Here is a 144,179-nt window from a genome sequence, read left to right on the forward strand (position 1 = left end):
TGAAAGAAAAACTGAATTTAAAACCAGAATGTGAAGGACTGAAGTCATCAGGAAACTATCCTATGGAGCTCTTTTAAGGGTGATGTACCGTTGCCATCCGTTTCCACGATTCATTTCATACCCTAGGGTGACATGACAAGTGATCAGGACATGCAAGAGAAATGGTACCATACATACTCCAACCACAAAAGTAGCAATTGTAGAAATTAAATCTCATAATATATTTAGACCTCAGACTAGATTCTAAATTCAATTCAAGCCTCAGACCAGAGTTGGACCTGTGATCAGATTTTACACCACTTAGCTAGTAGCCCCCTCATGTAGGGTATGAAGCAGGTTTAGTGGTTACAGAGGTAGTGTCACTATGATTGTGTAGTACAAATAAACATGCTCTTTAAAATATGACTCCTCAATAAATACTCCTGAAAAAAACAAAATTTTGAACTCAGTTGAAACTCAAAAAAGTCATGTTGACCCAACATCATGCATTCAGAAGCCTGAACGGACCCTAGTCAAGACTTCTTTAAGTAATGAGACCAGATCCAAAACTAACTTAGAACTCATTACTAACAATGGTATGATGGAAGATTCCCTATACATTATATTTGCCCTTTTGCGTATTGTCAAAGCCATTGTATAGCCCAATATAGGCTGAGGACCAACTTTTTGGAAGTTCTACTTTTGACAGATTTTTGGACATATCTCACCCACTATATGATTACTCTTAGACACCCACACACAAAAAGGGCTACCCCAAATATGGTACTGGAACGCAAGACTTTCAGATCTTGAACCCCCTACAATTCAGGAAGTAGCTTACCCCAACCAAGGCCAATGGTCATCTTGTTATGTACACAGGAAGAAATGCTGAAGCCAATGATGCAACACAAGTGTTTGAGCATAACCTAAGGAGACCCGGGTTAAAATCTTCAGCTTTATTCCAAAGTTACATTAAAAATCCAGATACTCATCAGAGTAGGTACTGATCTATGTGTTTTGGCTCCCTGGAGTCTTAACCATAGACTCTTTTTCATTTTAAGAGAAGAGAGAATTGGGGCAACTTGTTATAATAAAGATAGGTCATGATATATAGAATATCAGTTTTAAGGTCAGGTGATTCACATGAAGTTATGTAGGCTGATAAACACCCAAAAATCACTATCCGGTCATCAAAGGTCAATCTGGTCTGTGGTCACAAGCCACATGTCATGAGGACTTCAAAGGTGTCTGCGGGTTCAGATATAACAGGTATTGCAGACTGTGCGATAACCTCTGAGTGTTATCAGAAAAGACAGACTCCTAGTTGACACCTTCAGACTGCTTGGCCTTCTGTACAAAGGTCCCATAGACTCCAGGTCCAAGGTGTGAACTGAGGTGTCACCTGTACTGTCTATGCCGTGTTCTGTCTGGTGCCATATAGCAGATCAAAGATTGGCTCTATAAAACAAAATCAATGATTAATATTGCATATGTGTCACATGTGTAAAGGAGGTAACCCTAATCTCCTTATTACATCTGACCACATTGATGGACAGAGAGAGAAACACAATGGGGGGGGGGGGGACACATCATATGATGGTGCATGGTGCACTGGCTTATGTGAACCCAATCCCCTGACACTCACAAGTTTTATCACACTCACAAGTTTTATTTTGGGACATATCTCACCCATTATATGATTACTCCAAACTCAGTTCAGGACAAGGATCTTCACATATTTCCAATAGCTCTGTGTCTTAATTCAGGGAGCCCTTATTGTCTTAAATATGTAAATTATCAAAAGCTGAAAATACTCAAAATAAGGCCTTCCAAATTGGGTGCTATTTCTAAGAACTACAGTTGGATTGCAGGGCAGGCTGTGAAGCCTACAGTCATTTTCGTGAAGTGGAAGTAGACAGAAGTAGACGTCCTCAACTTTAGTTACGAACATGATCATTGGCACCCTCAATCCTGATAAAACATTGGTTTATCTGGATACAGTCCATAAAACCAATGACGTCTGTAGTAGGCCACCAACAAATCTCAACAAGACCTCTTGGTGACCTACCACAGATGTAATTTCACTGCTTTTCTACACTATTCAGATATACCAATAAATCATCCTTTTTAAAAGGATTGGAGGTGCTAACTATTATATTGGGGGATGTGGAGTTTTCTATGGTCGCACTCCTACAGGTGAGCTTACATTTTTTTTTCTACAAGTATTCCCTACTATAGTTTAAAGGGATATTCCAGGAATCAGCATAATTCATATACAAATGGGTCCTTAAAATATAAGCTAATGTGTAATTAGTTGTTATTTAAAATTTTGCTCCCCTTAGTAGAAAAATGCTGGTGACATAGACTGTAATGAAGAATTAAAATACTACTGGCCCTTTAATCAGTCCGTTAATTTCCTCCGCGCGGTCCGTTGCAGAGCAGACACAGGACACAAGATGGCCGCTGGTCACATGTCCACATCACATGTCCTGCACCGGCTTGGGCAGGTCATGTGATCACCACTATGTTTGGCTGTAGTCAGTTGGTTGCAGTGCATCCAGTATGGCCAGTGTTGTGGTGATGGCAGTTACACATCATTACTATGGTAACAGAGCAAGAAAACCTGTTACATCAACACTGGGAGCAGAGCATAAGAGGGAGGAGGAGTTACTGAGAACTAAAGGATCTTGGGACTTGTAGTTTCCAGTCTTGGTGATAACTTTAGAGAGGCCATAAAATTTTGTGAATCATAAAATTTAACTATTTAAGCTCCATTTTGTGACTAATGGACATTAAGTTTTGTTACATTTATTTATTTATAGCACATGGGTTTTTGTAACAGACGTTCATATTCCCGGAATACCCCTTTAAGGAGTTGGCCACCTTCAGACAAAAATATTAAGATAGTGTCAAATGCATTCAAAATAAAAATTCATCCCTTCCAGTAGCAGGTACTAAAACCATTCATTAGGTCCTTCCTACTTTCAGTGGCATCCCTGATTTGGCAGGATCCGTAGCCACCATCTTCTGGGTGCTTTCCCCACTGTGCACAAGCCCAACAGAGGAAAGGGAGGAGCACACAGAAAACAACATGGTGAGGGAGGACACTGCCTGGTGATAAAGCCAAGAACGTAAGAGTGTGTACGGTGGGCGGGAGGAGTCATCACATGTTTCTCCAGTGAGTGAGATGTGGAGTTCGGCCAGGAAGACAAGGAAGAAAGGTGGACCAGGGAGTGCTGGATAGCAAAGGAGAAATCAGTATAATGGAATACATGGGGGCTTATTTAAGGATCCCGCGGCCACATTTTCATCGGGTTTCCCGACATTTCAGGAATCGCGCCGGGGATTATGCGTGCGCAATCATTTTGTGTCGCAATCTCGCTGCCTTTCATGTGACACAAATCAGGGGGTCGCCAGTCGGACGAACCGACGGATTCGGACTACGCACGGGATTTTACAATTAAATTTGCAAGCCATGCACTTACATACACCGGGAGGAAGATGGTGAACTCCTGCGGACCTGATTGGGGAAGCGACACATGCAGGAAATGGGGAGCACGATCTTCATCAATCGCGGCAGATGGGCATTCCGGCATACATTCCGGATCGGGGATCGTGGAGGGACCTGGTAAGTAAATGTACCCCATGCTGTCCACTTCATGTATAGATTTTTGATGGGACCCAGGATAGTTATACCCTTTGATTTACATATCACCTATTTTAGAGAAGATTATAAAATCACTCATTTATAAACAATTATAAATCCAAATAATCAATATGCATATCGTAATGTGTAATGTGTAATGTTATATATCACCTTAAGGCTATATTCACACTGCCGTTGCCCGCCCGTACCGTACCGTAGCGGGCAACGGCAGTGTACGGGGAGAGGAGGAGGAGGTGAGCGCAGCTCACCCCCGCCCCTCTCCATAGCAACCTATGGCACGTGTGCAGCACCGTACCGCTCCCGTAGGGTGCCGTGCGCCCATAGAAGTGTATGGGGGACGTATATCGGCCGTATATACGTCGGCCGTATATACGTCCCCCATACGTTCGTGTGAATGTAGCCTAAGAATTTAGTCCATCGTTCTCTGATATGTAGTGGGTGTTGGTGATTATGATGGGTATATGTATCAAAGATAGTCCATACAGCTACTATAGGGCCAATGAGGATAGCGGATTCATGTGGCTTCTCTATGAGGCCCATATAATCTATACCATGGATCTTCAGCTATGAGCTGTAATCTGTGGAGGAACCTACAAGAAGGTGCACTTCTTTCAGGTACTGTCATAATGTTACTGACCACCTACCTCCCTGTCTTCCCTCTTTGGAGGAGGGTTTTAACCTGGCTTTGTCATTCTTGTCATGTCTACCAGGAAACCAATGACTGCCAAGGTGGGAGTGGGGAACATGAAAGGTTCTTTCAAAGCCTAGTAGCAACACCAATAGACCTTCAGACTACAAAGCTTGAGAGAGTTCTGAGGGGGTCCTATTCCTATTGGAAAGGGTCTGTGATAGACCACACTCTTAGGTACAATATGTGGGGACCATTTCAATTTTCTATCAATAAAGTGGAATATGGGTTCTCTTGGAAGCTCTTGACTCAAGCCCATGGAGACAGGTTCTGAAAAGTAAATCCCAGTGTCCTTAAAAAAGTTATTCCTATATTATAAAGAGAGTTTCTGTTTCTAATAGAAGCTTATAATCCTTAGTAGATATTAGGGTTCCTTCAATGTGTGATAATCTTTAAAGAGAAAATTTGTCACCTGACATGACTTTGACAAACTTTGATGTAGGTGTCAAAAACATGAAAAGTCACACGTGTGAACATGGAGCTTTTGATCTAAATATATAAAAACTGAGGTAAGCCTAAGGAGCTCACTTCAGTCTTAGAGAGCTTCTTAGAGAGGAACATCTTCTGAGGCAGAACATAGCAGAGATACAGAAAACTTCTGCAAAGATGACTTGGCTCCACTACATCTCGTTCCTTACAGTCATCTCCTTGGCTTATGGAATTCCCGCCTTGCTGCAAGGAAAAATATCAAGGATTCCTCTCCAACAATCTAACCATGGATTAAAAGCTTCATCCACACTTGGGAGGAGACATTTCAAGAACATGAAGTACTCTCCATTTGTGATGCAACTTTACCAGTCCCTCATCTTGGGCAATGCAACGGATCTCTCCAGTTTGGAACATTCAGTTCTTCAAGATACTGACACCATTGTCAGCCTCACCGCCAAAAGTAAGTGATCTGGTTATGTGCCTATGTTATACATAAGAAGTTAACAGATAGGAGAAATCATATAGTTAAAATCCATCATGTCAATGTGAAAAATGTGTCCTTCCTCTTAGTAACATCATCATATTTGTGTTCCATTAGGTTGCTCAGAAGAAGAAAACCGCAGGGCCTTGTTCTTCGACGTGTCCTCAATCTCTAGCAATAATGATATTCGGTTGGCAGAGCTGAGGGTCTTTCTTCATTCTACTGAAAAGAAACATGATACGATACTGGAAATTTATGACAGCAAAGAAGGACTAGATGGAAGATATATTGGATCTACTCGTATTGACTCTTCTAAAACATCCGAATCCTCCTGGAAAGTGTTCAACCTTACCCAAATGCTGCAGAACTCTCGCAATCAAAAAGACAGCTCTAGAAATGGTAGTCAGAGGCCAGGAGGACCTCAGAAGAACAGCTGTAGAGATGTTTCTACTGACAGAGTTGTACTGGTCGTGTTTATCAAAGATGTTCCTTCTTCCAGCCCTGAAGGTTATCCCAACCTTATTAATACAGTGAAGTCCTCAAAGCATGTAAAGACACCCGAAGAAACCAGTGTAAATGGAATTAAGAAGCAAGCGAGGAAGAATAGAAATGCAAAGCATGAAATGATCATGAACAACTTTCCCACCAAACATGTTGAAGATGGGAGGCCACTGTGCCGAAGAGTGGACATGATTGTTGACTTTGAGAAGATTGGTTGGGGAGACCTGGTCATCTATCCCAAAAAATTCAATGCATACAGATGTGAAGGAGCCTGTCCCATTCCTTTGACTGAGATCTTCAAGCCAACTAACCATGCTTATATCAAGGTAAGATATGTATAAATTACTCTACAATCTGATGCCTTAGATTATGTCTTCAATTTTGACTCTCCATTTTCTTCGTAGCTAAAAAAGTTGAGATATTTTCATTCTTACTCTTAAAAATATTTTTTTAACATCTTTTTTTTTTTTTACTTTGCAGAGCCTGGTGAAGCTTTATGATACGGAGAGAGTTGGCTGTGCCTCCTGTGTTCCGGTGAAGATGAGACCCTTGTCGATGCTAATGTACGAAGAAGGAGAAGTGGTGATGAAGCACCATGAAGATATGGTTGTTGAGGAATGTGGATGTCATTGAGAATGAAAACTTGAGAGTTGTCCTATAATTAAGAAATGTGGTCACCATTCCTGAGATGGACAGCCTCCAAACCAGTGGTCCTCAAGCATCACACGGAGAAGATACTGAGGAGCCGTCGAGACATGAGATGATAGGATGAGACTCGTAACATAAACATGCTTTTCTGCAGCTAGTAGGACTCAAATAACGGTTTGTTCTGTATAATTATTATTACTATGGTGTAAATTGTTTTATATATTTCCGATAATTATATTTTGTGAATATCTATAGATAAATAAAAATAAACAAATAAGTTGAAATTTAAGTTGAGTGTTGTTGCGTTTGTTTTTCATTTTCCAATGGCTCTCTAAGGCTAGGTTTCACTATATGTTATGGGTGGCATAGATTTAGCTACACACTTGACAAATTGTACCGTAAGATGTTTGTAAATTATGTCATCTACAATCTAATTTTTTCTATGGGATTACAACATATGGGATTGCAAGTCGTTTTTTAATACCAACTAATGTGTACAATACATCAAAGACGTTTCTGACTCCATACACCAAAAAATATATCTTTATATCTCATAGACAGGTGTGAAGTTTTCTATGCTACATTACCATAAAGTGGAATTCGTCACCTAGGAGCGACTTTGATGGCCTTTGAAGTAACTGTGGTAACTACTTGTATTATCCTAGGGGTGAAGGAGCCATCCACAGAACAAGAATACAGCCCAAAATCTGCAGAAGACATCAGGTTGCTTTAATTAATATGATGTACTATAGAGGTGAAAGCATTCTTAAAGTTTCATCACACAACATGAGTGTAAGCATCACTATTGCAGCCATAGTGGCTCCTATGGGACCCAAAATGGGGCCCAGACAAATTGTGCACAATAGTGATGAGTACTTATTGGAGAGGGTGGTATTCACATATAAACAATATTGTATGTATCTTTTAATACACTTTGGTGCCCATACACAATGGGGGAACATTTTTCATAATTAAAATTCACTTGTCCACGGGGCCGGTGTAGAACTCACAAGTTTGCAGGAACAGCCCATGCCAACTCCTTTCCCATCCCTCTAAATGATGTCCCCTTGTGGTCCCCAATGCTGTCCAATGTGATCCTTCAACTAACAGGACCTCCCTTCCTTTAGTCCCTCTTCTTTAGCCCTCCACTTATATTTCACTACTTAATGTACCCCCACATTAACAGTGCCCCCTTTCCTGTATTAGCTCCAATTGCTGTCGATGTTCACTTCTCCTCCAACTTTTAGGGAGAAAGGGGAGGAAAAGGACTACATATCACCGTATGAGCCTACAGCGGGATACATCAAAGCCCTCTGTTGTGAGGGTACATTGGGAATCCATTCAGTATGAATATAGCTTTAGGCCCCTTGCACATGAACAGATATCCAGACGGAAACTCGGTCCCCATTGACGCCCAGTCACGTTGCGGTGAGCACACGCTGTCTCAAGGACACGACATGCCCTATGTGTAAAGGGTAGGGTCCTATTTGTCTTCTCTATGGAGAGGGGAGGGTCCTATATGTCTTCTCTATGGAGAGGGGAGGGTCCTATTTGTCTTCTCTATGGAGAGGGGAGGGTCCTATATGTCTTCTCTATGGAGAGGGGAGAGTCCTATTTCTCTTCTCTGTGGAGAGTGGAGGGTCCTATATGTCTTCTCTATGGAGAGGGGAGGGTTCTACATGTCTTCTCTATGGAGAGGGGAGGGTTCTACATGTCTTTTCTATGGAGAGGGGAGGGTCCTATATGTCTTCTCTATGGAGAGGGGAGGGTTCTACATGTCTTCTCTATGGAGAGGGGAGGGTCCTATTTGTCGTCTCTATGGAAAGGGGAGAGATCTATATGTCTTCTCTATGGAGAGGGGAGGGTCCTATATGTCTTCTGTATGGAGAGGGGAGGGTCATTTTCTAAAAACTATTTATCATTCACCTTTTCTATATATTTCACACTATATTATGTTCTCCTCATTTATTCTGGTCTGAGAATCAATATTTATCTCATTTACTTATGTTATATACAAAATTTTATTCATATTGTATGTATATGTGCCTCCATTCCTTCGAATGTTTGTAGTGCTTCTCCGCTTCTAATTAGTCCTGTCATCTAACTCGTACTATATCCGAGTACACTGTATACCAGCATCTTCCACCTTGATTCAGTCTTATGGCTATCACCCAACAATTATTTTATTTTAATCTATTTTATTGTATATTCTTATTATATGTTTTAGTTATGGTCTGACGAAGGGAGTGTATCCCGAAACGCGTAACCATTGGATTCTTTTTACTGCTGTATCAATAATAAAAACACACATAATTTATCTCAATTTACCATCTTTATTTCATATCCTTTATCTCCTAATTTGGTGAATAGCGCACCCGCACATAGCTCCAAAACCCTTTTGCTTCTTCCATTTATACACAATTACGGTTTCCCCTGGATACCGGTCAGTGAAACGAGTGGTAGCTGCTTAAGTAACCATTATTGGAGACCCGCAAAAGGGGTGGATATCCTTTTTCCCCCCCGCCAATTTGTCTGGCTTTCTTATTGCACTTGTACAAGTGCTTATCAGGTGAGCACATTCAATACTTACCTAATTTCTACTACCCCGACGTTATCACGCGAGGCGCCGTCCTCCTTGTTGTCCCTTTTTGTTCTCCCATTTTCTCTATGGAGAGGGGAGGGTCGTATATGTCTTCTCTATGGAGGGGGAGGGTCCTATATGTGTTCTCTATGGAGAGGGGAGGGTCCTATTTGTCATCTCTATGGAGAGGGTAGGGTCCTATTTGTCTTCTCTATGGAGAGGGGAGGGTCCTATATGTCTTCTCTATGGAGAGGGGAGGGTCCTATATGTCTTCTCTATGGAGAGAGGAGGGTCCTATATGCCTGCTCTATGGAGAGGGGAGGGTCCTATATGTCTTCTCTATGGAGAGGGGAGGGTCCTATATGTCTTCTCTATGGAGAGGGGAGGGTCCTATATGTCTTCTCTATGGAGAGGGGAGGGTCCTTTTTGTCCTCTCTATGGAAAGGGGAGGGTCCTTTATGTCTGCTCTATGGGGAGGGGAGGGTCCTATATGTCTTCTCTATGGAGAGGGGAGGGTCCTATTTCTCATCTCGTTGGAGAGGGGAGGGTCCTATTTGTCTTCTCTATGGAGAGGGGAGGGTCCTATATGTGTTCTCTATGGAGAGGGGAGGGTCCTATATGTCTTCTCTATGGAGAGGGGAGGGTCGTATATGTCTTCTCCATGGAGAGGGGAGAGTCCTATATGTCTTCTCTATGGAGAGGGAAGGGTCCTATATGCCTGTTCTATGGAGAGGGGAGAGTCCTATATGTTCTCTCTATGGAAAGGGGAGGGTTCTATTTGTCTTCTCTATGGAGAGGGGAGGGTCCTATATGTTCTCTCTATGGAGAGGGGAGGGTCCTATATGTCTTCTCTATGGAGAGGGGAGGGTCGTATATGTCTTCTCTATGGAGACGGGAGAGTCCTATATGTCTTCTCTTTGGAGAGGGGAGGGTCCTATATGTCTTCTCTATGGAGAGGGGAGGGTCCTATATGTCTTCTCTATGGGGAGGGGAGGGTCCTATATGTCTTCTCTATGGAGACGGGAGAGTCCTATTTGTCTTCTCTATGGAGAGGGGAGGGTCCTATATGTCTTCTCTATGGAGAGGGGAGGGTCCTATATGTCTTCTCTACGGAGAGGGGAGGGTCCTATATGTCTTCTCTACGGAGAGGGGAGGGTCCTATTTGTCTTCTCTACGGAGAGGGGAGGGTCCTATATGTCTTCTCTACGGAGAGGGGAGGGTCCTATATGTCTTCTCTAAGGAGAGGGGAGGGTCCTATATGTCTTCTCTATGGAGAGGGGAGGGTCCTATATGTCTTCTCCATGGAGAGGGGAGGGTCCTATATGTCTTCTCTACAGAGAGGGGAGGGTCTTATATGTCTTCTCTACGGAGTGGGGAGGGTCCTTTATGTCTTCTCTACGGAGAGGGGAGGGTCCTATATGTCTTCTCTACGGAGAGGTGAGGGTCCTATATGTCTTCTCTATGGAGAGGGGAGGGTCCTATATGTCTTCTCTATGGAGAGGGGAGGGTCCTATATGTTTTCTCTATGGAGAGGGGAGGGTCCTATATGTCTTCCCTATGGAGAGGCGAGGGTCCTATATGTCTTCCCTATGGAGAGGCGAGGGTCCTATATGTCTTCTCTATGGAGAGGGGAGGGTCCTATATGTCTTCTCTATGGAGAGGGGAGGGTCCTATATGTCTTCTCTATGGAGAGGCGAGGGTCCTATATGCCTGCTCTATGGAGAGGGGAGGGTCCTATATGTCTTCTCTATGGAGAGGGGAGGGTCCTATATGTCTTTTCTATGGAGAGGCGAGGGTCCTATATGTCTTTTCTATGGAGAGGGGAGGGTCCTATATGTCTTCTCTATGGAGAGGGGAGGGTCCTATATGTCTTCTCTATGGAGAGGGGAGGGTCCTATATGTCTTCTCTATGGAGAGGGGAGGGTCCTATATGTCTTCTCTATGGAGAGAGGAGGGTCCTATATGTCTTCTCTATGGAGAGGGGAGGGTCCTATATGTCTTCTCTATGGAGAGGGGAGGGTCCTATATGCCTGCTCTATGGAGAGGGGAGGGTCCTATATGTCTTCTCTATGGAGGGGGGAGGGTCCTATATGTCTTCTCTATGGAGAGGGGAGGGTCCTATATGTCTTCTCTATGGAGAGGGGAGGGTCCTATATGTCTTCTCTATGGAGAGGGGAGGGTCCTATATGTCTTCTATATGGAGAGGCGAGGGTCCTATATGCCTGTTCTATGGAGAGGGGAGGGTCCTATATGTCTTCTCTATGGAAAGGGGAGGGTCCTATATGTCTTTTCTATGGAGAGGCGAGGGTCCTATATGTCTTTTCTATGGAGAGGCGAGGGTCCTATATGTCTTCTCTATGGAGAGGGGAGGGTCCTATATGTCTTCTCTATGGAGAGGCGAGGGTCCTATATGTCTTCTCTATGGAGAGGGGAGGGTCCTATATGTCTTCTCTATGGAGAGGGAGCGTCCTATATGTCTTCTCTATGGAGAGAGGAGGGTCCTATATGTCTTCTCTATGGAGAGGGGAGGGTCCTATATGTCTTCTCTATGGAGAGGGGAGGGTCCTATATGTCTTCTCTATGGAGAGGGGAGGGTCCTATTTGTCTTCTCTATGGAGAGGGGAGGGTCCTATATGTCTTCTCTATGGAGGGGGGAGGGTCCTATATGTCTTCCCTATGGAGGGGGGAGGGTCCTATATGCCTGGGAATGAATTATATACTTGTCTGCAAACTGGAGAAGGTTTTATATTGTATTGTCAGATCTTTATCTTTACAGAATTGGCTTTCTTCTGCTTATACAATGTACATATATACAGCAATATGAAGCAGGACACATGTGAGACACAATGGTATCTGATAGCTATATGTGGGGTCAGTAAGTGTTTCCTCTGATGTACACCTCACCATGGGGCTTCTTCATCCTCATAGATTTCGAGTGATAGCAGCGAGTTCTGCATTAATGATCGGACCTGACCCGAGAGTCACTATGACCATTGTTACATTTCTTAAAGCCCAGCGATACTTTCACTACAATGTTATTGCTTTGACAATAAAATGATTGAAAGAAAATATTGTTGTGTTTTTTGTTTATTGTCTGGATCATAGACAGAGGAGAGATCACATTTCACTCCGCCCATAGACCATATACAGAGGGAAGATAACATAAAACTCCGCCCATAGACCATATACAGAGGGAAGATAACATAAAACTCCGCCCATAGACCATATACAGGGGAAGATAACAAAAAACTCCGCCCATAGACCATATACAGGGGAAGATAACAAAAAACTCCGCCCATAGACCATATACAGAGGGAAGATAACAAAAAACTCCGCCCATAGACCATATACAGAGGGAAGATAACAAAAAACTCCGCCCATAGACCATATACAGAGGGAAGATAACATAAAACTCCGCCCATAGACCATATACAGAGGAGAAGATAACATAAAACTCCGCCCATAGACCATATACAGAGGGAAGATAACATAAAACCCCGCCCATAGACCATATACAGAGGGAAGATAACATAAAACTCCGCCCATAGACCATATACAGAGGAGAAGATAACACAAAACTCCGCCCATAGACCATATACAGAGGGAAGATAACATAAAACCCCGCCCATAGACCATATACAGAGCGAAGATAACAAAAAACTCCGCCCATAGACCATATACAGAGGGAAGATAACATAAAACTCCGCCCATAGACCATATACAGGGGATGATAACAAAAAACTCCGCCCATAGACCATATACAGAGGAGAAGATAACATAAAACTCCGCCCATAGACCATATACAGAGGGAAGATAACATAAAACTCCGCCCATAGACCATATACAGAGGGAAGATAACAAAACTCCGCCCATAGACCATATACAGAGGGAAGATAACATAAAACTCCGCCCATAGACCATATACAGAGGGAAGATAACATAAAACTCCGCCCATAGACCATATACAGAGGGAAGATAACATAAAACTCCACCCATAGACCATATACAGAGGGAAGATAACATAAAACCCCGCCCATAGACCATATACAGAGGGAAGATAACATAAAACTCCGCCCATAGACCATATACAGGGGAAAATAACAAAAAACTCCGCCCATAGACCATATACAGAGGGAAGATAACATAAAACTCCGCCCATAGACCATATAGAGAGGGAAGATAACATAAAACTCCGCCCATAGACCATATACAGAGGGAAGATAACATAAAACTCCACCCATAGACCATATACAGAGGGAAGATAACATAAAACCCCGCCCATAGACCATATACAGAGGGAAGATAACATAAAACTCCGCCCATAGACCATATACAGGGGGAAGATAACATAAAACTCCGCCCATAGACCATATACAGGGGAAGATAACATAAAACTCCGCCCATAGACCATATACAGAGGGAAGATACATAAAACTCCGCCCACAGACCATATACAAAGGGAAGATAACATAAAACTCCGCCCACAGACCATATACAGAGGGAAGATAACATAAAACTCCACCCACAGACCATATACAGAGGGAAGATAACATAAAACTCCGCCCATAGACCATATACAGAGGAGAAGATAACATAAAACTCCGCCCATAGACCATATACAGAGGGAAGATAACATAAAACCCCGCCCATAGACCATATACAGAGGGAAGATAACAAAAAACTCCGCCCATAGACCATATACAGAGGGAAGATAACATAAAACTCCGCCCATAGACCATATACAGGGGAAGATAACAAAAAACTCCGCCCATAGACCATATACAGAGGAGAAAATAACATAAAACTCCGCCCATAGACCATATACAGAGGGAAGATAACATAAAACTCCGCCCATAGACCATATACAGAGGGTAGATAACAAAACTCCGCCCATAGACCATATAAAGAGGGAAGATAACATAAAACTCCGCCCATAGACCATATACAGAGGGAAGATAACATAAAACTCCGCCCATAGACCATATACAGAGGGAAGATAACATAAAACTCCGCCCACAGACCATATACAGAGGGAAGATAACAAAACTCCGCCCATAGACCATATACAGAGGGAAGATAACATAAAACTCCGCCCATAGACCATATACAGAGGGAAGATAACATAAAACTCCACCCATAGACCATATACAGAGGGAAGATAACATAAAACCCCGCCCATAGACCATATACAGAGGGAAGATAACATAAAACTCCGCCCATAGGCCATATACAGGGGAAGATAACAAAAAACTCCGCCCATAGACCATATACAGAGGGAAGATAAAAAAACTCTGCCCATAGACCATATACAGAGGGAAGATAACATAAACTCCGCCCATAGACCATATACAGAGGGAAGATAACATAAAACTCCGCCCATAGACCATATACAGAGGGAAGATAACATAAAACTCCGCCCATAGACCATATACAGAGGGAAGATAACATAAAACTCCGCCCATAGACCATATACAGGGGAAGATAACAAAAAACTCCGCCCATAGACCATATACAGAGGAGAAAATAACATAAAACTCCGCCCATAGACCATATACAGAGGGAAGATAACATAAAACTCCGCCCATAGACCATATACAGAGGGTAGATAACAAAACTCCGCCCATAGACCATAAAAAGAGGGAAGATAACATAAAACTCCGCCCATAGACCATATACAGAGGGAAGATAACATAAAACTCCGCCCATAGACCATATACAGAGGGAAGATAACATAAAACTCCGCCCATAGACCATTAGACCATATACAGAGGGAAGATAACAAAACTCCGCCCATAGACCATATACAGAGGGAAGATAACATAAAACTCCGCCCATAGACCATATACAGAGGGAAGATAACATAAAACTCCGCCTATAGACCATATACAGAGGGAAGATAACATAAAACTCCGCCCACAGACCATATACAGAGGGAAGATAACAAAACTCCGCCCATAGACCATATACAGAGGGAAGATAACATAAAACTCCGCCCATAGACCATATACAGAGGGAAGATAACATAAAACTCCACCCATAGACCATATACAGAGGGAAGATAACATAAAACCCCGCCCATAGACCATATACAGAGGGAAGATAACATAAAACTCCACCCATAGACCATATACAGGGGGAAGATAACAAAAAACTCCGCCCATAGACCATATACAGAGGGAAGATAAAAAAACTCCGCCCATAGACCATATACAGAGGGAAGATAACATAAAACTCCGCCCATAGACCATATACAGAGGGAAGATAACATAAAACTCCGCCCATAGACCATATACAGGGGAAGATAACAAAAACTCCGCCCATAGACCATATACAGAGGGAAGATAACATAAAACTCCGCCCATAGACCATATACAGGGGGAAGATAACATAAAACTCCGCCCATAGACCATATACAGGGGGAAGATAACATAAAACTCCGCCCATAGACCATATACAGAGGAAGATAACATAAAACTCCGCCCATAGACCATATACAGAGGGAAGATAACATAAAACTCCGCCCACAGACCATATACATAGGGAAGATAACATAAAACTCCGCCCACAGACCATATACAGAGGGAAGATAACATAAAACTCCGCCCATAGACCATATACAGAGGGAAGATAACATAAAACTCCGCCCATAGACCATATACAGAGGAGAAGATAACATAAAACTCCGCCCATAGACCATATACAGAGGGAAGATAACATAAAACCCCGCCCATAGACCATATACAGAGGGAAGATAACAAAAAACTCTGCCCATAGACCATATACAGAGGGAAGATAACATAAAACTCCGCCCATAGACCATATACAGGGGAAGATAACAAAAAACTCCGCCCATAGACCATATACAGAGGAGAAAATAACATAAAACTCCACCCATAGACCATATACAGAGGGAAGATAACATAAAACTCCGCCCATAGACCATATACAGAGGGAAGATAACAAAACTCCGCCCATAGACCATATACAGAGGGAAGATAACATAAAACTCCGCCCATAGACCATATACAGAGGGAAGATAACATAAAACTCCGCCCATAGACCATATACAGAGGGAAGATAACATAAAACTCCGCCCACAGACCATATACAGAGGGAAGATAACAAAACTCCGCCCATAGACCATATACAGAGGGAAGATAACATAAAACTCCGCCCATAGACCATATACAGAGGGAAGATAACATAAAACTCCACCCATAGACCATATACAGAGGGAAGATAACATAAAACCCCGCCCATAGACCATATACAGAGGGAAGATAACATAAAACTCCGCCCATAGACCATATACAGGGAAGATAACATAAAACTCCGCCCATAGACCATATACAGAGGGAAGATAACATAAAACTCCGCCCATAGACCATATACAGAGGGAAGATAACATAAAACTCCGCCCATAGACCATATACAGAGGAAGATAACATAAAACCCCGCCCATAGACCACATACAGAGGGAAGATAACAAAAAACTCCGCCCATAGACCATATACAGAGGGAGGATAACATAAAACTCCGCCCATAGACCATATACAGAGGGAAGATAACATAAAACTCCGCCCATAGACCATATACAGAGGGAAGATAACATAAAACTCCGCCCACAGACCATATACAGAGGGAAGATAACAAAACTCCGCCCATAGACCATATACAGAGGGAAGATAACATAAAACTCCGCCCATAGACCATATACAGAGGGAAGATAACATAAAACTCCACCCATAGACCATATACAGAGGGAAGATAACATAAAACCCCGCCCATAGACCATATACAGAGGGAAGATAACATAAAACTCCGCCCATAGACCATATACAGGGAAGATAACATAAAACTCCGCCCATAGACCATATACAGAGGGAAGATAACATAAAACTCCGCCCATAGACCATATACAGAGGGAAGATAACATAAAACTCCGCCCATAGACCATATACAGAGGGAAGATAACATAAAACCCCGCCCATAGACCACATACAGAGGGAAGATAACAAAAACTCCGCCCATAGACCATATACAGAGGGAGGGATAACATAAAACTCCGCCCATAGACCATATACAGAGGGAAGATAACATAAAACTCCGCCCATAGACCATATACAGAGGGAAGATAACATAAAACTCCGCCCACAGACCATATACAGAGGGAAGATAACAAAACTCCGCCCATAGACCATATACAGAGGATAACATAAAACTCCGCCCATAGACCATATACAGAGGGAAGATAACATAAAACTCCACCCATAGACCATATACAGAGGGAAGATAACATAAAACCCCGCCCATAGACCATATACAGAGGGAAGATAACATAAAACTCCGCCCATAGACCATATACAGGGGAAGATAACAAAAAACTCCGCCCATAGACCATATACAGAGGGAAGATAAAAAAACTCCGCCCATAGACCATATACAGAGGGAAGATAACATAAAACTCCGCCCATAGACCATATACAGGGAAAGATAACAAAAAACTCCGCCCATAGACCATATACAGAGGGAAGATAACATAAAACTCCGCCCATAGACCATATACAGGGAAAGATAACATAAAACTCCACCCATAGACCATATACAGAGGGAAGATAACATAAAACTCCGCCCATAGACCATATACAGGGAAAGATAACAAAAAACTCCGCCCATAGACCATATACAGAGGGAAGATAACATAAAACTCCGCCCATAGACCATATACAGGGGGAAGATAACATAAAACTCCGCCCATAGACCATATACAGAGGGAAGATAACATAAAACTCCGCCTTTTTCCAAAAGAAAAAAAAAAAAGATCAAAGATTACCTTGCTTGACATGTATGACGTCCTGAGGGGAGACGCGACAGGCGGAGGAGCTATGGGCGACATGGGCGTTTTTTTAAAAATTTCAAATCAATGCATAATGGAGCCGGTTCCCGAGGGTGGGGGGGACCGCTCCTTACTGGCCACTCCCATGGGACTAGGGACACTGCTCTGCATGCAGAAAGGTCCACTTTGATCTAACTTATCAGGTTTTTCTTTTCAGAAAAAACCAACATCCAGAGGTCTGTTTGTAACTAGGGATCGTCTGTAAGTCGGGTGTTCATAAGTAGGGGGTTGTCTGTACTCAGAATTCTCCAAGGCAGAATTCATTTAACAGTAACAATGACAAGTATTATTACAATAATCTGCTCTGGAAAAGATACATGCAATTATGTCAATATTCGCTATGTTTTTTTCTGTTTTTTGTATCTGTACATTTCTGAAAATTAATAAAATGTTTAAAAAAAAAAAACAGGAAATAGAAGCATGTAGTATGTAAGCACTCAACCAGAATGTGATCATATAAAAAAAAAAATCTTTTTACCAGGTATGTTATGCTACACATATTTACATGGCAATACAATAAAAAAATAAGTAAAAACCAAAGAGGCTCCTGATGACAGGTTCCCTTTAAGTATTTTGCAGAATAAAAACAAAATTAAGGTTTTATCTGGAATTATCTAATTTCATCATTAATCTACAAATATATTGTGAAGTCTCTTTCGAGTACAAGGACACGCGATGTAACCTGTTATCTGGGCGCAGAAGGGAAGGAGCTATTGAGCTTTTAATTTTAATTATTGAGATTTTAATTTGAGCTTTCAGGTGCCAGGACATGTACAGGTACAATCACCCATTCCCCCCAGAGGATGACTCCATTTTGTAAACTTTTTATCAATGGGTATAGGGGACATTTTAAACCCTTGCTACTGTTGGACGTTTTACATTTTAATATTCAATTTTTTGGTCCATATCCTTAAAAAATTCAAAACTTAAAACATTTTTGATAAGGGCTTGACAGGACCCCCATTTTGCCTTGCCGATCCAAACTCCATTTATGGTCTGACGAAGGGAGTGTATCCCGAAATGCGTAACCATTGGATTCTTTTTACTGCTGTATCAATAATAAAAACACACATAATTTATCTACTTTTTATTTACCCTATATCCTTTATCTCCTAATTTGGTGAATAGCGCACCCGCACATAGCTCCAAAACCTTTTTGCTTCTTCCATTTATACACAATTACGGTTTCCCCTGGATACCGGTCAGTGGAGCGAGTGGTAGCTGCTTGAGTAACCAATATTGGAGACCCGCAAAAGTGGTGGATACCATTCCCCCCCCCCCCCCCAATTTGTCTGGCTTTCTTATTGCACTTGTACAAGTGCTTATCAGGTGAGCACATTCAATACTTACCTAATTTCACTTCCCCGACGTTATCACGCGAGGCGCCGTCCTCCTTGTTGTCCTTTTTGTTCTCCTATTTTCGTTACAGTCAGAGACAAGGGCTAGGCAGCAGGATACTGACAGGACCCCATAACAGAGACAGTCAGAGACAAGGACTAGACAGCAGGATACTGACAGGACCCCATAACAGGAACAGTCAGAGACAAGGACTAGGCAGCAGGATACTGACAGGACCCCATAACAGGAACAGTCAGAGACAAGGACTAGGCAGCAGGATACTGACAGGACCCCATAACAGAGACAGTCAGAGACAAGGGCTAGACAGCAGGATACTGACAGGACCCCATAACAGAGACAGTCAGAGACAAGGACTAGACAGCAGGATACTGACAGGACCCCATAACAGGAACAGTCAGAGACAAGGACTAGGCAGCAGGATACTGACAGGACCCCATAACAGGAACAGTCAGAGACAAGGACTAGGCAGCAGGATACTGACAGGACCCCATAACAGAGACAGTCAGAGACAAGGACTAGACAGCAGGATACTGACAGGACCCCATAACAGGAACAGTCAGAGACAAGGACTAGGCAGCAGGATACTGACAGGACCCCATAACAGGAACAGTCAGAGACAAGGACTAGGCAGCAGGATACTGACAGGACCCCATAACAGGAACAGTCAGAGACAAGGACTAGACAGCAGGATACTGACAGGACCCCATAACAGGAACAGTCAGAGACAAGGACTAGGCAGCAGGATACTGACAGGACCCCATAACAGGAACAGTCAGCGACAAAGGCTGGGCAGCAGGATACTGACAGGACCCCATAACAGGAACAGTCAGAGACAAGGACTAGACAGCAGGATACTGACAGGACCCCATAACAGGAACAGTCAGATACAAGGACTAGGCAGCAGGATACTGACAGGACCCCATAACAGGAACAGTCAGAGACAAGGACTAGACAGCAGGATACTGACAGGACCCCATAACAGGAACCAGGAACAGTCAGAGACTAGGACTAGACAGCAGGATACTGACAGGACCCCATAACAGAGACAGTCAGAGACAAGGGCTAGACAGCAGGATACTGACAGGACCCCATAACAGAGACAGTCAGAGACAAGGACTAGGCAGCAGGATACTGACAGGACCTCATAACAGGAACAGTCAGAGACAAGGACTAGACAACAGGAACCTGGGGCACATTTACTAGGAACAGTGCAGTCTGTGCTATGTGCAGTTACCTGTGTAATGTACAGGGGGCGCCAGATTCCAGATTTCTGGTGTACGTTCTTCATGAATCTGGCGTGCAGTGCATGTTAAATCTGGCGCACGGTCCAACTGAGCACCGCAACGCCCCCTAATTTGTTTCGCATGAAGACTAGTGCACTTCTTAAATACCTGTGCAAGCAGTTTGCACTGAAAATAACGTACAAAGTCCGACAGAAAACTGGTGCACTGTGGGTCAGTGACTAGCTTTTTACATCCCCTTTAAGATACAAGTCAAATCCTCATATAAGGACATGTGACTTATTCTTGTCCTTTGATCATTGTTGAATCTGTTGATCCCACAATCTGTTGTGAAAACAAATTCACCTGATCATCTCATCATCTTCTATATAAAAAAAAAAAAACATGATACTTCACTGCAATGTAAAGGCACGGGGCATCACTGGACGACTGCCCAGGGCTCATCACACTCCTCAATATCCATCTGGTGTGGAGATGACACAAGGAGGGAAATTTCTGGCCGCACTACAAGAACTGCGTCCATTTCAGAGCCCTCGTATTGTCACCTGACAGAGGGAGACTAAAAGTTTGATCCTACATGAACTTGAACCTTGGGTGAATTTACCTAACCCTACAGGACTCTGTCCTTTCCGTTTTTGCATTTTTTTTTACTCCCCTCATTCCAAAAACTAGAACTTTTTTATTCTTCCATTAATAGATATGTATTTGGGCTTGTTATCTGCGGTACTTTTTAGAGGCTCAATTTAATATTCCATGCAATGTACTGGGAAAAAAATGACAAGTAGGTTTAAATTGTCAAAAAAAACCAAATTTGCAGCATTTTTTTGTTTGTACGGTGTCACAGGTGCTCCTGCGGCCAACCTTCCGGGACTCAGGCACACCAGTGCCTCTTTCGGCTGCCCCGGTTCCCTGCTGGCTCACTAGCCTCGCCGCGATCCAGCGCTGACCCCGGCAGCTTGGAGCGCTCGTCCCTGTCTCGTAGGGCGCACATCAGTCGGCTTCCTGAGATTGAAAGGGCCAGGGCACCAATAATTGACGCTGGCCGGCTGCCAATTCTGATAAGTTCCCACCCCCTTCCTGTGTTCCGTGCTGGATCTTTGTGCTTTGTGCTGAGCTGTATTCCAAGCCCTTTGCCATTATTCTGAATTCCTGTTTCGTTTCTGACTTTGCTCCTGTGCCGCCTGTCTCGACCATCTGCCTGCCCCCGACCATGCTTCTGCCTCACAACTTTGTACTACACCTTGGCCGCCACCGCGGATAAAGTCGCGCCTGTGAAGCGACCTGGTGGTACCACATCACAGCAAGTCCAACACACTTTGGTGAAAATCGGGTATCACTCAGACTCCGCTCCCAGGTGTCGGCTCACGTCATCGTCCGTGGTGGTACAGAGGATCCGCTACACCTGATGCCTGACATACAGCTTTCATTGTGCGCTCCAAATGCACCTCCTATTTATTCTTTGTGTTGGAACATTCACAAATTATATATGTTTTAGTAGATTTAAAAAGAAAAAAAAAAAATTGCCGGTTTGCCAAATTCTGAGGCCAATAACTTTTTCATACGTACAGAACTATGTAAGCAGGGGCGCACCTGCCATGAGGCGAGTTGAGATTCTCGCCTAAGGCGGCGCGCTTCCTGCTATACTAGGGGGCGGCGGCCGGTACATCTCCCCGACCCCCCCGCACATTCCGCCGCCCATCACATCCACCCGCCCGCGGCCGGCACATGTACCTGCGCGCGGGCCGTCACTTCCCCCACGGCCCGCCCATCCATTCAACCACAGAAATTTCCCCCTGCGCACCGCCCTACACTTCCCCTTGCGCGCCCGCTGACACTTCCACCCCCCGCAGCCCGCCTAGCTCATCCACCGGCCCGGCACAAGTACCACTCCCCGCCCCAGCCCAATGTCCGCGCTGGTCCCGCCCCCCCCCCCCCCTTCACGCTCCGTTTTCGAACCCCCCTCGGTCCGTGTCACTGCCAAACAAACCCCCCCCCCCCCGCTCCGACATCCCCGGCAACCCCCTCCCCCCCCCCCGCTCCGACATCCCCAGCAACCCCCATCCCTCCCCCCGCGCCGACATCCCCAGCAACCCCCTCTCCCGCCCCCCCACCCCGCTCCGACATCCCCGGCAACCCCCCCCCCCCCGCTCCGACATCCCCAGCAACCCCCATCCCTCCCCCCGCTCCGACATCCCCAGCAACCCCCTCTCCCGCCCCGACATCCCCGGCAACCCCCCCCCCTTCCACCAGAGGACAAGGCCAAAGAGAAAAGAAGAAAAAAGAGTAAAGGTAACTTCTATGTAAGTATATGTGTGTGTATGTATAGATTTGTCTGTGTTTATTTGTATGTATATGTGTATGTATATATGTAAATATACATATATATATGTATGTATATTTGCTGTATATACTGTGTATATATATACACTCACCGGCCACTTTATTAGGTACACCATGCTAGTAACGGGTTGGACCCCCTTTTGCCTTCAGAACTGCCTCAATTCTTCGTGGCATAGATACAACAAGGTGCTGGAAGCATTCCTCAGAGAACTTGGTCCATATTGACATGATGACATCACACAGTTGTCGCAGATTTGTCGGCTGCACATCCATGATGCGAATCTCCCGTTCCACCACATCCCAAAGATGCTCTATTGGATTGAGATCTGGTGACTGTGGAGGCCATTTGAGTCCAGTGACCTCATTGTCATGTTCAAGAAACCAGTCTGAGATGATTCCAGCTTTATGACATGGCGCATTATCCTGCTGAAAGTAGCCATCAGATGTTACAGGGTACATTGTGGTCATAAAGGGATGGACATGGTCAGCAACAATACTCAGGTAGGCTGTGGCGTTGCAACGATGCTCAATTGGTACCAAGGGGCCCAAAGAGTGCCAAGAAAATATTCCCCACACCATGACACCACCACCACCAGCCTGAACCTTTGATACAAGGCAGGATGGATCCATGCTTTCATGTTGTTGACGCCAAATTCTGACCCTACCAGCCGAATGTCGCAGCAGAAATCGAGACTCATCAGACCAGGCAACGTTTTTCCAATCTTCTACTGTCCAATTTCGATGAGCTTGTGCAAATTATAACCTCAGTTTCCTGTTCTTAGCTGAAAGGAGTGGCACCCGGTGTGGTCTTCTGCTGCTGTAGCCCATCAGCCTCAAAGTTCGACGTACTGTGCGTTCAGAGATGCTCTTCTGTCTACCTTGGTTGTAACGGGTGGCGATTTGAGTCACTGTTGCCTTTCTATCAGCTCGAACCAGTCTGCCCATTCTCCTCTGACCTCTGGCATCAACAAGGCATTTCCGCCCACAGAACTGCCGCTCACTGGATGTTTTTTCTTTTTCGGATCATACTCTGTAAACCCTAGAGATGGTTGTGCGTAAAAATCCCAGTAGATCAGCAGTTTCTGAAATACTCAAACCAGCCCTTCTGGCACCAACAACCATGCCACGTTCAAAGGCACTCAAATCACCTTTCTTCCCCATACTGATGCTTGGTTTGAACTGCAGGAGATTGTCTTGACCATGTCTACATGCCTAAATGCACTGAGTTGCCGCCATGTGATTGGCTGATTAAAAATTAAGTGTTAACGAGCAGTTGGACAGGTGTACCTAATAAAGTGGCCGGTGAGTGTATATCTGTATGTATGTGTGTACATTTATCGTGCCACCATTTAAAATATACTATATGGCGGCACGCTGTATGTATTATATGGTATATGGCGGCACGCTGTATGTATTATATGGTATATGGCTGCATTCTGTATGTATGATATGGTATATGGGGGCACACTGTATGTATTATATGGTATATGGCGGCACGCTGTATGTATTATATGGTATATGGCGGTACGCTGTATGTATTATATGGTATATGGGGGCACACTGAATGTATTATATGGTATATGGCAGCACGCTGTATGTATTATATGGTATATGGTAGCACACTGTATGTATTATATGGTATTTGGCAGTACGCTGTATGTATTATATGGTATATGGGGGCACACTGAATGTATTATATGGTATATGGCGGCACACTGTATGTATTATATGGTATATGGCGGCACGCTGTATGTATTATATGGTATATGGGGGCACGCTGTATGTATTATATGGTATATGGCGGCACGCTGTATGTATTATATGGTATATGGCGGCACGCTGTATGTATTATATGGTATATGGTGGCACACTGTATGTATTATATAGTATATGGCGGCACGCTGTATGTATTATATGGTATATGGCAGCACGCTGTATGTATTATATGGTATATGGAGGCACGCTGTATGTATTATATGGTATATGGGGGCACGCTGTATGTATTATATGGTATATGGCGGCACGCTATATGTATTATATGGTATATGGCGGTACGCTGTATGTATTATATGGGATATGGCTGCATTCTGTATGTATGATATGGTATATGGCGGCACGCTGTGTGTATTATATGGTATATGGCGGCACGCTGTATGTATTATATGATATATGGCTGCACGCTGTATGTATTATATGGTATATGGCAGCACACTGTATGTATTATATGGTATATGGGGGCACGCTGTCTGTATTATATGGTATATGGGGGCACACTGTATGTATTATATGGTATATGGCGGCACGCTGTATGTATTATATGGTATATGGCAGCACGCTGTATGTATTATATGGTATATGGGGGCACGCTGTATGTATTATATGGTATATGGGGGCACGCTGTATGTATTATATGGTATATGGCGGCACGCTGTATGTATTATATGGTATATGGCAGCACGCTGTATGTATTATATGGTATATGGCAGCACACTGTATGTATTATATGGTATATGGTGGCATAGTGTATGTATTATATGGTATATGGCAGCACGCTGTATGTATTATATGGTATATGGCTGCATTCTGTATGTATGATATGGTATATGGCGGCACGCTGTATGTATTATATGGTATATGGCGGCACGCTGTATGTATTATATGGTATATGGTGGCACGCTGTATGTATTATTTGGTATATGGGGGCACGCTGTTTGTATTATATGGTATATGGCAGCACGCTGTGTGTATTATATGGTATATGGCGGCACGCTGTATGTATTATATGGTATATTGCGGCACGCTGTATGTATTATATGGTATATGGCGGCACACTGTATGTATTATATGGTATATGGGGGCACGCTGTCTGTATTATATGGTATATGGCGGCACGCTGTATGTGTTATATGGTATATGGGGGCACGCTGTCTGTATTATATGGTATATGGCGGCACGCTGTATGTGTTATATGGTATATGGGGGCACGCTGTATGTATTATATGGTATATGGCGGCACACTGTATGTATTATATGGTATATGGGGGCACGCTGTCTGTATTATATGGTATATGGCGGCACGCTGTATGTATTATATGGTATATGGGGGCACGCTGTCTGTATTATATGGTATATGGTGGCACGCTGTATGTGTTATATGGTATATGGGGGCACGCTGTATGTATTATATGGTATATGGCGGCACGCTGTATGTATTACATGGTATATGGCGGCACCCTGTATGTAATATATGGTATATGGGGGCAGGCTGTATGTATTACATGGTATATGGCGGTACGCTGTATGTATTATATGGTATATGGCGGTACGCTGTATGTATTATATGGTATATGGCGGCACGCTGTTCGTATTATATGGTATATGGCGGCACCCTGTATGTATTATATGGTATATGGTGGCACGCTGTGCGTATAATATGGTATATGGCGGCACCCTGTATGTATTATATGGTATATGGCGGCACGCTGTATGTATTATATGGTATATGGCGGCACCCTGTATGTATTATATGGTATATGGCGGCACGCTGTATGTATTATATGGTATATGGGGGCACGCTGTATGTATTATATAGTATATGGCGGCACGCTGTATGTATTATATGGTATATGGCAGCACGCTGTATGTATTATATGGTATATGGAGGCACGCTGTATGTATTATATGGTATATGGGGGCACGCTGTATGTATTATATGGTATATGGCGGCACGCTGTATGTATTATATGGTATATGGCGGCACGCTGTATGTATTATATGGTATATGGCGGTACGCTGTATGTATTATATGGTATATGGCGGCACGCTGTATGTATTATATGGTATATGGCGGCACGCTGTATGTATTATATGGTATATGGCGGCACGCTGTATGTATTATACGGTATATGGCGGCACGCTGTATGTATTATACGGTATATGGCGGCACGCTATATGTATTATACGGTATATGGCGGCACGCTGTATGTATTATATGGTATATGGCGGCACGCTGTATGTATTATATGGTATATGGCGGCACGCTGTATGTATTATATGGTATATGGCGGCACACTGTATGTATTATATGGTATATGGGGGCACACTGAATGTATTATATGGTATATGGCGGTACGCTGTATGTATTATATGGTATATGGCGGCACGCTGTATGTATTATATGGTATATGGCAGCACGCTGTATGTATTATATGGTATGTGGCAGCACGCTGTACGTATTATATGGTATATGGCGGCACACTGTATGTATTATATGGTATATGGCGGCACGCTGTATGTATTATATGGTATATGGCTGCATTCTGTATGTATGATATGGTATATGGCGGCACGCTGTATGTATTATATGGTATATGGCGGCACGCTGTATGTATTATATGGTATATGGCAGCACGCTATATGTATTATATGGTATATGGCGGTACGCTGTATGTATTATATGGTATATGGCTGCATTCTGTATGTATGATATGGTATATGGCGGCACGCTGTGTGTATTATATGGTATATGGCGGCACGCTGTATGTATTATATGATATATGGCTGCACGCTGTATGTATTATATGGTATATGGCAGCACACTGTATGTATTATATGGTATATGGGGGCACGCTGTCTGTATTATATGGTATATGGGGGCACACTGTATGTATTATATGGTATATGGCGGCACGCTGTATGTATTATATGGTATATGGCAGCACGCTGTATGTATTATATGGTATATGGGGGCACGCTGTATGTATTATATGGTATATGGGGGCACGCTGTATGTATTATATGGTATATGGCGGCACGCTGTATGTATTATATGGTATATGGCGGCACGCTGTATGTATTATATGGTATATGGCAGCACACTGTATGTATTATATGGTATATGGTGGCACAGTGTATGTATTATATGGTATATGGCAGCACGCTGTATGTATTATATGGTATATGGCTGCATTCTGTATGTATGATATGGTATATGGCGGCACGCTGTATGTATTATATGGTATATGGCTGCATGCTGTATGTATTATATGGTATATGGGGGCACGCTGTATGTATTATTTGGTATATGGGGGCACGCTGTATGTATTATATGGTATATGGCAGCACGCTGTATGTATTATATGGTATATGGCAGCACGCTGTATGTATTATATGGTATGTGGCGGCACGCTGTATGTATTATATGGTATATGGCTGCACGCTTTATGTGTTATATGGTATATCGGGGCACGCTGTCTGTATTATATGGTATATGGCGGCACGCTGTATGTGTTATATGGTATATGGGGGCACGCTGTATGTATTATATGGTATATGGCGGCACACTGTATGTATTATATGGTATATGGGGGCACGCTGTCTGTATTATATGGTATACGGCGGCACGCTGTATGTATTATATGGTATATGGGGGCACGCTGTCTGTATTATATGGTATATGGCGGCACGCTGTATGTGTTATATGGTATATGGGGGCACGCTGTATGTATTATATGGTATATGGCGGCACGCTGTATGTATTACATGGTATATGGCGGCACCCTGTATGTATTATATGGTATATGGGGGCACGCTGTATGTATTACATGGTATATGGCGGTACGCTGTATGTATTATATGGTATATGGCGGTACGCTGTATGTATTATATGGTATATGGCGGCACGCTGTTCGTATTATATGGTATATGGCGGCACCCTGTATGTATTATATGGTATATGGTGGCACGCTGTGCGTATTATATGGTATATGGCGGCACCCTGTATGTATTATATGGTATATGGGGCACGTTGTATGTATTATATGGTATATGGCGGCACGCTGTATGTATTATATGGTATATGGCGGCACGCTGTATGTATTATATGGTATATGGCGGCACGCTGTATGTATTATATGGTATATGGCGGCACGCTGTACGTTTTATATGGTATATGGCGGCACGCTGTATGTATTATATGGTATATGGCAGCACGCTGTATGTATTATATGGTATATGGGGGCACCCTGTATGTATTATATGGTATATGGCGGCACGCTGTATGTATTATATGGTATATGGCTGCATTCTGTATGTATTATATGGTATATGGGGGCACGCTGTACGTATTATATGGTATATGGCGGCACGCTGTATGTATTATATGGTATATGGGGGCACGCTGTATGTATTATATGGTATATGGCGGCACCCTGTATGTATTATATGGTATATGGGGGCACGCTGTATGTATTATATGGTATATGGCGGCACGCTGTATGTATTATATGGTATATGGCTGCATTCTGTATGTATTATATGGTATATGGGGGCACGCTGTATGTATTATATGGTATATAGGGCACGCTGTATGTATTATATGGTATATGGGGGCACCCTGTATGTATTATATGGTATATGGCGGCACACTGTATGTATTGTATGGTATATGGCGGCACACTGTATGTATTATATGGTATATGGCGGCACGCTGTATGTATTATATGGTGTACAGGGGCACGCTGTATGTATTATATGGTATATGGCGGCACGCTGTATGTATTATATGGTATATGGCGGCACGCTGTATGTATTGTATGGTATAAGGCGGCACACTGTATGTATTATATGGTATATGGCGGCACCCTGTATGTATTATATGGTATATGGCTGCATTCTGTATGTATGATATGGTATATGGCGGCACCCTGTATAATAATAATAATAATTCTTTATTTATATAGCGCACACAGATTACGCAGCGCTGCACAAGCATGTCAAATTGGTCCCTGTCCCCATGGGGCTCACAATCTAAACAGCCTAACAGTATGTTTTGGAGTGTGGGAGGAAACCGGAGTACCCGGAGGAAACACACGCAAACACGGAGAGAACATACAAACTCTTTGCAGATGTTGACCTGAGTGGGATTCGAACCCAGGACCCCAGTGCTGCAAGGCAGAAGTGCTACTCACTCCGCCACCGTGCTGTATGTATTATACAGTATATGGAGGCACGCTGTATGTGTTATATGGTATATGGGGGCACGCTGTATGTGTTATATGGTATATGGGGGCACACTGTATGTATTATATGGTATATGGCGGCACACTGTATGTATAATATGGTATATGGGGGCACACTGTATGTATTATATGGTATATGGCGGTACGCTGTATGTATTATATGGTATATGGCGGCACGCTGTATGTATTATATGGTATATGGCAGCACGCTGTATGTATTATATGGTATGTGGCAGCACGCTGTACGTATTATATGGTATATGGCGGCACACTGTATGTATTATATGGTATATGGCGGCACGCTGTATGTATTATATGGTATATGGCGGCACGCTGTATGTATTATATGGTATATGGCGGCACGCTGTATGTACTATATGGTATATGGCGGCATGCTGTATGTATTATATGGTATATGGCGGCACGCTGTATGTATTATATGGTATATGGCGGCACGCTGTATGTATTATATGGTATATGGCGGCACGCTGTATGTATTATACGGTATATGGTGGCACGCTATATGTATTATATGGTATATGGCGGTACGCTGTATGTATTATATGGTATATGGCTGCATTCTGTATGTATGATATGGTATATGGCGGCACGCTGTGTGTATTATATGGTATATGGCGGCACGCTGTATGTATTATATGGTATATGGGGGCACGCTGTATGTATTATATGGTATATGGCGGTACGCTGTATGTATTATATGATATATGGCTGCACGCTGTATGTATTATATGGTATATGGCAGCACACTGTATGTATTATATGGTATATGGGGGCACGCTGTCTGTATTATATGGTATATGGGGGCACACTGTATGTATTATATGGTATATGGCGGCACGCTATATGTATTATATGGTATATGGCAGCACGCTGTATGTATTATATGGTATATGGGGGCACGCTGTATGTATTATATGGTATATGGGGGCACGCTGTATGTATTATATGGTATATGGCGGCACGCTGTATGTATTATATGGTATATGGCAGCACGCTGTATGTATTATATGGTATATGGCAGCACACTGTATGTATTATATGGTATATGGTGGCACAGTGTATGTATTATATGGTATATGGCAGCACGCTGTATGTATTATATGGTATATGGCTGCATTCTGTATGTATGATATGGTATATGGCGGCACGCTGTATGTATTATATGGTATATGGCTGCACGCTGTATGTATTATATGGTATATGGGGGCACGCTGTATGTATTATTTGGTATATGGGGGCACGCTGTTTGTATTATATGGTATATGGCAGCACGCTGTGTGTATTATATGGTATATGGCGGCACGCTGTATGTATTATATGGTATATGGGGGCACGCTGTATGTAATATATGGTATATGGCAGCACGCTGTATGTATTATATGGTATATGGCAGCACGCTGTGTGTATTATATGGTATATGGCGGCACGCTGTATGTATTATATGGTATATGGCGGCACGCTGTATGTATTATATGGTATATGGCGGCACGCTGTATGTGTTATATGGTATATGGGGGCACGCTGTATGTATAATATGGTATATGGGGGCACGCTGTATGTATTATATGGTATATGGCTGCATTCTGTATGTATGATATGGTATATGGGGGCACGCTGTATGTATAATATGGTATATGGGGGCACGCTGTATGTATTATATGGTATATGGCGGCACGCTGTATGTATTATATGGTATATGGCGGCACGCTGTATATATTATATAGTATATGGGGGCACGCTGTATGTGTTATATGGTATATGGCGGCACACTATGTATTATATGGTATATGGCGGCACACTGTATGTATTATATGGTATATGACGGTACGCTGTATGTATTATATGGTATATGGCGGCACGCTGTATGTATTATATGGTATATGGCGGCACCCTGTATGTATTATATGGTATATGGCTGCACGCTGTACGTATTATATGGTAAATGGCGGCACGCTGTATGTATTATATGGTATATGGCGGCACGCTGTGTGTATTATATGGTATATCGCGGCACGCTGTATGTATTATATGGTATATGGCGGCACGCTGTATGTATTATATGGTATATGGCGGCACGCTGTATGTATTATATGGTATATGGCGGCACCCTGTATGTATTATATGGTATATGGCGGCACGCTGTATGTATTATATGGTATATGGCGGCACGCTGTATGTATTATATGGTATATGGCGGCACGCTGTATGTATTATATGGTATATGGCGGCACCCTGTATGCATTATATGGTATATGGCGGCACGCTGTACGTATTATATGGTATATGGCGGCACGCTGTATGTATTATATGGTATATGGCGGCACGCTGTATGTATTATATGGTATATGGTGGCACGCTGTATGTATTATATGGTATATGGGGGCACGCTGTATGTATTATATGGTATATGGCGGCACAGTGTATGTATTATATGGTATATGGTGGCACGCTGTATGTATTATATGGTATATGGCGGCACGCTGTATGTATTATATGGTATATGGGGGCACACTGTATGTATTATATGGTATATGGCAGCACACTGTATGTATTATATGGTATATGGCGGCACAGTGTATGTACTATATGGTATATTGCGGCACACTGTATGTATTTTATGGTATATGGCAGCACGCTGTATGTATTATATGGTATATGGCGGCACACTGTATGTATTATATGGTATATGGTAGCACGCTGTATGTATTATATGGTATATGGCAGCACGCTGTATTGATTTTATATTATATGGCGGATCGTTTTATGTATATTGTTCTTTGTAGTAGCTCGCTGTGTGTATTATATAGTTCAAAGAGGGAAGCTTTATGTATTTTGCATTGCTTTATTTTCACATTGGGTCTGGTTCTGACACTCCTCGATATTTTACATGTATAGGGGGGGGGGGGGGGCGTTTTTCTATAGTTCGCCTCAGGCAGCAGAAAGGCTAGGTGCACCCCTGTATGTAAGGTGTACTTTTTTTAGGTATGACTTTTTAATTTATATAAATTTTAGACCTAAATAGCTGTTTGATCATTTTTTATTCAAATAGAATAATAATAATAATCTTTATTTCTGTAGCACCATCAAATTCCATAGCGCTTTCCAGACTCTGGGAACATAAAGACATAACAGAGTAACAGTCATATGAAACAATAGGATGGAGTCTATGAAAACAGTCTATGAATATGTAAGTACGGAAAAATGGTGGCGGTTCGGACATTTGGGTGGTTTTTTCCGTCACGGTGTTCATGGCCGGGAATAATAATCTTTTTTAAATTTTGATAAAATGGGCATTTTGGGAAAGGGCGATATCTAACATGTTTATGATTAACTGAATGCTGTTTATTTTTTATGTATTCTAGGGAAAAAGGGGTGAGTAAAATTTGTAATTTTTAAAACAAATTTCAGTTTATATTATTTTTTATTTACTATTATTTCAGACCATAGGTTACTTTAACCCTGGAGGGTCTGATCGCTGATACTATATACTGCAATACTACTGTATTGGAGTATATAGTAATTTTACTGCTGACCTCCAATAGTTTACCATCGGCAGGCTATTAGAGATCACTATCCATGACAGGCCTACGAGTCTCTATGAGACTGTAGGCTACCATGGCAACCGATTGCCGCCCTCCAATGTCACAGGAGGCGACGACTGGCCAAGCAAGATGGCAGCGCCCACCAGTAGCTCTGTTAGGTGCCGCGGTCGGGTTCAACAATCTTTGATAGCCCCAACCAGTTACAGGCAGCTGTCTGCTATGTTATACAGCTAACTTGAGGGGGTGAAGAGGTTGCGATCGCACCCGGGCCCAAGAGGTTTAGGGGGCCCTTATGGTGTCACTTTCCCATGTGAGAAGACTATTAAAGGGGTTATCCGGGTTTAAATTTTTTTTTATGTCCGGGCTGGGGAGGGCTAGTTAAACACAATAAACATGTACTTACCTCCTCCGGTGCTGCCGATGTCCCGCGCCGCGGCCCGTCTTCTCTGTGCGCCGGTTTCATTACACCGGCGCACAGGGAGCTTCCGGCCGGCCGGAAGCTCCCATGCGCACCATCTCCCAGCGCTTACAACGCTGAGAGATAGGGACGCATGGGAGGAGCCGTCCACATCGTGGACCGGAAGCTCCCTGTGCGCGGCTTCCGTGCCCCTGTAAACAAGCAGGGGCACGGATCGAAGGGACCGCGGCGCGGGACATCGGCGGCGCCGGAGGAGGTAAGTACATGTTTATTATGTTTAACTATCCCTCCCCAGCCCGGCCATAAAAAAAAATTTAAACCCGGATAACCCCTTTAATATAAACCATACATTATAGTTGGGGGCCTGGCACAGACATTGCACTGGGGCCCATCAGCTTCTAGTTATGCCACTGGCTAACACCTGCAGTTTTTGGAGAGAAATCAACCCATGAGGTCTGGCCATACTGCCCTGGCAACACCACAATGTAATAGTATAGAAGATAGACACCTATTAGAGAGAAAGACAAGCCGAAACATCGCTGTATGATGTGGAATAGACTACCTCCCTAATTAATTAGCTGCCTTTTTTGTGGAAATTTTTTTTTTTGAGAGGAGAATTAGGATTGCACCCTGACAACCAATATAGCTGCTTGGACTGTGCTGATGTGGATGGATAGTAGATAGATAGATAGATAGATATGATATAGATAGATAGATAGATAGATAGATAGATAGATAGATAGATATGAGATAGATAGATAGATAGATAGATAGATAGATAGATAGATAGATAGATAGATGATATTTATCTGAAGTGTCTGAGGTAAAACTGTTCTAGTTACCCATGAAAACCAATCAGAGCTCAGCTTTAATTTTATGAACAGCTGTGGCAAAGTGAAAGCTGAGCTCTGATTGGTTGCCATGAACAGTTCTGCTCTCAGACACTTTTGAAAAATCTCCCCCATAGATTTTAGACAGTTATATAGAAAATGAATTTTCCAAATGACAGTATAAAAACACACACACACCACAAATTAGAATTAGATAGGATAATCTGATCACAGCAGAGTTATCCAGCAGGTGTTACACTCACACCTCTGGCATTAGACACCTGTGATAGAGACGTGTTACCGGCAGACAATGGCTCCTGGGCTCTGCCGTGTGCAGGGTAACACTAATCCCACTAATCCATCATTTGAAGTAAATGATCAAAGTTTTCTAGAAGTGTTTGTAGGAGAAGAATAAAATATACTATGTTAAAAGACAGATAAAAGACTAAATATAATAACATTTCACAGTTTCTTACATTTTTGTCTGTTGGTTTTCATTTCGAGCCTTTACCTAGCCCAAGACTCAGGGGGAAAAGACCTTCACATCTAGGGAACAGGTTGAATACCACAATAATACACATATATTATACCTATGAAAAAGATATGATAGATAATATTTTTTCTCTGACATAGTGTGTTGGTCATTTGTCCATGAGGAGAGCAACCTCCACTCTATAGGGGAGATTTATCATCAAGTTTCTGAGGTAAAACGGTTTTAGTTGCCCATAGAAACCAATCAGAACTCAGCATGAATTTTATAAACAGCTGTGGGAAAATGAAAGCTGAGCTCTGATTGGTTGCCATGGGCAACTAGAATAGTTCTGCTCTAAGAGACTTTGATAAATCTCCCCAGTATTGCTGGGTGCCTAGATAGATGAATAGGCATAAGGAAGATAGATATAAGCATGAGGTAAATACGTAGATACAAAGAGAAAAATCAAGCAACAAACTAGAAGAAATAGAAAAACGGGTGCACGCTACCTTATGGTCAAGGGCGACAAGTCCATCAAAAATATAAAGAAAAAAACAGGAGCAAGAGTTTAAAAATACATCCTCGTACAGGATGTTATACTGAAAGGTTGCTGCACATTAAATACATTTTGCCTCAACTATTTTTCGTTGATTGGAGTCTGCTCTGCCTTTCTACATGTAGATAGCTAGATAGATAGATAGATAGATATGAGATAGATAGATAGATAGATATGAGACAGATAGATGGAAGATAGATGGTTAGATATCAGATAGATAGATAGATATAGATACATAGATAGGAGATATATAGATAGATATGAGATAGATAGATAGATATTGAAGAAAATGTGCAGCACTAGATAGATAGATATTGATTGATATGAGAAAGATATGATATTAGATAGATAGATAGATATGAGAGATAGGAGATAGATAGATAGATAGATAGATAGATAGATATGAGATAGATAGATAGATATGAGATAGATAGATAGATAGATAGATAGATAGATATGAGATAGATAGATAGATATGAGATAGATAGATATGAGATAGATATGAGATAGATAGATAGATAGATAGATAGATAGATAGATAGATAGATAGATAGATAGATAGATAGAATCCTAAAATGGGCCTCACCATGATATAACTAAATGTGCTGTCCATTTTTTTGGATGTTATATTATAAGTGGAGAGTCAAACCACTATAAAGCACGAGCACCCACCTGTACTAATATGGATTCTAGTGGGGCTGCTGAAATTTTCTTTTTAATTAGACAGATATGAGGTAAATAGATAGATATAGGTAGATAGATAGAATAGACTGAAAGATAATACAGGCAGTACAGGATAGGTTCTGTAGGTTTGTTCTTTAGTTGAATTTGTATGTAGGTCGGAACTGCTAGAAAGACAATAGATAGGTATTAGATAGATACATAGAAATATGGGGGGGCGGGGGTTATTTATCATTAGGCGGCTCCTAAGTTCTATGTCTGCCTTTGGAGCTCCGTTGCCCTTCAGATGTACTAATGTGGAGATGGCCCTTTAATAAATCTCTCTAAATAGATATACGGGAACGATAGATGAATAGACAAAACAATAAAATACCCAGCACTCTAACTTTGAAAAAAGTGAGAATGTGAATTATTCTATACATATTTTCAAACCACGTCGTTACCACGTCACCACTGTTTCAATAAATGTCATGTTAGGGTTGGGTAACACTGAACTCGCCCCAAACTCGCTAAACCGTGGGGCGACTACTAGAAGACTCGGAATACACTAGCTGAGTGCGGGAAGGGAACAACACGAACAAACTAACAAACATAAAACACAAAAGTGTAGTAAACTAGCCGGAGTCACAAGGAGAGGGTGCGTCAAGAGCAAAATCAGTAAGCAAAAGGGTCAACGTCAAAAACTAGCCGAGAACACAACAATACAGAACAAGAGCAGGTCAAACCAATAGCAAGGAGCAAGCGATAAAAGGGATTTCAAACACTGGCACAGGTGACTAGTGAAGCTGCAATTTATGCCGCCGGAATCCCACCTCCAGAACCTGATAGGAGCTGGATAATACTGGGAATTAACCCCTCATGGCGAAGAACAACAAAGCACAGTCGCAGACACCATGGAGTGGTACCACAACTCCCAGTAGTCCAGAACACAAGCCCTAAACAGCACGAGGCCTTAGCAGCCACTGCCCGGAGAGCGCGCCAAAGATCACTGGTAGCGGATGAGAGGTGGAGTCTGCGTGGAGAAGCGTAGAAGGTCGGACAATGCTGCTAGCACCACCAGAAGCATCGGGGCAAGGACCAGAAGTCCGAGCTTTCTGCCCTGCGAACCTGACACTTCACCCTTTTGGATTTTTGGAGTGCTGCTTACACTTTCTTCAACTTTACTACTTAGATAGCTAGATAGATAGGAGACAGACAAATAGACAGGCAGGCAGATATAGATGTATGGACAGATAGATATTAAGTCCAGAAAATGAAGCAGCACTCCGAATCCAACAAAATTAAAAGTGAGATAGAGATTATTCCAAAACCAGCAACGTTTCGCTGTGTTACAACCTTTCTCTCTTTTTCGGTAACACACTGAAACGTTGGCGGTCTTGGAGTTGTTGGATTTGGAGTTGTGCTTCATTTTTTGTATTTGATGTCTATACGAGTTCCTACCCTGGGCTCACCCTCTTAGTGGGGACATCTTGGACACTGTGCTGCTGTGGACCTTCTTTTCTGGTAGACAGATACATATTAGATATATATAGGATGGATAAATAGATAGTAACAGGTGTTCAGCAAGTGTTTAAATAGTTACAACACAGTGATGTTTCACATACGCCCCTTAAAGGCAAAGTAATGTTTACAGATCATCAACAAATTTATACAAAGTTAACAATCTCAGTGATAATTAAATCAACATGTGATTATTGTGTTCCTCATCAGATTTTAATACATATAGAGCATACAATGCATGAAAATTCTTACAGTGCATCAAAAAATGTGATATTTAAAAAAAAATAAAATTAATGCATAAAATCACCTGTGTGATTCTATCCCCACGTCGCGCAGGACGCGCGCGGCGTCTCCAGTAAGGTAATGCGCATGACCGGACTAGGGAAAGGAAACATTGTAATGTCACTGCGCAAGTCACGCATGCGTGTAGAGGAAAGGTATTGGGCTTTGCTATATTACAAAAAGTAAGTAGAAATAACTTTCTGGCGCATGTGCGCATCATATCATGTTTAAACAAGCGCCATCTTGAAAGAGGGAAACGATCCCTACACAGCCCCTCTAAGGGAGAAATACTCGGACCAGAATAAAAATGGTCAGAAAGAGGTAAACCACATCACAGAAAATTGGACAAAATGATAAGCTGCTGGGACAAAAAATTTTTGTTGCCCAAATTGAAGTGGTCCACAAATATTGAGGGTCAAAGCATACCCATGCCGCCTAGATCAGGCGATCAAGGTATCAATGTAGGGGTGTACCCCATGGGGGTCGAGTGACACCTTTAGTGTGTCGCACTTACATAGCAGATAGATAGATAGATAGATAGATAGATAGATACATAGCAGATAGATAGATAGCAGATAGATAGATACATACATAGCAGATAGATAGATAGATAGATAGATAGATAGATAGATAGATAGATAGATAGATAAAATGTAAAAGCAGCACAAATGTCAAAAACAACAAGTAACAAAATAGTTGGTGCACAATAGAAGGTGTCCTTCTTCTTCAGGTCCTCCTCAGATAAGATTCAAAGAAACGGCAGCACATGGAGAGCTGTGTAGCAAAAAGGTGAACTTTTATTCCATCATCTTCATTGCAATGTCCCGCCTCTGCTATGTGAGCCTTTTTAAAGCTAAATATCAGTGAATACGTGTGCATGTATATACAAAATGGAGGGGGACAAATATTCTTTAATAGTTAGCTTAAAAAAGGCTCAGATAACAGAGCCAAGACATTGCAATGGCCATGATGGAATTAAAGTTCACCTTTTTGCAACAGAACTCTCCGTGTGCTGCTGTTTCTTTGAATATAGATAGATATGAGATAGATATGAGATAGATAGATATGAGATAGATAGATATGAGATAGATAGATATGAGATAGATAGATATGAGATAGATAGATAAGGGATGGATGGCAGATGGATTCCAGAATTTGATGTTGTGGAAAGTACAATAAACATTTTTCGCACAGAGTCACCTATAATCTTACACATTTTGCCTTTAGATATACAGTAAGTTGACTTTAGTAGCAGAAGAGGATCCACTTTGAAGACCATAAATATCCCCAGAATGATGAAATCTTTTTTCCATCCTGGACATATTTCTAATAATAAGGAAGATACAATGGATGGACAAGTTAACAGCTGTGCTGATGTTTTCACCGATAAAGCCGTGTTGGTGGTCTTTACCAAGGACAATCCATCTACTAACCTACAAGGATATCCCAACCTCATCCAGACGATAGAATCTTCTAAATATGTGATGACCCCACTCTCTGGCACTAGAAGACTTAGGAAAGGAAGAAATTTAAAGCATGGTATGATCATCGCCAACTTTCACCCCAAACCTATCGAAGATGGAAGACATTTTGCCTTTTGATATATAGTACAGCACACCAATAATCTATAAATAAAACTATGGTTGGCAGTCAACAACATTAAAGATATATTCTTAGATAAACCAATTAATTTACACTCCTCCTTCTCAATAAAAGGTGTGTTTAAGATATAAAAGTCTAGAAATTCTGCAGAAGCTTCTCTTTTACAGACATTAAAAGGAGATTTAGTTGCATACACAGGTATATATATCACCTAATGACTTTCCTCATTAAAATAATAGCAGAAGTGTCTATTCTCACAGTGACCCTGAGATGCCTTTGTTGAGGTCAGATAGATGAAAGGTCTGAGGTGTTAACTTTGGCCTTTTGATCCATAGATATATAAGGTAAGAGAATCTTTCAAAACTTCAGTTCACTCTATGAGGAGCTTTGAGCTACATCTTCCAGGAGATATTACAGAAGACCTTTGCAGAGATGTCTTGGAGGACCTCCATTTTCAACTTCACAATCATCTCCATGGTTCTGGAAATGTCTTCTTCTCTAGCAGTGAAGCAAATGAGGATTCCTCTACAACATTCAAACCTTGATTTGAAGGCTTCTTCCAGTCTACATGCAAGGACACACTCCCAGAATATGAAGCACTCACCCTTCATGATGCAACTCTACCAGACCTTGATTATGGGGAACACAACAGATCTCTCCAGCCTGGAACACACTGTTCTTCAAAATTCGGACACCATTCTAAGCCTCACTGCCAAAAGTAAGTACCAAGTCTCTACTTTTTATAGATTTAATATATTTAACATGCTTTCTAAATATGTTGTAGATGCCTACAGAGTCATATTTGATCGTTGTCACCATATTGAGACCCAATTGACCCATATCTATTTAAACTGAATGCATTGTATTTTGTAAGTGTTGTTTAAAAAATTTTTTAATTACATAGCATGGTTTGACCTTTATTTTCTTCTTATCTTGCCAACAGGTTGCTCTAATCTGACAAACACTTGGGTACTGTCCTTTGATATGTCATCCATTACAAGCAACAATGAAATACGACTGGCAGAGTTGAGGATAAATCTGGCAATTCCTGAGAAGATCCATGATGTGACCCTTAACATCTACCACAGTAAAGAAGGTGAAGGCAAGAGCTTCCTGGGATCGATAAAAGTTGACCTTAGTAGCAAAAGTGGATCCACTTTGAAGACCATCAATATCACCAGAATGATGCAACCTTATTTCCATCAAGGACATACTTCATATAATAAGGTGGATACAATGGATGGTCAAGTTAACAGCTGTGCTGATGTTTCCACCGACAAAGTCGTGTTGGTGGTCTTTACCAAGGACAATCCATCTACTAACCTTCAAGGATATCCCAACCTCATCCAGACGGTAGAATCTTCTAAATATGTGATGACCCCACTCTCTGGCACTAGAAGACTTAGGAAGGGAAGAAATTTAAAGCATGGTATGATCATCGCCAACTTTCACCCCAAACCTATCGAAGATGGAAGACCTCTGTGTAGAAGAGTGGACATGATTGTGGACTTTGAGAAGATTGGATGGGGAGACCAGATCATTTATCCAAAAAAATTCAATGCCTACAGATGTGAAGGAGCCTGTCCCATTCCTCTAAGCGAGATGTTCAAACCAACAAACCATGCATACATTAAGGTAATTATAACTTTTTAACTAAAAATCATGTACCATCCTTTTAATGAATTAAACTTTTAGGGCAAATACTTGTTAATAATTTAATTCATATCTTTTAATAATCGTTTTTAATTTTTATTTTTAGAGTTTGGTGAAGTTTTACAATTCGGATCGAGTTGATTGTTCCTCATGTGTTCCAGTGAAGATGAGACCATTATCCATGCTGATGTATGAAGGGGGAAAGGTGGTCATGAAGTACCATGAAGATATGATTGTTGAAGAATGTGGGTGTCAGTGAAGCAACTTAAGACATAGCTTACAAATGTGAGAATATTGAAAAGTTTGGACTATGTTCTATCCTTTGATGATGCTCCAAGAGAACTTTGATGAAGCCTTATCCAAAGACATTAAATATGAGAGGCACTGGACTATAGGGCTACCTAGGGGCACAGAGGATGTAGTTGGACCTTGGAGCTTGAGGAGACCCATATGGCGCCATAACCCATTAGGAAACAATACCTGTATAAAAGTCTTCTTAAGAAAGAACAGAACTAAATCTATGTTTTTTTTTATTGTATTTTAGTCATACAACTTCCTAAAGTAATGTGTAAATAAATATGTAGATTATATTATGTTAAGCCTAATAAAAACAAAAATTAATTTCCAGTTCTGTCTCTTGTTTGTTTTTGATTTATAAATTTTTAGTCCTAGTGTTGGTCCAGCATATATTTACAAATACATGTGTTCTCAATGGGAGAATGAGAATAGGTCACTGTTAAACAATCTACCACCAGGATGAAGGATTGTACAACAAGCACTGAAACACTGGTGTGTGCCACTTCTGGCAGGATCCACTCTTCTTTTACCTTCTTATGCCCTTGTTCTTTACAAATTATGCAGATGATCCTTAGGGGCTCCGGGCTCCATATTTATTAAGTGAGCCTGGAGCACTTCAGGCTCATTTGCATCATTTAAAAAAAAAATTGGTAAAAATAATGGCAAAAGAAACACGAAGAAGAGCGTACACACGAGCATGTACCTGTGCTTGGTCTACAATTCCTGATCCTGGTGGTAGATTTCCTGTAAAGGGGTTTTGTGGGCTAAATATATCCATGGAACTGGTCATCCAGATGATTGGTGGGTTTGTGACATATGTCTATTTTCTACTACAGATGGAGTCGGAAGAAAATGGCTCAAACTGTGGTGTAGGGCCATCTTGACCTAATGAAGGGTTTGATCAACCCTATAGTCTGTTGTGTATGGTCAACCTAAATTGTCAGTATTGTCTGACAAGTGGAGACATTTTTGAAGTTGGCGACTGAATTCGGTGCATAGTTTACTGTGTTACATTAATGTGATGCGGCTATTACAGTATCTTAAGATTGCAATCTTTCTCCGGTGGATGGATGTGAAGATCTCAGAACCAAGTAAGTCTTTAAAATTAGCAAAATTGTCCGGCAGTAGACACACATTTTAAGATGACTTCAGAGCCAACCATTTATCTTGAGATTCTATCACTTGATTTCCAATCTATCCAACCTTGATCATTTTGTGTCCTGTGTGTGGACATGAAAATGTTGTCTATAGCTGAATATCTCAAAATATTTTACCTTTGGTGGCCCTAGGAACACCATTCCTACAACATATATGAATTTGTCTTACCCAGCAGGGCGTTTGATGGCTGTAGACCAATATCTAATCCCCTCCACACAAAAACATACATGTTACAAATATTGTTAACAAGTTGGAAAGTTTATTTCATTGGGACAAACAATTTTTTAAAACATTTCATAGTTTCTTTCAGTCTAGAAAGAGCGCTCTAGAGAACCTTGAGTACAGCTGCATCTTATATATTGTCAGCATTTGGTATTGTGGCTCTGGTCTATGCATTTAAATAGCAACATGTGAACCATTAGACTTTTCTTACGGTCTCCATCTTTAAAGATTGGTCTTTTCTTAAAAGGGGGGGGGGGGGTATAGAGTACTATTGGTTCAGGGAGGATCCATTTTCAGGTCAGGGTCATTCTAAGCATGGATAGATTGGAAGAAGTTTTTCAGGAGGCCTAGAATCCCAAGACTGGGTGAGAAGACCCCCGATCCAGTGGAGTTTTTCCAAGATTCCTGGAAAATCCTTTTAATGGCCTCTCTCTCTTCTGTGGTATCAATTCCACAAACATTTTGTTGCTTTGTCATGGAGTCTGCTTACCCGCTGTGTAGATGTTAGGTCTACAAAAATGCTCATGTTGTCAATTTCGTCACTGATCATTACAATGGTGGTTCCAAATCTCGTGTCCCTCTACAATATGCAAGCGCAGTGGGTAGGACTTGAAAGGAGAGACAGGTGACCATAATTCCTATAACTTAATTCAAGAGCTGATGGAGACATCCAAGAACATGAAAAGGGGCTTTTTGAATACCACCATGAACTGTCCCCTCAAGTCCTGTAACCTACAGAACACAATCCTTATCTTGCCTTAAAATACATCTAAGTGGTCATATGGATTTTAATTTTTTGCATGAATTTTCTGATGATTTATCAGATGCGAGCCATGGTAAAAGCGTTTGTCACACACTGTGCAGGAATATGGCTTCTCTCCCGTGTGCATTCGTAGATGAATGGCAAGATTCGATTTACGAGAGAACGATTTCCCACACTCGGAGCAGCCATAGGGCTTCTCACCGGTATGGATACGTTGGTGTTTCTGTAGTGTGGAACTATGTGTGAACTTCTGGCCACATTCATTACACACAAAGTCTCTCTCTGTTTTATGGGTTCTTTGGTGGCTCAACAGATTGGACTTGTCTGTGAAGCCTTTTCCACACTCTGGACACTCGTACGGTTTTTCTCCTGTGTGAGTTCTCTGGTGTATGGTAAGATGAGACCCCCGAATGAAGGTTTTTCCACATTCCTTGCAGACATAAGGCCTTTCTCCTGTGTGTATAACTTGGTGTTTTATAAGCGTGGAGCTACAGGCAAAACTTTTACCACAAATGTCACAACCAAAGGGCCGATCACCCGTGTGCACCTTCACATGGATAGTCAAGCGGGCCTTAGAGAAGAAGCCTTCTCCACACTCGCTACATACATATGGTTTATCTCCGATGTGCACTCGCTTGTGTATCACAAAAGCTGAGTTGTAGGTAAAGGTCTTCCCACACTCATCGCAGGAATACGGTCTCTCTCCGGTGTGGCTTCTCAAATGACTTACAAGGTTTGACCTATCTATGAAGGTTTTTCCACATTCTGAACACATGTATGGTTTTTCCCCAGTGTGAAGTCTATAATGGACGTCAAGGTTGGATTTTCGAGTGAACCATTTGTCACACTGAGTGCACTGGTGAGTCTTTTCACTTACTTGGAGTCTCCGTTGACCTGGTGTGCTAGGTCTGTCTATTATATGTTGTTTGCATGTTTTGCAGTCTATCTGTCCTGGTTTTTTCTTCGTCCCATCACCTATGAGGTGGCCACACTCAGAGCACGTTTCTTTAATAATATGTGTCTTCCGGTGTGAGACAAGGTGGGAAGACTGAGTAAAGTTTTTTCCACATTCAGGACACTGATATGGCTTCTCTCCTGCATGGATCCTTTTGTGCCTTACTAGATTACTCTTATGTGAAAATCCCATCTTACACTCTTCACAGTGGTATGGCTTCTCACTGTTGTGCAGTTTCTGGTGGGACTTTAGTGCAGATTTCTTGGGCTGTCGACTTTTTTGACCCATACCCCTTATAGCACCAGAAAGACAGACCCCACCCATCTGGCCAAGATGGTCTGGGCGTATTTCAGGTGTCTTGGGGTCACAAGAAGTCCATGTATTTTTCTTTGTGTCTTCTTCTGGTGAATGGCAAAGAATATTATCATCTACGGTCCAATATGAACGCTCACTAAGATTTTGGACATTTTGTGAATCCATGGTTGTGGTATCTGAAAGACATTTAAGTGAGTAAATCGGGTAACTTCCTTGTAAATTTGATATCAAATTAAATGTAAAGTCTAATATTTATTTCCAATTTTGAAAATTTTTTGAAAAAAATAGTTCCATTTTGTATTTCTTAACAGTTTCTTCAACCTCATAGAGGTATTAAAGGGAACATGTCACCACATTTTCACTAATACAGCTAGTGACAGATCCCCAATAACTAAATGACCCCATTCTTTTAGCTATAAATTGTTTCCCTCACATCCCCATAAATCAACTTTATCTTAGCTCGGACAACCCCTCTCTCCTCCCTATTTCCCATACCTCTTTTCAGCATTTCATGGGGCCAGGGTGATGTCATATAAGGTTCTTCACCCAGTTACATTTGCAACTTCTACCCCAGGTATGTGTGTGATCACATGGCAGTATCATGGCATGATCACAGCAGCCTCCATGGACTTCTACTCCTCCCCATTCTCCATGGGGGCATGCAGTGATTTGATGTAATCAGATACACACATGGGGAAGATGTTGCAAATCTAAAAGGGGACCTTAGATGACATCACTGTGGTCACATGACGTGAAGTGGCCAATAATGTAACAGAGCTCTTTCTCAATGTTCCACACTGCAGCATGTCCTTGCAGTAAATACTGTCAATCAGGAACAAGGAGTCAGGGCAGTGCAGTAAACACTGCATATACCGGACCCCATTACTATCATTGGACTTACATCAGGTGATTTGCATATACATTTACAAACTGATTTTTAACATAACAAGGAACCATTTGGGGATAAGGGCAATGCTTTTTAATCTTAGTTTTTAATGAAGTATTTATTTTGGGTGGGTTAATTTGCATAGCAGTTTCTCTTTAAAGATGCTCCATCTAGAGCATTTTTATTGTACGTCCTTCTCTAGTGGAACATAAATTCAATGTGAAGCCGATGGTTTGGTTAAAATCTATTCCACAGTTTTTTTTCTAAGACTCTTACTCCTCAAAGGCCAGCCCCTTTTAAAGGAACACTCCATACTCTCATGCTATAAAAAGGTTATTTTAATAAGAGGGTTTTATATTTTTATATTCTTATAATAGGTGGCATTACCAAGGGAATGTTTTTTTGGCATATACTGTGACATCAAAAAACAAATCTATACCCAGTAGTATAAGACATGAAAGTCTTGTCTGTGGCTTTACTTCCATATTCCTCACCTGAGTCATATCGAGGACAGTCATATTCCCATAGGTCATTCTCCCCGTTTTCAATCTGCTGCACAATCTCTGGTTTTTTATCCACAAATCCTGCAAAACATAAAAGTTTATCAAGAAATTTCTCCATTATGTGAATTATGCCAAAGAATGCGCCCCACTAGCCCTTCCACTGGATGTGAAACCGACATGGGTTTACCCCATATAAGAAACTTGTGCTGTCATAGCCTCGCAGAATAGAATATCAGGGGCAGAATGTATGATCATAAACATAACAAATATATTACAAAATATTTAAAATTTTTTTACAAAATTACCTAAATATCGGAGCAATTGGTAATTGTCCATAATAACTGCTTTGTAAAGACGTTTCTCTCGATCTCCAAGATATGTCCATTCCTCCTTGGAAAAATGCACAGCGACATCGCTAAAGGTTACAGAGTCCTAAAATAAAAAAAAAATAATAATAATTACGTTGGCCCAGATTTATCGGGAACGTGCAAGGTGCGGCAGATTATTAAATACCGGCGCACGGTTTTCGATTATCTGGCACCCCCTGCACTGTCTGGGAAGTGTGCACCATTTTTTTTTTGTGAACATATAACATACAGGGGGTCATTTACTAAGAGGGCCCAAATCGCATTTTTCCGTCGGGTTACCCGAATATTACTGTTTTGCGCCGATTTTCCCTGAATTGCCCCGGGTTTTTGGCGCACGCGATCGGATTGTGGTGCATTGGCCCCGGCATGCACGCAACGGAAATCGAGGGGCGTGGCCGCAAGAAAACACAATGGATTCAGAAAAAAAGGGTCGCTTGACACGCGCTTACCTGCACCCAGGGTAGGACGGTGAACTTCAGTGAACTCCGACGGACTTCAGCGCAGCAGCGACACCTGGTGGACATCGGGCGCACTACCTTAGTGAATCGCTGGAAGACCCGAATCCTCCACAGAGAACGCACCGCTGGATCGCGACAGGACCGGGTAAGTAAATCTGCCCCACAGTGTGCGACGCAATTCAGTCGAGTCGCAATAATAACATGTAAATATAATTTCTTACCACTGCTTTTTGATGCACAACTTCATGTGTAGAATTCAGCACCTTCATGGCATCTCCAAGCTCAGATTTGACAGTCGATGGCATCCTAAGGTCCCGATCACAGCTACGTTGAGAAGACATTGTGAAGTCCATCATACGGCCAAGCAGTTGTGAATCAGATGGTGTTAAAGTGATAGCACTCAAGCAACCATAAGACTGTGAGACTTTGGCCTCCATATCTTTAGCAGTGGTTTCCTGGAAGACTTTGATAGTGTCAAGATGTGCACCATTTATGGTCAGAGGGGTGATCTTTTTGCAATTTTGACTACATTGTGGAGTTACTACACACAAACAGTCCTCAGGGAGAAACTTCTCAGAAGCAACCAAATGACTTTCATTGGAGAACCTAATTGTAATATCAGGGATCTTTTCATCACAATTAGACTCTTGCTTCATGGGCAACAAAGTCCTAACTTCTATAGAAGTAGCTTCAATTTCCAAGGTACACTGGACTGCTATATCTACCATTTGTTTGAGGTGGTCTTCGACCCGTATGGACATACATGTTCTGCAGGAAAATTTACCCCGACCCACACCTATTAACTCAGTGTTTATTCCAACATCTTTAAAGCTTTTAGGAGGCTTCTCATAACGTTCATTTGAGGAAGCAGTGGTAGAAGACTCTACTGACCTGTGGAAGATAGATGACATTTTGGTTCCACAAACTTGAGAGTTCTCACTCAACCTTTGGTTCTTCAAGATTTTCAGGGTTCATGAAATTCAGACATTAAGCCAGAAGAAAGTTTTTGAAGAGGTTTCTAAGGTCGGGAAATGTACTCATGGTAGCAGAAATCTGAAAAGACATACAAATGTGGAGTCAGTGACTTACCTTGGTCATGAAATATCTCCAATGATTAGGACTTGTAGACCAATAGTAGTGCATGTGCATATGAATATGTCGGAATCTGGAATTCACTCAAAAACAGATGAGAGAATCTGAAGCTGTACGTTTACAGACTGCCCAGTGTTTTTAATAAGCGGACCTGTGAAAATTCAGTTTCGACCGAACTCAAATTTAAAAAGTCAGTCCGAGTCCGGGTTCCGGTACCTCCATTAGTGCTGGCACCGATCGCGGCCGGTGGCATTTCTACCACTGTGGCCGTGCATCGGCACTAACATTTGTTAGGGAAGGAGGAAAATTATTTGAAGTTTTACAAATTTTCCATTTCTTTTTCAATTTTTTTTTTTTACTTTTCCCCTTTAAGAACATCAATGTAATGTGTCGATGCCCCCCGAAGTTCTGGGTCGTTTCCCTCAATAACTTTATTCTCTGGGCCAGTGCAATGAAAGCAATTCTGCATTTTTTGTATTTTTATTTAAAAGTTACTAATTTTTAAACAATAAAACACTTTTGCTTCTATTTATTTTGTGCATGACCTTTAGGTTTGGAGTGCGGTTCAGCAATTCCTTGTTATACCCTAAGTTTGTGGCTCTAGATACTTACACCTAGTAGATGTTACATATACGTACATATAACTTCAGCATCACATTCATCTGCTTAGAGTTGCCCGTATTAACCCATTCGTGTCCAAGCTTTCCTAACAACAAAGCTCTCGCCATCAGTACCTCCCCCTTACAGCTGTGGAGCATTGTAAACAATAGACTCCTACTGATGGGGGCTCCGCATTGTGTTACATGATTCCCGGCAGGAGACCCTCCAACTTATAAGAACCAGGACATTATAGCAGACATAGATTTATATACATACAGTGCAACAATGTGCTCGTAGCCAGGATCATTCACTGGATTTCTTCCTGCAGTTCCTGGAGCAATCAATAGAGGAAATGCTCTCTTAGCTTTCGCCAGCAAAGCATGATGGGAATTGTAGTTCTGGCATTGAATGATGCTGCATACGACTAATACCGGTACTACATCATGTTTCTGCAGTGCCAGCGATACTCTTTGTATAAATTGATTCTACTGCTTTGTACATGGGGGTTTTCGGATATATTTTTATATAATTTTTTTATTTTTTTAAATCTAGAATCCGATGAAAGTCTAAGAATCCAACGTTCGTTTCCAGGACAGAACTACGATTTATACATTTCACATAGTGCCACAGTATGTCCAGGACATGTTCAGTTTCTTGACATAAATAGCTCCACAGCTGTCTGCAGGTTGTTTGTGGTACTGCAGGTCTGTCCTATTCACTTCCACTGAACGGAGCTTCAATACCAAACACAACCGCTGAACAGGAGTGGTGCCGTTTCTATAACAATATAAACAATATAAAAATAAAAAGAAGGGAACTGGATTTTTAACTGTCTGTATCTCCAGTTCTGTATCTCGCAGAAGCACAAGACTGGCGTGTTCTGAAATATAAGAGTCTTATCTTTATTTTGACATTTTATTATCTTTCATATGATAAGGGCATTGTTCTAGGTAATACAAAACTGAAGATAGGGGTGTGTAAAGTGACACTCCTTTGGGGAACCAGGCAAAATTTTTACATAAAAGAGAGAATTTTAGAAAGGACATGTTGTACCCTACCTGACGGGGCACTTTCTGGCTGTGACATCAGCAAAGGGCACTGCAGCCAGAGTAGCTTCCCTCACTTCCCATAATGCTGAGCTCTCCTTTCATGTGTTATTACTAGCAGTTCAGCCCAGAATCTCTGGTCGATGCTGTACAACACAGATGTGACTCAAACCTAATAGATTAATTACATTTTACATTCTTACGAACATGCATTACAGTTACCTTTACACATAGATTATTACACTCACACACATATACATCTATGCAATGTAACATATACAGACCTATAATGTATTACAGCCCAATAAACTACTATACATGCCAAGATAAATGTTTGAGCCAGGCTGTTCAGCAGATGCCCTCACTCTCCCCTCATCTTAGGACAGTGGAGGGATGGGTAGTACATAGAACGGAGGAGACAAAGCCCACACAGAAGTAAATAGTCTTCATCCTATATATGAGACTGCTGTGCTCATCCTACCCTAGCCTTGTGGAGAGATGGAGGTGGTTTACAAAGCAGGCTCATATAGAGGTGCTATACTCTATATTTTCAATTAAATTGGTTGCCTTTGGTGGTCATCAATAAGTAACCATACAAATAACCACAGGATTTATTTAAAATTAAAAAAAAAACATATGGTTAAAAAACAATGCCCGAACCGAGAGAACTTCATCAGAAGAAATGTATTTGGTTTTTAGTGTCCTTAGTACTGGGAATATAAGTTCTAACTAGAAAAATCAGATTCTGCAGCTCTGAAGGTTCTCACAAGCTCACACGCCAATACACGGAATAGAATTGCCCGGAAGTGCAGCCGGCCACCGGATTTCTCAGGGAGCCAAAGCCTTCAATGTATCTCCCAAACATTTGAAAATGCATGAAAAATTTGAGTTTTGCCATATTACTTTCCAAAGAATAAAAAAAGAAGCCCAATGTTTTCCCAAGATAGTAGTTTTTGAAACACCTTTCTGCAAATTAGGCCAGCATAGAAAGAAGGACACCAGTGCACCAAGAGCTCATTTTCATCAAATAAAATGGCATGTCTGAAAAGCTTATAAAAGGTTTCCTACAGAATTTTGGTTTTAATTGTCCGGTTTTTACATGTCTTAAAGAAGACTTTAACTTTAAAATGTGAAAAATTTAAAAATAATTCTGAAAATAAAATTGTGAACGATTTTCCGGTTGAGGCTGATCTTTATTTATTGGCATCACCACTGGTAGGGCTTGTTCTTTATACGTGGGTTTAAATCTACAAGTATCAACGATTAATAAACTTATAATTCATAATTCAATTAATACTTAAAATTCACCAAGTTTACAGCCCGGTTACTTTAACACTGGTATTACCAAACAGACACGAGCACATTCATATATTAAATAAATTTATAGGCCGAACGGTCTGACGGTCCATCAAGTGGTCATAAATTAAGTATTAAAGGCTTGGCCACTCCCACATAGCCATGGATAGTCCATAGGATGGAGAAGAGTCCGTGGTATTGGTTATACAGACATCTACAATGCATTATGGGATTTTTATTTTTGTGACTTTACGAGTCACCCTGATCAAAGTTCAGAAAATGTTTAAGGTAACGAGTCAATAGACGTAGAATCATGAGAGTTCTCCGTTTACGACATAAGACATACACAAGTTTGTTATCTCCATCTTGACATATGCTATTTTTAGCACTTGTCCTCATTCGACATGAACGTTTCCGATTTTCGGAGGTCAGTTCCGGGGGTCGTACTGCTAACTAATTGTTCGTCTCTCCGGTGGATTCTCTGGTGTTTAATAAGTGTGGAACAGTCTGTAAAGCTTCTTCCGCATTCTGTACACGTGTAAGGCTTCTCTCCAGTGTGTATTCTTTGGTGTTTAACCAAGGTTGAACTATCTGTAAAGCACTTTCCACAGACTTTGCAAGGATATGGCCTCTCCCCGGTGTGAATTCTTTGGTGCTTGATCAACATTGAGTTGTCTATAAAGCTTTTTTTGCAGTAGTTACACAAATAGGGCCTCTCTCCTGTATGAATTCTCTGGTGTTTGACCAAGGTCGAGCTATCTGTAAAGCTTTTACCACATACCGCACATGAAAACGGTTTCTCTCCGGTGTGAAATCGTTGATGGACGATGAGGTGGGAGTTACAAGAGAAGCTTTTCTCACACACAGGGCAGGTGTACGGTTTCTCCCCAGTGTGGGTTCTCTCATGTTTCACCAGCGTCGACCTTGCGGCAAAGTTTCTCCCACATAGAACGCATGCAAATGGTTTTTCACCGGTGTGAGTCCTCTGATGTTTCACCAAGGATGAACTATCGATGAAACTTTTTCCACATTGTAAACAAGTAAATGGCTTGTCCCCTGTGTGAGTCCTCTGGTGTTTCACCATAGCTGACTTTTTTGTATACCGGTTACCACAAGTCATACATACGAATGGTTTCTCTCCAGTGTGTACCCGTTGATGTATCACCAGGGTGGAGCTGTCAGTAAAACTCTTCCCACATTCGAGACAAACAAATGGACGCTCTCCAGTGTGAGTCCTCTGGTGGACAATAAGATGAGAGTTACAGGAATACGTCTTTCCGCAATCCTTGCACTCATAAGGCTTCTCTCCGGTGTGGCTTCTACGATGGACTACTAACGTTGAGTTCTCTGTGAACCTCTTTCCGCATTCATTACATTCAAATGATTTCTCTCCGGTGTGGATTCGTTGATGTTTGACAAGATTAGACCGGTCTGTAAAACTCTTCCCACACTCAATACAAGTGAAGGACTTATCACGGGTGTGAATCCGATGATGCTTTACGAGGTTTGACCGATCCGTAAAACTTTTCCCACAAACTGTGCACGAGAAAGGCTTCTCGCCCGTGTGAATTCTCTCATGTTTGACGAGAGACGGACGGTCGGTAAAACATTTTTCACAGTACGAGCATGAGTACGGTCGTTCACCAGCATGAATCCTTTGGTGTATGACAAGATGGGAGTTATAGGAGAAAGTCTTCCCACAAACATTACATGAATGGGATTTCTGACCGGTATGGGTCTTTTGGTGTTTCACAAAAAGTTCACCGTCTGTAAAGCTTTTCCCGCAGTCTATGCAAAGATAAGTGATCACTTCCAACAGATTTCCACTTTGGGGGTCAATGGAGTTGAATATGTTATAGCAATTGTCTACCATTCTGGTATAAGTCATCTTCGAGTGGTCTTGAAGGTTGTAAACATATTTTTTTGCAGGGCTCTTATCAGCTTTTTGATTTGACGTTGTGCACGGTTCTGAATCACTTATCCTTACAATTTCTGTAGAAAACAAAAAGCCATATAGCGGGTATTACTAAGAGAACCACAGACATGTCATATTCTATAGTTATGACATAGGTATCAGGTCACCCGTTCCCAAATTGATTTCATATGGAAATATAAACTTACCTTCACTGGAGTCATCGTCGTCAGATACTGTATTGGTTAGTCCTTCATTTTTCGGTAAGTGTTGATCCTTATAATACACTGTTGTAACCTAGGTTTAAAAGGTCAAGGGTTGTGTCATTACAGGAACCCATGTCTTACCAATATCATGGATGTTTATAGCAAGGACTAGTCATGACTATGGGGAGATCTGGAGAACCCTAAATGCTAAATGCTCTGGAGAACCCTAACTCATTCTGTTGAAGAAGGTATCTTAAAAGCTGATTAAGTTGTGTTATTTTGGGAGTGTTGTTCAAGGTTAGAACAATTAGGGATAGATAAACTGCCTTAAAGGGATTTTACAGGGCTTTAACACTGATGACCTTCACACAGATAGGTCATCACTATCAGTTTGGTAAAAGTCCCACTCTTGGCTAATAGGTGTGGATCTACCTGTAATGTTTTTACTAAATGTACATTAAAGTTCTTAGAAGTGGCTTAGATGATGCTCCAATTTCCAAAAAGTCTCACCTTACTCTTTGCTTGTGCACTCTCATTGTCAGAAATCTGCTCTTCGGCAGGGTTGGGATCACTTTCCGACATCTTGAAAGATTGTACAAGAGGAGAGTAGACTGGAGCTATGGGCAGAGAATGCACAGCATGGCATCAGTGTGTAGCATTTTCATTTGTTTTTTTTTTTTCTTTTTATCTACTTTTAAAAACAGAGACCCGCCCAGATAAAAATGTCAGTCTGCTGTAAAACTAGGCATTCAGTTATGGATCGGGCAGATTGGTAAATCTGTGTGCGCTGTGTCGTGCATAAAGGAAGTAAAATAGCTTCTTCAGTTAAAATATTAGGAGGTGCTACTTTAGGGTAGTGTACCTCTTGGTGAAGATTGGCCAGATTGGCTATGACTGCCCAAATGACAGACTTCAAAAGGGGGCATGTGAATTATCATTTGGTCGTTAGGATGTGTTAGTCCCATCCAGGTCAACATTTGCAAAGAGTTTGTATGTTCTCTCCGTGCTTGCGTGGGTTTCTTCCGGTTTCCTCCCACACTCCAAAACATACTGGTAGGTTGATTAGATTGTGAGCACCATTGGGGACAGGGGCTGATTTGGCAAACTCTGTGCAGCGCTATATAAATAAAGGAATTATTATAGGAGCAGTGGTTATGTGAGGGCATGGACCCACGCCGAACAAGCTCTAGACAGCCCAGACAGGCCACCTTTAGAGAGGATGAGTTTATCCACCAACGAGCATAAGCAGATCTCCTAATTTCATTGTCCACCTTCCAAACACAGACTGCCCTTTTATTTCACACACCCGTCCATGGCTGGGAGCTTAGCATGGAATTTGGTGTCACGATGGTATCCACATGGATGTGGATTTTGCTGCAGGGAACCACCAAGTTGCTTATCGCTTATTCAATGACAACTAACCAAGTAGGTAGGGAGAAGCTGGTAGCAGCTCCAAAGGTAAGCAGCACAAAATCAAGAGCATAATCAGACAGAGGTCAGGACAGGTGGAAGTTGGTTTGGAGTCAAATGAAACAATGCAAGGTTAATGGTGGTGAGCGTCTTAAAAACCAGGATGTGTGGTGGTTGAAGCATATGGGTCCAGGTTGCATTGTATGGTACAACTCTACTAGTACTAGGACCCGGGCTACTGCGTCCATGCTGTAGAGAGGGTAAGACACAGTGGCCGGTTTTTCACCAAGTTGTTGATACATTTATAATAATAAAACACGATGACAAGACATATTGGATTATGATGACATAAAACATTGAGGTGGATAGAGATGATAACTGATCACAGACGCAGGTGATAGGTCTCCATTATCCGTCATATACAAGTCTATAGGTTCAGGAACTGTTGCAATAGTTTGTTAAATCTTGCTCAGAGATGACTCCATCTATTACATGCGGATTTATCCACCATATGCTTATCTATCATGTTAGCCAACTCCTAAGGATTTCTATTATGCATTGACTATTCCCCAATGAACGACTCCCCACATTTTATACAACTATTGCATAATGAGTTGCTCTTTACATCACATATAACTTTTATCCATTATTTATACTTTTTAAAAATAGACCTAGAGAGTATATATCCTATTGACTCTTTGTAGTACCGCTAAAAGCAGACCCAATATATGCTATTGCACTATTTTCTATTTATTTATGTAGTTATCTATATACCGATTGTATTAAATCTGAAGAAGTATTTTACACTTCTTTGATTCACCTAATGTACTTTTATACTACTATCCTTCTAAACTTTATCATTTTTATCAAGTTCTGTCCCTTCTGTCCTGCTTTATTACACTGCTTTATTATTTTACTTTTCCTACCTTTTTCCTACAGGCGGTCCCCTACTTAAGAACACCTGACTTACATACGACTCCTAGTTACAAACAGAGCTCTGGATGTTGGTAATTTCCTGTACTTTAGCCCTGGGCTACAATAATCAGCTATAACAGTTATCACAGGTGTCTGCATTGTAGATGTATTGTTACGATTGTTGTTACGATGGTTCTTATGACAATCCAACATTTTTAAAATCTGATTGTCACAGAGAGCAAAAATATTTGGCTGAGGTTACAATAATAACGTATACAGTTCAGAATTACATACAAATGCAACTTAAGAACAAACCTACAGAACCTATCTTGTACATAACCCGGGGACCGCCTGTAAAGTAATTTATGTTTGTAACCTACGACCTGGAGTCCTATTTGGTGTGCACCCTACAATCACCTTACATGTATCCAGAATACAGTTCCCTCTGCTATTACAGGAGCCAGAGGAGATAAGGCCTGGTCCCACACCTGACCAAAACAATTAGATTTTTAACTGGCCTCATCATTTTGTAGGTAATACCACAGTGGGCCCCACCATTGGGTGGCCAATAACTCACTATTTGACAACCCTGTCAATTACATGATGTGGGTGGAGTTTCTGGCTACCACAATGTAGGGTTGTATCGGTCATTCCCGACGGAAAGGGGATCTGCTAGTAGAGAGTGTTAGATTTGCTGTTAACGCTCTGCACTGAGCTGCTCAACAACCTTTCTCCTCTGAGTTAAAGCTGCTACAGAGATCTGGCTGAATACTAAAGCAGTCACTCAGAGCTGTGGAGAGTTTACACATATAGCCTTTTGTGGACAATCTCGCGTGATGCTCCCACCATCATATGTACATCTTGTCTACCCTAATACCAAATCTTCAAGAAATTCCACTCTCGGTTGAATTGTTCACTTTGCCCATCACTGACTGCACCAAGGTTTTTTTAGGAAGTCAGTAAGATGGCTATGCAGAATACATACACTCACCGGCCACTTTATTAGGTACACCATGCTAGTAACGGGTTGGACCCCCTTTTGCCTTCAGAACTGCCTCAATTCTTCGTGGCATAGATTCAACAAGGTGCTGGAAGCTCCTCAGAGATTTTGGTCCATATTGACATGATGGCATCACACAGTTGCCGCAGATTTGTCGGCTGCACATCCATGATGCGAATCTCCCGTTCCACCACATCCCAAAGATGCTCTATTGGATTGAGATCTGGTGACTGTGGAGGCCATTTGAGTCCAGTGACCTCATTGTCATGTTCAAGAAACCAGTCTGAGATGATTCCAGCTTTATGACATGGCGCATTATCCTGCTGAAAGTAGCCATCAGATGTTACAGGGTACATTGTGCTCATAAAGGGATGGACATGGTCAGCAACAATACTCAGGTAGGCTGTGGCGTTGCAACGATGCTCAATTGGTACCAAGGGGCCCAAAGAGTGCCAAGAAAATATTCCCCACACCATGACACCACCACCACCAGCCTGAACCGTTGATACAAGGCAGGATGGATCCATGCTTTCATGTTGTTGACGCCAAATTCTGACCCAACCATCCGAATGTCGCAGCAGAAATCGAGACTCATCAGACCAGGCAACGTTTTTCCAATCTTCTACTGTCCAATTTCGATGAGCTTGTGCAAATTGTAGCCTCAGTTTCCTGTTCTTAGCTGAAAGGAGTGGCACCCGGTGTGGTCTTCTGCTGCTGTAGCCCATCTGCCTCAAAGTTCGACGTACTGTGCGTTCAGAGATGCTCTTCTGCCTACTTTGGTTGTAACGGGTGGCGATTTCAGTCACTGTTGCCTTTCTATCAGCTCGAACCAGTCTGCCCATTCTCTGACCTCTTGCATCAACAAGGCATTTCCGCCCACAGAACTGCCGCTCACTGGATGTTTTTTCTTTTTCGGACCATTCTCTGTAAACCCTAGAGATGGTTGTGCGTGAAAATCCCAGTAGATCAGCAGTTTCTGAAATACTCAGACCAGCCCTTCTGGCACCAACAACCATGCCACGTTCAAAGGCATCAAATCACCTTTCTTCCCCATACTGATGCTCGGTTTGAACTGCAGGAGATTGTCTTGACCATGTCTACATGCCTAAATGCACTGAGTTGCCGCCATGTGATTGGTTGATTAGAAATTAAGTGTTAACGAGCAGTTGGACAGGTGTACCTAATAAAGTGGCCGGTGAGTGTATATTGCTACTCAAGTAACATCCAAGCATTTTTAAGCTCTCCAAGAGTTTCTGGATAATTTTGGTGCAATTCTTCATCAACGACCTTCTTGGAAATACACAAGCAAAGTTTTTAAACAACTTCCAAGCTTTCTTTGGCGTTCTGACATTGTCCCGATTAAATGTTCATCTTAAATAATCTTCTGAATCAGAGGACTATCAAATACTCCGCCTTTTATCTTTCAAAGGACAAGTTGGAAAGTGTCAAAATTAGATACTTGTGACAGTCTCCTTCATTGGCAAAGCTTTAGGGCCTAAGTGAGTCTGATGTGACTAACTCCCAGCACGTGCGGCCCGGACGTTCAGAGACCAGAACGGAACTCATTGTTTCGGTTCATGTCCGGTCTCTGAGCATTCAGGCCGGACATTCTAGCAGGCACAGTTGCATCAGACTCACTCGGTGGCTTTGGCCTTAGAAATTACTTCATGAGACGCAGTTTTCTACGTTACGAACAGTATCGGGAAAATAATATTCTTTCTTTTAACAAATGGCTCATGTAGAATGTTTGGATCCCTCAGATCTTGGAGGTCAATTCTACTTTGCCCAATGCCTCTCACATGTTCTGCTATCCCACATACACAGAAAACAAGGATACTCTGTGTATACACGTTGCTGACCAAGAAGGAAGCAACGCAGAAGGTCAACACAGATGATTCAGTCGTGCTAGTGATATTGCAACAGATCAATTAATCTATTATGGACACATTTGAAGCTCCGCTTGATCTAGATTAGAATTACTGAGTCCTCCACTGAACCTTGTATGTACGTCACTTTGAAAGTACTCAAGAAATGCACCCTCGATTGCCCAAAAGTCGGGAAGAGTTCTCCTTACAAAGACTTTGCCAATTAAGGCTGCCTTGCAGATGTGTGGAGACTTATAGCCATTGAGGTTCCACTGGGAAATACTGATGGAAAGTAGGATACCTTTGCTCACTTTTTGAGCAAATTTTTCTCATGCTGTCTTGACCCTAGGATTTCCTTTTGGATCATCCCAAATCCCATGCCAACTCACGCCAATTAAATCCTGTATCCCCTTCTTCTAATCCATAAGCCCAAGGTTTTTTGATCACCAAATTTTAGTTTAAAATATGCAAAATAGTTTTGCATGAGAAATGTGCTAATGTTTACCCTTTTACTGGGAATGGCCAAATTGAACGAATCAGGGTTGTTTGTGCACTTAAAACCAGAGGAGGAAGACAAGGTGGGAAGGAGAGGACAGTGCTCGGTAGCAGATGCCAAACATTTGCATATGATGTGGGAATGCAGGGAGTTAGGCGAGTTTTGGGCACGTGTACCGTACCTGAACCAGTTGTCCCTGAATCGGTGGTGAAGGTCTGCTTACTGGGTATTGTAGAAGATGATGCCATAAAGGGGGTTACTTTATTGCGTATACAAAAGACCCTGGCGCCCACTGGGAAGGAGTTTATTAGTAAACTTAATAACATTATCAGATTACAATGGGGGGTATGCCTAAAAAAAAACTGTCCCAAAAATTTGGAAGCGGTTGGACACGGCAGGGCCCTTGTGGATGTGTGTGACAGCCTTTAATACCAACTGATGTTACAGGGGTCTAATAGCCGGCATGTCGTATATCCACCCTGTTTTCTGTATTATAACATGACTCTTGCATTCTAGAACCGTCTCCTCGGGTTCTATGGACTGGTCGCCATCAAAGGACTAATTCTCTGGACTAACGTCTGTCCGCAGAGGGGGCTACTTTTGTACTTTATGGTACGTATTTTGTTTCTTGTTTTACTACTTGTGTAACCGTGTTTTGTGTGTGAGCGAAATAAAAGTTATAAAACATTAAAGAAATGTGTACAGAAAAGAATTCTGACTACACAACTTCTCATGCGTCACTCAATAGCCTAGAGAAGCATGAACCTATCTCTGGTCTCCGAGGTCGCCCACCCCACTCGAGGGAGGTTTGTTCTCAGCCAATAGGAAAGTGCTTCCCACGATCCAGTCTACAATGGTCAAATTAAAGGAAACCTGCCATCAGGAATACACTAACTGATGTATTCCTGATGGTAGATTCCTTCCTGTCTACTAAGCCCTGTATGGCCTTTACCTAAACTTTTAACCATAACTAACTAAAAACTTTATCTTTTATGCAGATGAACCTCTGAGGCTACTGGGGTATGGAGTAGCCTGGACGAGTGCGGGGATAAATGCTAAACCACATCCGTGTAGTCTCCGAATTCTCACCTCCAGGTGCGGCCTCGCAGCGTTCTTCTGCTATGCAGCCTGTGCCCACGAATGAGCAGTAACTCATCCCACTGCTGAAAAGTGCAAGAAATTACTGCGCATGCGCGGGCACAGGCTGCATAGCAGAAGAACACTGCTGGGCCATGCCATGAGGTAACAATTCAGAGGCTACAGCGGCATGGTACTGCCTTACCCGTCAGCGCTCAACCGCAGAATAAAAATTTGATGTGATATTAGAAAACTAACTGCAGTTTTGAAATCACTGTTTAAAGAGTCAGCAGGTTTTATCCCATTAAACTTGCAGCCCCCTCGACTAGGGGATGAAATGTCCTTTCTAGAATTCCCTCTCTTATGTGAAGTCTCACATAAAAAAAAAAATATCCGAGAAGGGTCATATTTGGCTGCAGGAGGAGCGTCAATTCAGCACCTAGAAATAAACTGCTGACGTCACATTCAAGATGTGAATCCCATCTTTCAGACCCCATCAGGCTTGTGGTTCTGGAGGTACAGAAAGTGAAAGACATTGTTATAACTGTTAGCTGCAAATATAGATACAGGTCATGCCTTTTTCTGATGCATTGCATCTCCTGGTTCTGCAGATCTCAGAACCACCAGCCCAATGCAATTTGAAAGATAAGACCAGAAGCATTATCCTAGGTGCTATAGAACTGAAGATATAGATGTGTGGCGCTCCCGCTGCAGCCTCTAAACTTGACTCATCTCCGGTAAAATGTGTCTCTTCTCTGTTCATTGTCACGTGACTTTTTTTTTATAGGTAAATGGTTGAGATCACACATTAAAGAGAGGAATTCTAGTACCAATGGATTAATAGTCTGCGTCTCATAAATTCTCTGCTTGCTGTCACTGAATGTCACCCTGCAAGTAGAAACTGTGAACACCCACAGACTAGTCTTGCTCAGTAGTGGTTTTCAGAGAGTACTTTACTACTTTTGGGGGTCTGCAGGTCACCCCTCTATCACGCACAGGTCTTGGCATGCGGCTATATGTCATATAACGCGGCTTACAATCAGAATAACACTTAGCATGGAGTGCGGTTGCTCCATGTGCACACTAGGCGGCACATAACGCAGCTGCGTCATCCTCCGCAGCGTTACTCCCTTACCTGGGCCAGCCCGCAGCCTTTGTGTGGGAAGGGGAAAGGGCTGTGGCCGGAAGTCAGGCTTCTGATTGGTCGAGGCGGCCGGTGACGTAACCAAGAAGCCACACACCCGGGAGTTGTAGTTGTGTTAATCGCCGTTCCGCCTTCTCATTGGCTAATACCGCCTCTAGAGTACTACAAATCCCAGCATGCACTAGGCTCTATACCTGAACCCTGCGCTCTACGTCACTTCCGTTAAAAATGCCTCATGGGAATTGTAGTTTTTGAATAAGGAAATGCAATTGGGCTGCTCGGGCAATGGACTACATTTCCCAGGTGTCTTGTTTACAAATCCCTGCTGTTATGGGGGTTGTAGTTCTTACTGAGATCCTGCTTAGAAAATCCTGGCCTCCTTATGTGGATTTTATTCCTAGCAATGAAACAGATAATGGCAGTAGCGGATCGATCATGGTGACATGGACTCTCTGGGGATGACCTGCACTGTGTGATCCTTGCTGAGCGCTGCAGGTGAGGTGCAGCAGGACTACAAGTCCCAGAATACCCCAGGTTTTCTGTGTGCAGCTGAGACACAAGAGGAGCAGGTAATGTATGTGCATAGCATGATGTCATTGTGTGATACATGGATGTGCACAGCATATTGAGGATATGATCAGGACAGTGGATGTGACAGATAGCAGAGATCTTGAAATATTCATGGAGTAGAAACCCCCTTTAAGTATATTAAAGGGGTTGTTCAGGATTTTTAAAAACGTGCCCAAAATCATTAAGAAAATATGCCGATCTTGCAGCGATGACGTGATCACTTACTCCAGTGAATATCGAGACCAACGTGATGTAGGACATGTAGGGATCAGCAGAGCAGCGGGATTTACTGAGTTTATCCCTTCATATTTTACCATCTTCTTTTCTTGCACGAGTGTCGTAATCCCAGACACCTTTACAAGGCCGAGCGGTTGCATCTTGTAGAGTAATGCACAGTGATTTCCATCGTACCTTCATTATTTCTGTCCTTTATGCCATTTCCAAAATATTCCCAGTTCAATCCATATGCTAATGAGGCAGTTGGTATGCTCTGTGTGTCCTCAGGACTCAGATCACTACTAATCGGGCCAAAATCACTTCTGTCTTTGCTCAAGCCCTGCTTATCTGATGGAGAGAGTACTGATCCAGGCAGGAATAGCAGTGCTCCGGGTGCTGAGGACACACTGTGGGTGCACCAACTGCCTCATTAGCATATGGATTAAAATGGGAATTTCTCGGAAACGGCATTATGGACTGAAATAATAAAGGTATTTTTTTTTTATAATTAGAGGGCATTTCTCTTCCACATACTGTCAGCTGTAAAAAGTTTGTCTTTCAAATATAGCGCCACACATGATCATGGTATGTGCTGGTATTGCAGCTCAGTTGTATTCAAATGAATAGAGATTAGTTACTATTCCATACACTACCTATGGTCAGCAAAGGGACTGTTCTTGGAAGAAAAGAGCCATTCTTTTCAACCTCCGGACATTTACAAATGTACAGGCGGTCCCCTACTTAAGAACACTCGACTTACAGACGACCCCTAGTTACAAATGGACCTCTGGACATTGGTAATTTACTGTACTTTAGCCTTAGGCTACAATGATCCGCTGTAACAGTTATCACAGGTGTCTGTAATTAAACTTTATTGTTAATCCTGGTTCTGATGACAACTCAACATTTTTAAATGCAATTGTCAAAAAAATATTTGGCTGCAGTTACAATTATAAAATATACAGTTCCGACTTACATACAAATTCAACTTAAGAACAAACCTACAGAACCCATCTTGTATGTAAGCCAGGGACTGTCTGTATTAGACTACCTTTAAAGGGGTTGTACATGAATAGGAAAAGAAACGGCTACACCTCTCTTGATGGGTTGTTGCCGCTATTAAGGATCTGCTCCACTGTTGTTCTACTCACAACCTGCACATTTACAATCATGCTAATGAGGGTTCTAGGGAGTGTTACCAGAGCCCCTCTATGCTGCAGTTTTATAGGCTGTTTCACTGTGCAGAAACTTCCACTGCTACGGTGAGATTACATCAGGCAGGGGAGGGGCAGCAGTGGGAGCAGGAGAGAGGGTGAGACAGTGTAACAGCCTGTGAAGCCAAAATCAAAATCATTTATTAGCATAATTGTAAAAGTTGATTTCAGAAGGAAAGAGGCCATAGATAACAAATATAAGAAGATTACCACAGTCACGGTGTCTGGATCTATGAGTAAGCGTCCTTGGTTTATCATTTTGATAGTACTTTTTTTTTGTTTGTTTATTTTAATCAGAATCATGCCCAGCTGCCTGGTCAACCAATGCCTTAGCAAAACAGGGAAAAAGGGCCAGAGCGAAGAGATTATATTACACCCCTTCCCCAAAGATCTCTCGAGAATAACGGTTTGGCTGCGACAGACGGGTGAATTCTTCCAAGATCTCCACGCCCTGGCCCAGAAGATATTGGATGGAAACAAACAAAACAAGTACCGTCTGTGCTCGTGTCACTTCACTCCGGATTCCTACATCATCAATGTCAACCATCACGGAAAATCTTTGAAATTTGATGCCGTGCCCACGATTTTTCCACGGGTGCGAGCAGGAGAACGTATTATCGAAGAGAACTTGAAGAAGAAACGTGTGAAGAAGAGGTTCAGAGCGTTTAATATGGTCGGTGGAGGTTTCGATCAGCCTTGGTTAAGGCCTCTTAACGCCGCCACCTTCGACAGGCTAAAAATGGGAGGGGAATTGCTACAGTACGCGGTCACCAATGGCCTCCAGCAGCCGCTCATACAAGATCCGGACACCTTCATGAACGGAACGATGAAAGTCAAAGAAGAAGAGCATCAAGACGAAGAGTTCTGCAGCATCGCAACGCAGACGCAGAGCACGCAGGATCATCCCGCTCTCGTTTGCCAAGAGACTCAAGCAGTGGGAACCGATGGTCTGGATGGAACGTTGACACCTGGTAGGTATCTAAAAATTCTAAAAAAAACATTCTCTATTGAGTTACCAACCAGGGAAAACTTCTTCTGGACTATTCAGCCATCAGTAGAAGATTTTTTTTTTAAAACTATCTGCACGTGTTGCAGATTGTCATGTTGAAATCCGCATGAAAATCCGCATCTAATAGGCACAGTTTTTATGTACGTTTTTCATGCACATTTCTTTATTTAGTGTATTTGTGCATTTTTTAATGCAGATTTTCCACATGCACTGGGACCCCAACTAATCAGCAAGTTAGGCCCTATCCACGGGATAGCTTTATTTCGTGGGAAAACCCCTCTAATAATGACGGTAGTCTACAGGCAGCCAAATCACCCTTCAATTAACTTTATAACATTTTCAGACTAACATGTCTTCAAAAAAAAACCAAAACACTAAAAATAAAATCACCTTTAAAGGGGCAGGCGGCCGCACATGACCGTTGTGCTCCATTAATCTCTATGGAGCTGATGGATATTGGTGAGGGCAGTGCTCTGCAATTTCCGTCAGCTCCATAGAGATTAATGGAGCAGATTGGTCATTCGTGGCCGCCTGCTCCATTAGTCGGAGGAGCGGCGAGGGGTCGGTCGGACCCTTGTTCTCGCGATCTGTGGGGGACTCAGCACTGAGACACCCACTGATCAACAAGTCCTGTGGATAGGGCCTAACTTTTGTTCGTGGGAAAACCCATTTAAGGCTACATTCACACTGCCGTTGCCCGCCCGTACCATACCGTAGCGGGCAACGGCAGTGCAGCGCAGCGCAGCTCACCCCCGCCCCTCTACATAGGAAGCAATGGCGCACGGCGCCATATTACGGGAAAAAGTAGGACAGGTTCTATCTTTTTCCCGGGTACGAAGCGGTACGGTGCCGCGCGTGTGCTGCACCGTACCGCTCCCGTAGGGCGCCGTGCGCCCATTGCCGTCTGTGGGGGACGTATATCGGCCGTATATACGTCCCCCATACGGTCGTTTTTAATGCTAATAGAGACATATAATCCTATTAGAATTTTTTGCATACATTTATAGATGGGTTTAAACATTTTCATTGACAAAAAGGTGTGTCAAGACACCGTCTGTTACAGGGACTATTGATTGGACCGTTTTGGACTGTGTAACACCTGGTAACACCCGTCTCTCAATTTATTTATTTTTTTTACATTTTTTTTAACGTTTGGTTTTGACAGCAAGATTCGCCTTCTCTCATACAATCATATAATACGAAGAGATGACTGAGCAGGATTTATTGAACGGTTTATACTTTTATATGCTTGGGGATGTTTTTGATATGTTTGTATTATTTCATGACATTTTATCACTTTTATAGATTCTGTGGTTGCATCGTCCTTGGATATGATGGATAAGCTGAAGCAACATATGGATTCTTTGTTACAAGAGGTAATAAGCTGCCACAGGCACTGCCATGAGCCATGTCTTTGTTGCTTAAAGGGGTTGTCCAGGATGAAATATCTGATCATGGGAGGGATACAGGGCCCGGATTATCGTTTAGTGTAACACCTAGCACAGAGATGAAAGTGATGGCTCCCTGCTCTTTGTAGTGTCCGGGCACCATCACTGCAGCTGCAGTTACAGGTCTGGCCACTGCACAGAACATGGAGCAAACTGATTCTGTTTTTAGTTACATAGTGACTTTTTCTTTACTTCTCAGGTCCCGATCAGATTTGATGATGTGGCGGTGTACTTCTCAGCCAAGGAGTGGGACAGTTTGGAAATGGTGGAGAAGCTGCTGTATATGGAGGTCATGCTGGAGAATTACTACAACCTCTTGTCTCTGGGTAAGGCTACAATCACACGAACGTACGGGGGACGTATATAGGGCCGATGCATGTACGGGGTATACACGTCCCCCATACATCACAATGGCCTCACGGCACCGTACCGTTCCGTAGCAAGATAGGACATGTCCTATCTTTGGACAGAATACGGCACTGGGCTCTATGTTAAGCTATTGAGAGGGGCGGGGGTGAGCGGCGCTCTCCCCTTCCTCCTCTCCCCAGTGCCGATGTATGCGCACCGTACTACAGTACAGCGGGTATTCATTGTGTGAATGCAGCCTAAGACGGTGCCAACCTAAAGGGGGAGGCAGCACTCCCTGCACCTTACCTGCTACAGGAGCTCTGCTTGGGATAGGACATCTACCTTGAGGATCATGGAGTGTAAACCAAGCACACTGACATACTGGTGTGTGCCACCTACGGTAGCATCTGCTCTTCATTAAGCTCCCTATGTCAATTATACAAATGAGCCTGAGGGGCTCCAGGCTCCATTCACCCTTGTGCAGCCTACAGTCCCTCAGGCTCATTTGCATAATTTTAAAAGTCTTAAAAAAAAAAAAAAAAAAGCAGGGCTAAAAGAAGAGCACATCCTGCCAGAAGGGGCGCACACCAGTATGTCAGTGTGCTTGGTTTACAATCCTTCATCCTGGTGGTAGATAACCTTTAAGGCCCCTTCCACACTAGCGAGTGTGATGCGATGAACTCGCATCACACTCGCAACGCAAGCTGCCGGGAACGCACGGCCCGAACGCTGCACCGCGGGAGTGAACTGACATGCTGAGTTCACTCCCGCGGTGCAGCGTTCGGGCCGTGCGTTCCCGGCAGCTTGCGTTGCGAGTGTGATGCGAGTTCATCGCATCACACTCGCTAGTGTGGAAGGGGCCTAAGACTCCTTAGTTCCTGAGCTCTTATATCATTCCCCTCATGAGATGCCAAATTTACCATCATCTGGCTTTAAGGTAAATCACATTTTTATTTTATGACATAATATGTTCTATTCACTTCTACAGGTTTCATCTATGAAAAACCGAAAATAATCTCCATAATTGAAAAGTGTCAAATCCTGTCTCGGGCCGCAGGTGAGTGTGGACTGTATAGGGAATTTCTGTAGACTGAGCTCGCCGTTTTCCTATCCATCTCTTGCTGGTGGATTAGATACCATCACATGGTTGCTGACATCACAGTCTGGGCAGGGCTGGATTGATGCATGGGGCACCTCAGCTCTCCCCCCCTTGTTATTATCTGATTTTTTTTTTTAGTCTGTCCATCAATATGCAAAGAAGTAGCAGTAAGCATTGGGTGCTTTATCTGTCCACCGGGAGGATGATCTGCTACTGCTTGTACATTGGAGTGCTGTACTGATACTGTGCTGACAGGGAGGGAAACCATGCAGCAGATGAGTGATGTGGGGGGAAATGATGTGCTGGAGTTAATTTGACTGAACTGAGATGCTATTATGCAAGGCTTGATGGGAATTGTAGTCTCCGCGTGTAAAGAAGCACAACAAGAAATACTGTAAACAATTCTTTCCAATTTTTCCTGAAGTGCATGGGCATGTCATTTTCAAACTTTTCTTTAACCCTCTTAAGGACCAGCCCCTTTTTCGTTTTTTGCATTTTTATTTTTCACTCCCCACCATCAAAAATATAAAACTTTTTATTTTTTCCATTCAGAGCTGTGTATGGGCTTATTTTCTGCGTAACAAATTGCACTTCGTAGTGGTAGTGTTCAATATTCCATGCCGTGTACTGGGAACCAGGAAAAAAATTCTAAATGCAGTGAAAATTATGAAAAAACACATTTGCGACATTTCTTGTGGGCTTGGTTTTTACAGCTTTCATTGTGCGCCCCAAATGACAGATCTAATTGATTTATTGGGTCAATAGGATCACTGGAATACCAAATTTGTTTAGGTTTTATAATGTTTTCATACATTTACAAAAATTAAAACCTCCAGTACAAAAAAAAAATTCTTCATTTTGCCGTCCAATTGCGCTAATAACTTAGCTGTGGGTGGTGTCATTTTTTTGTGACTTTTGATGACGTTTTCAATGCTTCTATTTTTAGGCCTGTGCGAACTTTTGATCACTTTTCATAAAATTTTTTTCTACTTTTCAAAATGACAAAAAAATGCCATTTGCGACTTTGGGCGTTTAACCGTTACAAGGTTAAACGCAGTGAAAAAACGTTATTATATTTTGATAGATCGGGCATTTTATTTATATTTATATCAGTTCTAGGGAAAGGGGGTGATTTCAATTTCCTTTAACCCCTTAAGGATGCAGGGTTTTTTCGCTCATTTCTTGCTCTCCACCTTCAAAAATCCATAACTTTTTCATTTTTACATAACATAACAATGGTCTAGTACGAGAATTCCGATTTTGTGTTGCACATTGACAGTGCGTAAAAGTGTAACCTGAGAAAGTTATATGGGCAATGGAGTTGATCATGGATCTACTAGACATGACCTTGTAGACCAAAGCTTCCATAATGGTGAATAAAATAGTTAGGGTCCCCCCTTTTGATATGGCCTCCTGGTTATCTTTACTGCTTTTGGTTGTAGCACCTTCCCTGATGCCCATTATAGAAGTAAATTCCACTTTGCTCATAGACCTCTCTATAACTCCACCTCCGGATAGTGTATTCTACCAAAACTCTACATGAAAATCTAAATTTATAGTGATAATGGTTTCTGTAAGGATTTTGGATTTTCTATTGCAGATCTACGGATCGTCACCGTGAAAGAAGAACCTGAATATTCTTCAGAGACAGATGTGTCCACTGAAGATTGGAGACTGGAAAGTTTTGTGCCCAGCCAGCAAGAACTTCACTCGCAAGCGGAAGACGCTACAAGACGAGGACTGGAAGAGCAGACATACTTTAATGGTAATGAAGAACAAAGTAGAACTTTCTCCACCTGCACCAAATACAGACGTCCTTTACATGTCATTAGGTTTTCACCATCAAGCCTAACGACAGGTTCTGACAGGAGGCTTCATACCGTGCCCCATGCTTATTTATGTATAAAAATCCATAGCTTATATCTAGATAAAATCACTTTAAAAATAAGTTGCTGCCACCTTCCCAGGAGACTCACCAAGTCATTGTGTGACACCGCTCCCTCCCTCATTCCTCCTTCATCAGGAACTATCTTCAGTGAGTCACGCACAGCCAACATCTCTCTCTCTCTCAACTCCCTCAGAAATCCTCTTCTGCAAGTTACCTATAGCCAACGTCTCTCTCAACTACATCACTCCCCCTCCCTGAGGAATTCTCTTTTGGAAGTTATTCACAGCCAACGTCTCTCTCAACTGCGTCATTCCACCACCCTCAGGAATTCTCTTTTGGAAGTAACACACAGCCAATGTCTCTTTCAACTCCATCATCCCCCCTCCCTCAGGAATTCTCTTTTGGAAGTTACACACAGCCAACATCATTCCCCCTCCCTTAGTAATTCTCCTATGCAAGTTACACACAGCCAACATCATTCCCCCTCCCTCAGTAATTCTCCTATGCAAGTTACACACAGCCAACGTCTCTCTCAACTCCCTCATTCCTGAGGGAACTAAGCAGAGTGACTCGGCTGAAGAGAAAATCCTTTCTTTGTTGCTCATTAGAAGAAAGCAGTCTACTTTGATTAAAGATCTCCATTGACTACATCCCCATCTTTGATAATGACTCCTTTGAGCTAACATACATGAGAATCCCACCCTGGTTGGCTAGACTTCTACCAGTCATGTCATACATGAGAATCCCACCCTGCTTGGCAAGACTTGTACCAGTCATGTCATACATGAGAATCCCACCCTGCTTGGCAAGACTTGTACCAGTCATGTCATACATGAGAATCCCACCCTGCTTGGCTAGACTTGTACCAGTCATGTCATACATGACATGGGGTCTTGTTTAATTCATTTTGTTTTTTTGTTGCAGATGTTCAGCTCATCAGAGTAAAAGAAGAAGCCGAGGATTATTCTGAGAGTCATTTGTCCACTAAACATTTTAGAGACGAAAGTTCTGTCTCCATAAAGACAAAACCTCTGTTAAAAGCACATAATTCCAATGAAGATGAGCCAGCAGTCTATCGGGCAGAAGACTCTACGAGACAAGACCTTATAGACAACGGAATAAAAAATGGTAAATAATTTTGGATCATGATCTCACCCTGGACAGTAATCTCTTCCAATCATGGTGTATATATACAACAAAGTTCCCATATGTACCTTCTGCTTTTCTCTTGCAGATGTGAAGCTCATCAGAGTAAAAGAAGAACCTAAGGATTTTCCGGAGACTGATGAGTCGAACAGAAATTTTAGAGCAGAAAACTCTGCGTCCGGCAAGCCAGAACCTCAAACACAAGCACAAATGTGCAATGGAAATGACCAAGTGGTCTATCAGGCAGAAGACTCTACACAACAAGAGCTTATAGACCACAGTTTAAGTAATGGTAATAAATCTTTACTTCCGACACATGGTGTCCTGCCGGCCTCTCAAGCAACAGTCCCTTTAATTTTAACAATTAATCCTGGGCTAGTGTCGCATTGCTCCCCCTTATTGATGTTTGGTTGGACCCCGTTTTCTCAACAACCATTATAGGAAAATGGTGCACTTTGTGTGTAAGACCTGCCTTGTCCACAGCTCCATCCCTGGATAGTGTGTTCTTCCAATTAACCTACATGAAAATTGCACATTGGCTAGTTAGATTTAGGCCGATCATGGTGTCTATACAACAAAGATCACCTATGAATCTTCTGTTTTTCTGTTGCAGATGTGCAACCCATTAAAGTGAAAGAGGAGTATTTTTCAGACACCGATGTGTCCACTCGGAGAGTGCAAAGTCCTGTGCGCAGCAAACAGGAGCTTTTGTTAAAAGTGCAAATGTGCGATGGAGACGAGCAGTCGCTCGATCAATCAGAAGACTGTAGACAACCAGATCCGCTAGACCAAAGCCCCTGTAATAGCAAAAACTCTGTAGTCCAAACACTTGATGTCCAGTCTCGAAAAGAAATGATGTCAGCCACCACCAAGTCTAAATCCCAAATCGCAGAAAGAGATTACAGATGCACAGAGTGCGGAAAATGTTTCAACCGTAGTTCACATCTATTAAGACACAAGAGGATTCACATGGACGAGCGGCCATACTTGTGTGGGAAATGTGGAAAAAGTTTCATTGACAAGTCCCACCTTGTTATACATAGAAGGACGCACACTGGGGAGAAGCCATATGCCTGTAGCGAATGTGACAAACGTTTCATATGTAAGTTGCACCTTGTCAGACACCAGCGCTCACACACGGGTGAGCAGCCATACATGTGCAGCATATGCGGCAAAAGGTTTGCTCAGAGCTCCAACTTTCTCACTCACTTGAGGATCCACACGGGGGAGAAGCCATATTCTTGTACTTATTGCGACAAATCTTTTATCAGGAGAGCCCATCTTGTGCGTCATCAGCGGATTCACACTGGGCAGGGGCCTTACGCTTGCAAAGAATGCGACAAAAGCTTCACGGAAAGTTCTGGTCTGCTAAAACATCTAAGAACGCACACAGGGGAAAAACCTTTTTCCTGCAGCCAGTGTCCGAAATCTTTTATAGACAAGTCCGCGTTGGCTAACCACCAAAGAACGCACACCGGGGAGCGGCCGTATGCTTGTAGGGACTGCGGGAAGACGTTTTCTCACAGCTCCGCACTGGTGAAGCATGTCCGTATTCACACCGGAGAAAAACCATATGCTTGCGGAAAGTGCGGCAAAAGATTTTCTCAGACCTCGGCGCTGGTGAATCATGAGAGAATTCACACTGGACTGAAGCCGTTTTCATGTTCAGACTGTGGGAAGTGTTTCACACAGGCGTCATCTCTAGTTAAACACCGGAGGACACACACCGGAGAGAAGCCGTACAAGTGTGGAGAGTGCGGCAAGAGTTTTACCTATAGCTCTGTGCTTGTTAAACACGAGAAGACACACAAAAAACCCGAAGATATTGGTATGAAATTAAAAAAAATAAGTGAAAAGACGGGGACTGAGACTGTTGAAAATAATCCATGCACATCAAATAAATGTAGGACCAAGTCTGTTAGGACTAAGACAACCTGAGGCACTGTTCAGCCTTGTATATACTGTTAATACTATCCTCTTTATCTGCACTTTTATGTCTATATGAGTAACCTGGATGTAAATATACTGTGCAATAAATTGACTGAATTACATTTTCTCTGATTTGTAATTAAAATTCAAAAATAAAATCTACATTGGCGGTGTCTACTGGGGACCCTTACAATAGGAAGAAATCTGGTACCATATTAGAACACACTCCAGGCCCCTCCAGCCTCCTTATGTATGCCCTATCTGGCGTAGAATTGCTCTATAAGCGGAGACCATTCAGGCCTGAATGGTTAAAAGCTATAGCGAGGGCGCAGGACAGGAACACCAGTGCCGCCTACTCTGCTGGCGGTCACGTCCCTGTCGCAAACCTGGATCGGAAGTGGCGTAAAGAGGGAAATAATTGCAGTTGCAGCATTTCACCAAGAATTGTGATTATTTCAGGACATGTAAACCAGAAAACTGTCGTACAAATGTGATAAATGCCCCCCTATGACCACATCTGAAATTTTTCAGTAGAAAGAGAAGTTATTTTGGTGTATCAGGGGTATTAGGGAGAACAGCTGTATTTTTAGTTGGTGAACCAGCCAATGCCAGCTTCCTTGTGCCCATACAGAAGTTTACCACCACACATGGAGTAACTGCATATTTGGTAGAAATTGGGCATCAAACTTTGTGGAGCCTTTCATCGTTTAATCCATTGTGAATGTTAAATTTTTTAGCCAAGATTAATGTATATTCCAAAAAAATTACAATTCCTGCGCAAGAACAAAAGCCATGCGACTGTCATGCGCAGTGAGCATCTGAGAGGTCTGCACCCTCCCCTGCCTGTGTGCATGCGGAAGGGGAAAGGCCGCGCATGCTCAGTGAGAGGAGGGCGTGGACAGCTCGTACGCTCATTGCGCATGACAGCCAAAAGTGACTTATGTTCTTGCGCGAGAATTTGGCAAGTTGTCCAAAAGACGTAGGGGAAAGAAGAGTGGAATTGATGATGTGATGAGGGGAGTCTGATGGACTCCAGCATAATACACCCAGTCCGACTCGTTGGAGAATCAAAGTTAATTTTCTCTGCTTGCGACCATCGATTGTGTTAGTTAAAAAAAAAAAAAGGGTGCCCACAGTCCAAGGGCTCTACGGGAACCTGTCTAAGGCTAATTTTTTTCAAACAGCGGTGACAGGTTCCCTTTAAGTGCTTAGGGATTAAATAGACAGAAGGACAAAACAGTGGATATTACTGACAAGAGTGAATTTTGCATGCAGTTACTGAGTGTGTAAGGCAATTGCTTCTTAGGGCACATTTGATGCTTTGTTAGTCAAGTATGAGGGCACGTTCACACAATGCAGTGCGTTTTTTGATGCGTTTTTGACACAATCAATAGGCTTCAGCAATAATCACATGCTGTTACACTGCGTTTTAGCAAAACGCATCAAAAAACGTGTCGCAACGCATGGTGTGAACGCGCCCCCGAGTCTCAAAGTCCGGTTTCGGGAATCCCAGAGAATTGGTGCAGCACAGAAGTCCTAGAGATGGGAGTAAGGAGGTTTAAATTAAAGAAGAGAATAAGAAGATTACTGGAAGATTGGATGAGAGGATGGGTTAGTTAGGCAGTAGACTCAGATGATGAATGAGAGCTAGGAAGGTGCAGAAGTGTTAATTCAGAAGGCGAGGGGCAACCAATATGGAGTGTAGTGTTGGGATTGATAGACAGCACTGGCTGCTGTACTTAGGATAGACTATGTGTGAGGTTTATCACTGCTTATTAAATAATTGCAAATTATTGCGCAGCGGGTGTGGAAAAGGTGGACATGGGTTGTTTTTGGCCCGTGCCTGACTCCTTTTGAAAAAAAAAAAACAGCACATTTTCGTTTGCTGGTTTTTATACAAAACTACGCCAGGTCAGTTTTGCCCAGTGACCGTCGGATATATCAACAGACCTAAGTCTCCTGATGAATCTGCCGCAACAAGGGCGGGCATGGCTGCTATCACGCACGGGTGTATGATAAATCTCCTCCAATGAGAGTATGAGGTGAGATATTAGTAAAATACCAATTACTCTGGAGTCACAGTATTCGAAACGAAGAAGCGAGTAGACCCCTTTTCCTCACACAATTATTCTCTATTACACCCCCTCTTCCTCAATCACATGTTCCTCTCCTAATTCATCTCTAATATTTCCTTTGCCCCCCATCCTTACAGACTGAGGGAGGTGGCACACGTGGCGTTCATCCATTTTTGACCAGTTTGAATTAAGATAATTGGTTAAACCTGTCAAATACGCATGCGTTTATTGACGGACTGCTTAAAAACGGGCCAAAAAACAAATTCAAAACACAACGTGTGCCATCACCCTGATACCTATTCCCCATTTTTTGAGACTGCCCCCTCACCCCTTCTTCCTCACACAATTACATTATTATACTGCTCCCCATTACTTTGCATGTCTCAGATACTTCCTTTTCCCCATTTTTTGACTCCCAAACCTCCTACCTCCTTCCTCCTCCTCACACACTCTCCATTACTGCTACCCATTCCTCTGCTTCCCTCAAATACTTCATATATCCCCTTCTTAATAAAGATTGTTCCCATTGACCCTAAACCTCAAATCTAGCTGCTCCCCACATCCTCCCTGCCCTCAGTATCTTCCTGTCAGTTTCCGCCTCTGCCTCATCCTTCTTCCCGCCCTCGCAGTTTCCCGCCTCCAGCGCACACCTCCGCTTCCTGTATAGTAATCAGGTTAGCACCGCCCCTCTTCCGGGACACCCCGCCCCTTCCCGTGGCGTCACGGCGCTACCTGGAGCCGCTGTGGTCTAGCCTCGGCTATGGTGTCGCGGACTGTGTGTGAATAGCCGCAGTGTGTGGCGCCCGCTGGGGGTTGTAGTGCTTCTAGAAGGGCAGTCTGCCCTATGCAGTGCAGCAGGACTACAAGTCCCATCATTCTCACCTGACACAGGTAATAATGTGTGTGCCTGGTTACTGATGCAGGTGTGTGCGCTTGGACATGATGAGCCTCAGACAGCAGAGATATTGAAATTGGTGTTGAATGGAAACACATCTGAGTATCATTACATAATGGGGCGTCCTGGGGGAAATCGCTGCAAAAATCACGTAACGTGCACTGACGCTTCATTATAATCCGCCATAATAGCGAGTTACCCCTCACCAATGCCCTGCGATTATGTGATGCCAAGGGGCCACCCTGCTAGGCGTAGGATTAAAGGGGGCCACATACTGTTCCCCTATATCTTAAACTTTAATTAAGGATGTATATTCTGTCATTTAGTCGCTCATCATTCCCACCGATAAGTTCATCTAAACATTGCAGCACTTTTACTGTTTGTCGGCAACAGCGCCATATATTATACAGTGGCTGTGCTTGGTATTGCAGCTCAGCTGGAGAATAGGAGTTTTGGGACCCGTCAAGCAGATGACTGGGGGGGTGGTTGGAAGCCACGTCCTCTACCAAGTTGATATTTATGTCCTAGTCGCGTGGGTGCAACGCCTGTCCTGCTTTGCTCCAGCCATCCTTTTGAGGTCACAACCTCCAATCATTGGTCTCAGTAGTCATGTGCAGTTTGTGTAGTGGCCAGTGATTGGATGCAGTAGTGACTAGAGATAAGTGGACCCAAGAGTAGGTTCAGCATTGGGGCATGTTCTTCCCGACCCGCACCTATTACCGTAACTTGTAAATTAACACCCCTAACAACTAGCTATGACTATGATTGGACAGGGTGTCCTCCTGGATAATCATAGACATCGCTACTTGTTAGGGCATTAATTTGCCCTTTGGCAGGAACACACCCAAACCAACACTTTGGGTCTGCTCAGCTCTAGTAGTGACCTCAAATAACACTTAAAAAAATAAAAATTTTAAAACGGATTTAAAAAAAAAGCATAATGATTCTGTTACAATAAAATTAGTACAATATTTAGCGGCATGGTGGCTAAGGGTGATGCCACACATGGCGTTTTGAACCCGTTTTTTATCATTTTTTAAGCAGTCTGTCCAAAAACGCATCCGTTTTTGACCAGTTTTAATTAAGATAATTGGTAAAACCGGTCAAAAACATATGCGTTTTTTAACGGACTGCTTAAAAATGGACCAAAAACGGGTTCAAAACGCCACGTGTGCCATCACCCTTAGTGGTTAACATTACAGCCTTGCAGCGCTGGGGACCTGGGTTCAAGTTCCAGTGTCAACATCTGCGAAGAGTTTGTATGTTCTCTCCGTGTTTGCGTGGGTTTCCTCCGGGTACTCCAGATTCCTCCCACACTCCAAAACATACTGGTAGGTTGATTAGATTGTGAGCCACATTGGGGACAGGGACTGATTTGCAAGTTATGTGCAGGGTAGCGTAATCTGTGTGTGCTATATAAATAATTTTATTATTATTATTATTATTATTATAGCAAAAAAATTATACTTATTTATCATGTCTCTGAAACCTGGTGAAGATCAAAATGTTGATTTCCCCATAAATATTCTTAATGAAAACTCCAAATTTTTGTCTTTGGTACACTGCCCTAAAGAGAGAAAAGATTAAAAATTTAAAAAAATAAAGTCGTGGTTACATTTTAATAAATAAAATTAGCATGCATAATTAATGCCACAAAAAGAAAATACATAGAAACATTCAAAGATGTAAAGAAATTTTATTACATACAAAAAAATCTATAAAATCCAGATGTTTATTGCACGTTTAAAATCCCAAGGAGAAGGAAAGACCAATCTAAAAAAAAAAATCTAATAAAGTTAAGATGTTGGTTGCTAATTTTTTTTACATTTTTTTTTTTCTGCAGGGCAATATTTTTTTAAAAAAATCATGCCTAGCTGCCTGGTAAACCAGTGTGTAAGCAAAACCGGAAGGAAAGGCCAGAACGGGCAGATCATTTTGCATCACTTTCCTAAGGATTTCGCAAGAATAAAACTATGGCTTCAACAGACCGGCCAAATTTTTAAGGATATAAATGCTTTGGCCCAGCGGATATTGGATGAGAAAAAATACTGCCTCTGCTCGTGTCACTTCACCCTGGATTCCTATATTATCAACGTCCACGGGAGAACTTTGAGAGTCAATGCCGTACCTTCTATTTTCCCAATTGTTTGTGAAGGAGAAAGTATTATAGAAGAAACGTTGAAGAAAGATCGTAGAAGAAAAAGGAAGAGACAGTTTGATGTCTCCACCAACAGTTTCCATTCTTTGCTACATTCCCCAGACCCATCAATGAATGGGGGACTACCGGAGGACGATGAAGTGCTTCAGTTCACAGTCACCGACGGCCTAGAACAGTCTCTAATGCGCACTCCAATCATCGGATTGGACGGGAGGATAAAAGTCGAAGAAGGGTTACACCCGTACACGGAGGCCGATAGCTTACCGCATCTTCCAACCATCTCGATAGACGGGAGAGTAAAAGTCGAAGAAGAATTGCATCAGTACAGAGACAACAGTAGCTTACGACAGCTTTTGATACAGCCCCCGACTGTCTCCGCTAACGGAAGACTAAAAGTCGAAGAAGCGGCACAAGAGGATTTCCAATTGCCAAAAGTGAGATTTTGTAGCATCGGAATACAGACAGATTACTCCATATTAAACTCGGATCTTGTTCCGAAAAAGAAACGAGCGGTGACACCTGAAGAACTGGATAGACCAGTCACGCCCGGTGAGTATCTACGTATTTAATTATTGCGTCATTTGTGTTCAGTTATTGATGGACAGTATGAAGTGGAGAGCAATTACTTATCTGAGATATTGACTGATGTTCTAAACTTTTCAAAAGTTCACAACCTCTATCCCTATTGGTAGACAATTCCAACCCAGAAAGATGCGAAGAAGGTATCATGTGAAAGTGGTTGCACGTTTAACATATCAAGAAAGTGGAGCAGAACTTTTAATAGATAGGACATCTACCACCAGGATGAAGGATTGTAAACCAAGCACACTGACATACTGGTGTGTGACCTCTCTGTAAGGATCTGCTCTTCTTTAACCTCTTAACGACGTGGCCCCTTTTTTGTTTTTTCATTTCCATTTCCAGAGCCCTGTGACGGGCTTTTGCCTAACAAATTGCACTTAATAGTGACGGTATTTAATATTCCATGCCGTGTACTGGGAAGCAGGAAAAAATTCCATATGCGGGGGAAAAAACGCATTTGCGCTGTTTTCTTCTGGGCTTGGATTTTACGGCTTTCACTGTGCTCCCCAAATGACATGTCTCCTTTATTCTTTGGGTCGGGGCGATCACTGTGATACCAAATTTGCATAGGGTTTTTAATGTTTTCATACATTTACAAAAATTGAAATCTCCTAATAACTTTTTTAAACTTTGGTGTATGGAGCTGCGATCGACGGGATAACATCAGTGATGTTACCGGTAAGTCTTTGCTACAGTATGCAGCAAAGACTTACCGGCTATGGAGCGGGCTCAGCCCGTGAGCTCTCTCCATGCATCCGCTCCAGACGCACACCGTACTATTACGGCACGTGTCGTTAAGGGGTTAAGTCTCTTATGCTCTGGTTTTTAAGAAAAAGAATGGCTTTAAAAATTATGCAAATGAAAGCAAGGGGCTCCAGACTCCATTAACATCCATCCTCTCAGTCCTCTCTCTGGCTCATTGCATAATTTTAAAAGCCTTTGTTTTTGTTAAAACAAGGACATAAGAAGCTAAAAGAAGAGCAGATCCTGTCAGAGGGGGAACACACCAGTATGTCAGTGTGCTTGGTTTACAATCCTTCATCCTGGTGGTAGATGTCCTTTAACATGTTACAAAAAACGTGAGGTAAAGTGGTTTAATTTTCATCAAAAGCCCACCGTCATTGGTTAGACTTCTAGTGACTATGACATATATAATATATATATATATTACACAGCACAATACGAATAGTTATGTTTTTTATTTATTTATTTATTTTTTTTTGCAGATGTCCAACTCGTCAAAGTGAAAGAGGAACCCGAGGATTATGGATCGGACACGTAGTGACGGGTCTGGAGGAGTATCATGGGTTACGTCAGCCTCCACCAAGGGTGCAAGTCCCAACTAACGAGAGACAATACTCGCGCACCAATTGGGGAAAATGTTTTGTAGTTCAGATCTATTCAGACACAAATGGATGGATGTGTCGGGAGGCCATATTTTTGTAGTGAATGTGATGGCTCCCATCTTGTTCTGTATAAGGACCCAGGTTTAGGAGAAGACGTGTGGCTGCAGCAGTGGTCCGTATGTTGACTTCCCAGGTTGAACAAGGGGCAAGCATACACTCGCTCCTGGCCATGTCCGTGCGTCATATCTGATCTGCTCAGAGCTCCAATCTTCACCTTGACTTGAGGACTTACAAGGAGGACACCTCCTATGTGTAATAAGCGGATTCACCCCGGACCAGGGTCCTGTATCATTACAGATCGGACTGACTCTGTATAACAGCTGTGCCATCTTAGTGCCATGTGACAGAATAGTGCACGGTACTGGGCACGCAGCGGGCCGGACTTTCTGCTGTCTGAAATGGAATGTATTGAATCCTTCATCCTTCTTCTGTGTAATCGGATGGGGCCAGTTTATGGCATACAGACTAGCTTTTATAGAATTTCTTATAAAAAGAGTTTTTATATGTTTTTCAGCTAGTGAATGGAGTACAGTATTTATCTAGAGCTAAATACTCTTTGTATTGTGAAGGGCACAAGACAAGTGATTAATGTATCATTTTCTGTTGATAAAATATATCAAACTCCCTGGTGGTCAGGGGAAGAATAGGGATTAATAACTGATGGTCTGGGTAGTATAGGGATTATAAATTTACTCCCTGTTGCTCTGAGGTAGTATAGGGATTACAAACTGACTCCCTAGTAGTCTGTGGTAGAATAGGGATTAAGAACTAACTCCCTGGAGGTCTAGGGTAGAAAAGGGATTAGGAACTGACTCCCTGGTGGTCTGGGGTAGAATAGGGATTAAGAACTGACTCCCTGGTGGTCTGGGGTAGAATAGGGATTAAGAACTAACTCCCTGGTGGTCTGGGGTAGAATAGGGATTAAGAACTGACTCCCTGGTGGTCTGGGGTAGTAGAGGGATTAAGAACGGACTCCCTGGTGGTCTGGGGTAGTAGAGGGATTTAGAACTGACTCCCTGGTGGTCTGGGGTAGAATAGGGATTAAGAACTAACTCCCTGGTGGTCTGGGGTAGTAGAGGGATTAAGAACGGACTCCCTGGTGGTCTGGGGTAGTAGAGGGATTTAGAACCGACTCCCTGGTGGTCTGGGGTAGTAGAGGGATTTAGAACCGACTCCCTGGTGGTCTGGGGTAGTAGAGGGATTTAGAACCGACTCCCTGGTGGTCTGGGGTAGTAGAGGGATTTAGAACCGACTCCCTGGTGGTCTGGGGTAGTAGAGGGATTTAGAACCGACTCCCTGGTGGTCTGGGGTAGTAGAGGGATTAAGAACTGACTCCCTGGTAGTCTGGGGTAGTAGAGGGATTAATAGATGGAGACGTCAGGATCATGGAACGAGCCAATCAGTGACCTTAAAAGGCTGTGGTGACACAGAACAAATGACATCACTGGGGTCTGCTTAGGGTTTCCCATAATCAGCCAGACTACAGGCCCAGAGCACTAAACAATCCGATTCATCCCTTTAACTTTATCAATTGGTTGCACTGGCTTTCCCTTTGTACCAGTCTTACTCCATCTCCTCGATGTCCTCCCCCATTCACACAAGGTGTTTTTGTCATGTATGTATATGCTGTTCTCTTATGAAGAGGCTCCCGAGGTGTAAATATACTTGTGTTCGCCAAGGTATAACAACTTCTGCATCTTGTCATGTGTGGTGGTCCATCTATGGAAGTGTATGGATAGGGCCATGTTCACACTGAGATAATGGGCATCATTTATCATGGATTCTGAATAAAAGCTCCCGAAGTTCAGGTTTCACCCCACCAGCTTTGTGTAGGGCACTTTGAGTTTTACAGAAATACCATTTACATACAAATTACATTTGTATCTTCATACACCCATTCTCGTAATGTTGTACCTTATTTCTATGGAAGATGCTAAGATAGGGGGTCCCCTACTTAAGAACACCCGACCCCTAGTTACAAACGGACCTCTGGATATTGGTAATTTACTGTACTTTATCCTTAGGCTACAATAATCATCTATAACAGTTATCACAGGTGTCTGCAATGAAGCTTTAGTGTTACTCCTGGTTCTTATGACAACCCAACATTTTTCAAATACAATTGCAAATTTTGGCTGTGGTTACAATTATAAAATATACAGTTCCGACTTGCATACAAATTCAACTTAAAGGGGTTTTCCCATTTTGGCAAATTAATGTTGTTGTTGGTATTATAAAAAGTTATACAAATTTCCAATATACATTCCTCATGGTTTTCTAGATCTCTGCTTGCTGTCCTGCTATAGGAAGTTTCTAAATTTACTTCCAGGGAACAGAAATATGACAATGTTTACACAGGTGCACAGCTCGTTAGTACCACAGAGAGCAATCAGAGCCGTGTGTTATAACGAGCCGTGCACCTATGTGACATCACATGACAAGGGATATAACGAGCCGTGCACCTGTGTGACATCACATGACCAGGGATATAACGAGCCGTGCACCTGTGTGACATCACATGTCCAGGGATAAATAACGAGCCGTGCACCTGTGTGACATCACATGACCAGGGATAAATAACGAGCCGTGCACCTGTGTGACATCACATGTCCAGGGATAAATAACGAGCCGTGCACCTGTGTGACATCACATGACCAGGGATAAATAACGAGCCGTGCACCTGTGTGACATCACATGACCAGGGATATAACAGCTCGTGCACCTGTGTAACCAGGGTCAGATTTCTGTCCACTGGAAGTAAACTTATAAGCTTTTATAGAAGGACAGCAAGCAGAGATCTAGAAAATCGTGAGGAATTGATGCAGAAAGTATATTGGAAAATTGTATAACTTTTTATAAGACAAACAATATCATTAACAGCCCCTTTAAGTACAAACTCGTCATACATTACAATGTGCTGATAGCACATTGTAATGTGTGGGTTAACCCGAAGTAGCTTCAGGTCTTCGCAAGACCTGAGGCTACCATGGTGACGGGGAGCGACAATCCTCCGAAAGATGGTGGCGCCCGTGCCACGCCAATCAGCAGGAAAACGCCCACGATCGGTACCGGCACCGATCGCAGGTGTTACCGGTGAGCCTTTGCTGCAATATGCTCTCCATGCACCGGGACCCGGCATGTGACGTAATACTACATTACATGTCGGTAAGGGGTTAAAATTCCCCACTCGGCTTATACTCGGGGTATATTTTAAAAAAATAAATAATAAACTGACTATTCACCATTCCGAGAGTTCGGGCATTTCCTCTTCTATCTTCATGTGTGCGGCAAGTCCGGGACAGCTCTGTGGGCAGCAACTCTTCTTTCTGCGAGCCGGCTGCAGGTCCGCGACATCTTCATGCACACGGCCTGGCCCACGCACAGCTGCGATGTCAGCCGCTGGTGACAACATAGTTGTGTGCCGGCAGGGCCATGCGCACAGAGATTTGTGCAGCGGACCTGCTGCACACATGAAGATCGAAGATGAGCTGCCCGGGCTGTCAGAATCGTAAGTAGTCAGTTTATTTTTTGGCTGGAAGGCTATACAGGCGGTCCCCTACTTAAGAACACTCGACTTACATACGACCCCTAGTTACAAACGGACCTCTGGATGTTGGTAATTTACTGTACTTTAGTCCTAGGCTACAATGATCAGCTGTAACAGTTATCACAGGTGTCTGATATATTGTTACTCCTGGTTCTTATGACAATCCAACATTTTTAAAATCCAATTGTCACAGAGACCAAAACAATTTTTGACTGGGGTTACAATAATAAAGTATATGGTTCTGACTTACATACAAACTCAACTTAAGAACAAACCTACAGAACCTATCTTGTATGTAACCCGGGGACTGCCTGTATACTACAGGGGGCTGGCTGGCTGTATACTGGGAGGCTGTGATTAATGCATTTCCCACCGTCGGCTTATACCCGAGTCAATAGGTTTTCCCAGTTTTTCTGGTAAAATTAGGGGTCTCGGCTTATACTCGAGTAGAAGCGGTATTAAACAAAATGTGCACTGAAAATGCCATAAAAACATACATTTTTACATAAAACTCACATCAAAGTGTAGGTTTACACACAAATAGGGATTTAAAAATAACAAAAAGTGAGCAGATTTGTATATAAGCATCAAGAATTTACACTCCTAAAAATTCTAAAACACAAAGCATGTGGTTGCTATCCACAAATGTGTTTAACAATATACAAGATAGGGTCTGTAGGTTTGTTCTCAAGTTGAATTTGTATGTAAGTCAGAACTGTATATTTTATCATTGTAATCCCAGCCAGAACTTTTTTGGTCTCGGTGACAATTGGATTTTAAAAATATTGGATTGTCATAAGAACCAGGAGTAACACTAAAGCTTCATTACAGACACCTGTGATAACTGTTACAGCTGATTATTGTAGCCTAGGACTAAAGTACAGTAATTACCAACATCCAGAGGTCTGTTTGTAACTAGGGGTCGCACGTAAGTCGGGTGTTCTTAAGTAGGGGACCGCCTGTATACAAAAATAACTTTTTAATACAATCACCTTCATGCAAAAACGACATGAAAATACTAAATTCTCCCCATTACACTACAGGAACCCAAATTAAAAACTACCCATAAACCCAAGCTAATGCGATAACAAAGGTCACTTGTAGATGGGTGTAATACGTGCCCCATTGTATTAGAAGCGCAATAACAGAACCTCCCGCGGCTCATAAGAATTTGAGTGAGAACATCATAACATGTAAATAATGGAGGATGAAATAAAAACTTTATTCAGGAACGTGTGTGTTTTTCGTGTAACGTAACTTTTTGAACAAGTTCTGAGTTGCAAAGGTAACATGTAGCCACATTAAGCGAAGAGGATCGATTGTTTTTTCTCTCAATTTAAGACAGAACCAGGAGAGGGTTAATACATTGAATATTAGTTTACATTATCCCTTATCAAAATTTGATAAAGCCAATAGTTACTTTATAAAAAAAAAAAACCCTGAGAGTTTGGTGCCAGGGATCCTAAGTCGTGGCTCACAGAATCCAGGATGGATCTCATTGTTGCCCATAACAGCTAACCACAACTTAAATGTTGTGCTCTACTAAAGGAAAGCTGCAATGTGATTGGTTGATTAAGATTTTACAACCCCTTTGGCCATCCTGTGTATGGCAGGGTAACAGAGGGAATATATACAATTGTACAAGTTGTGTGTATGTTCTCCTAGGATGTCATCCTGAAGTGTTGGTGGGAGAAGTGACACTGACTGATCAGAAATAATCAGTACTGATTTCACACACAGATCCTGCTCCCCGTACCCCCATATCTTACACACACACACACTGCTCCCCGTACCCCCATATCTTACACACACACACCGCTCCCCGTACCCCCCTATCACATATACACCGCTCCCCCTATCACATATACACCGCTCCCCCTATCACATATACACCGCTCCCCGTACCCCCTGTCACATATACACCGCTCCCCGTACCCCCCTGTCACATATACACTGCTCCCCGTACCCCCATATCTTACACACACACACCGCTCCCCGTACCCCCCCGTCACATATACACCGCTCCCCGTACACCCCCCCGTCACATATACACCGCTCCCCCTATCACATATACACCGCTCCCCCTATCACATATACACCGCTCCCCCTATCACATATACACCGCTCCCCCTATCACATATACACCGCTCCCCCTATCACATATACACCGCTCCCCCTATCACATATACACCGCTCCCCCTATCACATATACACCGCTCCCCCTATCACATATACACCGCTCCCCCTATCACATATACACCGCTCCCCCTATCACATATACACCGCTCCCCCTATCACATATACACCGCTCCCCCTATCACATATACACCGCTCCCCCTATCACATATACACCGCTCCCCCTATCACATATACACCGCTCCCCCTATCACATATACACCGCTCCCCCTATCACATATACACCGCTCCCCCTATCACATATACACCGCTCCCCCTATCACATATACACCGCTCCCCCTATCACATATACACCGCTCCCCCTATCACATATACACCGCTCCCCCTATCACATATACACCGCTCCCCCTATCACATATACACCGCTCCCCCTATCACATATACACCGCTCCCCCTATCACATATACACCGCTCCCCCTATCACATATACACCGCTCCCCCTATCACATATACACCGCTCCCCCTATCACATATACACCGCTCCCCCTATCACATATACACCGCTCCCCCTATCACATATACACCGCTCCCCCTATCACATATACACCGCTCCCCCTATCACATATACACCGCTCCCCCTATCACATATACACCGCTCCCCCTATCACATATACACCGCTCCCCCTATCACATATACACCGCTCCCCCTATCACATATACACCGCTCCCCCTATCACATATACACCGCTCCCCCTATCACATATACACCGCTCCCCCTATCACATATACACCGCTCCCCCTATCACATATACACCGCTCCCCCTATCACATATACACCGCTCCCCCTATCACATATACACCGCTCCCCCTATCACATATACACCGCTCCCCCTATCACATATACACCGCTCCCCCTACCCCCCTATCACATATACACCGCTCCCCGTACCCCCCTATCACATATACACCGCTCCCCGTACCCCCCTATCACATATACACCGCTCCCCGTACCCCCCTATCACATATACACCGCTCCCCGTACCCCCCTATCACATATACACCGCTCCCCGTACCCCCCTATCACATATACACCGCTCCCCGTACCCCCCTATCACATATACACCGCTCCCCGTACCCCCCTATCACATATACACCGCTCCCCGTACCCCCCTATCACATATACACCGCTCCCCGTACCCCCCTATCACATATACACCGCTCCCCGTACCCCCCTATCACATATACACCGCTCCCCGTACCCCCCTATCACATATACACCGCTCCCCGTACCCCCCTATCACATATACACCGCTCCCCGTACCCCCCTATCACATATACACCGCTCCCCGTACCCCCCTATCACATATACACCGCTCCCCGTACCCCCCTATCACATATACACCGCTCCCCGTACCCCCCTATCACATATACACCGCTCCCCGTACCCCCCTATCACATATACACCGCTCCCCGTACCCCCCTATCACATATACACCGCTCCCCGTACCCCCCTATCACATATACACCGCTCCCCGTACCCCCCTATCACATATACACCGCTCCCCGTACCCCCCTATCACATATACACCGCTCCCCGTACCCCCCTATCACATATACACCGCTCCCCTTATCTGCTCCTCTCTCTCCTCCCGCTCAGGGTCCGCTGCTCTCTATCTGCAGGCGTCTCAATAGTAAGCCCCGCCCCTTCCTCTCCGGTCATGTGACCGTCTTTAACCCTTTCCCCTGTGCAGCCTATGTTATGGTGCCATGAAGTCTCTGTATGAAGGCTGCTGGGGGTTGTAGTGCTGTCAGGGGAGCAGTCTGTCCTATGCAGCGTGGAAGGACTACAGTCCCAAGCAGCAAATAGATCAGGTAATGTCTGCCCAGCATTGTGTGCTGCTCATGTCATGGATACATGTATGTGTGATATGTATGATTCATGTGTGACATATATATATGTGATCTTATGCATACAATGAGCTTGCAGCTATGGTTGTTATTCACTGCCAGAAAGCAGAGATGGTGGACAGAGTGAGCCCTGGGGACAGGTAAAATATGGGGCGTATTCCCCAATAATATGAGGTGCGACTCTACCCCTATCCCAGAGCATGTTTGTAGCCTCCATGTAAATCGCCTGGGGCTGACCCACTGCCAGGTTGCGGAGGACGTATAACGCAGGGAGATTGCAGAGTAGTAATTCCAAAATTTTGAAAAATTGCCTACATACTTTGAAAAATTTTGCAGAATTTTCCTACAAATATATTGCAGCATCCAAATACATTGCATTTGCAAACTTTTAGTCAATATGCCCCATTTTATGCCCCCGATGTTGTCTGCTCGTGGACTAGGTTTCCGCTCACCTTTGCCATGTAGTCGGATTGGCCGGAGTAGCCTCGTCACTCCTCGTCTACCTGTACGCTCCTGTACGTGTACATGCGCACTCACTTCTCTGTCCAAGGCTCCAGGATAAGAGTTATATTCCCCAACCGTCTATTAGAGATCCAACAGTGAGTCTAACGTAGGCTCCAAACGCTTCTCGTCTTCCCGAAATGCCTACATTGCATCATCGGGAACAAGATTCGGGGCTATTTTAACACCAATGGAGAGAAATAAGATAACGTTGAAGACTTATGTCCTCTCTTACTCGTTTGCAACTCAAAGATATCGGTCAAAATAGGAAGCAGGAATCCAAAATAAGGGACCTGGCTCAAAGATACTGGCCTCAGTAGGGGGCAGGCATCGATAGTATTAGTCACAATGGGGGGCAGCCCCCAGTATCTAAGCTATTATTATTATGCTACAGTACAACTGTGATATTCATATAATGTAGGTGAATTTGGTTTACATTAATAGTGTTTTACCTGGACCTGGACTCTGTGCTTGACAATTTTGGGGCACTCCCCCAGATACTGAATGGATCGGTAGACCATATGCTCCATCTGACCTGAGAAAGTGTCCCCTATGACAATTGGTAGGACCTTGCTAATTTGGAATGTTCACCAATTCTGTAGATGGGTGTTAAAAATAAAAACTGAGGCAGGGGTGAAATGGGCTCTGGATAGTGGATTTGTCAAATTGTACAAAACTTGTGGGATGAAATCTATACACTACTTACCCAAATCACCTCATGTTCACTGCCATGGGGTCGTGAAGCTCTCCAATCCTTCAAAAGAAATCTACAATCACGGTGCCTGGATCTATGGGTAAGTGTCCACTGTTTATCCTTGCTTGATTTTGATGGTAGATTTCCTTGAACCTTGATGAGATACTCTGTCAGTACCTTATGGTTATGTCACAAGCCATCAATATAACATGAGCCTTAAAGGGAACCTGTCAGTTAAACTAACCCAAATTAACTAAACATAACTTTGAAAACTGCTATCAGTACAACTATCCCTATATTATTATTCCCCATGCCTGGAAGGTTCCACAGTCTGTTTGTACATTTGACTCGCCATCTATGCAAATTCATGTTCTTCTAGGGTAGCTACGCTTCCAGCTTCCTGGTTAACAAGGGGCATGTTTTTTCTTTAACCCTTGAACTCAATGCTGCTACATCTTTTACCCCTCCCTCGGGAATGAGAGAGACGCTGACTGTTTGACTTGCCAAAGACAATTCTTGAGGTAGCGGTGAATAAGGGGGTTGAGTGAGATGCTAGCTGTATGTGACTGGCTGAAGGGAAATCAACTTCCTTATTCACCCCTCCCTCAGGAATTCTCTTCAGCGAGGGAAATGAGCTGGCGGCTGAACTGGAAGGCCATGAATATGCTGGACACAACTCAGAGGAAAGATGATAATTCAACTTGCACGGGGTCCCTTACATAGATGGTGAGTAAGCCTTACAAATGAACTATGGAACATTACAGGCATGGGAAATAACGATATAGGGTTGTAATAAAGCAGTTGTAATGGCATGGGATGCGGGAAGGGTCTCAGAGGCTAAAGTCTGTGGACTCCCTGGACCACCGCGGGGGATAACCATACTAACCGCAACCCGGGAGCGGAGTCTAAGTGGACTCCTGGTCTTCGCCAGAGCCTGCCGCAAAGCGGGATGGTCTTGCTGCGGCGGGGAGCCACCAGATCGCTCCACGGGTGCGACTAGGCCCGCGGTGGCAGCCAAGGTAGAGACACAGGGTAGGCTGGACCATGGGAAGGCAGGACCACGGCAGGAAGGCTCAGAAGGCTTTCTCTTCAGCAGAATGACCTGAAGATCTGGCAGGGGATGCTGGGAGTCGCCAGGCTATATAGCCGAGCCGGGATTGCCACCACCAACTAGGAGGACGCTCGCCCTTTAAATTCCTGGAGAGTCAGACGTGCGCGCCCTAGCATTGAGAGTGCGCAGCCTCAGCAAGAAGCAGGAGTGCGGCCTACGGAGGAACCCGGCGTGGGACCAGGACGGGACCGTTGCGGAATCCAGAGCCAGGAGAGGCGAGTATGGACCTGGGGAGCGGGGACAGCGGCGGCAGGCACGGGTGTGCACCCGTGACAATGTGCACTTTGAATTTATTTTCTAGCCCCTATGGTTGCTGAGATATCAATCCCAGTATCTGACCATTATAATCTTCTCCATTGTCAAGAGGGGAGATGCTGGACCAGTGGAGGTGGGAGTGGGGGTCATTTACTAAGGGCCCGAATCGCGTTTTTTCGGCGGGTTATCCGAATATTTCCGATTTGCGCTGATTTCCCCTGAATTGCTCCGGGATTTTGGCGCAAGTGATCGGATTGTGGCACATCGGCGCCGGCATGCACGCGACGGAAATCAGAGGCGTGGCCGCAAGAAAACTGACGGATTCGGTAAAACCGCCACATTTTTTAAAAAAATGACACACACTTACCTGCACACAGGGTAGGACGGTGAACTTCAGTGCACTCCGACGAACTTCAGCGCAGCAGTGACACCTAGTGAACATCGGGGGAACTACCTTAGTGAATCGCCAGAAGATCCGAATCCTCCGCAGAGAACGTGCCGCTGGATCGCGAATGGACCGGGAAGTAAATCTTCCCCAGTGTGTCTTATACTAATCTTCACTGACACTGCGAGTTTGTATGTTCTCTCCGTGTTCGCGTGTGTTTTCTCCAGGTCCTCCGATTTCCTCCCACACTCCAAAAAATACTGGTAGGTTTATTAGATTGTGAGCCCCACGGCGACAGGGACTGATTTGGCAAGCTCTGTGTAGCGCTGCGTAATTCTTAGGTGCCATATAAATAAAGAATTATGTATTATTATTATTATTATTAGAGAATTATAATGGTCGGATACTGGGATTGATATCTCAGAAACCGTGGCAATTTTCTGTGTCTCTCTATAAAGCTGTGTAAGGCTTGGTACTTTTGCTGATAAGGCTCTAATGTTTATTGGTACTTTTTTGGCATTTTCTTTTTATGCAATTCAAGCTGTAGATGTTTGCAATTTGTTCCATTACAGCTTCACAACATTTGTTGAACAAGTTAAGATCATAATAACTGCTGCACTTTTAAAAAAATTTTTACTGATCATGTTTTATACATTTTTTACATTTATTTATACATTTTTAAAAACAACATCCCTGATTTAATAAGTTACAATATAGTCTGTCATTTATAGCTTCAATATTTGTGGTGCTATAATAAAGAAACATTATATATTATTACCATATATATAAATGTATATACAGTACAGGCAAACTACAAGATAGGTTCTGTAGGTTAAATTTGTATGTAAGTCGGAACTGTATATTTTATAAATGTATCCTCAGCCAATTTTTTTTTGGTCTCTTTGACAGTTGGGTTTTAAAAATGTTGGATTTTCATAAGAACCAGAACTAACAATAAATCTTCATTACAGACACTTGTGTTAACTGTTATCAGGGCCGGATTAAACGAGGGGCTCCTGGGCCTCTAGCCCCGGGGTCCCCAACACTTTCACTTTTTAAGGGGCCCCCACCAGTTTCCGACAGTCAGCGACTCAGCTCAACTGTCTCTGTCTGCGATGCAGCTACATACTACAGGGGGCTGGCAGGCTATATAAATCAGGTGGCTGGCAGGCTATATACTTCCAAAAACATTGTTGGAAGGGCCCCCACCCGTTTGCGCCCTGGGGCCCCAACCACCCTTAATCCGGCCCTGACTGTTATAGCTGTTTATTGTATCCTAAAGTACAGTAAATTTCCAATATCCAGAGGTCCGTTTGTAGCTAGGGGTTGTCTGTAAGTCGGGTATGAATTATTTTTTTTTATATTTTATTTTATACAGGTCATTTTTTCTGTAATATGCCTAGCTGTTTAGTGAACCAATGTATTAGCAAAACTGGAAAAAGAGGCCAGAATGGACAGATCATTTTACACCCCTTTCCTAAGGATCTCTCAAGAATAAAAATATGGCTGCAGCAGACAGGTCAGACCTTTACAAATCTCGATGCATTGGCCCAGAAGATATTTGATGAAAACAAGCGGAACAAGTATCGCCTGTGCTCATGTCACTTCGCTATCGATGCTTATGTCATCAACATTCACGGGAGAACTTTAAGAGTAGACGCGGTACCTTCTATTTTCCCAATTGTCAGCGAAGGAGAATGCATTATCCAAGAAAATTTGAGGAAAGATCGGAAAAGAAAAAGGAAGAGGCCCTTTAACATATCCACCAACACCTTCCAACAACCTGTGATACAACCTCCTGACCCCTCATTAAATATTATAGTAAAAGATGAAGATGAGTTTCATCCCGATTCACCCATCGACAGTCCCCAGCAGCCTCTGAGACAGTCTCCGACCACCTTATTGTATGACAGAATAAAAGTCCAGGAAGAAACTCTTGAAGATTTTCAATTTAATAAAATTGGATTTTGCAGCATCGGGACACAGACAGATCATACAATATCCAACTCAATCCTACTCTTCAAAGAAAACGAGGCAGTGGGATCCATTGGTCAGGATGGACTGTTCACGCCTGGTAAGAATCTGAAAATTTGTCCAAAAAAAAACATGGCGCAAATTTTCTTTGCCCTAAGCCACACCTTTTGTTCTGACCCTACCTCCAACCCATACAGTATAATTTCTCTCTAGTGCCCTCCATCTCCCCCTCACATTGTGTCCACCACCTCCGTGTGACATTGTATCCCCGCCAGCAGCTCCCCCACATTTTGTACCCCCTCTTTCTGTGCCCACAAGCGGCTCCCCGGGTAACCACCTATAATATAATCCACTAAGTGATAAGTTACTAATGCATGAGAAGAAAATCGCACAGAAAATTACAGCTTCTCATTTTACTTCAGTGTACATAGCCTTTAAGGATACCAAAAACAGAGAAGGAAATAGTTACAGACAAAAAGCTTACTTTTAAATAGCTGCACACAAACTCATAGCTCCCAACCGTCCCGGTTTTATTGGGACAGTCCAGTTTTTCTTACCTCTCCCCCGCGTCACGGGCAGCTGTCAGATTGTCACGGATTTTCCCTCCAGGTTCCGCATAGTAAATACTTTCAAAGCCAGAACTCATAGTACTGAATGGCTTCTACAGGCATTGGGCAGGGAATCCTTTTGAGAGAAGTGTCGGGTTAGCGGAGAGCAGGGACCACATCACCATCTGTCCATATATGGTCCCCAGGGCTTCCCCAGACACAAGCTATTTATTTAATTAAATACATTTTGCCCAGTCTGGAATTTGAACCCCAAACCCTCTGCATTAGAGATAGGAGCCTCTACTAACTGAGCTATGAGCCCAGTGATTATCTAGCTGAGGATTTTTGGTAACTAAGAGCTGGTAACTGATACTGTTACACTGTGACACAGACTTAATGCCCTGATATATAGAGAGGTATCTTCTCAGAGGTTATTATTGTAATTATTGAGACATTTATTATTATTATTATTATAAATTTTATTGTTTTTATTATTATGGAGATGATAATTAATAATAGTAAAAATAATAATAACTATCTCCATAATAATAATAATTGTCTCAATAATTACAATAATAATCTCTGAGAAGATCCCTCTCTATATATCAGGGCATTAAGTCTGTGTCACAGTGTAACAGTATCAGTTACCAGCTCTTAGTTTCCAAAAATCCTCAGCTTGATAATCACTGGGCTCATAGCTCAGTGGGTAGAGGTGCTGTGACATTATCACATGGACTCTGCAGGTTCTAGTTTCATATCCCAATCAGGTTAAAAAAAAAAATTATTATTGAGACGATGATTTTTATTTTTATAATATGGTTAAAACTTGGCGTGTGGCCAGGGAGTGATTGGGGGTGTGGCTTAAGGGGATCACGAGAACCATTTTAAATGCTTTGTATATCATTTATTAAAGAGTGGAGGACTGGTCCCCAAAACCCCCCACTAACATAATAGAGACGTTATTTCCTTGGCTTTATCCTGACATACTCTGACAAGGTAAGAACCAAATCTCCACAAGGATGGCCAAATGTTACATCCTCTGACAAGGTGAGTGTCACGGGTGCCCCTACGACCCGTATCCTGGGTCGAAGGTGCACCTGTGTGCCTCTTGGTGCCCCCAGAGCATGCCTGCAAGAAAACTCACCTCTCCTGGCTCCAGGGATGGTCTCCTTGGACCATCCCTGGATTTAAAGGGCCAGCATTCCCAGTCCTTTCCTGTGTCCCCTGCCAGATTTTTGTGCTTCTATGCCTAACAACTTCCATAAAACCTTTTTTTTTTAGAAGTTTGTTCTGAACTTCATAAAAACTTAACTATTATCTGTAAAGACAATATTATGTTTTTTCCTCACAGGCTTTACCTATAAAAAACCTAAAATCATCTCTAAAACTCAGAAGCCTCCAGACCTTTGTCATGCAGAAGGTGAGTGCCTCGTATATGTCTTGAAGGTTTTGTGACCTCACAGGTTTTGTCTCTTTGTGCCAAGTTAATCTGGTGTTCTCCAATGTTAAAAATTAGGGCTTTTGCCTTCTCGATTTTTGAAATGTCTTCCATTCCAGTTCATTCATGGGTTTTTCTCCATTGGGGTTAATGAAGGTTAAGCGAATCTGTGCTTTTGCCCCACCCTAGTTGCCATTCCATGATTGACATGATACAACAGTAAGGTATGTTTCTCTGTTTCAGATGTGCAGTCAGTCAAGGTGAAAGAAGAACCTGAGGAGTATTCAGACAGTGATATGTCCACTAGATATTGGAGAGTGGAAAGTTCTGTATCTGGTAATCAGGATCTTACGTTACAATAAGGAGTTGACCAGACGCTTTATAATTCAGAAGACTCTACCTGACAAGACTCTAGGGTGGTAGACCTAAGCTTCTAAAACTTTTAGATAAGGCACATGGTGACCATTTGTGGAATAGGTAAGGTAACACCAATCCTGAACTAATGGAGGAGCATAAATTCTCAAGGAGAGATGTTCTTCGATAAGTACACGTGTAACATGTTCAACTATAGCTCACACCTATTAAGACGATGGAATCCATGTAGATGAGAGGCCATGTTTATGTGAGAAGCATCCGAAAAATTTAATTGATGGCTCCAAGCAGGACCTGCTTGTCCATCCGTTGGTTGTACCTTGTCCCACTAGTGATCACGGAACGTTCTGGCTGTCCGCAGGTGAAAAACCTATCGCCTGTAGCCATCATTTTTGGCTTTTTGGCACTTGTAAAAATCGAGAGCTCACGTTGAATAAAATCTTCTGACTGGGGGCAAAGTTTAATGTGTCATCTTTCGGACTCACACAGGAGAGAGGCTGTTCACATATGTTCTGTACCAGAGAATTTCACTTACATCTTCGTGTTAGGAAACAAAAGAACCCTTCAAGATAAAATAATTTGTCACCCCCACCATGCAGGGACACACTTATCCATTATGGACTGTGTCTCTGTTGTGAGGCTTTTATTATGTCAATGGTTGGAAGCTACAGTACCAGACACAACCTAAGGGCGTGCTTGTCATTTTTTTTATTTTCTCATACCCTGTTCAACCTCTTAACCTGGGGATTCTGCCTTTTCGGTCAGAAGTGGTCTTGTTTGGGCATGAAAAATCTTTGTTCTACGTTGTATTCTTAGGCCAGCAGAGAGTTACAACTTCTGAACTTATATGGTGACCATTTGCTAGCACTCAATGAGGCTCATTTACCAAGGGCCCGAATTGCTCATTTTCGTCGGGTTTCCCAGAAATTTCCAGTTTGTACACGCGATCAGATTGTGTCGCATCGGCGCCAGGTTTGCATGCAACGAAAATCAGAAAAACCGCGGTATTTAAAAAAAAGGTGTCACTTGACACGCACTTACCTGCACCCAGCGTAGCTTGGTGAACTCCGGCGGACCTCGGCACAGCAGCGACACCTAGTGGACATTGGGCGCACAACCTTAGTGAATCGCCGGAAGACCCGAATCCTCGTCGGAGAGCACGCCTCTGGATCACGACAGGACCCAGTAAGTAAATGAGCCCCAATGACTACTTCTTAGACAATGTTTAGAATGGTTGATCAGCTTTGGAAGAATTTAGTTTATTTTCTCTATAGACAGCCCCACTGATGTCCATGGGTTAGGTTAGGTATTGAATCTTGGCTCTGTTAAGGTAGATGTCACTTGCAGTGCCACACACAACCACTGGACAAGTAAGGCACTGTTTTTGGAAGAAAGCTGCCATGTTTTTCTAATACTGGACAACTCCTTCAAGAGCTGCAAAGTTCCACTTTGAGATTTTGCAGACCAGTACCTTGTGATAAATATGAAAAAGAATTGCCAAAATGTATACCCCAACCTTGACGTGGAACCCACACTTCTCTTATGAACTTGAGTCTGCCAACTTCGCTATTGCTGTGATAGGAGAGGTGGCTGTGCATTTATGGCTCATTTTCTGACGTTTTATGAGAGTTAGGCTACATAAACATTGCAGTGAGTGCATTACCGGATGGTTTCGGCCAGGGAACATCAGCCCATGTCCACAGGAAATGAGCAGCCGCGTTGCAAATCAGGGCAGGAAAAAGACCTGCCCTACAATTTGTGGCGCGGCCACTCTGCTCTCTGCGCTGAAGTTCCCTGGAACGCACTGGAATACACAGAGCCAGGCTGAGTGAAGGTAAGTGCAAGCTCCGCGACACATTTTTTTTTTAAATGCGGCGGTTTTTCCGAATCCGTCGGGTTTTCGCTCTGCCACGCCCCCCCTCAGATTTCCGTCGGCATCGATGCGCCACAATCCTATCGCGTGCGCCAAAATTCCCAGGGCAATTCAGGGGAAATCGGCGCAAATCGGAAATATTCGGGTAACACGTCGGGAAAACGCGAATCGGGCCCTTAGTAAATGACCCCCAGTGAATGCACCGTGCCGCAACGTGCCAGTGGACAATAGAAGTCAATGAGGGTCATGAATTAGCTGCCATTTTTGTGGCTAACTCACGGCCCACAAAAACGCTTGTGTGCATGAGGCCTTAGTCGAGAATAGTCTCGTGGCTCTCTCCATTGCCAGAGATGCTGGTTTGTAAGACAGGAGCAGCCTTTAAGATATTGTAGATTTTTAAGTGAATTGCCTCCAGTTAACACTTAGAGACCTGTCTCCATTATCATGGATTATTTGCTGCCACAACACTGTGGGATCACAGGAAAGAAGCCAATTGTCAACAGAAGGTGCTAAATGTGAACTACTAGGCTCAGCATGCCTTAGGACATACAAGTTGGAAAGTTAGTTCTAGAGCAATCCAAGCTCTGGCAGGCTTCTAGATAAAACCCCATACAACCTGCCCAAAGTTTTTTGCACTTGCTGGTCTAAGTCAAGGTGCCCGTTGCTCAAAGAAACACTCCACTCACCGCCGATTCATTGAATTATACCTTGTGCAGGGCCTGAAGAGAGGAGCGGGTATACGACTGCCTCTACCTGAACACAAGGAACCAGGCACCATCCAACCTGGCAACCCCTACTATTCACCTAGCTGCAAATTACAAGGAGGATTTCCTTATACTGTTTGTGTTTTATCAGATCAGTCACCATTTACATTGATGTCTATATGTGTTACCATGTATTTGAATTCTGTCTCTTGTGTTTGTTTATAACAGCAGAAAAAATACAATCAAAGTAGGTTTGTCTTTCATATGAAAAGATTGGTGGTCTAGAGTAGTGAAAGGGGTTAATGATTGTAGGCAACTTGGAAGTAACTTCACCTCTGGTGGTCATGAACAGGGGATACCTCAATGTCTGGTCTGTGGGGAAGAACAGACTGCACAGCCAGACTACGGTTATAGGAGAGGTCCAGACTACACAACCAGACTGCTGTTATTGGAGTGGTCCAGACTACACAGCCAGACTGCTGTTATAGCAGAGGTCCAGACTATACAGCCAGACTACTGTTATAGGGGGAGGTCCAGACTACACAGCCAGACTACTGTTATAGGAGAGGTCCAGACTACACAGCCAGACTACTGTTATAGGAGAGGTCCAGACTACACAGCCAGACTACTGTTATAGGAGAGGTCCAGACTATACAGCCAGACTACGGTTATAGGAGAGGTCCAGACTATACAGCCAGACTACTGTTATCGGAGAGGTCCAGAATATGCAGCCAGACTGCTATTATAGGGGGAGGTCCAGGCTATGCAGCCAGACTGCTATTATAGGGGGAGGTCCAGACTACACAGCCAGACTACTGTTATAGGAGAGGTCCAGACTACACAGCCAGACTACTGTTATAGGAGAGGTCCAGACTACACAGCCAAACTACTGTTATAGGAGAGGTCCAGACTACACAGCCAGACTGCTATTATAGGGGGAGGTCCAGACTATGCAGCCAGACTGCTATTATAGGGGGAGGTCCAGACTACACAGCCAGACTACTGTTATAGGAGAGGTCCAGACTACACAGCCAGACTACTGTTATAGGAGAGGTCCAGACTACACAGCCAAACTACTGTTATAGGAGAGGTCCAGACTACACAGCCAGACTGCTATTATAGGGGGAGGTCCAGACTACACAGCCAGACTACTGTTATAGGAGAGGTCCAGACTACACAGCCTGACTACTGTTATAGGGGGAGGTCCAGACTACACAGCCAGACTACTGTTATAGGGGGAGGTGCATACTACACAGCCAGACTGCTGTTATAGGAGAGGTGCATACTACACAGCCAGACTGCTGTTATAGGAGAGGTCCAGACTATACAGCCAGACTGCTATTATAGGGGGAGGTCTAGACTACACAGCCAGACTGCTATTATAGGGGGGGTCCATACTATGCAGCCAGACTACTGTTATAGGAGAGGTCCAGACTATACAGCCAGACTGCTATTATAGGGGGAGGTCCAGACTATGCAGCCAGACTGCTATTATAGGGGGAGGTCCAGACTACACAGCCAGACTGCTATTATAGGGGGAGGTCCAGACTACACAGCCAGACTACGGTTATAGGAGAGGTCCAGACTACACAGCCAGACTACGGTTATAGGAGAGGTCCAGACTACACAGCCAGACTGCTATTATAGGGGGAGATCCAGACTGCACAGCCAAACTACTGTTATAGGAGAGGTCCAGACTATGCAGCCAGACTGCTATTATAGGGGGGGGGGGGGGTCCAGACTACGGTTATAGGAGAGGTCCAGACTACACAGCCAGATTGCTATTATAGGGGGAGGTCCAGACTATGCAGCCAGACTGCTATTATAGGGGGAGGTCCAGACTATGCAGCCAGACTGCTATTATAGGGGGAGGTCCAGACTATGCAGCCAGACTACGATTATAGGAGAGGTCCAGACTACTCAGCCAGACTGCTATTATAGGGGGGGGGGGTCCAGACTGCACAGCCAGACTACTGTTATAGGAGAGGTCCAGACTATGCAGCCAGACTGCTATTATAGGGGGAGGTCCAGACTACACAGCCAGACTACTGTTATAGGAGAGGTCCAGACTATACAGCCAGACTACTGTTATAGGAGAGGTCCAGACTATACAGCCAGACTACTGTTATAGGAGAGGTCCAGACTACACAGCCAGACTACTGTTATAGGGGGAGGTCCAGACTATGCAGCCAGACTGCTATTATAGGGGGAGGTCCAGACTACACAGCCAGACTGCTATTATAGGGGGAGGTCTAGACTACACAGCCAGACTACGGTTATAGGAGAGGTGCATACTACACAGCCAGACTACGGTTATAGGAGAGGTCCAGACTACACAGCCAGACTACGGTTATAGGAGAGGTCCAGACTACACAGCCAGACTGCTGTTATAGGGGGAGGCCCAGATGACACAGCCAGACTGCTATTATGGGGGGGGGGGGGGGTCCAGACTACTCAGCCAGACTACGGTTATAGGAGAGGTCCAGACTACACAGCCAGACTGCTATTATAGGGGGAGGTCCAGACTACACAGCCAGACTACTGTTATAGGAGAGGTCCAGACTATACAGCCAGACTGCTATTATAGGGGGAGGTCCAGACTATGCAGCCAGACTGCTATTATAGGGGGAGGTCCAGACTATGCAGCCAGACTACGATTATAGGAGAGGTCCAGACTACACAGCCAGACTGCTATTATAGGGGGGGGGGGTCCAGACTGCACAGCCAGACTACTGTTATAGGAGAGGTCCAGACTATGCAGCCAGACTGCTATTATAGGGGGAGGTCCAGACTACACAGCCAGACTACTGTTATAGGAGAGGTCCAGACTATACAGCCAGACTACTGTTATAGGAGAGGTCCAGACTACACAGCCAGACTACTGTTATAGGAGAGGTCCAGACTACACAGCCAGACTACTGTTATAGGGGGAGGTCCAGACTATGCAGCCAGACTGCTATTATAGGGGGAGGTCCAGACTACACAGCCAGACTGCTATTATAGGGGGAGGTCTAGACTACACAGCCAGACTACGGTTATAGGAGAGGTGCATACTACACAGCCAGACTACGGTTATAGGAGAGGTCCAGACTACACAGCCAGACTACGGTTATAGGAGAGGTCCAGACTACACAGCCAGACTGCTGTTATAGGGGGAGGCCCAGATGACACAGCCAGACTGCTATTATGGGGGGGGGGGGTCCAGACTACTCAGCCAGACTACGGTTATAGGAGAGGTCCAGACTACACAGCCAGACTGCTATTATAGGGGGAGGTCCAGACTACACAGCCAGACTACTGTTATAGGAGAGGTCCAGACTATACAGCCAGACTGCTATTATAGGGGGAGGTCCAGACTATGCAGCCAGACTGCTATTATAGGGGGAGGTCCAGACTATGCAGCCAGACTGCTATTATAGGGGGAGGTCCAGACTACACAGCCAGACTACGATTATAGGAGAGGTCCAGACTACACAGCCAGACTGCTATTATAGGGGGGGGGGGGTCCAGACTGCACAGCCAGACTACTGTTATAGGAGAGGTCCAGACTATGCAGCCAGACTGCTATTATAGGGGGAGGTCCAGACTACACAACCAGACTACTGTTGTAGGAGAGGTCCAGACTACACAGCCAGACTACTGTTGTAGGAGAGGTCCAGACTATGCAGCCAGACTACTGTTATAGGAGAGGTCCAGACTATACAGGCAGACTGCTATTATAAGGGGAGGTCTAGACTACACAGCCAGACTGCTATTATAGGGGGAGGTCCATACTATGCAGCCAGACTGCTATTATAGGGGGAGGTCCAGACTACACAGCCAGACTACTGTTATAGGAGAGGTGCATACTACACAGCCAGACTGCTGTTATAGGAGAGGTCCAGACTATGCAGCCAGACTACTGTTATAGGAGAGGTCCAGACTATACAGCCAGACTGCTATTATAGGGGGAGGTCCAGACTATGCCGCCAGACTGCTATTATAGGGGGAGGTCCAGACTACACAGCCAGACTACTGTTATAGGAGAGGTCCAGACTACACAGCCAGACTACTGTTATAGGGGGAGGTCCAGACTACACAGCCAGACTACTGTTATAGGAGAGGTCCAGACTACACAGCCAGACTACTGTTATAGGAGAGGTCCAGACTACACAGCCAGACTACTGTTATAGGAGAGGTCCAGACTATGCAGCCAGACTACTGTTATAGGAGAGGTCCAGACTATGCAGCCAGACTACTGTTATAGGAGAGGTCCAGACTGCACAGCCAGACTACTGTTATAGGAGAGGTCCAGACTACACAGCCAGGCTGCTGTTATAGGAGAGGTCCAGACTGCACAGCCAAACTACTGTTATAGGAGAGGTCCAGACTACACAGCCAGACTACTGTTATAGGAGAGGTCCAGACTACACAGCCAGGCTGCTGTTATAGTAGAGGTCCAGACTATGCAGCCAGACTACTGTTATTGGAGAGGTCCAGACTATGCAGCCAGACTACTAGTATAGGGGAGGTCCAGACTACACAGCCAGACTACTGTTATAGGGGAGGTGCAGACTACACAGCCAGACTACTGTTATAGGAGAGGTCCAGACTATGCAGCCAGACTACTGTTATAGGAGAGGTCCAGACTACACAGCCAGACTACTGTTATTGGAGAGGTCCAGACTATGCAGCCAGACTGCTGTTATAGGGGAGGTCCAGACTACACAGCCAGACTACTGTTATAGGAGAGGTCCAGACTATGCAGCCAGACTACTGTTATAGGAGAGGTCCAGACTACACAGCCAGACTACTGTTATAGGAGAGGTCCAGACTATACAGCCAGACTACTGTTATAGGAGAGGTCCAGACTACACAGCCAGACTACTGTTATAGTAAAGGTCCAGACTACACAGCCAGACTACTGTTATAGGAGAGGTCCAGACTACACAGCCAGACTACTGTTATTGGAGAGGTCCAGACTATGCAGCCAGACTGCTATTATAGGGGGAGGTCCAGACTACACAGCCAGACTACTGTTATAGGAGAGGTCCAGACTATACAGCCAGACTACTGTTATAGGAGAGGTCCAGACTATACAGCCAGACTACTGTTATAGGAGAGGTCCAGACTACACAGCCAGACTACTGTTATAGGGGGAGGTCCAGACTATGCAGCCAGACTGCTATTATAGGGGGAGGTCCAGACTACACAGCCAGACTGCTATTATAGGGGGAGGTCTAGACTACACAGCCAGACTACTGTTATAGGAGAGGTGCATACTACACAGCCAGACTACGGTTATAGGAGAGGTCCAGACTACACAGCCAGACTACGGTTATAGGAGAGGTCCAGACTACACAGCCAGACTGCTGTTATAGGGGGAGGCCCAGATGACACAGCCAGACTGCTATTATGGGGGGGGGGGGGTCCAGACTACTCAGCCAGACTACGGTTATAGGAGAGGTCCAGACTACACAGCCAGACTGCTATTATAGGGGGAGGTCCAGACTACACAGCCAGACTACTGTTATAGGAGAGGTCCAGACTATACAGCCAGACTGCTATTATAGGGGGAGGTCCAGACTATGCAGCCAGACTGCTATTATAGGGGGAGGTCCAGACTATGCAGCCAGACTGCTATTATAGGGGGAGGTCCAGACTACACAGCCAGACTACGATTATAGGAGAGGTCCAGACTACACAGCCAGACTGCTATTATAGGGGGGGGGGTCCAGACTGCACAGCCAGACTACTGTTATAGGAGAGGTCCAGACTATGCAGCCAGACTGCTATTATAGGGGGAGGTCCAGACTACACAACCAGACTACTGTTGTAGGAGAGGTCCAGACTACACAGCCAGACTACTGTTGTAGGAGAGGTCCAGACTATGCAGCCAGACTACTGTTATAGGAGAGGTCCAGACTATACAGGCAGACTGCTATTATAAGGGGAGGTCTAGACTACACAGCCAGACTGCTATTATAGGGGGAGGTCCATACTATGCAGCCAGACTGCTATTATAGGGGGAGGTCCAGACTACACAGCCAGACTACTGTTATAGGAGAGGTGCATACTACACAGCCAGACTGCTGTTATAGGAGAGGTCCAGACTATGCAGCCAGACTACTGTTATAGGAGAGGTCCAGACTATACAGCCAGACTGCTATTATAGGGGGAGGTCCAGACTATGCCGCCAGACTGCTATTATAGGGGGAGGTCCAGACTACACAGCCAGACTACTGTTATAGGAGACGTCCAGACTACACAGCCAGACTACTGTTATAGGGGGAGGTCCAGACTACACAGCCAGACTACTGTTATAGGAGAGGTCCAGACTACACAGCCAGACTACTGTTATAGGAGAGGTCCAGACTACACAGCCAGACTACTGTTATAGGAGAGGTCCAGACTATGCAGCCAGACTACTGTTATAGGAGAGGTCCAGACTATGCACCCAGACTACTGTTATAGGAGAGGTCCAGACTGCACAGCCAGACTACTGTTATAGGAGAGGTCCAGACTACACAGCCAGGCTGCTGTTATAGGAGAGGTCCAGACTGCACAGCCAAACTACTGTTATAGGAGAGGTCCAGACTACACAGCCAGACTACTGTTATAGGAGAGGTCCAGACTACACAGCCAGGCTGCTGTTATAGTAGAGGTCCAGACTATGCAGCCAGACTACTGTTATTGGAGAGGTCCAGACTATGCAGCCAGACTACTGTTATAGGGGAGGTCCAGACTACACAGCCAGACTACTGTTATAGGGGAGGTCCAGACTACACAGCCAGACTACTGTTATAGGAGAGGTCCAGACTATGCAGCCAGACTACTGTTATAGGAGAGGTCCAGACTACACAGCCAGACTACTGTTATTGGAGAGGTCCAGACTATGCAGCCAGACTGCTGTTATAGGGGAGGTCCAGACTACACAGCCAGACTACTGTTATAGGAGAGGTCCAGACTACACAGCCAGACTACTGTTATAGGAGAGGTCCAGACTATGCAGCCAGACTACTGTTATAGGAGAGGTCCAGACTACACAGCCAGACTACTGTTATAGGAGAGGTCCAGACTACACAGACTACACAGCCAGACTACTGTTATAGGAGAGGTCCAGACTACACAGCCAGACTACTGTTATAGGAGAGGTCCAGACTACACAGCCAGACTACTGTTATTGGAGAGGTCCAGACTATGCAGCCAGACTACTGTTATAGGAGAGGTGCATACTACACAGCCAGACTGCTGTTATAGGAGAGGTCCAGACTATGCAGCCAGACTACTGTTATAGGAGAGGTCCAGACTATACAGCCAGACTGCTATTATAGGGGGAGGTCCAGACTATGCCGCCAGACTGCTATTATAGGGGGAGGTCCAGACTACACAGCCAGACTACTGTTATAGGAGACGTCCAGACTACACAGCCAGACTACTGTTATAGGGGGAGGTCCAGACTACACAGCCAGACTACTGTTATAGGAGAGGTCCAGACTACACAGCCAGACTACTGTTATAGGAGAGGTCCAGACTACACAGCCAGACTACTGTTATAGGAGAGGTCCAGACTATGCAGCCAGACTACTGTTATAGGAGAGGTCCAGACTATGCACCCAGACTACTGTTATAGGAGAGGTCCAGACTGCACAGCCAGACTACTGTTATAGGAGAGGTCCAGACTACACAGCCAGGCTGCTGTTATAGGAGAGGTCCAGACTGCACAGCCAAACTACTGTTATAGGAGAGGTCCAGACTACACAGCCAGACTACTGTTATAGGAGAGGTCCAGACTACACAGCCAGGCTGCTGTTATAGTAGAGGTCCAGACTATGCAGCCAGACTACTGTTATTGGAGAGGTCCAGACTATGCAGCCAGACTACTGTTATAGGGGAGGTCCAGACTACACAGCCAGACTACTGTTATAGGGGAGGTCCAGACTACACAGCCAGACTACTGTTATAGGAGAGGTCCAGACTATGCAGCCAGACTACTGTTATAGGAGAGGTCCAGACTACACAGCCAGACTACTGTTATAGGAGAGGTCCAGACTATGCAGCCAGACTGCTGTTATAGGGGAGGTCCAGACTACACAGCCAGACTACTGTTATAGGAGAGGTCCAGACTACACAGCCAGACTACTGTTATAGGAGAGGTCCAGACTATGCAGCCAGACTACTGTTATAGGAGAGGTCCAGACTACACAGCCAGACTACTGTTATAGGAGAGGTCCAGACTACACAGACTACACAGCCAGACTACTGTTATAGGAGAGGTCCAGACTACACAGCCAGACTACTGTTATAGGAGAGGTCCAGACTACACAGCCAGACTACTGTTATTGGAGAGGTCCAGACTATGCAGCCAGACTACTGTTATAGGAGAGGTCCAGACTATACAGCCAGACTACTGTTATAGGAGAGGTCCAGACTATACAGCTAGACTGCTATTATAGGGGGAGGTCCAGACTATGCAGCCAGACTGCTATTATAGGGGGAGGTCCAGACTACACAGCCAGACTGCTATTATAGGGGGAGGTCCAGACTACACAGCCAGACTGCTATTATAGGGGGAGGTCTAGACTACACAGCCAGACTACGGTTATAGGAGAGGTCCAGACTACACAGCCAGACTGCTATTATAGGGGGAGATCCAGACTGCACAGCCAGACTGCTATTATAGGGGGAGATCCAGACTGCACAGCCAAACTACTGTTATAGGAGAGGTCCAGACTATGCAGCCAGACTGCTATTATAGGGGGAGGTCCAGACTACACAGCCAGACTGCTATTATAGGGGGAGGTCCAGACTACACAGCCAGACTACGGTTATAGGAGAGGTCCAGACTACACAGCCAGACTGCTATTATAGGGGGAGATCCAGACTGCACAGCCAAACTACTGTTATAGGAGAGGTCCAGACTATGCAGCCAGACTGCTATTATAGGGGGAGGTCCAGACTATACAGCCAGACTACGGTTATAGGAGAGGTCCAGACTATACAGCCAGACTGCTATTATAGGGGGAGGTCTAGACTACACAGCCACACTACGGTTATAGGAGAGGTCCAGACTACACAGCCAGACTGCTATTATAGGGGGGGGGGGTCCAGACTACACAGCCAGACTATGGTTATAGGAGAGGTCCAGACTACACAGCCAGATTGCTATTATAGGGGGAGGTCCAGACTATGCAGCCAGACTGCTATTATAGGGGGAGGTCCAGACTATGCAGCCAGACTGCTATTATAGGGGGACGTCCAGACTATGCAGCCAGACTGCTATTATAGGGGGAGGTCCAGACTATGCAGCCAGACTGCTATTATAGGGGGAGGTCCAGACTACACAGCCAGACTACGATTATAGGAGAGGTCCAGACTACACAGCCAGACTGCTATTATAGGGGGGGGGGGGGTCCAGACTGCACAGCCAGACTACTGTTATAGGAGAGGTCCAGACTATGCAGCCAGACTGCTATTATAGGGGGAGGTCCAGACTACACAGCCAGACTACTGTTATAGGAGAGGTCCAGACTATACAGCCAGACTACTGTTATAGGAGAGGTCCAGACTATACAGCCAGACTACGGTTATAGGAGAGGTCCAGACTAGACAGCCAGACTGCTATTATAGGGGGAGATCCAGACTGCACAGCCAAACTACTGTTATAGGAGAGGTCCAGACTATGCAGCCAGACTGCTATTATAGGGGGAGGTCCAGACTACACAGCCAGACTACTGTTATAGGAGAGGTCCAGACTATACAGCCAGACTACGGTTATAGGAGAGGTCCAGACTACACAGCCAGACTGCTATTATAGGGGGAGATCCAGACTGCACAGCCAAACTACTGTTATAGGAGAGGTCCAGACTATACAGCCAGACTACGGTTATAGGAGAGGTCCAGACTATACAGCCAGACTGCTATTATAGGGGGAGGTCTAGACTACACAGCCAGACTACGGTTATAGGAGAGGTCCAGACTACACAGCCAGACTGCTATTATAGGGGGAGGTCCAGACTATGCAGCCAGACTGCTATTATAGGGGGAGGTCCAGACTATGCAGCCAGACTGCTATTATAGGGGGAGGTCCAGACTATGCAGCCAGACTGCTATTATAGGGGGATGTCCAGACTATGCAGCCAGACTGCTATTATAGGGAGAGGTCCAGACTACACAGCCAGACTACGATTATAGGAGAGGTCCAGACTACACAGCCAGACTGCTATTATAGGGGGGGGGGTCCAGACTGCACAGCCAGACTACTGTTATAGGAGAGGTCCAGACTATGCAGCCAGACTGCTATTATAGGGGGAGGTCCAGACTACACAGCCAGACTGCTATTATAGGGGGAGGTCTAGACTACACAGCCAGACTACGGTTATAGGAGAGGTGCATACTACACAGCCAGACTACGGTTATAGGAGAGGTCCAGACTACACAGCCAGACTGCTGTTATAGGGGGAGGCCCAGATGACACAGCCAGACTGCTATTATAGGGGGGGGGGGGTCCAGACTACACAGCCAGACTACGGTTATAGGAGAGGTCTAGACTACACAGCCAGACTGCTATTATAGGGGGAGGTCCAGACTACACAGCCAGACTACTGTTATAGGAGAGGTCCAGACTATACAGCCAGACTGCTATTATAGGGGGAGGTCCAGACTATGCAGCCAGACTGCTATTATAGGGGGAGGTCCAGACTATGCAGCCAGACTGCTATTATAGGGGGAGGTCCAGACTACACAGCCAGACTACGATTATAGGAGAGGTCCAGACTACACAGCCAGACTGCTATTATAGGGGGGGGGGGGTCCAGACTGCACAGCCAGACTACTGTTATAGGAGAGGTCCAGACTATGCAGCTAGACTGCTATTATAGGGGGAGGTCCAGACTACACAGCCAGACTACTATTGTAGGAGAGGTCCAGACTACACAGCCAGACTACTGTTGTAGGAGAGGTCCAGACTATGCAGCCAGACTGTTTCTATTATAAGGGGAAGGTCCAGGTGACACAGGAGTTGACCACAACAAGATCTGCAAGTAAAAACCACTCCCAAGTGTAAATAAAAAATTAAAACCAGACCAAAATATTGTGATACACTGTAATTTCTTCTTTATTATAATAACATGGCATGGTGGTACAGTAAATACTAAATCCCTATGTAGTAACTTCCTCCGCGTTGCTCTCCCTCTCCTTGTTGGATATATGTAGCAAAGCTGTGTGAGTAAATGGATGTAGCAGAGCTGTGTGTGAGTAAATGAATGTAGCAGAGCTGTTTGTTCTGTGCTTGTGTGTAACCAACAGGGAATTTTTAATTGGTATCAAATATATAATCTTCTATTTTTTTGGATGACTAAATCTGTGGTGTGTCTTCTAATCCAAAAAATACAGGAATACCCCTGTGATGGCGAGAGGAAAAAGAGAATATAATACAATATATTTGTTCAACCAAAGCACAACATTATATATATATATATATATATATATATATATATATATATATATATATATATATATATACAGTGCTTTTCCAAAGTGGAGAGTAGTGAGGGTTTTGGGGTATGGGGAGGATTCCTAATTTCTACAGGGTAAATATATGGCCACAGGTTGCTTCCCTTTGGAAAAGTTAGAGAAGTTGGACCTGTAGTCATCAGCTAATGGAGGGCTTTTAGATTTGTCTGCTTTATAATTGTCTTGCATAAACCTGTCTTACTGTACTGTATTTGCATCAGATCCACTTACGTAACACAGACAAGGCTATTTGCCCCACTGCAGCAGCTCCACTGATAACTACTTCTGTTGCAGAAGAACCTGCTGCTGCGGAAGTTGATGCCTGAGATGCAAAAAGTGCTCCTGCAGGTCCTGCCGCTGCTAACCCGGCCACCGATACCAGCACAGGAACCCCATGTAGTATAAGTTTAACTTTGTGATTCCTGCAGAAGTTGTTTCCCTCTATAACCAAATAGTCCGTCATCTTCTCCCTCTGTTCATTGCGATCCTCCTCATTTGTAAAACTGAAAGAGGTCTCGAATTTGCGTCGAAGTTCTTCAATCTTGTCAGCGACTTGAGTTCCTATTCTTAATTTCCACAATGGCTTTGGAGACAATAAGAGAGGGAGCAGTGAGTGTTTCTGAATGGTACACGAATGATATTGCATGTAGTTTATTCTCATATGAGGCTATTTGACTATCATTGGATGCTATGTATTCATTACTATTACAGGGTGAAAACCACTGAGGTCCAGAAGGATAGCCCGGTGGGTTCACAACCTACTGCTTACTATACCTTCAAAAACCATAAAGGTATAGTGGAATTAAAGGGGTTTTCCCCACGAGCAAAAGTTAGACCCTATCCACAGATTGGAAGGGAAGGGAGGATGGTCACTGGGGTTTTCAAACTTACCCAGTTACGGAGAAACTCTTGAAACTCTTCCTTTATTTCTTGCATGGTTTCCATGTTCTTTATCATGTTACACATCTGCAGAAGACAGTAAGTTGGCACAAGTGTCACAGTAATGGGGCTCATTTATTAAGGGTCACAGATTACACTTTCATCGGACTGTGCACCGCTTCCGGGGATTGCACGGCTTAGACGGGTATTTAACAGGTGTCTGAGCTGGCTTCCATGTGACACAAATTGGGTGGCGTAATGTTGGACGATCCGACTGATTTGGACTGAGCACGGTATTTAAAGAGGACCTGTCACCCCATTTATCGGCACTAGGAGCTGCTTACTAAAGTAAGCAGCTCCTAGTGCTTGATCAAACGCCGCAGTAACCTCCGGTAACGCTATCTAACACTGCGTCAGGGTATAGTGTAATTGTCGGACAGCTCGCAAAGCTGTCCGACGTATTCATGAGTGGGCGGGGTTGGGGCGTGACTAGGGGCGGTTACTGCCGCCTTGCGCGCGGCAGTTAATGCCGGCCTATGGAGCGAGTGGGGTGGTCCGGGGAAGAGGCAGCGCCTCGGACCGCCCCCTCATGAATACATCGGACAGCTTTGCAAGCTATCCGATGATTACACTATACCCTGCCACAGTGTTTGATAGCGTTACCGGAGGTTTCCGGTAACACTATCACTCTAACACTGCGGCGTTTGATCAAGCACTAGGAGCTGCTTACTTTAGTAAGCAGCTCCTAGTGCCGATAAATGGGGTGACAGGTCCTCTTTAACATTCAAATTGTGTCGCAAGCCCAAGCACTTAGATGCACCACTAAAAAGAACGCAAACTCCGGCGGACCTGAGCGGGGAAGCGACACATGCAGGATATCGGGCGCACGATCTTAGTGTATCGCGGCACAGGGCATTATCGTCAGACAATGCATTTTCAGTGAACTCCGCGGCCGCGTAAGTAAATGAGCCCCGATGTGTCCAGTGCGATGAATCCTCAGCCACCACTTCAGCTATGATTGTTTTACACATATGTAATGAAGGGTGAGGCAAATTGGGAGGGTCTGATCAAGGAATCAGAATTTGGAAAACAATGTCCATCTTGAGTACATTGATGCATTTGAACCATGACTGTGGCAGCCTGTGGTAGCAAGTTAGATCACAAGGCTACAGCTGAGGAGGGTCATATAGTTCAGACTAAACAAAAGGAGGAGATATTCGCAGAGGATAGTAATACTCGAATAGTGTATATCACTGCTCAATCAGAGGGAACCCTTCAGTCCTGGGCAGGGTAATATTTAGACCCTCGATTTTATGAAGAGTAAGTTTCTAAGGTGAGCAAATCTAGTAAACTCTGCCAAAATAGAAGGAAGGAAACACAAGGCTGGGGTACATACAGAAGGACTTTGTAAAGTCCGTGCCAAAACGTCCCTCTATACGCAGTTGGCAGAATAGGTGGCGTTAATTTGTGTTCTTCTTGTATGTGACTGACATATATACCTGCTACTCCCATCAGACCTGGCTGGTTATTCAGTCTGATCTGTGTATCTAGTGCTCTTGCTATTTTGTTTGCTATTCTGTGTATTGACTTCTCCTTTGCCTACCGACCATTCTATTTGCTATACGATTCTGTACCTCTGCCGCCATCTTGGCTTTGACCCGGTTTGTTTGACTCCGCTTGTCTGTCTGTATCTGTTGTTTGTCCCTCAATGTCGTGTATCTCTTGGTGTTATCCCGCTTTCTCTGTCTCAGACCTGTGTTAGTATTCTGTGCGCCAGTGTGAACACTGACCTATATCTGTATTCCGGTTACCTGTCCGCTCCACCATCCAGCATCTACCAGACAAAGTAAGTTTTCCCTGTAGGGTCGCTCAAGGACCGTTAGTTAGGTTCCTGATAGCGGGTTTGCCCTTGTCAGGGCGGTTTATCTGCTGCAGGCAGGGCCTTTGCCCACAGGGACATCGCAGGATTAGTGTGACAGCTGGCGCCAAGCCTGGTTGTGGTTGCACTTTTGGTGGACAGGTTTCTGACAGAGGTCACCAGTGCTGCCTGTGTCTTCTCGTACAATCTCTCTCCTCCATACCATCCACCGCCCTCCCTGCCTGATCAATGCTAGGACAGATTTATCATCCAGCATCAGACACTTTTATAAATCTGGTGCAGAATAAGACTGTCTAGTCTAACTCTGTGCTGTCTATCCTTAGGACACTTTTTATAACTCTTCCCTATTATATACACATATTCCTGTCCTGTATCTCACCTCTGCTGGACTGGAGATATTGCACTTCAGGTTATTTATGTGATTCACGGACAACTGCAAAAAAAAAAAAAGTAGATTTTTTTTTTACATAAAAACTGCTGCTTTGAAGGAGTATCCTCATCTAGGCATTCACATTAAATTTAATTTATCTTCCATATACAAACATTTCTTCAATTGCATGTTATTATAAAATTTCCTGTGTGACATGACTTAAATGTAGTCATGTTGTCCCTTGGAAAAGAGACAGCTGTCCTTGGATTCGACCATCAGCACTCTCTGCGCTATTGAGTCCTGCCTGACCACCTGGATTCAGCGATCATTACCACAGGACGGCTGTGGGACCTGCAGTAACTCCTGGACATTTCATATGCAAAATCTAGTTTGTATATCACTCCAGAACAGCTGGACAGTTAGGATGGTTGTTTCCAAGGACAGCTATCTCATTTTCATGGGACAACATGGCTACATGTTGCATAGTATAGTGTGCGCCATTTATATAGATACACCTGATTAAAATGGGAATGGTCGGTGATATCAACATCGTGTTTGTGGCACATTGCTATTTGGGAGTGGGAAAACTTTTCAAGATGGGTGTTGACCATGGGCGGCATTTTGAAGTCGGCCATTTTGGATCCAACTTTAATTTTATAATGGGAAGTGGGTCATGTAACACATCAAACTTATTGAGAATTTCACAAGAAAAACAATGGTGCTTAGTTTTAAGGTAACTTTATATAATATAACTAACCTATAACTAACTTTTTATATAATAGGACAACTATCAGATAACTGTGATAATCACCAATATTTGCTCCGGCATCGCTCCACATTTCCTGGTATTTTGATTGGAAGCCGATCCAATGCTGCACATAATTCTCTCCACTACCCCTGACAGATATGTTTTCAAATTATCCTGAAATTCTTTATTCATATCTGGGAAAATAGCAAAATAACATTGATAATACTGTTGTCTTTGAATTCTATAGTTTCATATCAGGGCAAAATAAAAACATTTTTCCTTAGAAGATCTTAAAATTAGGTAAATCCAACTTTAGATAAGTCCAGCTACATTCCTGGAATATAAATCCTTTTCACAATCCTGCGTTACTGACAATGGTATGGTTACACAGATTTCCATTCCTATGGCAAATCCAGGGTAAAAAAATGTTGTGTGATCAGACCCTATGGGTGTACTTGATTTTTCACACTTTTTGGACTTGTTTTTGTTAAATTAATAATGATGGTGGAATCTGTTGTGTGTTGTTCGTTTATGGTTAGATTTATCTGAGGACCAGATTTTTGAAACCATATTGTTATTTGATATTAATGAAAAAAAGTATCCTTGAATTTGTATTGCTTGTATTGCCAACACCACTTGTAGAAAACATTTTAGGTCAAAGTTGTCAGCCATCCAGGTACACGGCAATCACTGTGTGTGGGCAGATTAATCCAGACTATCATGTTCAATCACTGTGTGGGTGGAGCAATCAGGAGTCTCACTGCCAATCACTGTGTGGGCGGGGTAATCAGGACTCTCACTGCCAATCACTGTGTGTGGGAGGAGTAATCAGGACTCTCACTGTCAGTCACTGTGTGTGGGCGGGCTAATCAGGACTCTCACTGCCAATCACTGTGTGTGGGAGGAGTATTCAGGACTCTCACTATCAGTCACTGTGTGTGGGCAGAGTAATCAGGACTCTCACTGTCAGTCACTGTGTGTGACAGGGATGTAAAGGTTTGAAAAAACCGGGTTGGTATAAGACGCGCTGCCCCAATTGAGTTGTATCCGACACGGTAGTGGAGTGTAAGATATTATTTATTTAGAGGATAAAAAGGACTACGCGTTTCGGGGGTGGTCTACCCCCTTCCTCAGGTCCGTGATAATTGCTAGGCAAAACAACATGATAAAAACTAGTTTAGAGTATATATACATATAAAAGATGATGTTTGTTTTTTTGAAAAGATTATATAAAGAATAAAAACGTGTCTATAAAGTACAGGTCATTTCGTCGTTTCTTGGTGGAATAAATTCATATCATACAAGTACTGACAAAAATAATTCATAATTGATAGTATCAAAGGAAATACATAAACAGGAAATTCATAGTAATGCGTAAAAGAAAATTCATAAAAAGAAAATACATGTCTGAATATAAATAATATAAAATATGGTAATAGGGTAAACTGTATAGAATATATAAAATATAATATATAAAAATGTAATATATAAAATATCATGCAGGTATGGGGTGGTGGAGAAAAAGATAGTGTAGAGCAGGCGGGATTCCATACTATAGTGGATGCGTGGAACAGATGGGTTTGTGATGCAGATGAATTGGGTAATAGGGAGATGGGTTAATGATATAATGTGGTGTACAAATCAATTATGTAGTTACCTTGAGCGCCAGGGTTCAGGGTAAACACAGGACGGCTGTTGAAGAGTGAGAGGGGGATTAAGTGCCTTGAATGAGAGCATCTGTATGATAGCGGGGGTATGAGGGGGGAGGATAACTTACTGTTCCCGGTGTTCAGGGTGAACACAGGATCGCCGGGGTTCAGGGTAAACACAGGACGGCTGTTGGAGAGTGAAAGTGGGATTAAGTTCCTTGGATGTGAGCATCTGTGGGATAGCGGGGGTGTGGAGGGGAAGGTGACTTACTGTTCCCGGTGTTGAAGGCTGTGTGGCTGGTTTTGGCGCGAAGTGTGCGCCCAATGGGAGCAGGAGCCTTTTATGTGTGAGGAGATAATAGTTGTAAGAGGTGTATGAATAAAGTTGGGAAAAAAAAAAAAAAAAAAAAAAAAAAAAGTTGGGAAAAAAAAAGTTGGGAAAAAAAAAAAAAAAAAAAAAATAGTTGTAAGAAGTGTATGAATAAAGTTGGAAAAAAAATAAATAAATAAATGAATAATTAGATAATTAAATAGATCATAAGTAGATGAGTCTGCGTATGTGAGTATTGTGGAATCAGGTACGTTCGATTAGTTCATTTAGTCCATTGGGGGTCAGGGTGTTTAATTTAAAGATCCAAAAGTTCTCCCTACGGACCAGTTGGTTAAACCTATCTGGATGTGAGGTCGGGATTTGCTCGATCGGGGTGAGTTTCAATAGGAGTGGGTCTTTGTTGTGATGGGATGCAAAGTGCCGGGATACACTGTGTAGGGGGTAACCACAGTTAATTTTGCTCCGATGGGTATTGATGCGTTCTCTGAGATTCTGGGTCGTACGTCCCACATATTGTAAGGAGCAAGGGCATTCTAGGACATAAATTACGTAATCTGAGCCACAATTGATAAATGAGTTGATACTGAATGATTCTCCTGTGGATAGAGCTTTGAAGTCTTTGGTTTTGTTATTAAGAATGTCGCAAGTTTTGCATCTTTCTTTATTGCACCTGTAGCAGCCCTTTAATTCTGGAAAAAAGGATAAAGTAGTTTTCTCTTTTGTTTTACGGAGTTTTGTGGGGGCTAGAATGTTCTTGAGGGTGGGGGCCCTTCTGAATGTGAGATGTGGTTTGGATGGGAGTAGTTCTGAAATGTATGGGTCTTTTTTGAGGATGTTCCAGTTTTGTTCTAGGGTATGTCTGATCAGGTTATGGTCTGTGGTGTAGGTGGTGATGAAGTTGGATTTGTGCGATGGGGCATGTGCTTTTTTTGTGGGGGGGATAAGGCAGTCCTTTTGTGTGAGGCAGTTAACTTTCTGGTAGGCGTTTTTTAGTATGCCTGGTGGATAGCCTTTTTCGGTAAATCTCTCCCTGAGGATTTTTGATTGTGTCTGAAAAGTTTTATGGTCAGTGCAATTTCGGCGTATCCTTTTGTATTGGCCGTACGGTACGTTTTGTAACCACTTTTTGTAGTGGGAGCTTGAATAATCCAGATAGCTGTTCACGTCTACGGTTTTAAAAAAGGTGCTGGTGATCAGATGAGAGTTATGTTCGTCAACTTGGATGAGGAGGTCCAGGAATTCGATTTGAGTCTGAGATGTGTTTACTGTTAGCTCGATGCCCCATGAGTTCTGGTTGATTTCTTTGACAAAGCTTAAGGCTTGGGCTTCTGTTCCTTTCCAGATAATGAAGAGGTCGTCTATGTACCTTCTAAAAAAATGGATCAAGTGACTGTAGTTGGTGTTGCCTACAATGTGGGTATGTTCGAAACGGCCCATAAATATGTTTGCATAACTTGGTGCAAATCTTGTCCCCATGGCTGTCCCCCTGACCTGTGAGTAGATGTCCTGTTGGAATGTGAAAGTGTTGTGTTCCAGAATGAAAAGAATGCTGTCGAGAATGAATGTGATCTGTGTCGGAGGAATTGATGGATCTGTATGGAGAGTATGTTTTATTGCTTCTATGCCCAGAGTGTGTGAGATGTTAGTGTAAAGTGAGGAAACGTCCATAGTGATCAGGATGAAATCAGACTGCCACTGTATTTTGTCTAGTTCAATAATAAGCTGTGCCGAGTCTCTGAGATAGGTGGGGAGGGTTGTGACGAATTTTTGTAACAGGATGTCGATGTATTCAGAGAGGTTTGATGTAACGGAGTTAATTCCTGATATAATCGGACGGCCTGGTGGTTTCTTCGGGTTTTTGTGGATTTTGGGCAGATAGTAAAACAGGGCTGTACGTGGGTTTTTTGGGATGATGTACTTTTTTTCTTTTTTTGTTAGGATGCCCTGTGTGGAAGCTTGGTTGATTAGAATGGATAGAAGATTAAGGTGTTCCTGTTTTGGATCATGGGTGAGTTTTTTATAGTATTTGGTGTCTGATAGTATTTTTTGGCTCTCTGCGATATAGTCTGTTTTATCCAGGATCACTGTGCCGCCCCCTTTATCTGCTGGCTTGATTACTATTGTGGTGTTTTGTGTGAGTGTTTTTAATGCTTTTCTTTCTCCAGGTTTGAGGTTGTGGCGAGTGGTGGTTTGTTTTGACCGGTCTATTGTTCTGAGGGTGGTGGAGACTGATGTGTAGAAGGTTTCTATGTGGGGGCCTCGGTTGTGTATGGGGTTGAAGTCTGATTGTGGTTTGAGGTCGGTATGAATGTATGGGTCGGTGGTGGTATTGTCCGTGGTCTCGGTGGTATTATTATCTAGAAGAATTTTATTCTTGTTGATAGCAAAGTGACGCATTAGGGTGAGTTTTCTGGTGAAATGGTTAAGGTCTAAAAAAAGGTTAAATTCGTCCGACTTGGAGGATGGGCAGAAGGAGAGGCCTTTATGGAGTAGTTCTGTTTCTTGTGTTGTGAGTATGTGGGAGGAGAGGTTAAAAATTTCGATTTTTTGTTGTTCTTTGGATTTAGCTGCTAGGGTCTCTTTTTGTTTTTGTTTTTTTTGGTTGTGTTTTCCTCCTCTCTTTCCTCTGGTCTTTCTTTTCTTTTGGTTCGGGTTGTCATTGGGGTGAACAACGCATAGGTCGCTTTTGGGCTCTGTATCGGTATGACTAATGTGTCCCCCCCTGTTGTGATTCGCGGTGAATCTCTCAGGGTGGGGGGTAGCTCTAAAAAAGAAAGAGAGCTTGTGGAGTCGGCCGATGTTAAGTCGTTGCTGTCTCTTCTTCTCCCGATGTATCGGTTGTCGGGTGAAATAACTGTGGTCTGTGTGTCATCGGATGATATTGTGATCTCTTCATTGGGTGTTGTGGGGATGGGATGTTCAGTGGGTGGTGTGTCTGCTTCGTCGTATACTGAAAGTTGTGATGGGTCAATTGGTGTGTGGTTTATGATGTTGTGGGTTTTGTTAGGTAACGTTTTTGGTGTGGGGGATATCTCTGTGTTTCCCTTGTTGTTGGTGGGACATATATTGGCAGTTGCCCGAGGGCTGTCTGAGTTTGGGTTGTTGTGTGGTTTGTGTTTCTGACTGTTTTTCATTTCGGAGTTTTTTCTATAGTTCTATAGTTCTTATTAAGAACTTTAGAAAAAACTCCGAAATGAAAAACAGTCAGAAACACAAACCACACAACAATCCAAACTCAGACAGCCCTCGGGCAACTGCCAATATATGTCCCACCAACAACAAGGGAAACACAGAGATATCCCCCACACCAAAAACGTTACCTAACAAAACCCACAACATCATAAACCACACACCAATTGACCCATCACAACTTTCAGTATACGACGAAGCAGACACACCACCCACTGAACATCCCATCCCCACAACACCCAATGAAGAGATCACAATATCATCCGATGACACACAGACCACAGTTATTTCACCCGACAACCGATACATCGGGAGAAGAAGAGACAGCAACGACTTAACATCGGCCGACTCCACAAGCTCTCTTTCTTTTTTAGAGCTACCCCCCACCCTGAGAGATTCACCGCGAATCACAACAGGGGGGGACACATTAGTCATACCGATACAGAGCCCAAAAGCGACCTATGCGTTGTTCACCCCAATGACAACCCGAACCAAAAGAAAAGAAAGACCAGAGGAAAGAGAGGAGGAAAACACAACCAAAAAAAACAAAAACAAAAAGAGACCCTAGCAGCTAAATCCAAAGAACAACAAAAAATCGAAATTTTTAACCTCTCCTCCCACATACTCACAACACAAGAAACAGAACTACTCCATAAAGGCCTCTCCTTCTGCCCATCCTCCAAGTCGGACGAATTTAACCTTTTTTTAGACCTTAACCATTTCACCAGAAAACTCACCCTAATGCGTCACTTTGCTATCAACAAGAATAAAATTCTTCTAGATAATAATACCACCGAGACCACGGACAATACCACCACCGACCCATACATTCATACCGACCTCAAACCACAATCAGACTTCAACCCCATACACAACCGAGGCCCCCACATAGAAACCTTCTACACATCAGTCTCCACCACCCTCAGAACAATAGACCGGTCAAAACAAACCACCACTCGCCACAACCTCAAACCTGGAGAAAGAAAAGCATTAAAAACACTCACACAAAACACCACAATAGTAATCAAGCCAGCAGATAAAGGGGGCGGCACAGTGATCCTGGATAAAACAGACTATATCGCAGAGAGCCAAAAAATACTATCAGACACCAAATACTATAAAAAACTCACCCATGATCCAAAACAGGAACACCTTAATCTTCTATCCATTCTAATCAACCAAGCTTCCACACAGGGCATCCTAACAAAAAAAGAAAAAAAGTACATCATCCCAAAAAACCCACGTACAGCCCTGTTTTACTATCTGCCCAAAATCCACAAAAACCCGAAGAAACCACCAGGCCGTCCGATTATATCAGGAATTAACTCCGTTACATCAAACCTCTCTGAATACATCGACATCCTGTTACAAAAATTCGTCACAACCCTCCCCACCTATCTCAGAGACTCGGCACAGCTTATTATTGAACTAGACAAAATACAGTGGCAGTCTGATTTCATCCTGATCACTATGGACGTTTCCTCACTTTACACTAACATCTCACACACTCTGGGCATAGAAGCAATAAAACATACTCTCCATACAGATCCATCAATTCCTCCGACACAGATCACATTCATTCTCGACAGCATTCTTTTCATTCTGGAACACAACACTTTCACATTCCAACAGGACATCTACTCACAGGTCAGGGGGACAGCCATGGGGACAAGATTTGCACCAAGTTATGCAAACATATTTATGGGCCGTTTCGAACATACCCACATTGTAGGCAACACCAACTACAGTCACTTGATCCATTTTTTTAGAAGGTACATAGACGACCTCTTCATTATCTGGAAAGGAACAGAAGCCCAAGCCTTAAGCTTTGTCAAAGAAATCAACCAGAACTCATGGGGCATCGAGCTAACAGTAAACACATCTCAGACTCAAATCGAATTCCTGGACCTCCTCATCCAAGTTGACGAACATAACTCTCATCTGATCACCAGCACCTTTTTTAAAACCGTAGACGTGAACAGCTATCTGGATTATTCAAGCTCCCACTACAAAAAGTGGTTACAAAACGTACCGTACGGCCAATACAAAAGGATACGCCGAAATTGCACTGACCATAAAACTTTTCAGACACAATCAAAAATCCTCAGGGAGAGATTTACCGAAAAAGGCTATCCACCAGGCATACTAAAAAACGCCTACCAGAAAGTTAACTGCCTCACACAAAAGGACTGCCTTATCCCCCCCACAAAAAAAGCACATGCCCCATCGCACAAATCCAACTTCATCACCACCTACACCACAGACCATAACCTGATCAGACATACCCTAGAACAAAACTGGAACATCCTCAAAAAAGACCCATACATTTCAGAACTACTCCCATCCAAACCACATCTCACATTCAGAAGGGCCCCCACCCTCAAGAACATTCTAGCCCCCACAAAACTCCGTAAAACAAAAGAGAAAACTACTTTATCCTTTTTTCCAGAATTAAAGGGCTGCTACAGGTGCAATAAAGAAAGATGCAAAACTTGCGACATTCTTAATAACAAAACCAAAGACTTCAAAGCTCTATCCACAGGAGAATCATTCAGTATCAACTCATTTATCAATTGTGGCTCAGATTACGTAATTTATGTCCTAGAATGCCCTTGCTCCTTACAATATGTGGGACGTACGACCCAGAATCTCAGAGAACGCATCAATACCCATCGGAGCAAAATTAACTGTGGTTACCCCCTACACAGTGTATCCCGGCACTTTGCATCCCATCACAACAAAGACCCACTCCTATTGAAACTCACCCCGATCGAGCAAATCCCGACCTCACATCCAGATAGGTTTAACCAACTGGTCCGTAGGGAGAACTTTTGGATCTTTAAATTAAACACCCTGACCCCCAATGGACTAAATGAACTAATCGAACGTACCTGATTCCACAATACTCACATACGCAGACTCATCTACTTATGATCTATTTAATTATCTAATTATTCATTTTTTTTTTTTTTTTTTTTTTTTCCAACTTTATTCATACACTTCTTACAACTATTTTTTTTTTTTTTTTTTTTCCCCAACTTTTTTTTTTCCCAACTTTTTTTTTTTTTTCCCAACTTTATTCATACACCTCTTACAACTATTATCTCCTCACACATAAAAGGCTCCTGCTCCCATTGGGCGCACACTTCGCGCCAAAACCAGCCACACAGCCTTCAACACCGGGAACAGTAAGTCACCTTCCCCTCCACACCCCCGCTATCCCACAGATGCTCACATCCAAGGAACTTAATCCCACTTTCACTCTCCAACAGCCGTCCTGTGTTTACCCTGAACCCCGGCGATCCTGTGTTCACCCTGAACACCGGGAACAGTAAGTTATCCTCCCCCCTCATACCCCCGCTATCATACAGATGCTCTCATTCAAGGCACTTAATCCCCCTCTCACTCTTCAACAGCCGTCCTGTGTTTACCCTGAACCCTGGCGCTCAAGGTAACTACATAATTGATTTGTACACCACATTATATCATTAACCCATCTCCCTATTACCCAATTCATCTGCATCACAAACCCATCTGTTCCACGCATCCACTATAGTATGGAATCCCGCCTGCTCTACACTATCTTTTTCTCCACCACCCCATACCTGCATGATATTTTATATATTACATTTTTATATATTATATTTTATATATTCTATACAGTTTACCCTATTACCATATTTTATATTATTTATATTCAGACATGTATTTTCTTTTTATGAATTTTCTTTTACGCATTACTATGAATTTCCTGTTTATGTATTTCCTTTGATACTATCAATTATGAATTATTTTTGTCAGTACTTGTATGATATGAATTTATTCCACCAAGAAACGACGAAATGACCTGTACTTTATAGACACGTTTTTATTCTTTATATAATCTTTTCAAAAAAACAAACATCATCTTTTATATGTATATATACTCTAAACTAGTTTTTATCATGTTGTTTTGCCTAGCAATTATCACGGACCTGAGGAAGGGGGTAGACCACCCCCGAAACGCGTAGTCCTTTTTATCCTCTAAATAAATAATATCTTACACTCCACTACCGTGTCGGATACAACTCAATTGGGGCAGCGCGTCTTATACCAACCCGGTTTTTTCAAACCTTTACATCCCTGTGATTCCCTATCCGGCACTACCACTGTACCGGACCCCGGGAAGACGCAGCACACCCTAGCCACAGCTACCGGAGAACAAAAAGTATCTACTCTGGACGCATAAGACACAAGGTGTCTTCAGGTGAGCAGATACTCTCTAATACCTCATCTCACTTATAAGTGACCTATTGCACTAGGGGCGCCGCCCGTGTCTCGTTCTATTTTTCAGTCACTGTGTGTGGGCAGAGTAATCAGGACTCTCACTGTCAGTCACTGTGTGTGGGCAGAGTAATCAGGACTCTCACTGTCAGTCACTGTGTGTGGGCAGAGTAATCAGGACTCTCACTGTCAGTCACTGTGTGTGGGCAGAGTAATCAGGACTCTCACTGCCAATCACTGTGTGTGGGCAGAGTAATCAGGACTCTCACTGCCAATCACTGTGTGTGGGAGGAGTAATCAAGACTCTCACTATTAACAATAATAAGAATTCCTTTATTTATATAGCACTCACAGGTTACGCAGCGCTGCATAGAACTTGCCAAATTGGTCCCTATCCCCAATGGGGCTCGCAATCTGATCAACTTACCAGTATGTTTTGGAGTGTAAAAGAAAACCAGAGGACCCGGAGAAAACCCACGCAAACACGGAGAGAACATACAAACTCTTTGCAGATTTTAACCCTGGGACTTGAAGGCTGTAAGGCTGTAATGCTATCCACTGAGCCACCGTGCTGCCCTGTATCAATCACTGTGTGTGTAGGTTGAGTAATCAGGACGCCACTGTCAATCACTGTGTGTGTGAGTGGAATAACGAGGACTCTCACTGTCAATCACTTTGTGTGGGCGGGGTAATCAGGACTCTTACTGTGTACTTTGACCGTGTGTCATAGACTTCTATTCTGGTTGTGATCTGGATGTGATCTTAGACGTTCGGTGAGGATTATCATTTTGATAGCCCGCTTCTAATCGTATAAACCAAAATATTAGAGTTTTCTTCTCTTTATTAAATTGTGGTGACATCACATGACAGGGTTACTCAAAAGGGCCCTATGATGCAGCCCATTCAGATGGTTCAAGTCATCCATTCTTCTCATGACTGAACATCAAATGGACCTGTAAAGGTTACCACACTAAGAAACCCATAAATATACCAATTACATTACCTTGAAGTCTCCCTGTCTCCTTGCTCGTGATATCATTGCCTGGATGTGGCATCAAAAAGCAGTTGATAGACCTCTCATTAACAATCTTAAAAAAATTGCAGTCCTTGTATTTGTTCTTCATCATCTATTCAGTAACAAAGAAAAACATATTATATGTGACATGTGATCAATGGCATAAACAATTACCAGCTGCGGTAGTAAAAGGCACATATGCAGGGGTGTAACTACAGAGGTAGCAGCCATAGCAGCTGCTATGGAGCCCACAGTGTCAGAGGGCCCCTGCATCTGGGGCAATGTACGTATATATGCTGTATGTACGTATATATGGTGTGTATATATACTTTATGTATGTACATTTAAACTGTATATGTGTATATGGTTTGTATATGATGTATGTGTATATGTACATAAGTATATATGTTTTTGTATATATGGCTGTATAAATGTGTGTGATTGTAACTCACATGTATGTTTATTTTGGGGAAAGGGGGACCCCATTCAAAAGACTGTAATGGGGCCCTGCCTCTTCCAGCTACACCCCTGCACATATGTATATAGCATGATGAGCCTCCATCCTATACATGTACTGTATATCATAGTGAGGATAAGTAAAATTTCCTCACTGGCTTCACAGCAGGAGAACTTAACACTTGCTAAACCTTGTATAAACAAGTGTAATATGAGGGGAACTCTGCAGCGTATATTGAGATTTATGTATCCATGGTTACAGACTACAAGCAAACCTTGTGTAGTCTGACCCTATAGCCATACTCTCTCTCATCTGTACACTCCTTTCCACCTTAAAGTGGTTTTCCCACCAAACAACTTAGGCCCTATACACAACACACAATATAGGGCCTAACTTGCCACGCTCGGCAATCGCCGCCAGCTCCATAGAGATGAATGGAGCAGACTGGACGGCCGTCTGCTCCATTCGTTTTGGGGAGTGACAACTGACGTACCTCGAACCACTCTTTCTCGTGATCTGTGGGACCCCCACCAATCAGCAAGTAATGCCCTGTACTGTGGATAGTCTAACTTGTTTGGTGGGAAAAACCGTTTTAAGAATGTAACCAAAAATAAGGGGCAGAATTATAGGCAGATAAATGATTTTTATCAAATTACAATTATCAAAACTGGTTTTGAACTATTGTAATTTAATGCACAGAGAAGTCAACACAAGGTTAAATTATTATTACGTTGCAAACCTTAATTTCACCGTTGAGATAGGACTTTGCATCATCTTCTGTACATTTCTTCGGGTCATACCAATTTCGAATCAAGAAATCAAAGGACTGTAGTAAAATAAGACAAATTAAGATAATTATTTTTCAAATCTGAGTTTCAGCCTTGGCTCTTGGAGAGCAGGATGAATGAAAAATCAAACTGCTTCAAAAACTCCTTCATAAAATATCCTAATTTTGCGTTTACAGCTCCAATGCAGATCTATGTGTCTCCATGGTAACTGACAACGAGTTAGCCCTATGTAGTCTGATCCTGCAGCCATCCTTTTAAGGCTTTCCTCAGGTTGATGTGAGCCCCTGGACAATAGAAGTTTTGTTGTACCGTATTTTTCCAGTGCGCCTTATATATGAACCGTACTTACAGAGAACAGCTGCCTTGAACTGTGCACAGGTCTGCCACCTGCTGGTCATTCATCCTTATAATAAGGGCGCCTTATATATGAACCTAGACATTTTAGCAGGCATTTATTGATGGTGCGCCTTATACTCCAGTGCGCCTTATAGTCCGAAAAATACGGTATTCTTTGTTCGTGTGTTTTTCAGCATAGCGGCACAAGGTGTTGTATTTGTGAAGTCATTTTGCTATATACATTTATAGGCATATGATTTTTATGACTTTTCATTATCAGAGGAAAGTCATGTCCTCTGTGCACGAGTCGGAGGCCTGTTACCTTATTGTAATCTACGTGATCTTGGTATCTATCATAAAACATACTATACCTTTAAATTCTGAAGTTGATCAATGTCGATTCCATTGCAGTAAATCTGAAAAATAAGAAAAGATTACATTAAATTCCTGTTCTCTTATGCTACAAGCGATTTCCTGTGGTCCAAGGGTCTTGAAACCAGTTGCCAATCCGTCCCAGACATCAGTGTCAATGATCAGAAGCCCAACGCAACCTGGGAAACGGGAGCTTAACATTTTTTTAAAAAAATCTACCATCAAAATCCATCATGATAAGCCAGGGACACTTACTCAGGCACCGTGACTGTGGTAATCTTCTTATATTTGGCCTCCTTCCTTCTAAAATCAACTTTTTAAATTATCTGAAGGGCTGTACCTCACTGTGCAGGAGCTCTTCCCTCTCCCACTGTGTACTGAAACCTCCGCTGCTGCAGTGTGATTAAATCAGGCAGTGGGAAAGGGATCAGGAGGGAGGGGGGGCAGTGTAACAGTCTGTGAAGCTACAGCACAGAGAGGCCCTTCAGGCTTATTAACATAATTTTAGAAGTTGAAGGAAGGAGGACATGGATAACAAATATAAGAAGATTACCGAGTCACAGTGCCTGGATCTATGAGTAATTCCTAGTTTATCATGATTGCTTTTGAAGGTACATTGCGGGTCATTTACTAAGGGCCCAAATCGCGTTTTCCCGACGTGTTACCCGAAAATATTTCCGATTTGCGCCGATTTTCCCTGAATTGCCCCGGTATTTTGGCGCACGCGATCGGGTTGTGGCACATCGGCGCAGAAATGCACACGACGGAAATCGGGGGGCGTGGCCGAACGAAAACCCGACGGATTCGGAAACACCGCTGCATTTAAAAAAAAAAATGTGTCGTGGGACTCGCGCTTACCTTCACTAGGAATAGGTCGGTGAACTTCAGTGCATTCCGGCGGGCCTCGGGGAACTTCAGCGCAGCAGCGACACCTGGTGGACGTCGGAGGAACTGCCTTGGTGAATCCCGGCCGGACCCGAATCCACCGCAGAGAACGCGCCCCTGGATCTGCCGGGTAAGTAAATCTGCCCCATTTTCTTTGATTGGAACCTGTCAGCACACTAGCAAGCCTAAGCCCACCAACAGTAGCTTCTTATGTATTAGGCATGTCCCCCGGAGGTCCGTCTGTCATATTCATAGATGTAAGCAATGATGAGAAACCTGCTTTTTTTCATGAGTGCTGACACCTTCGACTATGAAAGAAGAACCTCCGGGGGATGTGCATTATACATTAGAAGGTACTGTTGTTCGGCTTACGTGGCTAATGTGCTGACAGGTTCCCTTTAAGAACACCTTCTTTTTTAGCACCTCTACTGGGTTTTTCCAGTGTTCCAAAAGAAATCCCTGATCTGTAATATCCAGCAAGATGAAATCATATTTATTTTATAGATATTTCTCACCTCTAGGTAGTCCACATCTGTCTCTTTTATGTTGGAATTCACATTAAGCACCTGAAGCAATAAGAAAGCAGGACATGTAAAGCACTCGTAGAGGTGTTTGTGAATTCTTACTATATGCAATGGACTGTTCATTTAACATAACATTTACATAGGATGGTGTCCTGTATTATGTGTATTTAAAGGGACTCACATGTTAGGTCTCGCGTCAGAGACTCTTAGTCCCATCCTATGCTCTTAGTAACTGCTGACATTTTCAACCAGCTTCTACAGCCTTTACTCAGAGCAAAGGCAGAAGGTAAGGTTATTTTATTGTACACATACGTGCATGGATTACTGCTTGTTAAAATTACTGTAAAAAGACAACTGGCAGGGGTCTATATAGGGATGTTCTCCAGCGCCTACCTTTTGATGGACATGTAACCACTACCTATTGATGGACATGTAACCACTACCTATTGATGGACATGTAACCACTACCTATTGATGGACATGTAACCACTACCTATTGATGGACATGTAACCACTACCTATTGATGGACATGTAACCACTACCTTTTGATGGACATGTAACCACTACCTTTTGATGGACATGTAACCACTACCTTTTGATGGACATGTAACCACTACCTTTTGATGGACATGTAACCACTACCTTTTGATGGACATGTAACCACTGGTTACTGAAGTGGGCAGGGGTGAGTTACCATTTCCTCTATATTAAAAAGAACCTAGAAATAAGGACCAACTGGGATCTGGGAAGCTATGGAATGGGAGCAACAAGGAAAGTTCTGTTGCTTTTTATGTATTTTTGAGCCTTTAAAAGAACAGATGGAGAATCCCTTTAATGATGGTTACCACCAAGAATGTAAAACACGCTACTTACTAGGTGTGAGCTGAGGATCAGTGTTAACATGCACATGTTTATGTTGGCGTTTCTTTCACCTTTCATATCCATGGAGCCTTCAGTGTCCAGGAGAAATACAGCTACCTGCAGGGATAGGGGTAGAAGAGGCGCATGTCATTGGTGGTAGTAATGGGAAAAAACAGATTCCGAGTTAAGAGCAACCAAGTGACCAGGGACCAAGCGACATTGTTAATGTAACTGATTTGGGGATAGGTAAGATTGCATTATCAAGGATGTGTTAGTTGGACTAGAAGTCCTCTCAAGGTCTGGGCACAAGCCGCTGGTGAACCACTGGATTATAGTCCAAACCAAACAACCACCAGTGAGAAGAAACCAGGCAACTGTCCAAATTCTCTAAAAAAGACATTTAGCATCAAAAAAGGTTTAAAAGTCCAAAATGTGATCAGGGGACGTCCTCTTATGTGTTTGGATCTCAGGTCTTTATGATCACCAAGAAGCCAGTAATGGCATGAGAAAAGTTTGTTTGGATCACAACGGGTTCAACGTCAATTGCAAATAGTGTTGGCAATTAGGGGCACCATTTGTGCCTACACCTACCCAGGTAGATGAGGTTCTTATTCTGAGCACTAGTCCTTGAGGAAATTTTGGGCTAAAGTAGCTACCGAAAGATACCTCCACTTCACTGAGTCAAGGTCTATTTGTTTAGGTAGCATCTGTACTCATTGGTCTAAAGCTCCAAAAAAGTGTAGCTCAGGCTTATCACTTACCTTCTGTCTATTGCGCTCTAAGATAAAGGGTTTACTCCATATCCAAATCCCATTAGTAACTTTCTCTGTGCCAGGCTTCCAAGGAAAACCTTCCAAAATCTCATCTTCTGCTCCTAGATCAAATCTCCCAGCTGTTTCCTACAAAGTAGAATAAGAATAACACTTATATCCAGTGTCGGACTGGCCCACCAGAGCACCAGAGGATCCTCCGGTGGGCCCTCACTCAACCCAATACTGAACCCAATTTGAAGGCTGCTAGAGTATATTTCCTGGAGAATAATGAAGTGTGGGCCCTCAGATTTTCTCTGGTGGGCCTAAGGAAACCCAGTCCGACACTGCTTATATCTATATATCCATTTGTTGTATAATGTGAGCATACACTTTGCTAGAACCTAGTCATATAAGGAGTTTAAAGCTACTCTTTATTCGGTTTATATTCTTGTTGTTCAGGGGCTGTTCCTGCTCAAGGGCCACACAATCCAATATATATGATGTGTGTGCCACAGGATTCTTGCATCAGACTGCATTCACATTCAGCATTTGTGTACCATTTTGAAACAAAAACAGGAAGGGGCTTGCGTTTTGAGAATAAGCTCCATTTAAAACTGCATATAAACAATGGTTGTGTGTTTTGTGGAAAGCTGGCTGGTGTCATCTTGGCGCTTAGTGTGTGTTTTAGGTGTAAGTTTGAGGAATGATGGAAATCTGATCTATTCAACTGCTCTTTCCCTCCCATTTGCTGGTTACTCCGGTCTCCTGGCACCTATTGTTCTATATCTGCTTTTGCTATATTGCTGTGAATTTCAAACCTTGGTTCGTTTTTTGACTATTCTATTGTCTCTAGATTCTGTACCGCACCACGCCATCTTCAATCTGCTTATAATGATTTCTATTATGACTTCTTATTTTGACGTCTATTTATATGTTGTTTGTTCCTCTTGGTCCATTTGTCATCTGTTCTGAGCACATACTCAGAGTATGGATTGTTGGTCAGTTGTCCCCTGCAGCTTAATGTAGCTCAGGCAAATAGGCAATGACAGGGGCTTTTGAGTAGCTTAGGGCCAGCTTCTCCTTCTCTTGTCTTGACCAGTCCTGACCAACACACCTTTTACACTAGATAAGTTTACCTAGAACAACCCTGGGACCAGAAATGTTTTTCTGTGCCTAATTTACTATTACTAGACTGTTGTTATTCTCTCATATTTGTGCCCTTTTTCGCCTTCTTCAATATCTTGTTGTAACTTTGGACTGACTCCAAAAGGGATGGGATCTGGCTGGCTCTCCCTGGCTCCATGGCAGCGCGAGTGAAGTGTGATGATGCATGAGATAAGTTTGTTTGGATCACAAAGGGTTCACCTTTGTTCACCCCCTGGGTGAAGAGGCATTCGGCTGGCATAGACCTCAGGCCTGTGGACGTTGGTCATCATCACTCATTGCCCACTAAGCAGCTCTGACATGAGAGTGACGAAGGTGCAAAGGAAAGATTACTCCTGAGAGGAACAAGATTTTTTTCCTATTTTTTTTTTATTACTATGGGATAGTGACTATTGGCTACTATGGGGAAGGGACTATTGGCTGCAGTGGAGCGTGACTATTATTTACTGTGTGAAAAGAGCTACTGGCTTTTGTGGGGCAAGGAGTATGATTATTGGCTACTGTGGGGCAGGTGCTGAGACTATTGGCTTCTGTGGGGCAGGACCTGGACTATTGACAACTGTAGGGAAAGGACTGTGACTATTCAAGCAAAAAGGATGACAAATGTCTATACATATGCAGCAACTCTGCTTCCTTACAAATCACCAAACCAAATCAAATCACAAAGCGCAAGTATTACACTTTTATCATTCCTTTTTTTGCATTAATTAAGATAATTCCTTTTTTTACTATCCAAGACAAACTTCTATCTTTTGTGTTTTTGGTTTGGGGATTGTGAGTATTGTGTACTCTGATGGCAGGAGCTGTGAATATTGGCTACTATGGGGAAGGGGCTGGAACTATTGGCTGCTGTGGGTAAGGGGCTGTGACTATTAAAGTGTGTGAGGCAGTACACAGACTTGCATGTAGTCACGGGAGAAGTGCACAGCCATATAATGAGTTCTTATGGACCGTCACTACATAAATTTAAGGTGTAATCCACAACTAATTGTCAACTAGTCATTACATTCTCCCTGTCCATACAATGGGGCACATTTACTAAGGGTCCGTCGGACGCATTTCCGTTGGGTTTCCCGAATGTTTGCCCTGAATTGCACAGCGGTTTTTGGCGCACACGATCAGATTTTGGCGCATCGGCGCTGGCTTTAATGCGACACAAATCGGGGGCGTGGTCGTCGGACAAACCGACTGATTGGGACAAACCGAGGAATTTCAAATTCAAATTGTGTCGCAAGACATGCACTCACTTACACCGGGAGGAAGATGGTGAACTCCGGCGGACCTGCAAGTGAATCGGGCGCACGCTGCAAGTGAATCACGGCAGCTCCGAATCTTCGGCGGACATTCCGGATTGCCAGACGCAACGGGAAGGGTAAGTAAATGTGCCCCAATTTGTCCCCATATGATGTGTGCCCAATGATTTAGCAGAGCCCTGTGACAGAAGACAGTGCGATGCCTAGTTGTCAACATATTCATGCATATACAGAGTTAGAATTATTACTTCACAGAGCATACAAGTATTTACTAATCTAGACATGTCAGTAGTGAGATCTAATTCTTGTCCTCTTACTATATATGATCAGATCTGGCACTGTATTTATTTACTAAGCTGAATAGTGGTGTTTTATTTATGTACTGAGTTTTGTTCTGCTGCTGTAAATATGTACAAATTTGGTTTTGGTGCTGTATTTACTGTGAGTAGTAAGCTTGGTTCTGGTGCTGTGTTTATGTATAGAACTTGCTTCTGGGGTTGCATTTATGGCATGATTTTTGCTTTGGTGCTGTATTTAACTTTATTCTGGTGTTGCATGTGTTCTAACTTCTGGATCTATGCAGTTAACACAACATTTTTGTATTTATGGGGTGTGAAAGGGGGTGTATCAATGAGAGCGTGTGGATCTATAACTAAATAATCTATTCATGATTAGATAAATGTGCTTTTAAATTATAGGCTTAGAGAACATTGAAAAATGTTAAATCACTTGTAGAAAGATTGATTTTATGTATATATTATTGTTACTCTAAAGTGCATTTTAAATATTGGGGCGGATTTACTTACCCGGTCCATTCGCGATCTCTGCGGTGGATTCGGGTCCGGCCGGGATTTATTAAGGTAGTTCCTCTGACGTCCTCCTGCTGCGCTGAAAAGCATCGGAACGCGCTGGAGTTCACCGGCTCGAGCTGAGTGAAGGTAAGTGCAAGCTCCTCGACAGATTTTTTTTTTTTAATGCGGCGGTTTTTCTGAATCCGTCGGGTTTTCGTTCGGCCACGCCCCACGATTTCCATCGCGTGCATGCCAGCGTCGATGCGCCACAATCCGATCGCGTGCGCCAAAATCCCGGGGCAATTCAGGGGAAATTGACGCAAATCGGAAATATTCGGGTAACACGTCGGGAATCGGGCCCTTAGTAAATGACCCCCATTGTGTCTGTTTATTACAGTAGGTAGCAGTTTGTTCACAATTGACTTCTCTTTCCTAAAGAAGGGAGCTGGTTAAAAATTTGAATCTCACCCCGGACTGACTGACTTCTCTATGTAATTGCATTATTATGTATCTGTTTTTGGCCACTACATCTACATGCTGCTGCCCAGTAAAACCAAATTATCTTCTTCCCCTTGAAGGATCTCCCTGGATTTGCTTGTAATCTCCATAAATAATGGAATAGCTTTTATCCGCTGCAGAGCTCTAGTCCACAGGGGCATTGGAGGGTAAGTCACCATCACTCACCTAGTCTGACACATAGGGGCAGATTTACTTACCCGGTCCTGTCCCGATCCAGCGGCACATTCTCTGTGGAGGATTCGGGTCTTCTGGTGATTCTCTAAGTTAGTGCGCCCGATGTCCGTCGGAGTTCTCTGGAGTTCACGATCCGTTGCCTGGTGCAGGTAAGCGCATATCAAGCGACCCTTTTTTTAAAAAAATACGGCGGTTGTTCCGAATCCGTCGGGTTTTCTGACGGCCAAACCCTCCCATTTCCGTTGCGTGCATGCCGGCGCCGATGCGCCACAATCCGATCGCGTGCGCCAAAAACCCGGGGCAATTCAAGGAAAATCTGCGAAAAACTGTAATATTCGGGTAAACCGACGGAAAAACTTAGTAAATGACCCCCATAGCATCATGTCTGGCTGTGATTGCACTTTTTCGGTACTGGTTCTATCAGTATCATTACAGTTAAAGGGGTTTGCCCATAAAAGACAGTTCTCAAATCTTAATCCCCTAGTGATGTTTACACAATGGAGATAATTTTTAGCCCCTTAACTTGCAATGTTCCTCAGTTTTATTGCTGTATTTGGACCTATCACTCAGTGATGGTCAGTGTAAAATTCAGCAGTGCGGGTGGGCACAAGCTGAGCAGACACTTCATGATCCCTCTAGTGCTGTGAAATGCTGACAATGGAAATGGATAGAATATCCTGACTAGAGCTGCACACACTCTGCTTACTAAACAGGTTAGTAAAGGGAGTTCATTTAGTTCATAATGCCCCATCCTGTGGGCCATTACACATACAGGTGTCTTTTTCTACAGGTGTAGTCTCTCCATCATCTGTATTTAGCCTGCTGCTTAGTGTAGAAACCTCCTCTAGATCCATCACGTCCTCTCACCTGGCTATGAAGGGCTTTCATCAAGTAGTTCAATAGGAAGGATTTCCCTGTACGCCTCTCTCCAATCACACTTATCAGGTAGACCGGGTACTCCAAAATCCTTTCATGGAGGAAACATCTGTACAGGACGCTCTTCTGAAGATCTAGCTGCCCACTTTCATCAACACTGACTAGCTGCAAGGGCTGAAGAAGGAGCAGGTTAGTTTTCATAACTTATTATACTTTAAAGAATCATATAGTGCAGATATTAAAGTGAAACTTTAAGGTGGAGAAAAGCTGAGCTCTGTGATATTTATATAATTATATAAAGAAAAATAAAGCCTGAACTGAGTGTTAGGTGAGACAGTGAGAGTCCTGATTACTCCGCCCACACACAGTGATTGATAGTGAGAGTCTTGATTACCCCGCCCACACACAGTGATTGATAGTAAGAGTCTTGATTACCCCACCCACACACAGTGATTGACAGTGAGTGTCCTCATTACTCCACCCACACACAGTGATTGACAGTGAGAGTCCTGATTACCCCACAAACACACAGTGATTGCTAGTAAGAGTCCTGATTACTCCGCCCACACACAGTGATTGACAATGAGAGTCCTGATTACTCTGCCCACACACAGTGATTGACAGTGATTAGTCCTCCCACATACAGTGATTACCAGTGATAGTTGAGTACTACACCCACACACAGTGATTGGCAGAGAGAGTCCTGATTACCCCATCCATTTTGCCTCAAAGCACATATATATATATATATATATATATATATATATATATATATCTCACAGAGCTCATCTTCCTCTATTTAACATAAGGTAACATCTGACAAGTTTACTTTGCCATGTTATGGATAACACCTAACACATCATTTGTAGAATAGGAGTCCCTCATCTATTCCTTGGGGTCAACCAATTTGTAGCTGATGCACACAGCTCACTCCATAGAAGTCCAGCATAAACAAACTTAATTGTTAAGTTTATAAAAAAAATTGTGGTATTCAGTCATAATATTTTTTGATAAATTGTTCAAGTTTTTTTATTTGTTCAGAATCTGCTCTTGATATTGGCTGCACCAAAAAAAAAATTCACATGATGTGCAGTGTAAGTTAAAGGAAATCTACCACCAGGCTTCCTGTGCCCTTGTTTTTAAGAAAAAAAAAAGGCTTTAAAATTATGCAAATGAGCATGAGAGGCTCCGGGCCTGGAGCCTCTCATTAACACTTATAGAGTGTGGAGTCCCTTAGGATGATTAAAATAATTTTAAAAGCCTTTCTTATGATTTAAAAAAATAACTAAAATAAGAGTAGATCCTGCCAGAGGGGGCACACACCAGTATGTCAGTGTGCTAGGTTTTCAATCTTTCCTCCTGGTGGTAGATGTCTTTTAATGTCCAACCACTTGTAAAGGGAATACTTTTTCTTCATAGAATCATTGATTCTGATTGTAGACTTTTTAAATCTTATTTCTGTCCATTTCTGGATCTGACTACTTGTCAGTAGTGATGTAATGATAGGTCAGTGTTATCTATATAGAGATCATTGTACAGGGAGGGTGGAGGAGATAAGCTGTTACATCATCTATTGTCAGTAGTGATGTAATGATGGGTCAGTGTTATCTATATAGAGGTCATTGTACAGGGAGGGGGAGGAGATAAGCTGTGACATCATCTATTGTCAGTAGTGATGTAATGATGGGTCACTGTTATCTATATAGAGGTCATTGTACAGGGAGGAGGAGGAGATAAGCTGTGACATCATCTATTGTCAGTAGTGAAGTAATGATGGGTCAGTGTTATCTATATAGAGGTCATTGTACAGGGAGGGGGAGGAGATAAGCTGTGACATCATCTATTGTCAGTAGTGATGTAATGATGGGTCACTGTTATCTATATAGAGGTCATTGTACAGGGAGGAGGAGGAGATAAGCTGTGACATCATCTATTGTCAGTAGTGAAGTAATGATGGGTCAGTGTTATCTATATAGAGGTCATTGTACAGGGAGGGGGAGGAGATAAGCTGTGACATCATCTATTGTCAGTAGTGATGTAATGATGGGTCAGTGTTATCTATATAGAGGTCATTGTACAGGGAGGAGGAGATAAGATGTGACATCATCTATTGTCAGTGGGGATGTAATGATGGGCCAGTATTATCTATATAGAGGTCAATGTACAGGGAGGGTGGAGGAGATAAGCTGTGACATCATCTATTGTCAGTAGTGATGTAATGATGGGTCAGTGATATCTATATAGAGGTCATTGTACAGGGAGGGGAAGGAGATAAGCTGTGACATCATCTATTGTCAGTAGTGATGTAATGATGGGTCAGTGTTATCTATATAGAGGTCATTGTACATGAAGGGGGAGGAGATAAGCTGTGACATCATCTATTGTCAGTAGTGATGTAATGATGGGTCAGTGTTATCTATATAGAGGTCATTCTACATGGAGGGGGAGGATATAAGCTGTGACTTCATCTATTGTCAGTAGTGATGTAATGATGGGTCAGTGATATCTATATAGAGGTCATTGTACAGAGAGGAGGAGGAGATAAGCTTTGACATCATCTATTGTCAGTAGTGATGTAATGATGGGTCAGTGTTATCTATATAGAGGTCATTGTACAGAGAGGAGGAGGAGATAAGCTGTGACATCATCTATTGTCAGCAGTGATGTAATGATGGGTCAGTGTTATCTATATAGAGGTCATTGTACATGGAGGGGGAGGAGATAAGCTGTGACATCATCTATTGTCAGTAGTGATGTAATGATGGGTCACTGTTATCTATATAGAGGTTATTGTACAGGGAGGGGGAGGAGATAAGCTGTAACATCATCTATTGTCAGTAGTGATGTAATGATGTGTCAGTGTTATCTATATAGAGGTCATTGTACAGGGAGGGGGAGGAGATAAGCTGTGACATCATCTATTGTCAGTAGTGATGTAATGATGGGTCAGTGTTATCTATATAGAGGTCATTGTACAGGGAGGAGGAGGAGATAAGCTGTGACATCATCTATTGTCAGTAGTGATGTAGTGATGGGTCAGTGTTATCTATATAGAGGTCATTGTACAGGGAGGAGGAGGAGATAAGCTGTGACATCATCTATTGTCAGCAGTGATGTAATGATGGGTCAGTGTTATCTATATAGAGGTCATTGTACAGGGAGGAGGAGGAGATAAGCTGTGACATCATCTATTGTCAGTAGTGATGTAATGATGGGTCAGTGTTATCTATATAGAGGTCATTGTACAGGGAGGTGGAGGAGATAAGCTGTGACATCATCTATTGTCAGTAGTGATGTGATGATGGGTCAGTGTTATCTATATAGAGCTCATTGTACAGGGAGGAGGAGGAGATAAGCTGTGACATCATCTATTGTCAGTAGTGATGTAATGATCGGTCAGTGTTATCTATATAGAGGTCATTGTACAGGGAGGAGGAGGAGATAAGCTGTGACATCATCTATTGTCAGTAGTGATGTAATGATCGGTTAGTGTTATCTATATAGAGCTCATTGTACAGGGAGGGGGAGGAGAAGATCTGTGACATCATCTACTGTCAGTAGTGATGTAATGATCGGTCAGTGTTATCTATATAGAGCTCATTGTACAGAAAAGGGGGAGGAGATAAGCTGTGACATAATTTATTGTTAGTAGTGATGTAATGACGAAATTCTGGTGTCACTTTAAAGAGGAGAATTGTCTCTTTAATATCACATCAGATTTGTGTTTCTAGGAAAGACAACCCCTGCAAAATATTTAACTGGGGAATCTCTTTAAATGACAACTGAAGGGTGTATGGAGGAAGAGGAGGAGGCAGCTGGGAGACTGAACTGACAGCACATGCACCCTCTACATCTGTAGCTGAACCTGGGGAAAGGTGTTGGAAATTTTAAACATATTTTTAGTAAAGGGTTATATAATGTAATGCTTGATGCTTTGATGCCAAAAACATGTCTTTTTTCAAATATTTAGTAATTTTTTTTCGTAAATCTATAAACAAACAACCTTAAAATTGAGTTAAGGCCTCACATGTTATGAAAAAGGTAAAAATTGGGATATCATCATTTAAAGAAGAGCAGAACAGAACTGCAAAATATGTCTTGGATGTTCTGGTACCAATGACCTTTGGATTGAAAGGGTTTAGATAATAATATCCTTTTATCTTTGGCTGAACCTAATGGTTCAAGAAACTTTAAGTGGTTGGACCTTGATTTACAATTTAATGACATGTAGGTGTAAATTCGACTTGGGTAAATTTGACCTTATTTGAGACGGGCCACCAGTGTGTCACTGCAGGTGGTCAATTCAAGGAGGTTTATTTCTGACCTGGCTGATGCATGATGGACATCTGTATCCGGATTGATCAGCCCGATATCTTGTGTAGCAATTGCGGCATATGCCGTGTCTGCAGCGGATATGGAGGAGATAATTCTGCTCTCTGTTACATTGAGAGCAGAAAAAATTGTGTTTCCTGTTGCAAAATACAAATTTGTTGTTAGTAAAAACCATCATTTTTAAAAAATAAAGACGTCACATGGGGCTTTCTTTCCCCCATTAATCCACTATACTAATGCTACTTGGCTTATGGGATCAGCTCCATAGATTACGGTAGAGACCTCCCCACCTCCTTTCGGTAGTTGCCCATTTTTAGTAGTTTTGCCCATCCTCCCCACCCATTTGAAGTCAAATTGGGAAAAGAAAGGTCCGTTCCCACATTCCCCTGAAGCAGACCGTTCTCTCTTTGTCATATAGAGGAGAACATTGTTAATGGGAGGGGGCAGGATCAACCCAAATATACTTAGTATAATGCATTGTTCTCTGTCTCTCTATAGAGAAATCCAGATCTATAGGGGAATTCAGCTGTGACTACTGTGTGAGAGGAGGGATATGGTAGTGTACTTAAAGGCGATTTATGATGAGCTTTCACACAGGGTGTGTGGGGGGTAATGCCTATACATAGCTCATCTCCACCTCGGTTCAGGAGTGGTAAGTCAGGACTGTTATTTAGTCTCAGTTTTGAGCTACTCCCACCGGCAGAAAAGCTGTAAAGAAAATTTTGAGACCGTCCACATTAGTAGGGGGAGATTTATCATAGATTTCTGAGGTAAAACTCTTCTAATTGCACATGGAAACCAATCGGAGCTCAGCTTTAGCTTTATAAACAGCTGTGGGAAAATGAAAGCTGAGCTCTGATTGGAACTAGAACAGTTCTGCTCTTGGACACTTCTGATAAATCTCCCCCACTTAATGACCAGATCCTTATTCCTAGCCGCTCACATGTCAATAGAGGTTCAAATGAGTCAGGATTATTGACAAATTACACTGATGGATCAAAAAATGTAATCATTCATCTCTGGGGAGTGGACAGGCTGCTTAGCATCTTGACTACCAGTACCCCAGCTCCCTGTTTTATTATGTGATCAACTGGGTCCTGGGTGGTGCTGATGGACCAGCATTGCAGCAAACAAGATCCTCCTCCTTCCTCCTACATGATACTCCTCTTGTCTTCTTCCACTTTGCACCGGCGTAGAAGCTCAGCCAGGGGTAGGCTGTCCTCTGCTCTAAGGACTTGCGCTGCCCTGACCGCTTCTGACGTGAGGTGAAGGCTGAGGCCTGATGTTCTCCGCTCACGCAGAAGCTCAGGTCAGACACAGGCAGTAATTGTTTGTGTGCTTTCTCACCGGCAGTATGTACTTTGCTGAAGTCTCTACAGCTGCCCCTTTTCCCCCCTCCTTCTCACACCGACCTGACTACAGTTAGAGGAGAGGAAGCAGAACTGATCAAGAGGGCATAGCAAAAGGAATGAGAGCAGAAGAAGGCGCACTGCAAGATTTTATATTGCAAAAAGTTCGACCTCCGGAAAAAGAACAGGGACAAAAAAGAAAAAACAGAGGAGCTACTGAACCGGCACTCTCCCACTATAGTAACCAATTCACACAGATAAAAAAAGGTCAGTGCTCAACTCTTCTAAGTCACAATTCACATTCAGTAGGTAATCTCACCACCTTCCCTTCAGTTAGAAATTGAGGATCTCCTAGGTTTCTCCTGCCTTTTCTTCGTTCTCGTGAACACTGGATTCCAATGCACCCCTGAACCTGGGCGAGGTGTTTGGCGTTTTTTACATTGTTACATGCGCGCTTTTTAACTCCACTTTGTGAGTATATACAATAAAATATCCTTCTTGAACCTTGGGATTCTGCACTATTTGTTCGTTTATCTTCTGGCACAGGACTAAGAGTGCACCACGGACACGGGAGTGGTTCAGGGGTGCATTGGAATCCAGTGTTCACGAGAACGAAGAAAAGGCAGGAGAAACCTAGGAGATCCTCAATTTCTAACTGAAGGGAAGGTGGTGAGATTACCTACTGAATGTGAATTGTGACTTAGAAGAGTTGAGCACTGCAAGATTTTGCCTGGTCCCTGCATGCACTGTGTTTCCTCACATGGTGAACATACCTAGAAACCGTGCAGAAAATTTTAGATCAAGTCCTGCCCGGATGGTGCATGAGGCCAGAATCTGTAGCTGAATCTGGGGGAGAGGTAACATCAACCTCTTTTCGTGTTATTACCCTCTGCTACCCAGAACAATCTGAGAATTCACTTGCACTATATATTGTCACATATTGAGGGATCTTTTAATTTCCGTAATGGAGAGAAAAATGAATCTTTTCTCCGATGCTCCATATTTTGCCATATTAACACTGCGACTCTTTCAAAATGTTTCACTTAAAGGAAACGTACTATCACCTTATTAGGTAGATCTGGTGGCAGGTTCCTGTATTTATGGGCAGCCGATGTTTTTTTTTATTAAAACTTCTAGTGCCCCAGATATATATAAAGTTTAGTTTATAAATATGCAAATTTTCTTTTAAGGCTACTAGGAAGTGGAGTAGCCGCACTGTGGAACTGGAGTTACGACTACTCCATGTCTCAGTAGCCTTTTTCCATACCTCCTACAGGCAGCCCTCTGCGTACAGCTTGATGTAGCTGCGTGCACTCGTCTGTGATGCTGGTGTTCTGTGCATGTGGAGCAGCTCCGGCTTCACAGATTGCGCACAGCTACGCAACCTCAACTTCGAAGCCTGAGCTACTGTGCATGCGTAGATCTCCAGCTTCAGAGACCAACCTGAAGAAGGTATCGAAAGAAGAAATAGGGTTGTGGAGTAGCTGTAGCTCCCACTCAACGATGCGGCCACACCACGACCCAGTAGCCTTAAAGAAAATTTGCATATTTATAAAATAAACTAATATATAATATATATATATATATATGTGAAGCACTTAAAGTTTGAATATAATAAGCATTGGGCTGCCCATAAATACATGAACCTTCCACTGGATCTACCTTATTTGATAGATCCGTGATGATAGGTTTCCTTTAACATGTAACACACATGCATTAATGAATAAAGTTTTTATTTTACACAGTCCTTTCATTATTTATGTTTAACATACATCTATGCTATGGCATTCCAACTCTTAAAGGGAACCTTTCATCAGAAACTGGCCTAATAAACCACTACCAGTGTGTTGTCAAGTAGTCGAACAACTTCTTGATCAGTCTTCTTTCATGGCCCAGAAAATCAACTTTAAATGGTAGATGTAAGTTAGTCAAGCTCTCCCTACCTCTAACCGCCTCCTCCCCTGTGATTGACATTGTGCACCGGACTTTAGGAGAATTTTAGGAGATCTTTAGGTGCACCCGTGACAGTACCCCCCCCCCCTTCGGTATTACCTGAGGAAAATGGAAGATCCGTGACAAAGTCCATAGCCACTTGTGACCACGGGCAACTGGGTATCTGTCAGGGTGTGATGGGAGAGGGAGGTTTAAATAGCCTTCTGGGAAAATGACCAGCGCCAATTAATGGCCCACTAGCCCTTCAAATTTCCAGAAGCCGGTGCGCGTGCGCCCTAGGAGACAGGAGCGAGGATGGGAATCAGGAGTGGGGACAGGTTACACGTGCCACCGCTGCGCCCATACGGGCCGAGGATCGCGCCCATCCTTCGGCCTCCCCCTCTTCTTGGGCTGGAAAAATCTCTGCAGGAGATCACGGTCCCGGATATTGTCCTCAGGCTCCCAAGATCTCTCCTCCGGCCCGAACTCCTTCCAGTCAACCAAGAAGAACCGCTTACGTCAACGTCTTAATGTCAAGGATCTCCTTTACCTCATAGGTGTCGGTGGAGTCAGCCACAGTAGCAGGAGGAGGTACATGCCGGACGAAGCGGTTCAGGATGCCAGGCTTGAGCAGGGAGACATGGAAGGAGTTCGGGACACGCATGGTAGGAGGAACACGCAACTTGTAGGACACCGGATTGATGCGACTCTGATAGGACTCAAGAATCGTGGACCAAGCATGTACCCGGGAATCTTCAGCCGGATGTACCTGACGGACAACCAGACCTTGTCAACGGGAGAGAAGACAGGAGGAGACCTGCGTCTCTTGTCAGCCTGGAGCTTGGCAAGGGCAGAAGCCTGTAACAATGAGAGGCGAGTCTGCTCCCAAATGGACTTCAGATCTCCTAACTCCTCAACAGCAGGGACGTCCGAGGACACAGGCAGAGGAAGAGGAGGGCTTGGATGCTGTCCATAGACAATGAAGAAGGGAGTGGAGCCAGAAGATTTGGAATCCAGGTAATTGTAGGAGAATTCTGCTCATGGCAACAGAGCAGACCAGTCGTCTTGACAGGCAGAAACAAAATGATGGAGGTAACATTCCAGAGTCTGGTTAACCCTCTCTACTTGTCCATTGGACTAAGGGTGTTAGGCTGAGGAGAAATCCAACTTTACTTGTAGCTGGCTGCAGAGAGAACGCCAGAAACGGGAAACAAAAAGGACCCCCGAACAGAGACGATGTGTTGAGGAAGACCATGTAGCCGGAAGATATGTTGAAAGAACAGGCTGGCAAGACGTGGAGCAGATGGAAGTCCTGAAAGTGAAACAAAATGGGACATCTTCAAAAACCGGTTCGTCACCACCCATATTGACGTTATTGCCCGAGGAAGATGGAAGGTCAGTAACAAAATCCATAGCCACGTGTGACCACGCGCAACTGGGTATCGGCAACGGAAGCAGGAGTCCAGGCGGGAAGGTTTATTACGAGCACAGGAGGTGCAGGATCCCACAAAGTCCCAAACATCCTTGACCAAGTCAGGCCACAAGTAGTAGCGGGAGATGAGGGCCACAGAGCGTTGCACCCCAGGGTGCCCAGCCAGGCATGAAGAATGTCCCCAAAACAAAATCCTCTTCTGCAGTGCAGGTCTGACATATGTCTTGCCAGGGGGAAGCTGCCGAAGATCAACTGAAGCGGCAACAACCAATTGCTTCTGAAAGATATTATGCTGAGGAACTGGTTGTTCTCTAACAACATCGGAGGCAAGGGAAAGGGCATCCGCTTTGATGTTTTTCTCTGCAGGTCGAAAGTGGATTATAAGGTTAAAACGGGAGAAGAAGAGTGACCAGCGGGCTTGCCTGTGATTAAGACGTTTGGCTGTCTGGAGATAAGAGAGATTCTTATGATCTGTGTAAACGCAGACTGGTGGTGAGCTCCCTCCAAAAGATATCACCATTCTTCCAGGGCAAGTTTGATGGGCCCCTGTACCTACAGAAGATGCATCCACCTCCAGAATAAAAGGCTTCTCCGTGTCGGATCTCAAAGGCGGACTTTAACATTGAGAAAGCTTCTTCAGCCGCCAAAGGCCAGAGGCGTGGATTAGCGCCCTTTTTGGTGAGTGCCATGATGGGAGAGACCAGAGTAGAAAAATGTGGGATAAACTGCCAGTGGATCGCGAAGCCCAGGAACCTCTGAATGGCTCATAGACCTTCTGGACGTGGCCACCGCAGAACTGCCGACATTTTGGCTGGATCCATCTGGAGACCTTTGTCGGAGATTATGTAACCAAGGAACAGACACTTCTCTAGCTTGGCGTAGAGACAATTAGCCCATAGGCGGCCAAGAACTTGCCGCACACGAGACTGGTGGGACTCAAGGTCCGGGGAGAAGACCAAAATGTCGTCCAAGTAGACCACGGCACATGTATACAGCAAATATCTGGAAGACAGCTGGAGCATTACAAAGTCCAAATAGCATCACAAGATATCCGAAATGTCCATCTCGGGTGTTAAATGCTTGTCTTCCATTTGTCACCCTCGCGGATCCGGATAAGGCTGTAGGCCCCACGCAGGTCCAGTTTGAAGAAAATCCTGGAAACGCGAAGGCTGTCAAAGAGCTCCGTGATTAACGGCAGAGGGTAGCGGTTCTTAACCGCTGATCCTGTTAAGTCCGCGATAGTCAATGCAAGGACACAAGGAGCCGCCCTTCTTGGTAACAAAGAAGAATCCTGCACCTGTAGGGACGGTGAGGCAGCAAAGTCTCTGCCTGCATCTAGGAGATCTTGGAGTCCTGGTAACACGTAGGTAGGCAGTCTGGATGCCAACAAAGAATTTCACCCCATCATCCAGTTGAGTACTGGTGCATGGAGCTTCAGCCACGGAAGGCCCAGCAGGAGGGACGAGGTAGAGCAAGGCAGCACGAAGAAGGACAGTCTCTTCTTATGCAGAACACCGGCCTGCATGGAAATTGGCTCAGTGCGGCACCGGACCGGATCAGAGAGGATTCGTCCGCTGACCGAGGAGATGAAGAAAGGCTTCTCGAGAAGAACCACAGGGATGTGGTGCCGGAAGACCAGTGCGGCATCCACAAAGTCCCCTGCAGGACCGGGAGCTGGTTGTAGATGCCAATGCTGAGGAGTGAGGAGCACTGGAATAATCAAGTGTGGAGAAGCTTTGCTTACACCTAGGGTCGCGTTTCCCAGACATTGGGGATGGACAGGGCAAGTCCCAATGAAGTGCTCTTGGCTGGCACAATACAGGCAGAGGTTTCCCTGACCTCTTCTGGTACTCTCCTGGGAAGAGAGTCTGGTTCTGTCCACCTGCATAGGCTCTTCTGCAGATGGTACGGCTGGGGGCTGGAGCGGCCTTTAGAAAACTGGAGCCAGGCGAGATAGACGTTGTGAACGGACTTAGGGTTGCTCGTGACATAACTCCTCGGTACGTTCCCTAAAGCACACGTCAATCTGAGTGGCCAAGGAGATCAGACCGCTCTGGGTAGATGGCAGGTCACTGGCGACCAATGCGTCCTTAACTTGAGCAGAAAGACCTTTTCTGAAGGTTGTGGACAGGGCTGCATCAATCCAGGACAGTTTTGAGGCCAGGGTACAGAACTGGACAGCATATTCCCCTATGGACAAGCCGCCTTGGCGCAGGTTCAACAATGCAGTCTCGGCAGAGGAGCACCGTGCAGGTTCTTCGAACACGGACTGGAATTTTGCCAGAAAGGCCACGAGAGTAGCCGTGACCGGGTCTTATCAGTCCCAAAGAGGAGTAGCCCAGGCCAGGGCCTTCCCGGAGAGGAGACTGATAATAAACGCCACCTTGGAGCACTCCCCAACAAATTGAGACGGCATGAGCTCAATGTGCAAGGAACACTGGGTAATGAAGCCCCTGCACAGCTTGGGTTCCCCATCATATTTATCAATCTTCCAGGCTATCAGCGGCGCCAATCACTCAGAATAGTTCCTTTTCATAAATGAATATCTTTATTCATAGGCTGAATAATACGCGTTTCGAGCCCGGACCGGGGTCTTCCTCAGTTATATACAGCATGCATGCTGTATATAACTGAGGAAGAGCCCGGTCCGGGCTCGAAACGCGTATTATTCAGCCTATGAATAAAGATATTCATTTATGAAAAGGAACTATTCTGAGTGATTGGCGCCGCTGATAGCCTGGAAGATTGCCATACATTTACTACTCT

The 144,179-nt window shown here is 43.5% G+C and overlaps 8 protein-coding genes and 1 long non-coding RNA gene across 14 annotated transcripts in view; 6 read left to right on the forward strand and 3 right to left on the reverse strand.

Annotated features, from left to right (window-relative positions):
• The first annotated feature begins 2,489 nt into the window (after positions 1-2,489).
• LOC140127979 (nodal homolog 2-A-like) lies at positions 2,490-6,681 on the forward strand. The gene is made up of 4 exons (XM_072149271.1): positions 2,490-3,607; positions 4,975-5,223; positions 5,362-6,071; positions 6,226-6,681. Exons 1-4 carry the CDS (start codon positions 3,481-3,483, stop codon positions 6,376-6,378), a joined length of 1,239 nt encoding a protein of 412 aa, XP_072005372.1. The 5' UTR covers positions 2,490-3,480; the 3' UTR covers positions 6,379-6,681.
• A 375-nt stretch (positions 6,682-7,056) lies between these two features.
• On the forward strand, positions 7,057-39,798 carry LOC140125751 (uncharacterized). Its single transcript, XR_011854720.1, has 3 exons — positions 7,057-7,116; positions 32,929-33,037; positions 39,359-39,798. It is a non-coding gene; the product is annotated as an uncharacterized lncRNA (long non-coding RNA).
• A 337-nt stretch (positions 39,799-40,135) lies between these two features.
• Positions 40,136-41,663, forward strand: LOC140125752 (nodal homolog 2-A-like). The gene is made up of 3 exons (XM_072144614.1): positions 40,136-40,451; positions 40,677-41,368; positions 41,493-41,663. The coding sequence occupies exons 1-3, from the start codon at positions 40,166-40,168 to the stop codon at positions 41,643-41,645; spliced, it is 1,131 nt and encodes a 376-aa protein (XP_072000715.1). The 5' UTR covers positions 40,136-40,165; the 3' UTR covers positions 41,646-41,663.
• A 1,415-nt stretch (positions 41,664-43,078) lies between these two features.
• LOC140127981 (uncharacterized) lies at positions 43,079-48,325 on the reverse strand. 3 transcript variants are annotated; one of them, XM_072149275.1, is made up of 5 exons: positions 48,203-48,325; positions 47,533-47,766; positions 46,791-46,917; positions 46,477-46,566; positions 43,079-45,272 (listed from the first exon to the last, which is right to left on the reverse strand). In XM_072149275.1, exons 2-5 carry the CDS (start codon positions 47,746-47,748, stop codon positions 43,852-43,854), a joined length of 1,854 nt encoding a protein of 617 aa, XP_072005376.1. In that variant the 5' UTR covers positions 47,749-47,766; positions 48,203-48,325; the 3' UTR covers positions 43,079-43,851. The 3 variants fall into 3 exon arrangements, with proteins under 3 accessions (XP_072005376.1, XP_072005377.1, XP_072005375.1); XM_072149276.1 differs by having other exon boundaries at positions 47,533-47,635; positions 48,203-48,310; XM_072149274.1 differs by having other exon boundaries at positions 47,533-48,222.
• Positions 48,202-61,435, reverse strand: LOC140127983 (uncharacterized). Its single transcript, XM_072149277.1, has 5 exons — positions 61,362-61,435; positions 53,974-54,080; positions 53,467-53,554; positions 50,062-53,337; positions 48,202-48,364 (listed from the first exon to the last, which is right to left on the reverse strand). The coding sequence occupies exons 2-4, from the start codon at positions 54,043-54,045 to the stop codon at positions 51,728-51,730; spliced, it is 1,770 nt and encodes a 589-aa protein (XP_072005378.1). The 5' UTR covers positions 54,046-54,080; positions 61,362-61,435; the 3' UTR covers positions 48,202-48,364; positions 50,062-51,727.
• Positions 61,436-61,613: 178 nt separating this feature from the next.
• LOC140127980 (uncharacterized) lies at positions 61,614-72,359 on the forward strand. 2 transcript variants are annotated; one of them, XM_072149272.1, is made up of 9 exons: positions 61,614-61,939; positions 63,668-64,341; positions 65,685-65,755; positions 66,027-66,153; positions 67,164-67,232; positions 68,875-69,039; positions 70,087-70,290; positions 70,397-70,600; positions 70,922-72,359. In XM_072149272.1, exons 2-9 carry the CDS (start codon positions 63,672-63,674, stop codon positions 72,244-72,246), a joined length of 2,835 nt encoding a protein of 944 aa, XP_072005373.1. In that variant the 5' UTR covers positions 61,614-61,939; positions 63,668-63,671; the 3' UTR covers positions 72,247-72,359. The 2 variants fall into 2 exon arrangements, with proteins under 2 accessions (XP_072005373.1, XP_072005374.1); XM_072149273.1 differs by having other exon boundaries at positions 61,614-61,865.
• Positions 72,360-74,949: 2,590 nt separating this feature from the next.
• Positions 74,950-81,041, forward strand: LOC140127984 (uncharacterized). Its single transcript, XM_072149278.1, has 3 exons — positions 74,950-75,203; positions 77,051-77,914; positions 79,174-81,041. The coding sequence occupies exons 2-3, from the start codon at positions 77,074-77,076 to the stop codon at positions 79,227-79,229; spliced, it is 897 nt and encodes a 298-aa protein (XP_072005379.1). The 5' UTR covers positions 74,950-75,203; positions 77,051-77,073; the 3' UTR covers positions 79,230-81,041.
• A 5,696-nt stretch (positions 81,042-86,737) lies between these two features.
• Positions 86,738-94,674, forward strand: LOC140127985 (uncharacterized). Of its 2 annotated transcripts, XM_072149280.1 has the most exons (5): positions 86,738-86,908; positions 88,749-88,865; positions 91,269-91,964; positions 93,764-93,832; positions 94,094-94,674. In XM_072149280.1, exons 3-5 carry the CDS (start codon positions 91,286-91,288, stop codon positions 94,210-94,212), a joined length of 867 nt encoding a protein of 288 aa, XP_072005381.1. In that variant the 5' UTR covers positions 86,738-86,908; positions 88,749-88,865; positions 91,269-91,285; the 3' UTR covers positions 94,213-94,674. The 2 variants fall into 2 exon arrangements, with proteins under 2 accessions (XP_072005381.1, XP_072005380.1); XM_072149279.1 differs by lacking the exon at positions 88,749-88,865 and having other exon boundaries at positions 86,740-86,908.
• Positions 94,675-107,868: 13,194 nt separating this feature from the next.
• The window catches only part of LOC140127987 (RING finger protein 112-like), a 41,793-nt gene continuing 5,482 nt past the window's right edge, over positions 107,869-144,179 (reverse strand). The window contains exons 2-13 of one of the 2 annotated variants that reach the window (XM_072149283.1): positions 136,693-136,837; positions 132,360-132,542; positions 127,601-127,738; positions 126,852-126,956; positions 125,969-126,019; positions 124,568-124,612; positions 123,812-123,898; positions 122,604-122,727; positions 112,232-112,362; positions 111,430-111,483; positions 109,184-109,258; positions 107,869-108,875 (exon numbers count right to left, since the gene is read on the reverse strand). In XM_072149283.1, the coding sequence (XP_072005384.1) occupies positions 108,510-108,875; positions 109,184-109,258; positions 111,430-111,483; positions 112,232-112,362; positions 122,604-122,727; positions 123,812-123,898; positions 124,568-124,612; positions 125,969-126,019; positions 126,852-126,956; positions 127,601-127,738; positions 132,360-132,542; positions 136,693-136,837 (1,504 nt within the window). In that variant the 3' untranslated portion in view covers positions 107,869-108,509. The remainder of the gene's footprint in view (positions 108,876-109,183; positions 109,259-111,429; positions 111,484-112,231; positions 112,363-122,603; positions 122,728-123,811; positions 123,899-124,567; positions 124,613-125,968; positions 126,020-126,851; positions 126,957-127,600; positions 127,739-132,359; positions 132,543-136,692; positions 136,838-144,179) is intronic. The other variant, XM_072149284.1, reaches the window with a different exon arrangement.

This window comes from Engystomops pustulosus, chromosome 4 (genome assembly GCF_040894005.1).
Source record: "Engystomops pustulosus chromosome 4, aEngPut4.maternal, whole genome shotgun sequence".
NCBI classification, from domain to species: Eukaryota; Metazoa; Chordata; class Amphibia; order Anura; family Leptodactylidae; genus Engystomops; species Engystomops pustulosus.

What these genes read in the sequence shown, in the direction of transcription:
- LOC140127979 (XM_072149271.1), top strand. Translation starts at nt 3,481, where the DNA reads ATGGTGAACTCCTGCGGACCTGATTGGGGAAGCGACACATGCAGGAAA. An exon ending in TGTCAGCCTCACCGCCAAAA is followed by an intron (nt 5,224 to 5,361) that starts GTAAGTGATCTG and finishes GTGTTCCATTAG; the next exon opens with GTTGCTCAGAAGAAGAAAAC. An exon ending in CTAACCATGCTTATATCAAG is followed by an intron (nt 6,072 to 6,225) that starts GTAAGATATGTA and finishes TTTACTTTGCAG; the next exon opens with AGCCTGGTGAAGCTTTATGA.
- LOC140125752 (XM_072144614.1), top strand. Translation starts at nt 40,166, where the DNA reads ATGTCTTGGAGGACCTCCATTTTCAACTTCACAATCATCTCCATGGTT. An exon ending in TCTAAGCCTCACTGCCAAAA is followed by an intron (nt 40,452 to 40,676) that starts GTAAGTACCAAG and finishes TCTTGCCAACAG; the next exon opens with GTTGCTCTAATCTGACAAAC. An exon ending in CAAACCATGCATACATTAAG is followed by an intron (nt 41,369 to 41,492) that starts GTAATTATAACT and finishes TTTTATTTTTAG; the next exon opens with AGTTTGGTGAAGTTTTACAA.
- LOC140127981 (XM_072149274.1), bottom strand. Translation starts at nt 48,222, where the DNA reads ATGTCATCTATCTTCCACAGGTCAGTAGAGTCTTCTACCACTGCTTCC. An exon ending in TTGTGCATCAAAAAGCAGTG is followed by an intron (nt 46,918 to 47,532) that starts GTAAGAAATTAT and finishes TTTTTATTTTAG; the next exon opens with GACTCTGTAACCTTTAGCGA. An exon ending in CCAATTGCTCCGATATTTAG is followed by an intron (nt 46,567 to 46,790) that starts GTAATTTTGTAA and finishes TATGTTTTGCAG; the next exon opens with GATTTGTGGATAAAAAACCA.
- LOC140127983 (XM_072149277.1), bottom strand. Translation starts at nt 54,045, where the DNA reads ATGTCGGAAAGTGATCCCAACCCTGCCGAAGAGCAGATTTCTGACAAT. An exon ending in GTGCACAAGCAAAGAGTAAG is followed by an intron (nt 53,555 to 53,973) that starts GTGAGACTTTTT and finishes TTTTAAACCTAG; the next exon opens with GTTACAACAGTGTATTATAA. An exon ending in CGACGATGACTCCAGTGAAG is followed by an intron (nt 53,338 to 53,466) that starts GTAAGTTTATAT and finishes TGTTTTCTACAG; the next exon opens with AAATTGTAAGGATAAGTGAT.
- LOC140127980 (XM_072149272.1), top strand. Translation starts at nt 63,672, where the DNA reads ATGCCCAGCTGCCTGGTCAACCAATGCCTTAGCAAAACAGGGAAAAAG. An exon ending in TGGATTCTTTGTTACAAGAG is followed by an intron (nt 65,756 to 66,026) that starts GTAATAAGCTGC and finishes TTTACTTCTCAG; the next exon opens with GTCCCGATCAGATTTGATGA. An exon ending in AGACCACAGTTTAAGTAATG is followed by an intron (nt 70,601 to 70,921) that starts GTAATAAATCTT and finishes TTTCTGTTGCAG; the next exon opens with ATGTGCAACCCATTAAAGTG.
- LOC140127984 (XM_072149278.1), top strand. Translation starts at nt 77,074, where the DNA reads ATGCCTAGCTGCCTGGTAAACCAGTGTGTAAGCAAAACCGGAAGGAAA. An exon ending in GGATAGACCAGTCACGCCCG is followed by an intron (nt 77,915 to 79,173) that starts GTGAGTATCTAC and finishes TTTTTTTTGCAG; the next exon opens with ATGTCCAACTCGTCAAAGTG.
- LOC140127985 (XM_072149280.1), top strand. Translation starts at nt 91,286, where the DNA reads ATGCCTAGCTGTTTAGTGAACCAATGTATTAGCAAAACTGGAAAAAGA. An exon ending in GGATGGACTGTTCACGCCTG is followed by an intron (nt 91,965 to 93,763) that starts GTAAGAATCTGA and finishes TTTTCCTCACAG; the next exon opens with GCTTTACCTATAAAAAACCT. An exon ending in AGACCTTTGTCATGCAGAAG is followed by an intron (nt 93,833 to 94,093) that starts GTGAGTGCCTCG and finishes TCTCTGTTTCAG; the next exon opens with ATGTGCAGTCAGTCAAGGTG.